This window comes from Emys orbicularis, chromosome 16 (genome assembly GCF_028017835.1).
Source record: "Emys orbicularis isolate rEmyOrb1 chromosome 16, rEmyOrb1.hap1, whole genome shotgun sequence".
In the NCBI taxonomy this organism is placed as follows: domain Eukaryota; kingdom Metazoa; phylum Chordata; order Testudines; family Emydidae; genus Emys; species Emys orbicularis.
This window is the reverse complement of record NC_088698.1, coordinates 6,547,881-6,689,518: the sequence shown is the minus strand read 5'-3', so window position 1 is coordinate 6,689,518 and position 141,638 is coordinate 6,547,881. Positions and strand designations below refer to the sequence as shown.

The 141,638-nt window shown below is 48.5% G+C and overlaps 5 protein-coding genes across 5 annotated transcripts in view; 3 read left to right on the top strand and 2 right to left on the bottom strand.

Moving 5' to 3' along the window:
• The window catches only part of LOC135890505 (L-serine dehydratase/L-threonine deaminase-like), a 9,420-nt gene extending 9,023 nt beyond the window's left edge, over positions 1–397 (top strand). The window contains exon 8 of the mRNA XM_065417925.1: positions 189–397. Within this exon, the coding sequence (XP_065273997.1) occupies positions 189–397 (209 nt within the window). The remainder of the gene's footprint in view (positions 1–188) is intronic.
• Positions 398–8,685: 8,288 nt separating this feature from the next.
• PLBD2 (phospholipase B domain containing 2) lies at positions 8,686–22,064 on the bottom strand. The gene is made up of 12 exons (XM_065417691.1): positions 21,889–22,064; positions 20,007–20,100; positions 19,353–19,511; positions 18,394–18,494; positions 16,834–17,048; positions 16,329–16,423; positions 15,809–15,969; positions 14,019–14,114; positions 12,591–12,662; positions 11,691–11,843; positions 10,556–10,820; positions 8,686–10,249 (listed from the first exon to the last, which is right to left on the bottom strand). The coding sequence occupies exons 1-12, from the start codon at positions 22,062–22,064 to the stop codon at positions 10,082–10,084; spliced, it is 1,755 nt and encodes a 584-aa protein (XP_065273763.1). The 3' UTR covers positions 8,686–10,081.
• An 11,879-nt stretch (positions 22,065–33,943) lies between these two features.
• Positions 33,944–48,947, top strand: SLC8B1 (solute carrier family 8 member B1). Its single transcript, XM_065417881.1, has 15 exons — positions 33,944–34,135; positions 38,856–39,008; positions 39,382–39,434; positions 40,186–40,242; positions 41,298–41,404; positions 42,009–42,176; positions 42,349–42,456; positions 42,569–42,631; positions 43,019–43,149; positions 44,050–44,191; positions 45,143–45,264; positions 45,722–45,875; positions 46,697–46,777; positions 48,194–48,258; positions 48,750–48,947. Exons 1-15 carry the CDS (start codon positions 33,944–33,946, stop codon positions 48,945–48,947), a joined length of 1,794 nt encoding a protein of 597 aa, XP_065273953.1.
• A 4,458-nt stretch (positions 48,948–53,405) lies between these two features.
• Positions 53,406–111,813, bottom strand: TPCN1 (two pore segment channel 1). Its single transcript, XM_065417718.1, has 27 exons — positions 111,581–111,813; positions 87,497–87,621; positions 84,457–84,633; positions 83,032–83,145; positions 82,348–82,478; positions 81,673–81,761; positions 80,149–80,183; positions 79,227–79,285; positions 78,352–78,451; positions 77,727–77,843; positions 76,285–76,409; positions 74,562–74,610; positions 74,277–74,340; positions 72,934–72,978; positions 71,766–71,822; positions 71,624–71,677; positions 66,906–66,978; positions 66,427–66,534; positions 63,411–63,482; positions 62,103–62,192; positions 61,447–61,562; positions 60,434–60,480; positions 59,403–59,471; positions 58,661–58,745; positions 57,463–57,599; positions 56,138–56,218; positions 53,406–53,747 (listed from the first exon to the last, which is right to left on the bottom strand). Exons 1-27 carry the CDS (start codon positions 111,690–111,692, stop codon positions 53,634–53,636), a joined length of 2,445 nt encoding a protein of 814 aa, XP_065273790.1. The 5' UTR covers positions 111,693–111,813; the 3' UTR covers positions 53,406–53,633.
• Positions 111,814–114,182: 2,369 nt separating this feature from the next.
• Positions 114,183–126,297, top strand: IQCD (IQ motif containing D). The gene is made up of 4 exons (XM_065417719.1): positions 114,183–114,905; positions 122,121–122,354; positions 124,444–124,515; positions 126,025–126,297. The coding sequence occupies exons 1-4, from the start codon at positions 114,183–114,185 to the stop codon at positions 126,295–126,297; spliced, it is 1,302 nt and encodes a 433-aa protein (XP_065273791.1).
• Positions 126,298–141,638: the final 15,341 nt, after the last annotated feature.

Sequence of the window (141,638 nt, the reverse complement as noted above, 5' to 3'; positions counted from 1 at the left end):
TCCCCCCATCGGCACCTTGAAGCTGGTGAGCCCCCTCCCTGTTCATGGGCCAGCAGCTCACCACCCGGGGCAGCCAGCTCCGTGTCACCCCCCACCCCTGCTCACCCCTGGGATGGGCGAGTGACCCCAAGGCCGCTCGGAGCACCAACTAGCCCCTCCCTCATCTCTCCTCCCTCCCCCCCGTGCAGACGATGAGAAGATCCTGGTGGAGCCGGCCTGCGGGGCGGCGCTGGCTGCCGTCTACAGCGGCGTGGTGCAGAGGCTGCAGGCGGAGGGGAAACTGGGCCGTGCCCTGGGCTCCCTGGTGATCATCGTGTGCGGGGGCAACAACATCACGTTGGCCCAGCTGCAGCGCCTCAAGGAGCAGCTGGGGATCCAGAACGTCATGGCGGCCTAGGCTGGCAGGGCACCACACGAGGGGGAGGGGTGGGGGAGGGACGGGAGCTCTGGAGTTTTATCCAGGGCCTTATTTTAAGCGTGGGATGCTGGTTTTAACAGTCAGCGCATTGGCAACGATGTTCGTTTCTAACTTGTGGTCACGTCACGTCGTCTCGCCTCGAGCGCTGGAGCACACGGGCAGAGGCTAAACCTAGGGCTCCCAACCTGCCTACAACTTCCAGGCAGGGGTTCGTCCCCAGCCCCTGAGCAGGAAGGAATCTCCCCCAAGGCCCACACCTCCGCACACTGCTGTGCATTATTATCAACATCTGTTCCAGTAGCCCCTCCAGGCCTGCTCGGAGATCAGGGCCCCGTTGTGGCAGGCGCTGCCCAGACGCATAGCGAGAGACAGACCCTGCTCCCAAAGAGCTGGCAATCTAGCCCGACAAAGGACGGGAAAGAGGCCCGGAGAGAGGAAGTGACTTTGCCCAAGGTCACCCGGCTGAGTCAGGAATAAACCCAGGTCTCCTAGCTCCTTCTCCACTGCCCTGACCACCAGGCCATGCTGGGTAACTGACTCACCTTCTGCAACACCGGGGCATGTTTAGTCTGAAGAAGACTTGGGAGGAGTCGGGGACCTGATCGCAGTCTTCAGATATGTTATAAAGAGGCTGTGATCACTGTTCTCCGTGTCCACTGGCAGTAGGACAAGAAGAACGGGGCTTAATCTGCAGGGAGAGAGATTCAGGTTAGATATTAGGAAAGACTTTCGAACGCTAAGGACAGTTAAACTCTGGAATAGGCTTCCAAAGGAGGCTTTTAAGGACAGGTTGGACAAACACCACTCAGGGGTGGGCTAGGTTTACTTGGTCCTGCCTCAGAGCAGGGGGCTGGGCTCGAGGTCCCATCCCGCCATCGATTTCTGAGATTCTCAGAGGTGAGCTCCTAGGGCTGGATGGACGGTAGCTCTGTTTTGGCATAGCCAGGAGACCCACTACCAAACTAGATCAGCCACTGGATTGGTCTGATCTGGCCTGCCGCAGTGGGCTGATCCTTACCTTGATGAAAGCTTGAGCTGGTGTAAAATACCATTGGAATTCCTCGCCTAGTGGTTGCACAGCCCATGCCTTCTGGGGAGGTCCCTCATGCCTGTTGGTTTAGCATCACTGTCTTACCAGCCTGGACCTCTTAGCATGGGGGCGGAGAGCAGGCCGGGTCAATCTCTCTGGAGCTACTACCTCTTTCACTTCACTGCCTACACTGCCGGCTGCAGTTGGTGGGGAAGGTTTTGTGTAACGTGAGGTTAGTCTTTCAGAGTAGCAGCCGTGTTAGTCTGTATCGCAAAAAGAACAGGAGTACTTGTGGCACCTTAGAGACTAACAAATTTATTAGAGCATAAGCTTTCGTGGGCTACAGCCCACTTCTTCGGATGCATATAGAATGGAACATATATTGAGGAGATATATATACACAGACAGAGAGCATGAACAGGTGGGAGTTGTCTTACCAACTCTGAGAGGCCAATTAAGTAAGAGAAAAAAAACTTTTGAAGTGATAATCAAGATAGCCCAGTACAGACAGTTTGATAAGAAGTGTGAGAATTCTCACACCTCACACTTCTTATCAAACTGTCTGTACTGGGCTATCTTGATTATCACTTCAAAAGTTTTTTTTCTCTTACTTAATATCAAACTGTCTGTACTGGGCTATCTTGATTATCACTTCAAAAGTTTTTTTTCTCTTACTTAATTGGCCTCTCAGAGTTGGTAAGACAACTCCCACCTGTTCATGCTCTCTGTATGTGTGTGTGTATATATATATATATATATATATATCTCCTCAATATATGTTCCATTCTATATGCATCCGAAGAAGTGGGCTGTAGCCCACGAAAGCTTATGCTCTAATCAATTTGTTAGTCTCTAAGGTGCCACAAGTACTCCTGCTCTTTTTGTGAGGTTAGTCTGAGGCATGAGTATTGGATGTTGTAGCCAGAATTCAGCGTGCCCTAACATGCTGGCTTTTCGAATAGTGTCCACTATTTAACTTTTTGCATGTAAAAAAAACCACCTGTATTTCTATAAGGCTGCGTCCCTCGTTTGTTTCCAGACAGAGCTGCACGACCATTTTAAGTGAGGCTGCCCCGGTGTCACCATCTTGGGATTTTATCTCGCCTCTACTCCTTGGAGACCCTGAGCGCCTCATAACAGCCCTGTGAAGCAGGGCAGGGCTGTTACCCCATTGTACACATGGAAATCTGAGGCCCAGAGAGATAAATGACTTGCCCAAGGTCATCCAGAAAGTCTGTGGCAGAGCAAGAAATGGAACTCAGGTCGCTAGCTGATACCCTAACCCCTGGACCATCCTCCCTCTCTGCTGTGGAAATGTAACAACTCTTTTCCGTAGGAGTTTGAATCCAGAAACTTTTGTACCAAAGCACAGGCCCCTGCCACCTGAGTTAAGGGAATAGCTCCATTAGCTATCGGGGCAGTAGTAAGTGCCTTTAAGTCAGTGGTTTCTCACTTTTGCAGCCTGAAGGCTGAACATATTGTGACACACAAGGTCAAGGGCCAGAGTTTATAATTTGGGGGGTAATTCTTGTGTCCTGATCTGCACCTTTTGTGCTGCTCAGGTGGGGCAAAGGGAAGAAAGGTCTGATTTCCCCCCACACCCCAATGTAAGACAGTGCCCATTGGCTCAGAGCCAGCATAGCTGGCTCCTCTACCTCCTTCTTTGCAAGTCCTGCAGTGTTAGGGAGAGTGGCTGGTTTCTGGCTGTCTCCAGCTGGCATGTGATCCCTAGGAGGCTGTTGCCATTTGGTGAAAGGCAGAGCAACCCCAAGGCTGCTCAAACCAAAATTGGGGCAAAGCCTCTTTCCTCACCTCTCCTGTGATGGCCTGTGTGGGAGAGAGGAGTTACCGTGTGCAAGGAGCATCCCTTGTCTCAGGCAGAGCCAGTAACCCTCCTCTCCTACACTCCCTTGGGCTCCCACAGCCCAGCAGCAGAGCAGAAAGAACCACTCTCACCTCCTTCCCCCGCAATGCTGCAAGCCACCAGCTGGGGCGGTGCTGAGAAACTGCATTCCCAGCTCACACTGCAGCTGCTACAGGGGCAGCAGTGGGAGATGGCTGGGGATGGGTAGCACCTCCTTCTGTCTCCCTGTAGCAACAGGGCTTATTTAAACCCTGCAGCTTTAAAAAAAAAAAAAAAAAAGCACCAGACCATGGCTCAGGGAGCACACTTCAACTCACAAGGGCCACAGGTTGGACATTGCGGCTGGATGTGGACCCAGCCACTAGAGGGAGACAAAACACACTCAGTCAACGTGTCACAGGAAGTGACACAACAGCCATGCCCCTCCAGCATTTAACAGGGACAAACAGATGTGGGTGATGTTTAGTAAGTGACCAAACCCATCCTGGAGAGACCGCCCTGCTCTGTTTTCTCTCACCCAGAACCGCCTGCATTTAAGGTGGGAGGGGAGCAAAACAAGAGAGGCCTCAAGCAAGATCACCACTGGGGAGAGCACAGGGTGTTTTTTCTCCTCCTTAGCAGGCAGCATGTGCATTGAATATAAAATGGCAGCTGCCTGGCACTGTGAAGTTCAGAAAACAAGATTGTGTCAGTAATAAACCTCCAGAATTGCCCAATTCCTCCGAATGCTGAGTTACTAACCTCGTGGCCTATTTTCTAATGCCGCAGGCCTGAAGGGCTGGGAGGATTCCTGCCAGTTAGGTACAGTTGCTGGGCACCCAGACAGTGTTTGCAATCTAATCATTGCAGCAGTGTGAAAGTGCATGAGCACCTACAAGTGAAAAACACCAGGAGCCTGGGGGTCAATCCCAAGCATCCACAAAATCATTACAATGATTTAAAAATCATGAAATTAAAAAAAATATAATAAAAAAATGATTTTTTTTTAAATTTTGTCTTCTGGTTTCCTATCCTTCAGGGTGCACTACTAGGGTCATATCTTCAAGCTTTCTCCTGCAACCAGGAGCACTAGAAATTTACATATTTTAAAAATGAAAGCAAAGGTTTTCCTCTAATCACGTGACCAGAAGCTGGGGCTTTGAGCAGCGCAGCTGATATCTCAGGAGTTGGCCACACTGCAAACATGAACAAGACACACACATCTATTTAGATTCTTGATGAGAGAAACACCGGGAGGAAACAAACAGCAGAAATAAGTGCCAAGACATGTTAGCAATCCCGCTGATTTGATGGCATTACTTATACTAGGATTCACATTGATCTGTAAAGAAGGGTTTTTTTAAAACCCCTATGATCTTTCCCTTTTTAATCCCCTTGAAATCAACCCATTCTGCTCAGTCAAACAGAGATGTCTGTCTGGGAACGCTGGGTGATGTCTTTGAAAGTGCTATCCCTGTGCTGGGCTCTTAGGGCTAAGGCGAAATTGTCTGTCCCCTTTCATTCTATGTTTCCGAGAATCGGGGCGGAAATTCCTTCTAGGGAGGAAAGAGATTGACGAGCTCTCTGTGACCCCACCTCTCCCCCCCCTTCTTTTGCTCAGCTGGATTTAAAAGCAGGCACTGAGATTCCCCATCTATACCCTACATCCATTCTGCCATGGACTGGCCCCTAAAGGAGCTCTCTGCAGAGGTCTCTTTGGGTTTCTAGAGGAGGAAACTGCATAGACATGCCCTTTGGGTTGACAGCAATGGACTCTCCTGGCGTTAGTGTAAGCTGATGCCATTGGGTGGGTTGGCAGCACGGGGGTTGAACCTGTGACTTTGGAATCCAAACCCAGGAGTTTCTAGTGCCAGATTAGTGAGGGGTTGTGCAGATAAATACATTACACATTGTGAGGTGCTCAGATAACTGGCCCCCATCACCATGCTAAGTACCATACCTCGCTCCATCGATTAGAAGGGATTATTGTGAACAGCGAGTTGGACCTCCTGTAGAACAGGGCCCTGGAATTAATTCCTGTTTGAACGAAGGCAGCTCTTTAGAAAAACATCCCAGCTTGATTTTCAAAAACTCCAGGGATGGAGAATCCACCACAACACACGGTAAATTGTTCCACTGGTGAATTAATCTCAGTGTTAAAAATGTGCCCCTCATTCTCGCCTGAATTTCTCTAGCTTCAGCTTCCAGCCATTGGATTTGTTACACCTTTGTCTGCTAGACTGAAGAGTCCTCTAGCTACTCTCAAATTTCTTTCCCCTGTATAGGTACTCGAGGTAGATACATAGACAGACGGAGAGTCCGAACAAATCCTCTCAGCTGGGGTGTCCTTCACCCACCCAACCCAGCCTGAAGGGCTGACCAAGGCGAGACCACTGAAGGGTGAGAAATAAAGCAGGGCAGGAAATGCAAATTATTTTGCCAAAACACCAGAAAAGTCCATTGTTTTCTTAACTGGCCCATGCACATTTTTCAGTTTTAAAAAAACCCTGAAAACATTTCAATTTTCTGTACAAATGTTTGGGTTTCAGAAAAACTGGTATTTTGACATAAAAACCTAAACAGCCCCCCTGGAAAGAAATTCCACATTCAGTTTTGAATTTTTCACCCAAATGCTGTAAAATGTTTACCAAAATGAAAATATTTCACTAAAAAGGTTTATTCAGTCAAAAAAAAAAAAACAGTTTTTGTTTAAAAACTAGAAGGTGCATTGAAACACAAGAGCCCCCCACCCCACCCCGCTATTCTGCAGGAGTAGCATTGAGGGCGGCTGGCAGCAGAAACCGCTGCACAGAAAGACGCTGGTAAACCAGCTAAGGCCTTGATGGGGTTCGAGGTAGGAGGCTGGTGCTTTAGTTGGAGACGCACAAGGCTCTGAGCTGGATCCAGGGGGGTTGGAAAGTGGGGGTTCTTTTGGGCCCCACCTCCAGCCATCTGCTGAGGCCTAGAATCCCCCCACCCCTCCAAAAAGACAAGATGAGAGCTGGGGGTGGGCAGAACCTGACCTTCAGTCCGAACAGGTTTGGGTGAAGGGGGTATCTGAACGCAGCTGAACAATTGAGTCTGTCCCTTCCCTGCTCTCCTTAACCCATTGCCTGACATTGGCAGGACCCAGAACAGGTGGATAAGTCCCCCTGCCTGCCAGAGGCTGGAGGAGTTTCTGTGCTCATACCACACAAGCAAGGAGCCCCTGACCCTCCTCCCCTTCCCATCAATCAACCAACCCCCTTGCAGTAAGTGCTGGTCCCAGCCAGAGGAAACCAGCTGCCGAGCAGCACCTGGGATCGAACGCCTGCTGCCTTTCCAGCCGCCTGCACTAGCCCAAACCGGCCACGTCTGGAACATTTCACTCCTGGCCAGCCGGGTTTGTTCTGTGAGGCACTGCTGGAGAATGTGCCTTTCATAATATCTCACAGCACTTGACAAAGGAGGTTAGCGTCATTAGCCTCATTTTACAGATGGGGAAACCGAGGCACAGACTTGTTATGGAGTAGTTGGAAGGGTTGCCATGCAAGTAAAGGACCCAAGCCCATGGGAGTCTTCAGTGGGCTTTGGATCAGGCCCTAATTGAGAAGGGAAGAGTACGAATAAAACTCCGTCTGTTGCCACCTATTCAACACAAACGCCTGCACCGCACTGAGGGGAAGAGATTAGGGCTGAGAAGGCTCCCAAGGCTGGATTCTCCTCTCGCCACACATCCATCATGAGAAATGAAGTCACACCAGGGTAAGCAAGAGGAGAATCAGGCCCGCAGCCTTGATCCCCAAGACCTCCAAGGAGTCCTCCAGCAAAAAACAGCAAGACAGAACTTGACAATTCTCTAGCACTTGTGCATAGAGAATCTCCCTCAACAGTTAGCAGCATAGAGACTACGATACAGAAAGCGTGTCTCTTTCACCAACGAAAGTTAGTCCAATGAAAGATAATCAAGTAGTTTCTTCCTGTACGTTCCCACGTCTAGAAAGATGATGCCAATACTGAGATTTGGAGGGTGTGGATTCTTTAGCATGGACTGAATTTACGGAGGGGCTTTGCCCGAGCCCTGGGGGATTTTGAAGGGCATGATGAACACATTGCCGCTCGTTTGCCCCATTCCCTAATCCAAGAATCTAAACCAGAAGGGGCAGCTAATTAGACAAAGTTTAAAGCCTCCCAAAGGAAATCTCTCCCTTATGGTCTAGTCGTTCTGTGGAGCCAGATGGACTTAGCCCTTGGTGAACCCTTTATAAAAACCTTCAACGCACTTTATAAACATTAGCTAATCAGTCCCAAACCAATGAAGTGATCACTCCCAACTGCTCCCTGCCTGCCAGAGCAGATCAAGGAACCTAGATTAAGAGGACTTTGCAATCATTTTATGACCACTAGAAATCTCCCTAGCAGGCCCCGTTATCATGTCTCTAGCTCCGGTACTCTCAGGTCTCCCATCAGGTCATACCACCCCTGAGAGGTAGGGCAGGGCTATTATCCCCCTCTCAGACATGAGGAAACTGAGGCACAGTTGCCCAAGGCCACACCGGAGGTTTGTGCTGGAATAGGGAAGTGAATGCAGGTCTCTACGTTGCCGGCTGGTGCACTAACCCTGGGACATTCCTTGCTCTTCTCCAAAGCAGGCCCAGGAGCTCGGCTGGGCAGACAAGGGTCAGCACTAAGGCTGGGACACAGCTGCTGCCCCACACACTTCATGGCCGTACCCTGCTTTGGCCCTGGCTCCAAAACAACCCTCGGGCCGCAATCGGCTTCTGCCCCCACGGACCTGAGCCTAGGAGATGGGTTAGCCAGGCCTCCCACCTCCCAGATCTCGCTGGATGGCTGTCCCAAAAGGCACCCACCCTGGCTCTTGCCCCTGGTCCCAGCAGCTGAGGCAGGAAGGGATGGCTGCCCAGTTTTTCCGCCCCAACACGTTCCGGCAGTTGAGCAGCATGGACCGACCGACCGACCCAGTTGTGCTGAATTGCTGCTTTCATGGATGCACCCAACTGTGTGAGCAGTAAGAGCTTGGGGCGAGGGGCGGGGCTGAGTGATGCAGGTGCAGGAGCGTCCTCACACTCACGCCGGAAAGGGCTGGTGGGGTTGTGATGGCGAGAGGAAGGAGCAGCGGAGGGCAGCTAGGAGCCCTTGCTGCTAGCTGGAAAAGTGACCTCACGGGAGATCTTCTGCACCCCACACACGAGCTCAGCCAGAAGTTCTGGGTCTGGAGCAGGAATCCCAGGGCGAAGTTCTCCGGCCCGTGCGATACAAGGTCAGGCTGGATGGTCAGAACGGTCCCTATGGGCCTTACCAATCTAGGAGTCTTCATGGCAGCTGAAACCCCAACCCGCCTCCTCTCATCCCGAGAGCCAGGCAAGAAACAACTCCGCGAGTTTTATTACTAAAACCAAGCCAAAGAGCTCTTTTAATCCTGCTTACACACGATCCCCGAACTCCTGGGTTTGCACTGGGGACCCAGAACAAGCCCTGCGCTGTAGCCCCACTCGGAGCCAACTGGCAGCTAAGCCAAGGGGGTGAGAACGCCTCTGGCCGGGGAGCATCTGAGCCTGGCTTTAAGCCTTCCTTGCTGTCACTTTTCAAGGGGAGTGAGGTCTGCCCTGGTGGTCTCCTGCCGAACCCTGCTCCATTTCCCTTTAACGGGCAAAAGCTTCCTCACATGCACAAGCCCCACGCCTGTGGCGCCATGTGGGTCCAGGCCTAAGGAGGTAGCGGGCACAACAGGCACAAAAGCAGAAAGATTTCAGGTTGAGGCGGTGCCCTGTGGGCAGCCCGCTGGGCTTTTCCTTCGCACTGATGCCAGCAAAGCAAAGGGCAAGGGCATCACCCAAGCCACAGCTGCATCAAAGAGCAGCGGAGGATTCAAAGGCAGCGTGAACAAAACAGCAGCAGTCACCCCCAGGCACTGGAGTGCAGTGCAGAGAGACGCAGCAAAGGGGTGCGGGGGGGGCAGCCCTCCCCCCCCCTGGAGAGCACTTCACCAGCGATCTTCCTGGGGCTGCAGACACCAGCTGGGACAATGCCCTCCCTCAAGGCCCAGCGCTGAGGGATAGGGGATGGAGAGGCAAACCCGCCTCTCTGCCTTACATTCAGAGGGACAGCTCCGCCTCCGCTCCCGAGAACACTAGCGCTCCTTCCCGTGGGTCACCCCCAGGGGTTATACCGTGGACCCGCCCGCTTCTCGGTGCCACCACACAAGTTGGCAGCCCATGGGGGTCCCAGCAGGCAGCTCCTCCTTCCCCGGGGACCTGGTGGCAGCTCCGGTCTTCAGAGGCGGGAGTGACAGTGACCGAACAACCAGCGGGGCAGGGAAGGAGGGGAACTAGGGGGCAGGAGAAGAGGCTGGGGTTCCCCTGGCTTCTGGGGAGCGTCACAGTTTGTTCGGAGGGCAAGAAGCCAGCTTGCAAGTTAAGACAATGCAGCAAAATGACAAGCTGGGCCAAACCAAGGCCTGGCAGAAGCAGGTGCAATGGCCATCGGCTTCACCAAACTCCAGCCACTTACGCCAGGGCTAAATTTGATGCAGTAGCTGCACTGTACCCAAGATCATCATGCTGCCCCCTCTGTCGTTTCTCCCCCCACCCCAGGTATCCCCTGTGCTCCCCCTGCAGAGAGAGACATTCTTCCCTTATTTCTCAGGGGAAAGGCAGCTGGGGTGGAGCAGCCCCACAGCGGATAGGCCAGAGTCCAGACTATAACAAGACAGACAGGGGGACGGGACACACCCTCAGCACCCCTGCTCCAACCCACTCGGCCACATGCGCCAGGGGATCCAGGCTCCACTTCAGTCCCACCAGATCTTGATGGGGGGGAACTTCCAGAGGTCGGGGTGCCCCATGTGAAGCAGGTTGCTGTAGGGAGAGGTGCTCCACTGGAAAGGGGGGACGTCGTCCCAGGTGGGCCCGCTGGCGGCAATCAGGCTGTAGCCCTTGGCCATCGCATAGGACGTGATCTAGGGAGAGAAAACCAAGCATCTGACGATTTCCGCAGAGTCAGCGGGAGCATCTCTGGGTACAGGTGCTACCGGACGGCCTCCAGCAACTCGGGGGCAAGACAGGCGGAAACACTCGAACTGGGCTGAGTCCATGAAGCTGGAGCGCGCACACATATATGAGTTGTCAGCAGCAGGGATTGAACCCATGACCGCTGGATCCACCGTCAGAGTCAGAAGAGCTGCTCTTTTAGCCAGGGCTGCAGTAGGCTTCCCCCCTGCAGGAGCATGTGCTCACCCAACACAGACTCCCCCCGTGGCCCTCACCTTCATGTCCGTGCCCCCGTGCGACCGCTGGCGCAGCGCAGCGAAGGGGTAGGTCCCATTGGCGGGGTTGAGGTCCGACCTGGCGGCGATGGCGTTCTCGGCGTTCTGGGGTGGGTCGCAGCCCTGGCACCGGGACAGCGGGTCCTTCAGGAAGTCGTTGAACCTGAGAGGCAGCACGAACACGTTCAATGGAGGCAGCCCCAAGGGGAGGGGAGCTGGGCCCCGCCAGGCGCAGGCCTGGATTAGCCACTGGGGCAGCTCTGCCCTGGAAGGGAGGGGGGAAAGACCCTAGGCTGGGTTTGAACCGGGGATGGAGGGGAGTGATTCTGCTCTAAGTTCTTACACCAGGCTCATCGCTGTAGCAGCTGCCCCCAGAGCCTGACCCAGAAAGCCAACGTTGTCAGGGCAGAGTCTCGTCACCTTCAGTGAGCGCTGGATCAGGCTCCTGGAGCTATGGAGGTGGGATCTGACCTCAGTCCTCGCTTAGCTCGCGCCGAGGTTAGACCGCGCTGGATTAGGGGGCAGAGGGAAGTGGAGATTGTGGTCAGGGGTGATCAGCCCCGGGAGGAAAGCACTGAGAGCTTAGCCTGGTAACCAGAGACAGTCCTCAGGAAACCCTCAGGATCCGAACATCTCCACGCTGAAGGATGCTCCTGATCTGGCTTTTTGAGCCCACCTCTCGGTGTAACTGCACCTGCCTCGGCCGTCCCCCAGCCTGACACACAGGAGGGGCTGGCTCCTTCCAGACAATAGCCATAGTGCATCATCGTGCCATGGCACGATCACTGCTGTGACACCAGGCGTTGTCGAGATGCAGTGACAGCGCATCAGCTTCAAGGATGCCCCAGGACCCATTGTCAGCGTTCCACGTGGCCAGCACGCACAGCTGCCTTGTCATCATCAGGATAAGCGGCAACCCTACAATAATAGAGCCCTTAACACTCTCCGTCTGCCCCCACACAAACACACAGCTTGGTTCCCAGTCTGCACCTGTCCCCCCCGCACACCTTTGCCCGTGCCAAGGTGCCAGAGCGCATGGAGCATGTGTGTCTCGAGGGCCGCTCTTCCCACGAGCGATACGCCCTCCCGGCACGAGACGGCGCCAAGCTCCCTCTCCCCACAGAGAAGCCCTCACCTCATGAGCCGGATCATGGAGTTCAGGTCTTGGACGAGCGTCTGATTGCGCCTGAAGATCTGGGCGCGGGGGTTTTTGTCGTAGGTGAACCAGTCGCCGTATTTCTTCACCAGCTCCAGCTGGCCGCTGGCGTTGAAGATCTGCTCAAAGTACCTGGGGATGGGGGGGGAAGGGAGTAACACACAGATCGAGCAGGGACCCCTCCTGCCTTTGTACATGTGCCTCAAGGAATCCCACCCCCACCCCAGGGAGGCCAGGCCAGGTGCCAAAGGGATGGGGGAAGGTAAGGGATGGCTGGGTGATACGAGCACTCGCCTAGGACTTGAAGGTTCAGCTCCCTGCTCTGACCCAGACGTGCAATGTGACCGGAGGCAAGTCACTTAGCCTCTCTGTGCCTCGGTTTCCCACCTGTAGAAGGGGGATAACAGCCCTGCCCTGCCTCAGGGGGGGTTGTGTAAAGCGCTTTAAGACCCACTCAGTGAGGTGTTATTAGAACAGCCTATCAGGGCAAGGCCCTTTCTAAAGGGGCATTTCCACCCAGTTGTCACCCAGCTGCCAAGCCCACCCCATGCCAACCACCAGACAGCAACTAAAGGCGGAGTCCCTCTTAACAGCTGAGTGCTGCCCCCTTCTGGAACCAGGCAGCACAGCTCCCCGACAGCACAGCACTCCCCGCCCTAGCTGGCGGGGGAGCAGAGGAGAACGTTCCCCATAAGCCCAACGGGGTTTGGATCAGGCCTTCAGTGTGGTTGGAAGAGCACCCCATGGAGCGCAATGGGGGAGACAGCACCAGGGGTTGGGTGCCTATTCTCCCAGCTGACCCTTCCCTTCCCCCACCTCCCTGGAGTAAGATGCCCTAAGCCAGGGGGCTGGACTGGAGAGAGAAGAGAACCTCCTTACGGCACATTGTAACTGGCCCAGTATCCCTTCTGGTACAGCTCCTCTGTTTTGTCAGCCACGACCACCAGGCCCCTGAGAGAGAGAACGAGATGGGGCATGAGAGACCAGAACACAAATGGGAAGCAGATTGCATGCTGGGAAAGCAGGAGTGCAGCCTCCATCTCGGATCACCAAGAACCGGGACAATCAGGGGGCCAGAGGACTGCCCAGCCAGCGCCAATGGGCAGCTGCCCCAAGCACAGGCAGCCACTGGCTGCCCCAAGGCCCCCTGGCTCAGCAGGGGCTTCCGCGTTTGACCAGCGCCTACAACGACTGAACCGCAATGCAGCAGGAGAGCCCAGACAGCTGCAGATGAGCTAGCCAGCCTTGGGGGAGCCAGCCAGACCCCCCCCCGGCTCTATCCAGGCGACAGCCTCAGCATTAAAGACAAGGAATGGGACCTCGTCTCAGAGGAACGGGGGGGGGGGGTCGTCTCAGCCAGTCCAGGCTGTGCTGTAAACACAAGTGTCACAGCTAGAGCCAGAGCAGGGACAACAGACTCCATTTGGGGGAGGGGGGTGGAGCTGTAACAAACCAGGCATCATCCTGTCGCTCTCCAGAGCCCATGAGGAGGGCTGGGACAAGGAGCTTGATAACATTACTGCCGGATAAAAACAACAAGGAGTCCGGTGGCACCTTAAAGAGTAACAGATTTATCTGGGCATAAGCTTTCGTGGGTAAAAAACCCACTTCTTCAGATGCATGAAGTGAAAAGTACAGATACAGGCATAAATATACTGACACATGAAGAGAAGGGAGTTACCTCACAAGTGGAGAGCCAGTGTTGACAGGGCCAATTCGATCAGGGTGGATGTGGCCCACTCCCAATAATGGATGAGGAGGTGTCAATTCCAGGAGAGGGAAAGTTGCTTTTGTAATGAGCCCAGTCCCTATTCAAGCCCACTCCCAGTCCCTATTCAAGCCCAAATTAATGGTGTTAAATTTGCAAATGAATTTTAGTTCTGCAGTTTCTCTTTGAAGTCTGTTTCTGAAGTTTTTTGTTCAAGAATAGTTACTTTTAAATCTGTTATAGAATGTCCAGGGAGATCGAAGTGTTCTCCTACTGGCTTTTACCTCTCCTGGAATTGACACCGCCTCATCAATTATTGGGAGTGGACCACATCCACCCTGATTGAATCGTCCCTGTCAACACTGGATCTCCACTTGTGAGGTAACTTCCTTCTCCATGTGTCAGTATAATAATGCCTGCATCTGTAATTTTCACTCCATGCATCTGAAGAAGTGGGGTTTTTTACCCACGAAAGCTTATGCCCAAATAAATCTGTTAGTCTTTAAGGTGCCACCGGACTCCCTGTTGTTTCTGTGGATACAGACTAACACGGCTACCCCGATACATTACAGCCGAATGTTCCGAATGAAGGCACTTACGGGATCTGCTCCAGCACTGTGAGCACCCCCTGCTGGAGGCCAGCTTTGCCCGGCAGGAAGGTGTTATAATCCACAATCATCCACTGGTTGTTGTACCTGGGCAAGAGACGAGAGGGGAAGCGTTTGGCGTTCAGTGCCCTTACGCCATGGTAGTAAATGTCAAGTAATAGTCCTGGTGTACTTATGCTGTCACCACGTGGCTACTCAAGGTAACTACACTCTTTGGCATGTGATTTCCTTACTGTTAATAAATTTATACAGTCAACCCATGGAACTCGTTGCCAGGGTGTGTTGTGAAGGCTCAAAGGATAATGGGGTTCAAAAAAGAATGAGAAGTTCCTAGAGGATAGGTCCATCAGTGGCTGTTAGCCAAGATGGTCAAGGGCGCATCCCCGTGCTCTGGGTGTCCCTTAAACCTTGGGCTGCCAGAAGCTGGGACTGGATAATGGGATCACTCAATAATTTTTTATATGGAGATATACCTATCTCATAGAGCTAGAGGGGACCTTGAAAGGTCATCGAGTCCAGTCCCCTGCCTTCACAGCAGGACCAAGTACTGTCCCTGACAGATTTTTGCCCCAGATCCCTAAGAGGCCACCTCAAGGGTTGAACTCACAACTCTGGGTTTAGCAGGCCAATGCTCGAACCAGTGAGCTATCCCTCCCCCCCTTGCCATGTTCTGTTCAGTCCCTCTGAAGCACCTGGGACTGGCCACGGTCAGGGACAGGATACTGGGCTAGATGGACCGTTGGTCTGACCCAGAATGGCCGTTTTTATGCTCCTGTTTGAAGGATCCCTGTGTGGCTACAGTGTAGGCAACTCGCCCGTGACTGCAGTGGACAAACGGACACCATAGTGAGGAACAAACTGAACACAGTCAAGGTTTCAAACAAAGAGATTCCCTCCTACTCTGGTATTTCCACTCATCCGCCCCCGCTTCTCATCCCCTCGCCATGTCAGGTCATGACATCGTTTGGGGCTGGTGTCAGAACAAACTGCAGAGAAATCAGAAGGAGCTGTTCCATAAGCAATGCCTGCAGCACCACAGGTGGCTCTGAAAGCCAAGGAAGCTGCCCTCTGGCCAGAGCAATGGACTCACTTATTGTTACAAATCCATGGAGACCTAGGAACTCCCAGTGGTCCCTGGACCACCTCACAGAGGCCGAGTTTCAAAGCAACAACGGAGATGAAACTCAGGTCCTCCTCCTTCAAAACCCCTTTTATCTACATAAGAGGAGAGACTCCCTTAGCAGTACAGGTCCTATGACACACAGCTGAACTGTTCCACTGTTCCGTGCCTTTCCCCTACCCTTGATCTATCTTGGCTATTTAGCAGGTAAGTTCTTCGTGGCAAGGACTGTCTGCTACTGTGTACGTACAGCATGTGGCACAAGGGGCCTGATTTTGGCTGGTTTCTCGACATTAGAGTTATAAACATGACGACAATGACGATTAATAATAATTCCACCAGCAGCCGGCAGTGGTGCACACACAGACCAGCCACAGATTAGTAGCCTCTGAAGTCTGCTGCTTGGTCTCAGTGCCACTGACATCATGCAATGTGCCAAAACTTAACACATTAACTAACACGTGGCACCACATGGCCAAGGCATGTCCAGTGATGTCCCATGATATTGTGCCATCACCACAGAGCGCCTTGTGCAATAACCTGGCATCAGAGACAGGTTAGATCTTCCTGCTCGACTGAACTCAGCCATCCCATCGCTGCCGAAGGGAGGGGAGAGAGGGGGACACGACAGGAGGGTCTGGATAACTGCTAGTCGACTTACGTGCCACTGTTGAACTGCTGGAAGATGGCAGCCCACTCAGCCCCGCTCCTGGCTAGGCGGTTTGCCACTATATTTCTCAGCCACTCCAGGACACTCCCTTCCGGATGGATGTATTTCCACAAGGCAGCATTGCTGTTCCCGATGGTGGTTTCCAAAGTCACCTGCAGGGGACAGAACAGAGTCATAAGCGAATCCAGGCAAGGATACGCGTGATCCAACAGAGGCCAGACCTGGACTCCTGGCAATGGGGCGGGGGAGTGACACAGGCAGAGCCGGAGGGACAGTCTGCCCCATTGCCCATGTGAAGAGTGCAGTAGTAGGGCAGTACATAGGCAGAGGGAGATTAGGGTTCTGCACTGAGATGATAGGATTCCTGGTGTAGACAGTGACCCAGGGCCCTGCTTTGAATCCCAAAGCAGCAATGGGGCAGGAGGCTCAATCATTAGCCGGCGGAACTCAGGGACAGCTGGACCATGGGGGAGGGAGGCAGGGGAGGAGGGTGCAGGCAGCAGCTGCTCACCAAGCCACTGCTCAAGATGTAGAAGTCGTCTCCCGAGAAGATGGTGCCGGGATAGGACGAGAATGTCTGGACGTGCCCCGAGATCATGTCGTCACCTGGGGGAGCAGACGGCAGGGAGCCATCAGGGGTGCAGAGGCCACGCCCCATCACCTCCAGAGACGGGCCCTGCCAGCTTCCCACAGCAAACTCCGCCCCAGAGTGGCGGCAAGATCCAGCGGCAGAGGCAGGGGCAGGGGGAGCGGGACCCTTCTCTCTCTTCGCATAAGGAGCAGGGAAACTTACACAGCATCTTTGTGGGCTCTGGAAGTGCCAGTCTGGTGGCTACCCCTCTCGCCCTTCCCACGGGACAGCCAACAAGCCCGCTTCCTGGTAGCCAGATACATGCTTACTCCTGCTGTCTTATCACCCCTCGTCCTGCCTCCCTCCTCCAGCCCAGGGCCAAGGAGCTCCGATCCTGGTGCCGGCCCACGCGGCTACCCCCCAGGCCCCTGCCCGTGTTACGCACTGTGGGCCGAGGTCCGGAAGGGCAGCGTGTACTTCTTGATGACGCGCAGCATGGACTGGTAAGTGTTCCAGGTGTCATGGGAGACCAGGAGCTCCTGGTTCCCCGGCAGCAGCTTGAGGAGCGCAGAGCAAGACCCCGAGCCCAGCGTGTGCTCGCTTTCCGTTCTGTTCAAGGCCGACTCCAGGTCCTCCAGGTCCCCACCCAGCTGGAACAAGCTGGAGGCGGGGTGGGGGGGGGGGAGAGAACAGACACACCTGGGCTCATAACAACCCCCGGCAGCACAGACAGAGGCCCCTGGATTGGCCAAAGCAGAGCAGACCCTCGGGCCACCTACCTTCACCTTGGCTGGAATCCTGCTATGGGTTACCCCAGCTATGCCCACTCCCCGGGTTGGAGGAAGCAGGAAACTCCACCCTCCTGGTCCTGGCCATTTGCACGCGATGGCCCTAACGATCCCTTCTTTGTCCCCACAGGTTCTCCCTGCAGCCAGGACTCCCTTATCTGACCATGGATAAGCCGCAAGCCCTAGTGACGGTCATAAAACTGCAGCCTAAGGCAAATGCAGACACAGGGCATGGGGGGCAGAACTCCCGACCTTCGGATTCAGTGACTCAGGCTTCGCCTCAGCCCCAGGGGCTAATGAAGCAATAGTACACGGTTCGAGCCCAAGGCTGGGAGCATATCTGTATTTGGGAGCGGTCTGCCTGGGTATAAATGCATTGTGGGTAGGAAGGGCTAAGAGGTACTCTAAAGGAGCTGCCGGACTGCATTATATTTTAATTAAAATGGGAAGTCCTCTCCGTGTTGGGGTGCCAGCCCAAAGAAGTCATCAAGGCATCATGCAAACGTTAACAAGCAGTTCTCAGCACCCTCGGAGGAGGCAACTCCTCTCCCTGGTTTACAGATGGGGAAACTGAGGCACAGAGACAGGCTGACCAGGAGGGGGCCTGCATTCAGAACCCAGCAAGCGATACACGAGGCAGAAGCAAATCTGGCCTCACTCTTCTTCAGCGACCTTGGCTCTGCTGGGCCGACGAGAGCCAGGGCACGCTGGCTGGTCGGCAAGCTAAGTAGATGCGGGGGCGGGGGGGGTTTCTGCAGAGACAGGGGGTACAGCAACAAGTCCCAATGTCCAACCAGGACCCTGTATTTTAAAGAGCATGTGGTGGGGGTGCCATCTAGGGCTCAGAGCAGAAGCACGGAGTCAGAGCTCCTGGGTCTACTCCCAGTGCTGTTGCTGACTCACTATATGACCAAATTACAGCGCCTCTCTGTGCCTCAGTTTCCCTCTGTAAAATGCAGATAATAATGGGTCCCTAAAGCCTACAGCTTCCCTTTGCTGCATGCCTATGGGACGCCGCCCCAGCTCTTCCCTACAGCCACCAGCGAACTGCAGCTGCTGAGCACGTACCAGGCCAACACCCGTCTGCTTCCCCCAGCCCCACTGCGCTGGAGCTGCCCCATTCACTCCACCCCATCTCTCCAGCTCCCCACATCAGCCAGGACCGAAAGGGTTAAGTCCAATCACCCCGCTCCCGCCTCACGCCCAAAGGGACTTACAGGAAGCCAAACGGGGCGACCGAGAATCGTCCAGTCGGGAAAGCCACTCGCCCGTTATAACCGTCTTCCAGGCCCTTGAGCTGCAGCAGAGCCAGGCGCACCTGTAGGGGGAGGGACAGGCACACGGTGAGACCCCCACGCACAGGGCCCGGTGAGCAGGCCAGGGTCTGAGATCTCACCCCACATGTGGAGGGGAGGGGCTGGTAACAAGAATCGGAAAAGGGGACTCTAAAGGGTGGGGCAGTTCTACTCTGGAAAACGGACATCCTGCTCCTCCGTGTTTAATTGCATCTCAGTGACTCCAGAGGACGCTGCTCAGCCCGCAAGATGGATCTCCCCCGAACCTCTAGCCCAGCACCTCCGGAGACCCCCAGAGCCAGGCTGGGAGCGCTCCTCCACCAGCATCAAGGGTTCTGCCGGCCAAGTGAGGCCACTGGACCGAGTGAGAACTCAGTGATGGATCAGGCTCTCTATGACTCGCCCCCGAAATCCATCCTCCTGCACATACAGAACGACCCAGACAACGCTGCCCATGCAATGTCCTGTAGGAGGGGAAGTGAGGAGGAACTTCTCCAACTGACGCTGCAAAGAGGAAAGAGTTACGAAGGACAGATCGACTCACCCCAGTTGGAATTTGGCCAGGAGACCCGGGTTAACTTCAGTCCTGCACTTGCTTAAAGAGCCAGGGGGCCTCTAATGGCCATAAGTGGCCAGGGGTCCAGTTTTACAGCTCATGGCACCAAGTGACTTCCAGTTCCTGGCTACCCTTTGTATTTAAAGTCGAGCAATACCCAGGTTTTCACTGGCAGGGGCCTGGTCTGGGGCCCCTGTAGAAGAGCGGTGGGAATTGGCGTCTCAGACTCCAGCCCTGGGCCCAAAGACCCTGTCCTTTTCCCATAGCGACCGGCACACCCAAATAAATGCAAGGCACTGCCCACCCCCTAGCAGCACACACTCACCTGGTACCAGTACTCCAGAGCTTCTCCTTTCTCCATCTGCTCCTCCATCCAGGCCAGGTTGGTCTCGATGTAGCTCTTCAGCTTCTCGCAGTAGTCAGTCTGGTATTTAAAGGGGCCGCAGTAGCCCACCATGGTGTTCATCCAGTGCATGTAGATGAGCTGGAGGAAGAAGGGGGCGCAGTGTAACAATGGGCCTGCTCACCCCTTTCCATCCACTTAACATCCTGGAGTGAGGGGCTGGTTCTCCATCACCTCTGGGTGAAGCCAAGCCCTCCTCGCCAAGGCATCTTCTGTTGGCTGGCTGGAGAGCCAGGGACAAGCTGAACAGGGCAGGAGGCAGCCGAGGAGCGCCGAGAGGCAATCCAGCCACCCTGCGTTTCTAAAGGCTTCATTCAGTCTTGGCCAAGCTCAGCTCACATGTGAAACGAGCCTGAGAATCTCAGCCTCGCCCCCTCCCCCGGGCACAAGTGAGCTGTTAACCTGTGGCGCCACTGGCCATCTCTGATAGGAGAGGCCTAGGTATGGACTAAGCTGGGCCTGAGTCTAGACTGAGGTGCAGCGGCATAACTGGACGGGGGGAACCTAGGACTGGGACACCAGGGGGCTCTGCAGACCAGTGGGTCTGACTCTCCCCTGCCATGCACCATCATTTACCTGTTCGGACACAGCGGCTTCGGCCAGTCCCGCAGCATAGGCCTGCAGGCTGTCATTGTACTTCTCGCTGGTGGCCAACTCCAGGAAGGACCACCTGCACCAAGCAAAGAGGACACTGATTGAACAAGGGAAAGATCATGCACAATGGCAAGTCTCTATGCGGCCCATAGCAATGCACTCCCTCCAACTGGACTCCCCGGGGGCTGTGTATGTATCTTACGTTATCTGAAGGACACTTCAGATAAAGGCTCCAGTTCAAGACAAAGCAAACCCCTCTCTGGGCCTTCCTGTGCTTTGCTTCTTGTTTGCTTTGTCTGGAGCTGCTCCCAAGAATCCCAAAGCACTCTCCCACCACACAGCTGGGGCTAAAGACACCCTGGAGCCAGGGGAGGTGCTTACCGGGGTCTTCCTCCAGAAGGGGGACATCAAGGGCAAAAGGAAGAGGATGGGGGACCAGACAAGCTTCTGCTCTCCCTTAAAGGATCTGCACAATCATTGTCCCTTAGGTGGGTATTGGCATTTCCATGGCATCCAGCACTGCTTTGCACTTGCACACGCGTTCACTAATTCAACCCCCCCCCCAAAAAAAATCCCTAGGAGGCGAGATGTGGAGGATTAGCAGTGGACAGAGTGTATATATTGGGGGGCCCTCCACAGGGGCCAGTGGAAATACAAGGGGGCAGGGCCTTTGGCAGCTGGCTCAGGGCCATCTATCTCGTAGGCACCCCTTTGCAGCACTTCAGGGCAGGGGCTGTCGTTTAGCATGTGTTTGTACAGCACCTGACACAGCTCCAGGCTCTAAATGGTTGATGCTCAGATACCATGGGGATAAAGCTTTATGCTGCTGCCTAAGACAAGCTCAATCCTAACTGGAGCCTCTTGGTGCTAGGGCAATGGGAATAATAATGTCTAGAACACAAGGAGGAAAAGCCACTGGACAGCGTCTCTTTCACGAGCAACGCAGAGAGATGTGCATGTGCTTGCAAGGCCTTCCCCACACCGCAGATAGACAGACTGTTCGTTCTGCAACATGGCACAGGCGGCAGCTTGGCCTAGCGGAGTGAGTATGCACTCCGAGGGTCGCAAGGGATCCAGGCACTGTACTTGGGCGGCTAGCCAAAGCCACCGCCCGCGCCACTCCAGCCACACTGCTATTGCTAGCACACTCGCTCCAGCGCAGCTAGCCTGCATCTATCTCCCTGCACTGGAAAGCACCATCCCAGCTGCCAGGTGGACGTACCCAGAGCGATCTCAAGGGTGGAACTGCACGGATGCTACACACGCCGCATTACTCCCCCTTTCGCGATTTGCAATGGGCTTTGCCACAGGTGGAATGCAATAACCGCAATGGAAAATGAAATCAAACGCGCGTGGGGCCATTGGGCCGCGGGACTGCGGGAAGGTGGCGCAAACAGGCCTGATGCTGCAGAAGTGGCAGAAAACAAGACAAATGGGATGAGCCCCTGGTTAGGGGCACTGCAGCCTCACTGAAAAGCAGAAGCGAAAGGGGGATGAGAAAAGACACAGTTAGATCTTGTTGACAGATGTTTTCACCAGCACAGGGCCTTGGGGAGAGGGAGGGAGGGAGATGGAAAAGGGCCAGAGAAACCAGCTAGAACAGCCCCGGAGCAGAAACTCCCCCAGGCAGGGCAGCTCCAGGACCCGACCCTCGCCCCCCACCGCACCCCAGCCTCGAGAGCTGCGAGGGGTCCCTTCAAAGGAGCGACCCCCCCCCCAGCGATGGAGACCCCAGCCCAGGCTCGCTCGCTCCCAGCTGCCGAGTCTGAGCTCGCCCGGCGTCCCTGGGATCAGCCGGATCGTGCCCCGCGGGACCGGGCCCCGGGGTTTGCACACGCACACACACACACACACCCCCGCCTACCCCGTGTCTTGGATCCGGTCGGTGAGATTGGCCCAGGCGACGGCGGCGGGGTCCCAGCGCGGGACGATCTGCAGCTGGCCCGAGGCGGGGTCCAGCAGCACCGAGCTGCAGCGCGTCTCGGGCCCGGAGAGGGGCAGGGCGGGCGGCAGGAGGCTCAGGAGCAGCAGCAGGGCCATGGGGGCGGCGGCCGGGCAGCTCCAGCCGCTCAGGTACCGGCCTGCTCCGCCCGGGCTGTGCACGGCCCCGCCGCGCAGCGCCGCACAGGCCGTGACGGGGCGGCTGGGGGCGGCCCCGCTTCAAGCCGCCCGGCCCCTTCATAGCCACGCCTGGGGCGAGCGGCGGAGGCCCCGCAGGGGGTGGGCACCAGGCAGGGCTGTGTGAGGCTGGCGCAGGCTGCACCCCCTCCGGCAGCATCTTCCAGTGCCTGGGCCCCCGGGCGGGTGTCATCAAACGCCGGCACCCCATCCTCCATGGGGACCCCCTCCTGATAGAAATCTTTCCCCCGCCTCCTCTTCTGGCCTGCGAACACCCCCGGAAGCGCCTCATCAGAGGCAAGCTCCCCACAGACCAGGACACCCCAGCTCAAAGTGGCACCAGACCCTGCCAGAGCAACAGATGCAGAACTTGCAGACCTCTCTCCACTGCTCCCATGATCAACAGCCCCATTAGCACCTTTCAAGAGATCCCAACATGTGGTGCACCCCCTCCAGGGCACTAAGTGCCCCAATAACAACTGTGTTGGTGAAACCAGACAATCATGATGCTCTGGAATGAACTCACACAGGGAAATGATAAAAGACAGACACACAGAATCATAGGACTGGAAGGGACCTCGAGTGGTCATCTAGTCCAGGCCCCAGCACTCATGGCAGGACTAAGTATTATCTAGACCATCCCTGACAGGTGTTTGTCCAACCTGCTCTTCAAAATCCCCAATGATGGAGATTCCACAACCTCCCTAGGCAATTTATTCCAGTGCTTAACCACCCTGACAGTGAAGAAGTTTTTCCTAATGTCCAACCTAAACCTCCCTTGCTGCAATTTAAGCCCATTGATTCTTGTCCTATCCTCAGAGGTTAAGAAGAACAGTTCTTCTTCCTCCTCCTTGTAACAACCTTTTATGTACTTGAAAACTGTTATCATGTCCCCTCTCAATCTTCTCTTCTCCAGACTCTTCTCCTATCACCTGTGGGGGAACACTTTTTTCACAAATCGATCGCTCTACGTCTGACCTACATCCTCAAAGGAAACCTGCACACCACCTTCAAAAGACGAGCCTGGGAGCTTAAATTCATAACTTTGCTACACACTGCATATCCCAGATCAAAAGCCTGGTCTACACTGCGGGGGGTGTCGATGTAAGATACGCAACTTCAGCTACGGGAATACCGTAGCTGAAGTCGACGTATCTTATTCCGACTTACCTCCCATCCTCACGGCGCGGGATCGACGGCTGCGGCTCCCCCGTCGACTCCGCTACCGCCACTCGCTCCGGTGGAGTTCCGGAGTCGATGGGGAGCACGTTTGGGGATCGATATATCGCGTCTCGGACCAGTCTGGACGTACCCAAATAGACATACTGGATTTATGGCTTATTAGAACAATCTGTAACCCACTAATAACCCCCATGGCTGCTTCTCCCCACCCTTCCTTTTCTCCCTCTGATGGGGGTGTTAATGGGACACTTTACCGTGAATGGTCCCTCAAACTGTGTATTAACTACTTATGCTAAACAATCTGTTCCACTTGTATTTAGCTGTGACACTCTGAGGCCGTGGCTACACTCGAAACTTCAAAGCGCTGACACCTCCATGAGGGGATTAGCTTCCAGCGCTGGGGCACTGTTTGCACTGGCGCTTTACAGCGCTGCAACTTGCTGCACTCAGGGGGGTGTTTTTTCACCCCCCTGAGCGAGAAAGTTGCAGCGCTGTAAAGCGCCAGTGTAGCCATAGCCTGAGTCAGTTTCCCAGAGCTGAAGAAGAGCTTGGTGTAGCTGAAAGCTTGTCTCTCTCATCAATGTGAGTTGGTCCAATAAAAGCTATCACCTCACCCACCCCGTCTCTCGGCTGCACCAAACACAACTGCAGGGAACCCGGGTGCCGGTGTTGCCAACTCTCATGAGTCTCAGGCTAATTAGTGCTTTCCTTAAAGCCCCAGCTCCTGGAGTCAGGTGGAAGTGTGATGATTTCAGCTTTCATTCTTAAAGAAAAAGTAAGTTTCTAGCCCTCGTGGCTATGGTGAAAGCTTCAAAATGTGACCCCAGCATGGGCGGTGGGTGAACCACTGGCTGGGGGAGTCTAGCCCCTGTCTGGCCGTGCCCCCCCCCCCCCCCGCAGCCCCGCCCCCTTCCCCCATTGGAGCCTGGAGCCCCCAGCTCTGTGGTTGCCAGACCCCCGTCCCAGAGCGCTGGGTGACACGTGGTCCGCCCAGCCCCCAAGCGCAGGGCAGGCAGCGCATGGCTCCCCCCGATTCCCCCAGTCCCAGTGCCTCCAGCCCCAACCCCGAGCGCCATTAGGCATGGCCCCAGCCCCCATCCTCCCCTCAGTGCTGGGCGGCCCCAAGTCCTGGCAGCGCCAGCTCCAGCCCCAGTACCACTGAAGAGGAGCAGCCTGCCTGGGCTGGGGCCAAGGGGGAAAGGGCAAGCAGGAGGGGGCTTCGGGGAGGACCATGGGCGGGGTCATGTAAGGCTGTTTGGGGAGGCACAGACTTTCCCAGCCTATTGGATGCCCACCCTTGGGCCCCAGTGCCCCCTATGGGCTCAAAGAGCAGAGGGGAAATAAAAAGAACAGCAAATCTAGTATTTTTACATAATCTCATGCTTTTAAAGCCAATCTCGTGATTGTTGGTGAGCCCCACCCATGATTTTTGAACATTTGGGGTTGGCAATAGAGCAGGCCGAACAGGGAGAAGCCAGTGGCAGAGTCGAGTTGCCAGGGACAGAGGGGCAAGGCTGTCCCACAGATGGGCTGTTGCTTGTGTTCAGGGTTGGTTCTTGGCTTCTTTGCAGATTCTGTGATGTTTAAAGACAGTCCAATCTCCCAGCCCCTGAGCAAGACAACTCTGCAATCTCAATGGGGCATGGTGTAAGGATGAAGGTGAGTGGGTCCGAAAGGTCCAGACTGGGCAGGGATGCAGTACAACCACACGGGTCAGAGCCAGGTCAGCCACAAGAAGACCCACCCACCAGGGAATGGGTTGTTTTATTACCTAGCTCCAGTGCTACAAGGCATGGTGGACAAGCTGCTTTGTGCTGAGGGGGTAATACCACGGAGGGTCCAGGTGATATGTGCCGAGTACTCCAAGCGGCCCTGGCCGAGCAGTTTGGGCAGGGAGGGTGGCACAATGCATGACATCCTGGCTCTATTTGAAAAACCAGAGGGAGTTTTGCCCTTGACTTCAATAGGGCTGTTTTACCCCAAGCTCGATCTCAGCTCCTGCCATGACAGTGCAATTGTGTGGTTTGAAGAGCGCCCGAGATTTGCTTGAACCAGCCCTGCCAGCTGTAACGAAAAACATGCAGAGACTGTATCCACTCAGGGGAGACACTTGGTGCTTCAGGACAGCTGGTGACTTGTGACCTTCGCTCTCTGACTCAGATGCACCTGAGATGTGGTTTCCAGCGCCCTCTGCTGGATGGACTCAGTACAAACACCACCCAGTCCAGCATGGGTTGGCTCTGGGATCTGCACTGGTTCCAGTATGTTTCCAAGGGGAATGGTTTTAAAGCCCTCGGTCGTTCGGGACCTGGTTTTCTGAGAGCTGCGTCTCTCCCCATGCAGCTGCCCTCGGTACGGGCACTTGAGAAAGAAAAAAAAACAAAAAATGTCAGGCTTTTGTTAGAGAAGCCAAAGAGGGCACTTGGAGCTCAGCCCCTCTCCCTGGCCTCAGGCGGTCCCTTGGAAGTACACAGGCCCTTTAAGACCTTGCTTTCCTAACCTTATAGTTCAGTGGCTCTCAGCCTTTGTAGACTACTGTCCCCCTTTCAGGAGTCTGATCTGCCTTGCTTACCTCCACGCTTCACCTCACTTAAAAACGACTTGCTTACAAAGTCAGACATAAAAATACCAAAGTGTCACAGCCACACTATTACTATACAAACCCGGGGTGTGAGTTCCAAGCTGCTTTGACCCACAGAATCCGCATTCATACCTAAAAATAGATCCTTCTTTCTCAAATATTTCTACATACCGGGTACGTTTTCCTTTATATCCTTTCTCAGTTTGCTAAACTCACGGCTGCTGCCTGTATTTTAACATACCTTAATACAGTTAATCTCTCTTGGCTCAGGTCTCCCTACCTTCCTAGGTTGCTCTTCATCCCCCTTCCCCCACCTCTCCTCACTTCTGCTCTCTCTCTTTGCTTAAGTTATTGTTTTTCAAAAACCTCCAAAATATAAAGCCATTTAAAACAGAACAAAACAACAAACCAAGGTAAAAACTTTACTTTAAATAAATCCCGTAAATTAATTATTTTAGCCCTTCAGAAATGCAACAGCTGGAATTACTCCTAACTTTCTTAAAGATATGGTTGCCAAGCAACAAAAATGCAGACTCTGCTTCTAATCCTAACCACTAACTAATCTTTGAAACATGGGCTTTCCTTATTACCACATAGCAAAGTTTTAAAATAAAGTTAATATAAAGTAATAAAAAATGCCTGAAGTTACTAAATTAATACAAGCAGAGCTGGGACAGCACACCGAACTACTATAAAATAGTAATTATAAAATTGAAATATAACGATTGTACTTACATTTCAATATAGAGCCGTATAAACAAGCCATTGTCTGTAGGAAATTTTAGTTTGTACTAACTTCGCTAGTGCTTTTTCTGTAGCCTGTTGTAAAACTAGGCAAATATCTAGATGAATTGATGTACCGCTGGCAGACTCTGCGTACCCCTGGTTGAGAATCACTGGTCTAGTTCAACTCCAGTTATCCTCAGACTCCTAGGTCATATCCTGCCCCCTCAGGCCTGCTAGCCTATTTTTAATGAGCCTTATTCGTATTTGTTATTTCTATTCTAGAAGCTCCCAAAGGCCCCATTTAAAACAGAGATCCCACGGTGCTAGGCGAGCATACAGCAAGGGGCAGTCCCTGCCCCGGAGCGCTTACAGTCTAAAGAGACACGTCAGACAGAGGGTGGGAGGGGAAACAGACAGGCCCAGAGAGGGGCAAATTGCCTGTGTCAGTGGCAAGAGAACCAGGTGTCCTGAGTCCCAGTCCAGCTGCCCATGAGCAGGAAATATTGCACAAAAGGGTGCGTCGGAACCTGTGCCTCTTCCCCGAGGTGAGAGCGGCACGGCATGGAGAAAGCTTTCCTGACATTGCATTGTGATGCCCTTGGCACGGAGCAAAGAGTGTCGCTTTGAAATCACATCCGCGGTTGGAGATCCTGCTGTGAGCTCTCTCTGCTGGGCACCAGGGCACATTTTTGCAGTTCTGAGCTCTCAAGGAGGCTTGATCTGTAGGGCAAAGGCATTTGTAACTTTCCTGAACACAACAAACCCAGTGCCCCAGGGTGGCTGGGTTCATTCTTTGCTCAGTTAAAAGCATATTTTTTCCCCTTAAAGACATGTGATTTTAGTGGGCAATTTAACAAGGTGGGAAATTGACCCTTTAAGCTCTTAAGGCTCTTATGTCGCCAACAGCCAGGCTTCTGTTTTCCCATTATCAGCTCCCTTGGCTAGCCTGAGAGGTCTCTTATCTGATCAGTGTTGTCCCATGAGCACTGGGAGGGGGAGGAAGCAGGAAGCACAAAATCAAAGCCAAGCACAATGACTTGGCCTCACGCTGGCAATGCAGGAGAATCAATTGTGGATGCAGAATCAATTGTGGCTGCAGGATGAACTTCTTCCCAGCCTGGGGAGGTGGGAGCAGGGCAGGCTGGAGCTGCAAGATGGTCTAGGTTTGGTTGCCAAGGAAGAAGGGGCAGGGCCAGAAATGACTGCAGCGCCTCCTGCTGGAAGATCCGTGAACTGGTGCCCTTGGCTGAAGACCTTCTGCCTTGTAATGCGGAAGAAAAAGAAGGTGCCATTTCGGGTGAACCAGCTCATAAAGAACACGCCACCCCTTCCCCCTGAACAGGAGGTAGATGGCTGGGTCCAATACTTGCTGTGGACCATTCTAAAGCAAAGGTCTCTACAGGCATTGTCCCATGCCCTCCTGTTTGTTCAGTATGGCCTAAGCAGCCCGAGGTGTAATATCCTGATAGCATGTTCTCCGGGGGTTCCGCTATCACGGGGAGGAGTGTAGTCCATGAAGCAGAGTAGAACAGCAAACAGGGCTTGGGTTGTGACCTTTCAAGCAAAACCATCCCAGAATTTATGCTGAGCCTAGTGCATGACAGGAGAAGGCGTTAGGGACTGCAGTGTGGATACCGATGCAATGCAGACCTTGCCAGGCACCTCACCATCAGGTCTCAGTGCCTGATGTAAGGAGCTCCCAGACACCTGTGACTCTCCATGTGAGCTGTCTTTTTGTCCTGTGTCTGTACAGCACCTAGCACAATGTAACTGGGGCCTATAGGCCTGACATCAATAATAGTCATTAACAATTAGCTAACAGCGCCTCTGCCCCAGCTCCACCCATTTGCTCTCTGGACGGGCTGAAGACACAATCAGTGATGGCCCCTTGTCATTACCAGGCCCTTAAGCTTTGTTCCAATCCCTTGGGGTTGCTGCTGCTCCCCAGAGGTAGGAATGGAACCCAGGTGTCCTGACTTCCTGTCCCCTGCTCTAACTGCTAGGAAATGCTTCCTCTTGGTGTGGGCTTCTCTGTCAGTCTTGATTCATAAGAACTTCAGAGCCAACATTGGGATCATCCCAGATTGTCCTGGAAGGATCTGGATAAGCTCTACGTCCCGTCCTCAGGGAAGAATCGCACATGATGGGTTGAGTGGGGCACTAGTGCGGGTTTAACCAATTGGTGGAGGCCCCCATCCGGGTGGCTACACCCAGTGCGTGTGTATCCTGCATGTGACTGTCAGCACCCCTGAGGTTTGCAGACACAGCGTTACTGGGGCAGTTGGAAGAGCAGAACCTGGGCTGAAGTTGGAAGCGCACTGGGGAAGCTGGAAGAGTGGAACGTGGCAGGGATGTGCTGCTGACCTGGTTTCAGCTGGAAGCGGGCCTTTGGATTGCTAGCTGCGTGATAGTCAAAGGGGCAGTGGTTCACACAATCAGCCAGGGAGCGTCCCATTTATAGCCACTCCAGTGTAGCGACACTGATACAAACCCTCACGCAGACAGGCAAAGTCTCTGTAAGCTGCGATGTGCACTGGTGGATTCAGAGCCACCCCGCTCACCCCCCGCGCTTCGAGCCAAGCCATCCAGCTATCGCTAAAGTCTAATAGATGGTGACATTGTCTGTCTGTCTCTCAGGAGCCAGGACAGCCCATCCACAGCCAGATTTTAAACCGTAGGCGTTACAGAGTGGCCATTTGCCAGGCACCCCCTTGTGGCCAGAGGTGTTTCCGCAGGGCCCTCCCTCTGCCCGTCTCTTAGGGCTCTCTCTCAGGTCAGGAGCCCAAAGTAATTCAAAATAATCCTCAGTGTCCCAAACGCAAAGTCCACCATAGCAGCGCCATCGTTCACACCCGTCACCAACGCTCCTGTCTTCCATGGGCCCCTTCTCCTGCTCGGCCGTCCTTCCTCCGTCCCTGGGCACTCTTTCCAGAGGGAAGGTGGCATATATGGTACGAGCCTTCTGAAAGCCTCTCCCAGTTGGCTGGAAGGTGGGGGAGCCCTTTCTCCCACCCTGCACTACAGGGCTCCTCATCCCAGACCTTTAAAGTGACAATGTTCCATCCCACTGCTAACTCCCACTGCTAACACCTCCTCTCTTCCAGTTTTGGCCGTTTTGTAAGCCTGTGCTCACACCATCCTCCTGGATGCAGGGTCTTCTTGTCCCCCTACGGCTTAACTGACGCCCTGTCACAGAAGGTCTGGAACCACAGATGCAGAACGTGTCTGCCGTGACGGGCCTTATTTGCATGTGTAGCTATCAAGCCTGAGCACATGATGTGGTTGCCTGCGCTAGCAGGGGACTGGATTTGATGACCCAGGGAGGCCCCTTCCCGCCCTGTGTCCTAAGCAGCTTGAAAATTGGAAGCACAAATGATCAGAATCCTGTGAAATGATCCGATTTGCACGTCCAGTCACATTAATTGTGCTTGCAAATTAGGCATGTAGCAACTAGTGCCCGCAGATTGCATGCAGTGTTGTACACCTAAATCACTGGGAATCCGAGCCGCAGGTGACTGCTCAGGTTACGGGTCACAGAGTTTGCAGGTCTTATCATTTAGCATTTTACTGCGGGCTGCCCAACCCAGACCTGGATGCAGGAAGAAGTGAGGAGCTGCAGCACCAGGAGACTATGCTGCATTTTATCTGGAGTAATTCCGGGCTTTTTCAATGTCCCCCAGACCTGTGAAAACTAGGGCATTGTGTGAAGGGTGGAGGGGGATAGGGAGAGGTATGAATTAGTGACGAGGCGACAGCAGCACCTAATCACAACCCCTTCTCCTCTCTCTAGTTCAGACAGGCTGTCCCGCCATGGACAGCCCCACCCTCTGGAGCTCAGGGAGGCAGCAGAGCCAGAAGCAGAGAGCCCTTAAACCAGAGCAAAGCAAGCCAAGTGAAAATTCGACATCCTTCAGCTGAAGGACTGTGGAGATCAGGAAACTGGCCCAAGGGAGAAAGGCGTGTACAGCTCCAAGGGGGAATACAGAGGTCAGCAGCATGGGAGCCGGGGCTGACTCACAGAAGGGGTCTACAGTTTTCAGTGTCAATAACTTTATTGGCATGACAAGGGTGAGGATTATGGAAGTGCTTGGCTGCCAACTGGCATTACCCCACCCATCCCCCCTGCCTGCCCTTTACACGGAGACACCCTCATGTGGCATGCATTCCAATGCCTCTTGAGTGCATTTCAATGAGACACGCCAAGTCTTCCTTCCTATTTCATACTTGGGTCTTGGGAACGGTGGTTTAGTTTCCCAGCCGGGAAATGTGGGGGGGAAGGGTGCTGCCGAAGCCCCCGTTCTGTTATGCAGCGGCATGGGAACTGCATCGCTGAAGAAAGAAGATCTCACGCCCAGAGTGGCTCCCGAACACCACGCATACTCCACAGCTTAGCAGCCCCTTGTACCTATCTCATAGAGCTGGAAGGGACCTTGAAAGGTCATTGAGTCCAGTCCCCTGCCTTCACAGCAGGACCAAGTACTGTCCCTGACAGATTTTTGCCCCAGATCCTTAAATGGCCCCCTCAAGAATTGAACTCACAACCCTGGGTTTAGAAGGCCAATGCTCAAACCACTGAGCTATCCCTCCCCATATAGCTCTATAAAGCTGTATTGATCTATAGCTATGTGCAGCGCCTAGCACAATGGGGCCCTGGTCCGGCACTGGCACTCCTACAAATAATAATTAATATGGGGAATGTACTGCATATAGTGGTGTATACACATGTAGAGGCAGCCACCCACCATGCTTGGGCGAGCTGGGATGGCCTGAGGCCTCATGGATTTCAATCAGGCTGGAGGCAAGGCGCTCCAGTATAACTGCCCTACCGTGTGCTATGCTAGGCCCCCTTCTGCTGTCACGGCAACAAGAACGGACCCTGGATGCAACGTAGTTAAACGCCATAGCATAGACTGGGCCTAACTGGACTGCCATGATCGGGCTAATAAAGCCCAGCCTCTCGGGGGTTTGAATGCAGCTTGATCTTGGCTATGTAGCTTTCAACCATCTTGTAAGCAAGCCCCCCTGGCTCATCTTAGGGGCAGTGTTGACAGGACTTTTCCTTGCACCGCTTCCCTCAAAGCAGAAGTGCAATTTGCCCCTTGCAGTGCAATGAAGCAAGCCTGGGTTTTTATTCTAACTTCCTTACAATGGAGTTTCACTATGAGTCCCTTATGAGCAGGTTCTGTTTATTGTAAGGGTTCATTAAAATTAGGGTGACCAGATAGCAAATGTGAAAAATCGGGACGGGGTGGGGGGTGCCTATATAAGAAAAAGCTCCAAAAATCAGGACTGTCCCTATAAGATCGGGACATCTGGTATAGTAGGTTAGGCCCCAATCCTGCAAGTGCGTTAACTACTCACATGAGCAGTCCCATTGGCCATTTGCAAGCTCAGGGCTAGAGCTGGTTGGGAATTTTTCATGAGCAAAGCCAGTTTGCCAAAACCAAAACCTATCGCAGGCAATGGTCAGTGCTGACAAAATTTCTCAACTTGAAGAATGTTTGAAAAATAAAAAGCTTCCAAATCATTGGAATGTCCCGTTTCAACATTTTCTACATGAAATTTTTCAGTTTTCCAGTTTGAAACAACTTTCTGATTCAAAATGTAAACTAATGATAGCACTTTCAAACAAACAAACAACAATGGTTGAAATCAAAATAAAAGGTTTGGATTGACCTGAACCAACGTTTGGAGGGATTTTCAGTCTATGAACATTTTCAGAATTTAGATATTTCGTCCCACGTTGGGATGGGAAAAATGTCCAAAAATCTCAAAAATGTAACTGAATGGGGAAACGGTTCCCCGTCCATCTCCAGTCAGCTCAAATGCCATCCCTAGCTCTGTCACTGGCTGCCTACCTGCTGGCATCAGTTCCCCTCTCCGTGCCTCAGTTTCCCCATGAACAGGAGGAGGGTGTTGTAAAGCAGGCTGAGATGGCTAAGGGGATTATTATTAGAAGAGGAATAGGGGGAGGCGTAAAGAGGAAAGTTATTAAACTCCAGATGCATGACCCCCCCCCCCCAACCATTTCTGTTCACAGTTTTTGTGGAGATCTGTGTGGGTGGGGGGCAGCGGGGAGGGGGACCAAGAGAAAAAAGGAGCCTGTCCCTTTAAGAGAGGCTGGCCCTGAAGAGGAAAGAGGCGGAGGGGGGTGGCTGCCTGTTTGCTCTGTGGGAATCGACAGCCCGGCCCCACATTAGCCCGGCCCAGCCCCGTGCAGGAAGCCAGCGGGCGAGTATCGAAATTCAGCCCGGATCTGGGCGCTGGGGCCGCCGCTGCAGGGGAAGCGAAGCGCCTTGCGGGGAGGGAGGCTTTGGGCTGGGGCAGCGCGGCTCGCTCCGGTCCCGGGGGTTCGTATTGGGAAAGTTTATGGCGTGGATTAAACGCGCCCGCGCTCCCCCGGGGCCAAAGCCAGTGAGCTCAGGGGTGGCCCGGTTCAGCTTTTGCAATGTCCAGGTTTTATCCTGAAGTGCGGGCGCCTGGGGTCACGGTTGGAAGAACCGCCGGGCCCCCCCAGCCCTGTTTACTCCCCGGCGTGCTGAGGCTGGCGTTTCGCAAGCCCTGGGCAGGAAGAAGAGTCCAGAGGCTTTGATGACACCTTTCCAGCTGGAAGGACCAGATTTGTCTTTGTAACCCGTCGCTTCCCCGAGGCGTCCTGCAGCCTGTATATAAACCCCCAGCCCGGTCACCGCTCACCTGTGCTGCACAGGTGCCGAAGCCCAGTCCCTGCCCACTTCCACTGACAAGGGACAGTGCAGGGAAGCCAGGCGGTGACCCCACTACCCCAGCCCAGGCCTCGGTGACCGCAGAATGGGCCAGAGGGTGCTTTAAAGGATCCTGGAGCTGTTCAGACAGGAGCCAGCCACATTTCTTGCCATGCTGTGGCCAGGACAGTGTTGGGTGGATGGTGAGGACACGCTGCCTGTTTTACTTTCACTGTAGTTTTTTTCTTTTTCTTTTTTAAAACTTCCTTGTACTTGTTCAGCTTTGGCTCCTGCGTGGATGCTGAAAGTGGAGTTAAGGAGCTCTGCCTACGTTAGTGTCTTTGCCTTTTTCTCTCCGCCAGGGAAGCGGCGTATAAAAGAAGCCCAGGCATTGCAGCGGTAAAAAACATTCATTAGCCCCTGGGTTACTTCTCTATTTCCATCAACGGCTGAAATTGCAAAATTGACCAAGCAAACCTAGACACCCAAGGAAACAGATGTTGGAGGCGACTGCTCCAGAAAGAGAAGCTGAGGTGCCGTGATCCAAGGGCCTGGCTTTAGGGTGAGAACGAGGTGCAGTGAACCCAGACACCGTGAACTGCCTCAGGATGGCCCTAGGGCCTGTGAGCGGGAGGGCTTCCTGCATTCTGGGGGTGCTTTGGACGCTGAGCTGCGGGGCTGGTGCTTCAGGAGCCGACTCTGGATCACGGGGTGTTGGGAGCCGAATGCCCCCCCAGCTGGAAATCGGGAATGAGGCTGATGGCATCCGGTATGCCCAGCACCAGGACAGGCCTGTAGATGTAAGTATCTGAGAGCTTTGGGTACAGGGACAGTTCAGATTGACAGAGCCCTAGAAAAGTGCTAGAAAACTTCCTCAGGATGTTAAAGATCTGGGGCCAGATTCTCCGCTGGTGTAAATCAGCAGCGCTACATTGGCATCAGCGGAGAATAACTTCTAGTGCATGGCTAATACATCCCTCCCTGGGGTACCTAATGTGTCTCCTCCGGAGGAGGGAATTGCCCCAGCCGAGCATAGGGGTGGGACTGTTACAGGTCTTCACTGGGTCTCTAAAACCTGACCTATTTGTAAAGTGCTCTGAGGTGTACCGGTGGAAAGCACTAGCGAAGAGCTGGCATTATTATCCTGGTGCATCAGCCGTGCTGCACTTGGATTGCAGAGACCGTGAGAGATTAGCTGGAAGTGAGGGCAGCATTTACAGTTCCAAGACAAAACTGGGGGATGGCATTTGTGCCTGCCCCCACCCACAAGTCGCCATGGGCCAGCGAGCCGGCAGGATACCGACTGGGCACTGCCTGTGTCACATCTGTATCAGTAAGAGAAGTGAGGTCAGTGTTCATGCTTGTAAATAAATGAGTGATAGGATACAAGGGACAGGTGAGCGACCAGCCCCTGCCCACAGCCCCCCTATGGCGAGGCCTGGAGGGAAGAAAGAGCTGCCTCTGGTCAAAGCTCATTAACATATTGACCTGTCCTGCTTGATTCGCTCCCACTATCCTGCTGAGTCACCATGTGGATGTCAGATCCAGGGAGCAGCCAGCCAAGCAGAAGTTCCATTTACCGATTTGTTAGAGTGCGGTGTAAATTATGCCATGGAGTAGAGCGTTAACGAGAGGAAATGATTGAGACAGGCTGCTGGGGAGCAATGCAATTGCTTCCCAACAGCACATTAATGCTCTGGCATTAGCCATCATTGACCTGGTCATTGGAATACATCTCCATGAATTACAGGGTTATGAATTCCCCAGGCTGGCTGATGCTAGGGCAGATAGTCTAGGCCTCTAGGGGCTGTGTATCCAGCCCCTCCCTTGGCTGGATGTCCTCCCCCTCAGTGGTCCAAGGCTAGCAGTTGCAGAAATTTGCTGATCCTGTATTTTTTTTTATGCTTGTTTGGCAAGCCACAGACTTTTGCCACAGTCTTTCTGTATGTTTTTTGTCAGGAAGTTGCTCTGAAACTAGTGGTAAGTGGAAGTGACCTGTTCCTTCGTTATCAGGCGGGCGGGGGGAGTTAAGACTAGCTTTCTGTCAAGCACATGATTTTTCCAAATGTGCTAAAATCCACATGCAGACTTGGATTGTCTTGAAAATTGCTGGCTCAGGTGGGATCCAGGGTAGCATTAGTGGTCCAAATTTGAGTTCATTTGAGCCAGTCTGCTTTAAAGATCCAGCCAGTTCGAAAGAAATAAGTGAACCCCCTAACAGCAACATTTTATGGTTCTTATAACTTTTTATACAGTTAAGACACTGTGGGAGGTGCTGTGACGCAATGAGTTAGATAGTGTGGGGATGCAGGACATAGGGCATGAGTCAGATATTAGCTGTATTCTAATCTTGGGTCTGAGCTATTGGATAGTATCAACTCTAACACCCATGATTCTTCACTCTCATCTGCTGGTATAAATCATGAGCGAATCCTCTGAAATTGCTAAAGCCATATGAGCACGAGAGGAGAACTGGGGTCCTTTAGCAAGTAGTAAAAAGCAATTGTAAAGGCTGGGGTTACATGCTGCTTTTGGAGGGTATGGAGGATTAGTTTCTATAGCTGGGGGTTCCTAGAACACCCACTTCTGTAATCTCTAGGGCGTTAACATGGAAGGAAGATAGTAATCAGACTGATGGGATTAAAGTTTCTTATCTCAAGCCAGGGCCAGGCCTGAGACAGATGCTTTATGCCACTGGAAAGCACAGATCCAAGTCTAGCCCTCCGGATTTGCAAGACCATTGCCCTTTTTAAAGCTGTGCTGTTGCAGGATGGTGCTCCACAAACTCTTGGCCTTGCTGGCCGAGCACATGGCTGGAAACCCATCCAGCGCCTTACAGCTGATGCCTCCGGCTGGTTTTTGAAGATCCCCAGCAGAAACTGTCCTTGCGGAGCAGAGAGAGAGAGAGATGTGCATTCATCCTGGCCTCTCTGATGAGGAAGGACTTGGAAAGGATGCCAGCAGCATCCACAGACTTATGGGACAGTTACTTTGGGCTATCCCGTTTGGTTCAGTTCGTTAGCATCTAGCACTAGCGCAGGACTGACTGACTGTAGGCAGCCTTCCCTCCCCAGAGCAGCTAACAACAAATCAGTGTAGTTCTTCCTTTGTGGTGACGGGCCTGAGGCAGAGTGGACCGGGCATGTACTTTCTTTAGTCTTCCCGACTTCCCCCTGCGATGACATTTTCATACCAAAGACACCATGCTTCATGCAGCTCTATAAAGCCACAGAGGATGGCTTACAGGGCCAAACGTAAGGTTTGAAATGATAAAACCAGGGGTTCAAGGCCCAGCGGGGTTGACCTCGCTGCAGAGTGGCCGAGTGGATAGAGGGCTGTGAGGCAGGAGAGCTGGGTTCCATTCCTGCCTCTGACCTGCTGGGTGACCTTAAGCAAGTCAGTTCCCCTCTCTGTGCCTCAGGGCTTGTGTACATTTGAAAGGCTACAGCTGCAGCACTTCCCTGTAGACAGTCCCTGCCCAGAAGGGAGGGGTGCTCCGGTCGCTGGAGTTAATCCACCTCCCCTGGAGGCGGTAGCTAGGTCCATGAAAGAATTCTTCTGCCAACCTAACGCTGCTTACACCGAAGGTTAGGTCAATGTAACTACATCGCTCAGGGGTGTGAACCCCCTCCTCCCCCAAGCGACGTAGCTGGATCGATCTGATTTTCTAGTGGAGGCCAGCTGTCAGTTTTCCCATCTGTAAAGTGGGGCTAAAGATACTAACCTTTGGGATCTAGTGATGGGAGGAGCTAGGTAAGAGCGAAGGGTTCCCCTTTAACAGCAGGCTGCCAGTGCAGATCCAGGTGCCGTGGTGACTCACTTGTAGGCCTTCTGCCCCATTCTGACTGAACCCGGTGGCGTTGTTTCTGCCCTCACTCCTCAGGACTGCAGCAAGCCTGTAAATTATAGATGAATCAAACTGATCTGTGACTGGCTGCTCCCCGCGTGTGTGGGAATGCAGTCAGGCCAGGCAGTGCTGGGCCTGCCCAACTGGGCACAGTACCTGGGTGTTTCTGAGTTGGGATCAGATGATTAACGATGCCGGCATTGTATTTAAATGGTGAATAACGAGGCTGGGAGGTTAACGCCCTGGTCACCTTGATCTTTGTGCTGGAATTTCTGGCTGGATGCAGGCTCTCAGCACAGCTGTGCCTGGATGATCCTGTCTCCATTGAGGACTTTCTAACCCAGCAGGTCTCTAGGCGGCACAGTGGTTAACACACCAGCAGCCGGGCAGGCTGCACTCATGTCACAATGTCAAACTCCTGGCTTTCCCTCAGTCGCACATCATCTCCCAAAGGGGCATTGCGTGCTCCAGGCTAGGCAAAACCACCCCAGCATGTCCCATGCTCACACTCTCCACTGATGTGCGAAGAGGGGGGAGCACGCCCTGCCCCTACCTGGTGCTGCCCAAAGGGCTGCCCTAGAGATACTCAATGTGTTCTGGCTGGCACAACGGTCCTTCAGAGAGAGCGAGAGAGAGTGTGTGAGTGTAAAATAATCCCATGAGCCAGTGCTGGAAGAATTTAAGAAATTCCTCCACCCAGACAAGGGCTCGGAGAGTGAAAAATTCTCATCAGGACCAGTCTGCCCTAGAAATACCATGATGTCGGGGAACCCAACTGCAGCTCAATTGCCCCCCTCGCCTAGTTACAGACCTGGCTCCTTTCTCTGGCGTATATGACCAACACCTATTCAGGGTGGTGCTCTGTCCCCCTAGGGATTGTCTTTCCTTTCTGGGTTTGTACAGCACCTAGCGCAAGGGAGTCCTGATCCATGACTCGGATAGCTCCTAGGCACTATCATAATACAAATAATAAATCATAACCAATGAGCCTCTGCTGCTGGTAAGATTCAGAGGTCCCCAGTTTGATCCCTGCTGCCGGTGAAGTGTTCTCACGTGCTGTGCCTTCGCTGGAGCTAGGCTGAACCAAAGGGGCAAAAAGGGGAACCTGTAATTCTCCGTAGAGGTGCAGCTCCACAGGTGGCAGCAAGGATGGGAGAAGTGGGGTTTTAATTAGGGCTTTTCACCACATGCTCTGGGCAGCATTAGACAAATGCTGGAGCCTGAAACTGAGGCCCAGAAAGAGGAAGTGACTTGCCCAAAGTCACCTAGGAGGTTAGAGTCAGAGCCAGGAATAGAACCCAGGTTTCCTGAGCTGCAAGCCAGTGCCCTACCCACTAGGCCATGCTGCCTCTTAAGTGGTGGAATCTCCTTTCTTAGAGGTTTTTAAGGTCAGGCTTGACAAAGCCCTGGCTGGGATGATTTAGTTGGGAATTGGTCCTGCTTTGAGCAGGAGGTTGGACTAGATACCTCCTGAGGCCCCTTCCAACCCTGATATTCTATGATTCTAAGTGTAATGCTAGGGGGCAACAAACACCATCCTGCAGCCATTTACCTACTAGCTCAGAGTGCCCAGGCGGCCTGCCAGCCTGCTTTTCAGGGTAGGCCGTAGCTGCACCCTGGCTTTCCAGGGCGTGTTGCTGGCGCTTGGCTTGTGACTCCTCCTCTGTTGGCAGTGCTGGGAAGTGCGGACCCAGAACAGCTCCAAGTGGTGCCACTTCATCCAGACCAACCCGGACTGCCAAATGGACAGTGGCTTCCTCAACTACCTGAACGGGGTCTTCTGCGTCTTCCCCTCGGGGCTGCTGCCGCTGGTGGTGACCTTATACGTAAGGATCAGCGGGCGGGGAGGCCCTGCAGGGAGGGGTTGAGGGACGGTTGTGAAGGGAGATCTGGAGGGAGGAAGTGACTCACCGACTGGCAAGGCGGTGGCGAGTGTTACAGACAGACAGGGCATTACACACCATGGTGTGACCTGGCCCCTCGCCCTATGGACACCCGGGGGGAGCAGGGAGAGGCACAAGGAGAGGCTCCGAAAGTGCTGGGTCCAGCTAAGTGGCAAACATTAGCAGCTTCTTCCTGCCCCTTTTCTCCTGCTGCTGTTTTTTTGGGGGGGGGGGAATTACCCAGAAGTCCCTGGGTTTCATCTTTGCCCCTGTCCCCCGTCCTGCCCTTTGCTAATTTGACGTTGGCTTGTTGCAGGCGCTCTGGCTGCTGTATCTGTTCCTCATCCTGGGAGTGACAGCTGAGAAGTTGTGAGTAGCTGCTCGGCCCGGTTCCTCTCCCCAGCGGGAGCGGGGTGCTGCTGGCAGAGAACTCCCCCGGCCCGGACAGCTTCACTTCTCGGTCTAGCCAAGGCCAAGGCCCGAACAGGGCTAGCAACTGACACATTCTAGTGGCCGGCAGGGTGGTTACATTCCCTGTAACCCCTACCCTGGATGCTGTAATGGCAAGAGCTGCCACGAACCCTCATTCCCCAGGCACGGGCCCCCTTCGTGGTGCGCCTCCATCTGCCAGAGAGAGGGATGGCAGATCTGTGCTCTACAACATCTGACTCCTCTCTCAGGAGTCACCTACAGAGCCGGGGGCTCCTAATCTAAGAAGTCACAAACCAAATGAGGTTGATGGGCTCTGTGGAGGACCCTCGTGGATGTTGGTTTGCACTTAAGATGCAGGGGGGGCTGCAGGTTAGGACTGAGGGGCATCGACAGAGCTGGGGGTGGAGGGAGGCTAGGACTGGAGTAACGGGGGTAGGGTGTGTGGGGGGGGAAAGGACTGGAGTAACGGGGGTAGGGTGTGTGGGGGGGGAAGTCTGTGCAGTGGGGTGCAGGAACTTTCCACAGCACCTTGTCTACACCTCACTGGTTCCAGCCAGGGTCACCAGCCCCTGCCTGGCCCCAGACTTGGCATTCACTTGCTGCTAAACGCAGACTGGATTGTCCCCGCGCTGGCTCCAGGATTTATGAATCGTTTGATTGTACCTGCTTGTGTCTTCTCTCTCTCCAGCTTCTGCCCCAACTTATCTGCGATCTCCACCCATCTGAGACTGGCCCACAACGTAGCAGTATCCTTCTGTGTCCCGGGGCACGCATGGTGGGAGAACTGATCTTTCTGTGGGCTGTGGGGGTGGGGAAGCCAGCGAGGACCAGCTTCAAACACAGAGCAACACCACCACCATGGAGGAAGCTCGTGAGGAAGTGAAACGTGCTGGGAATGGACTGAGCGGGAGGTAGTGGGAGACCAGCCCTGGCACTGCTGAGTTATGGGCAAGGGGGGCATTCGTGCCAGGGCTGTGCTGGAAGGGGCCACCTGGCCAAAGCCAAGAGCTATTCGATACATTTTCCAAGCTGTGGAAATGATTGTTTGCGGAGAGCCCATTAGAATATTAACCTTCATTACCTGGGCTAGCCAGCCACTAGCCCAAGGACAAACCTCTGAGCCAAGAGCTGGTATGTAAGAGTGGAAAAGAGCCTCCGTGAGTCCAGGTGCAATGAGGTCGTGGCTGCTATTCACCCTCCATTGCAAAGAGTTCAGAGGTCTACGGCTGAGCTAGCGTAAGGGGGCAGGGGATTTGCAAAAGCCCTCAGTGCTGGTCTGACTAACTCTGCTCCCGGTGAAGCCAGGGGGAGTTTTGCCCTGGACTTCAATGGAAGCAGATCTAGGTCAGCGCTTTCCAGACTCTCATGCACTATTGTAGAGCCAGGCCAGGGGCCGTGTGGCTCTGATCGCTGTGGCAGTGTCACGCTCCGGTCCCCTGCACTAGCTTCCATCCAGAGACATATTTCCCAAAGGAGGGCCGCAGCATTAGCCCCATTTTACAGAAGGGGTAACTGAGGCACAGAAGTCACTTGCCCGGGGTCACCCAGTATGCTAGTGACAGTGTGGGGAGTGCAACCTGGAGCTCCTGATTCCCAGTCCAGTGTGCTACACGCTAGATCAGACTGCCTCTCAGCTGTGCTCCCCCAGTGGGAATTCCTCGGGAAGGGCCCGGATTGCTGGAGCAGGCAACGGCGCTCCTGCAGGCCTGGGTCTGGCTTGCCTGCATGTGGTGGGAGCGAGGGCGGGGAATAGAGTGGAGACGGTGAAGTGTCAGCCCTTCCTTGACGTTCTCCTCTCCATGGCGTCACCTTCCTGGCCTTTGGGAACGGCGCGCCCGATGTCTTCAGTGCTGTGGTGGCGTTCTCCGACCCCCGGACTGCCGGGCTGGCTATCGGCGCTCTCTTTGGTAGGGAACAGCACCTCCCCCTCCCCTAGGACCCCCAGCGGGCCCAGCCATAGCTCGGCAGTCCCTCTCCGTGCACGTCTCCTCCCTCCACTGCCCATGGCTCAGCTTCCTTCCTGGGGGGTTTTCTCCCTGGGTCTGTTCCAGGCCCGATGGTTTCATAGCACCAGCCCGCGGCATGGTGCCTTGCTAACCAACTCTCCCTCGCCCCCAGCATCTTGGCATAGACTATCCTTACATGTTGGGCATGGTGTCCTGACTTCCATCCCCCCAGCCCCACTCTCCAGTAGACGGGGTGGCCTCCTCTGAGATCATTGGTGCTGATGCAGGGCGTGGCCAGGAGGAGGTGCTGTAGGGGCAGAGTGCCTGTCAGCTCCTTGCTCTGACGGGTCTGGTCCCCCGAGGCAGCAGGAACTTGGCGGTGGCTTTGCAACCCAGTCCCTCTGCCCTGGGCTTGATGCCAGGTGTGTTCCATTCTCCAGCTGCCCACCCGCAGACTTGCCAGTGCAGCAGGAAGTGGCCAGCGGCTCAGTGCCAGGGAGCCGGGGGGAGGGGGTCTCCTGCCAGCTGCCCAGCGGTGCTGACTTGGCCCCATTTGTGTTCACAGGCGCGGGCGTGTTTGTGACCACAGTGGTGGCCGGCGGGATCGCCCTGCTCAAGCCCTTCACGGTGGCCTCCAGGCCGTTCCTCAGGGATGCCGTCTTCTACATGGTGGCCGTGTTCCTGACCTTCACAATGCTGTACTTCCGGAGGATCACCCTGGCGGGGGCGCTGAGTAAGTCACCGGCCTGCAGCAGGCAGATCTGGCGGGGCAGGGAGCCAGTGGCAATAACCACCACCAGGGGGAGCGCAAGGGGGCGGCTGGCGGAGGGTAAGATCCTGTGGCTGAGGGGGGCGGCGTGGACGGGGGAGGCTGAGAGTGAAGCTATTTCCCCCTCTCTGGCCAGGCTACCTCGGGCTGTACATCTTCTACGTTCTGACAGTCGTGATCTGCACCTGGATTCACAGGAGGCAGCGTGGGGAAGGGTTGTCCCCTGCCGGCTCCGGCCAGCCAGGTAAGGGAGCTGCCATGCAGGGGACCCACCAGGCCTCTTGGGTCCCCACAAACCACTCACGGTCTCGAGCTCCTTCAACATACCCACCTCCCCCTTCTCTCGTCTCCTCCAGAGCGTGCATCCGACCCGGAAGATGAGGATTCCCTCTCCTCCAGCGGTCACAGTGGGGAGTACGGTAGGTCTTTTCCTGGCTAGCTGGGGCCAAGCGGGACATGCTCAGCATTGTCCACCTCCATCATCATGAGTAGGCCAAGTGGGCTGTGAGCATCTGCGCTACTTCAGTGGCTCCCCGGTTGGCCATGCTTGTGCTCAGTCAGGGGGAAGCCTGGGGCTCGGTGAACAGGGAGAATGGATTTTTCTTACGTGTCAGGCCAGAGCTGGGCTGAGGAACGAGCGCCTACACCCATGTCCCCAAAGGGGCTGATCACACACCGATCCCCTTGGCAAACCTTGGGCAGAAGAAGAGACTCCCAGGGATGTAGGGAGTAGCTCCAGCAGGGGCCTTCTAGTCTGTGAAGCTTAAGAAACCCAGCCCAGCTCAGCCTTTGTGCCTCTCTTGCAGAGGAGGAATACCGGCCCCTGCTCCCCTCCGAGGAGGGGACTCTACAGATCCTGACCAAGTCCGTGAACCCTCTGGATCGCAGGAAGTGGAGGAGGAAATCCTGCTACTGGAGATTCCTCAAGGTTTTCAAGGTGCCTTGGTCGCAGCCCCTTGTTACTCCTCTAGCGCGTGGGGCGGGAAGCTGGGCTTGGGGTGCAGTCTGGGGCGTGCCGTAGACATGGGACACCCAAGAAACAGAACATCCTTGCTGCTGATACAAACAGGTCCCCTCTCTCGTTCTGCCAGCCCACTCCCAATGGGGGTAGAGAATCATCCTAGGTCTCCCTTCAGCACAGGTTGGGGACCAACCTTTCAGAGTGCAGTGCGTGAAGGTTGCACGCTCGAGCGATCTGGCTGAGCTGTCAGGAGCCTGCTACGATGCATCCCTGGAGCAGCGTGCCCTGTATCTGCTGGACATGAACGTAGGGTTGCTGGTCCAGTAGGCAAATCTCTCAGAGCTGGCCTGGATGTGAACTGGGGATAGAAGTGAAGGCTCCCGGCTCCCATCATCCACCAGTCGCTTTCTAAGGCCTCACCCCACATCCACCGGCGAAGTGTCCGGGTCACTCTCCAGGAGCCTGGCTGGGTCCCCCAGGGCTGCACTGAGCTCTTCAAACTTCTTAGCTGAGAGAACTCTCCAGGCAGGGGAAAGCCAAGTGCAGAAGTCGCAGCCTAAACAGTGAAACTTGGGTACGTAAAGGGAGGCAGCACAAATCCATGGTTGGGCACCTCCGTAAATGGCCTGTTTTCAAAAAGGGAGGGCTCTGAGAACAGGCCAGCACCAGGCCGGCAGGGATCGGCCTTTGAAAATGTTGGCCAGTGTTTCTGTGGGGATCTGCTGGGGCCACACGAGAACTCTCCCCACAAACCTCTGGCTTTGGAGAGCGGGAGTTCTGCGAGGCTGGGGTCCGCGTGGAGAAGGCTGCTCTCTAAAGCCCACCTGCAAGTTGAACCCCATATAAGCTGCCTCCTTGGGGGCGGTGTCTTCCCAGATGCCGGTGGAGTTTGTGATGCTGCTCACGGTGCCTGTGGTGGATCCCGATCAGGAGGACCACAACTGGAAGAGACCTCTCAACTGCCTGCACCTGATCACCAGTCCCTTGGTCTGCATCCTCACGCTGAAATCTGGTGCCTGTAAGAACCTGGCGTGCTCCCAGCAGTACCCCCTTGGCAGAGCCCTGGTCCCATGGCCATAGGCAGTGCAGCTCGCCTGGCTTTGCAGCTGGGATCGAAGGGAGCAAGCTCAGCGGCTGCACTGCGTGTCTGGGGCCAAGGCCGTGGAGCGATCGCTCAGGAAGTCTAGGCATTGCTCCACTGATCCTCAGGCCGCTGGGCTCACTTCCCTCTTGTGGGGACGGGGTGGGCAGGAGGAAGATGGGTAAGATCAGTGATAGAACCTCTCGAGTCCCAGCTTCTGCTGGGTGCCGCTCGGCCTCTCTCAGCTGTGAGCTAGAGGAACTGAGCATTGTGCTGGGGGCTGCCAGGAGAGCAGAGAGACTGTTTGCTCTGCTGGGGTAGGGGGAAAAAAAAAAAAAAAAAAAATCAAGATGAGAGGTTTTAGCCCAAGATGTCCCCAATCTAGTATAGTTGTGCACTGTTTCTATCAGCACTGTTCCTCCCCCCCCCAACCCACCCAGAGGTGGCTGCATTTCAGTGCTGGGGGGGAAATCCTCAGCTGCTGTACAGCTGGTATATTTGGCTTTGCTGCAGCTGCTCTGACCACCCCCACCCATGCTGGTGGTGTTGGGGGAAGAGGTGGGGTGAGTGCGGCGTGCACTGTGCTCTGGCAGTCCTCACCAGCAGAATTGCCCCTCAGGGGCCAGAACAAGTTCTTAGGCTAATTTAACTTGTATGAAGGATCCTAACCAGCCACAGGTTCGGGGGCTTGGAGCCCCCTGGCAGCCCATCCTTGAGCTCAATTGAGGACCGAGACCCCGCTTTCTTCCATGGGTTCCTGGTGGGTCCCTCTGTGGTCTGAGGGGCAGTTGGTGCCCACCTTGCCCAGTTGGGCATCAGGCTTTCCCAGCACCGGGACGTGCTGATCCTCACCGTGGCTTTCTCTCTCCCTCCCCACCCCCCGTGCAGATGGGCTGTATAAAATCCAGGGGGTCTTCCCAGTCTGGGGCCTGGGAATCCTGATTGGTGCTTTCCTGGCTGCTATTGTCTTCTGCACTACAAAGAACGAGGAGCCGCCCAAGTATCACTGTGTAAGGACCCCTAGCATCACAGCCTCCATCCGCCGCTCCCTGCCCGTCCGCTCTGTGGCCGAGGGGGACTCCTCCCCTCCCTTCAGGTCTATGGCCACAGGGACCCCGCCCCTCCCCACCCTTCAGCTCTGTGGCCACGAGGACCCCACCCCGGCCCATCTGCCCCTCTCCACCCAGCCCATGTCTGGGAAGAGCCACAGGCCATCGAGTGCCTGGGGCCTGGCTCATGTTCTGGCTGCCTGAGGAGAAAGCCAGGCTGGGACGGGACCCCAGCCTAACTGTGAGGCAATGCTAGCTGGTGAACTGCCCCTTGAGAGAGGGAGGGAGGGAGCCAGCCAGGCTATGCCCCAGTGCTGTGGTGAGGAGGACATTACAGAGCTGCCCCAGAGGCTTTTCCACACAGCCTGGAGGCACTGATCTCAGTGTGGCCCTGCTCGCTCTCTCTCTCTCCTGGCAGGTGTTCGCCTTCCTGGGTTTCTTGGCCAGCGCCCTGTGGATTAACGCAGTCGCCACGGAGGTGGTCAACATCCTGCGGACCTTAGGCGTGGTCTTCCAGCTGAGCAACACGGTGCTGGGCCTGACGCTGCTGGCCTGGGGGAACAGCATCGGTGGTGAGCGGATCCAGGCGCGCGCAGAGAGGCGGATTTCCCAGCGCAGGCTGGCTGGCTCTGGAGCCAGGGGCAGGCCAAGCAGCAGGGACTTTAATCTGCGTCCAACGTGTAGTCAGCCATGTCCAAACCCCGGCACAGTGACCTTGGCAGCGGGTGTGGGGGGAGGACAACACGTGCCCCTCTGTTCTCCAGCGGGAGGACGTGGTGGGTGAAGCTTGGAGTTCATGCCTCCCAGTGGCAGTATCTTTGTGGCTTCCATTGCCGCCGTTCCACCAAGAGCAGCCGCCAGCTGATTTGCACACACGTGGCATCCTTAATAGAGCACGTCCCCTTCAGTCCCACCACCGATTCCCCATAGCACATATCATGCTGCAGGGTATGAAGGCTGCCATGTATTGGGAAATCCAGGACTTTGCCACTGTATTGATCTCGCTGCTCTTGATGGTGGTAGCTACGTGGTGGCATTTCCAGCAGGAGGTTACAGCAGGGAAGCAGCTTCCAGTGCTACAGACCACTTAGCCTGTGTCCTCTGCTTGTCTCCACGGAGGTGCCAGGGCTTCATTCCCAGCAGGCTGTGCCAACTCATGCACGAGAGTCAGGCTTTGGATACACACCGTCCTCTGTGCAGCATGGCTGGGACTGCATGGCTGAGGAGGGAGCTAGTCCTCAACCACAAAAGCATCCAAATCCCACTTAGGGACACCTCAAAAGAAGCCCAGCTCTAGAGATGGAGCCTTCCTCACGCTGGGTCTCAGGAGCTTAGAGGTTGCTGTCTGCACCACTGGCGCATGCAGACGACGTTTGTTGTTCTTCCTTTGCAGACACTTTCTCGGACCTCACCATGGCGCGGCACGGATACCCCCGCATGGCCTTCTCTGCTTGCTTTGGGGGCATCATCTTCAGTATCCTTTCAAGCTTGAGCTCCTTTGGGCAATTGCTAAATCAGGCAGCATGGCCTAGTGGATAGAGCTCTGGACTGGGCCGCAGCAATACCGGGTTCTGTTCACAGTTCTGTCACTGACCTGCTGGGTGACTTTGGGCAAGTCTCCGTGCCTCTATTTCCCCATCTGTAAAACGGGGATAACAATACTGCAAAGCGCTTTGAGAGCGGATAAAAGCTAGGTGTTATTAAACTTGTGCCCAGGGATTTTCCTCTGCACAACAGTTTACAACTCCCTGTTTTTTCCATCTAGCTGTGTAGCTACAGGGGTCAGGATCACAGACTGGTGCAGACCCCACACTCGTCTCTTAGGAGCGTGTAGCTCTGCATGCTGACACGTATAGAAGCCCCATGCAACTGCAGTTGGTCCAGGACCCCTCACAGGAGGTGTGATTGTGGGTAGGGTGGCTGGATGCACGAGCCCTCTGTTGCCAGAGTGAAGACTAGGTTAGGAAGGAGGTTTGGGGGGGGGGGGGGGGGATGTATGATTGAGGCACATTGGCAGAGCTGTGCCGAGGAAACTTACATGGACTCTGCCTGGTGTTAGCATGGGCTTAGCTTTGATTTTTAGTGCAATGACCCACCCGCCATCCCTGCCCAACAGTCACAAACCGAGCCAATCGTCAATCACAGATTAAGTCGGACTTAGAACTTCAGGTTTTCAGTGTGCCACGCAGACCGTTCACCCTCGCGGTATCCATGGCCAGTAGGCAGCAGTGGCCATACTGCACAGACGGGAAAATGGGGAGGGGGGGGTGGAAAAGAGGAAAGAGAGAGATTGTGACTTGGCCCAAGCCACATGGCAAATTAGTGCCAAGGGCAGGATTAGACCCCAGGAGTTCCTGGCACCCAGGCCCTAGGTTTCCCCTGGCTGTGTTGAAAGAGACACATTCAGCACCTGCTTTTGCTGGCAGCCTTCCACGAGGCAGCCCCCTCGGCGATCAGGGATTCTGGCTAGGAAAGGAAAACCAGGCTCAACAGAGCCCATTTGCCTAGGGGAGGAACGTGTGCACCCCAGGAGGAGCCATCTGGACCCAGCACTAGAGGTGCCCTTTTTTACTCCTGCTCAGTTCATCTCTCAGGAAGTTGTAGGGTCCCCCATCATGGTAGCAGCTGAGAGCTGGGGGGCGGCCGGCCGGTAGCCAGGTCTCAGCCATTTGCAGGCCCTGGATTGTAGGACTCTGGGGGGAAACAAGCCCTTTCTCCAGGGAATCAGGGCCGACAGGCCTCAGCTGTCTGTTCCTTCCCTCCTTCGCCAGGATAGACTGGTCAAGCCCATGTCTCACCAGACAATCCAGCTGTTTGTTGGCCCACTTTTGCCCCCTAGTGGCTAGTTCCATTTCCTGCAGGGTTTTCTTTTCCCTGAGCCTGGCCGCAGATATGCTGGTGGGAGTGGGACTGGGCTGTTTGCTGCAGATGACAAGCAGCCAACTGGCAGTAAAGGTAGGGCTGTCTCTCGCCGACTTCATGCTCCTCCTGTGCTCCAGGGAGTTGGCTTGTCTTGCTTTTACTCACCTGCTCTGAGCAGGGTTAGATGATGCACTGGCTTAAACAACCAATGTCCATGTTACAGCTTCCACTACTGTGCTGGTAAATGGTCGCTTTGAATTTTTCCCCGTGTAGCCGTACGCTGGGGGTGAACACCCATCGCTTTACAGTGGGAGCTGTGCGTGAAGACACAGCTGAGAGGAGGGAGAGACTATTTCCACAGGTAGAGCGGTGGGCCCCTCATTGGAGACAAGGATTATCCTGGCCCTTTTAGGATTTACTTCGGGAACCCTTGTTCTTGGAGTCTCAGGAGGGCACCTATTTCTGGCAGGTGGCTCCTGGCTGTACAAGGTTGGCTGGAGGTATAGAAACCCAGAGTGCTGATGCACTGGCCCCTGAAGTAACCACGTGGCACCAAGAATTAACTCTCCCCTTTCCCTTCTCAGCTGGAGCTGGATGGTCTTCTGGTCTGGATTCTGGCTGGAGCACTGGGGCTGAGTCTGGTCTTTTCCTTCATATCAGTGCCGGCTCAGTGCTTCCAGCTGGGCCGAGGGTACGGGGTCTGCCTCCTCCTCTACTACCTGGCCTTCCTCACGGTAGCTTTGCTGACGGAGTTCAAGGTGATCCAGCTCCCCGCCCCCTGACAGCATCGCCGCCGGACGCCATCTTGTCTCTTAGCACCTCTGGCGAGAATGGTGGGAGCGGGGTGACGAGCCTGCAGGGCTTGGACCAACCTGCTGATGGTGAAGGGGCAAGAGGCGACAGTGGGCTGGCCAGATGCAGGAGAGCAACTGGCATGAGACTTTCCACATTCGCTGGCTGGGCCAGTTCTATTCCCAATGAATCACTGAAGGACATGCCATCGGGAGGGGAGGGAGACGGAGCTCCCTTCCTGGCGAGCACAGCTCTGGACACGTATCCATTTCTCTACGCTGAAGGCATTATGACAATTGGAACTTCCCACCTGGAGGGCGCGTGCTTTGGATCCTGTACACTAAGGTTCCCGTGACCCTGCCGCCCCAGGAAAGGAAACTGGAGCGGCAGGAGTTGAGGCTACATTGCTGCTCGGTTTAGACATCCTCTGGCCCAGGGGCTATCCAGCCAAATGAGATGTCAACCCTGGGCTGCCGGGACTTCGTCCCTGGGACTCCACTGCCAGTATTAACTTCCAATTGATTTTTTTAAGGAAAGGGATTATTTAGATTTAGAACCGGGACTGTTTTGTTAATTAAAGAAAGATTGGTTTTCAGAGGAAGGCTTTGCATTACATTTTAAATGGGGATCAGTTTAAATCCCTGCTGCCGTAAGTGGCATTTTGCAGCTGCACAGAAAAGGGGGGTTATGGGCAGGCTTTTTAGCCTTCCCCCTATACGACAAGTGATCATTATTCCTGGCACAATAAAGCAATTCTGTGAAATGACCGTTTCAGTGCAACTTTGAAAGACTTGTCAGTGCTCCAGTGGCCTCGATACGTACCCTCTTAGTCTCTGGAAACCGAGGTTAGGCTCCGATGCTTTATGGAAGGGTTACAAAACAAAACGTTCAGTGGTTTCTGCCTAGTGACTCTGTGCAGTGCCTATGACTGGTCCATGACTGGGGCTCACAGGAGCTATTACAGTACATCTGTCCATCCATGGAGCAGTGGGGAAATACATCACTGCAGCAGGAACGACATACGCAGGAAGGGCAAATGCAGCAGTGCTGTGGCAGAAGCTTGTACCATACCCAGCTGCGCTGGGAGTACATTTCAGTTGCTCTAGTGCTGACGGGAAGTAGCAGTCGTCTCCCTTCAATAGTGAAGGACCCCTGAACAGCAGTCACGGGTGGATTAGTTTGCCATTAAAGAAGAAAACAATCCTCTTGGTTTCCTAGGAAATCGCATTGTCATGGCTTTCTTTAATCCTGGGTCAGCACTGTGCTTGGATTGAGTGATCACAAGGATTAGTCATTGGGCCTTGTGCAACAGGGATGGCAAGAAGCCTGGTGAAATAAACTTATCCATCAACACACAGGCAGCCCAAGGAGTGGAGACGGCATGAGGGGTTGAAGAAATAGTGGTGAACATTTGGAGTTGGAGTTGTGGCAGCTTCAAATGCCCGGAAAAGTGAACTGCACAGTTACAAGAGATTGTTCTCAGGTGCCAAATCTGCACAAGATTTAAAAACCATCTAAAAATGATATTTAAAAAAGCCCATTTTCAACAGTGACAGGCACTTAGGATCTTAAATCTCACTGAAAGTAAGACACACCTGGGCTCCTAACTCACATACAAAAATGGGATCTAGGCACTTCTGAAAATTTCACTCCAGACCACAAGGGACAACTCTGGTGGGCTGGAGAAAGGAAGCAGCCAGTTTACAGAATCCTAGGGTTACTTAGCATTTTAAATGTATCGCAGCAGAAGTTTAAGGCACCTTTTAGAGGGGGGGGCAACAGGAGGGTCTCTGTGCCTAGCGACTGCAATCTAAGGACAGGGATCCTCTCAGTTTGGCAATAGCTCACCCACGAACCAACTGGTTATCGAAACGGACACAGGAAAGAGGAGCTGAGGCAGCAGTCTTTATGTAGCAGAGGGTGTTTTTATTAATGTGCCTGAAAATCTACAGACTGTTGTACAGACATGTCCATAAAGTTATTTATAAACAAACCGCCAGCATACAAAACCCTGCAGTGTTTCCTCCCTTATCCCTATAAAATGATTGTCTTGTAGTTACGGTAAGTCAGTGTCTACGAAGGGGATGGGGAGGACAATTGGAAGGGGATGCCCCGTACTCAAACTTTTTTCCCTTGCGACTGTTAAGTCATTTGGAAAAAGTCACCTCTACAAACCTCCTCAGTTTAAAAAAAAAAAAAAAAAAAAAAAAAAAAAAACAGTGGATATTTCAGGCCAGATCAAAATCTCAGCAGTAAAACCACAGACGGCAGAGTAGCACTTTTACTCTGGAACACGTCTTTCAGCAATCCTGTGCACCCTTCATCACGAGTTCTCTCTTGAAAACTCCATGTTCTGCAGGTTCATACCCCCTTTATATAGTCCCCGTGCCCCCAGGAGTGCAAAAAGGCCTGAATGATGGCTTTGAAAATCATCTTTTTTTACTTCCCTAACAGCTGCATTTGTTTTTAACCCTTACAATCCTGGTGCTTTCCATCCTGCCAGCAACGAATAGAAGTTGTGCTTCTGCAGCATCTAGAGACTAGTGTAGAGTGGAATGCCAGAGCTAGGATTCCAGGCGTAGCAGCAGATGTGCTCTTTTCAGGGCTGCCCATCAGTGAGTGTCCGGGATGTGAGATACACAATTTGGAAAATGGCCCCGATTTCTCAAGAGGGAAACTCGGCAGGGCTCAGGTGTCACGTCATAACTCTGGAGTCCATTGCACACAAAAAGGAAGCAGAGAGTTTCATTTGAGTATCCAATGAATTCCCAAAATGCAGCAGTGAGGACAAGCAGCATGCAATGGGTGCAGGCGTGGTGACTACCATCTCATTCACTTAGTCAGAACACTCTGAACCACTACCCATAGAGGGGGAGGTTGTCAAAACCACGTGAGACTTAAATCATCAGGAACTGGGCTCTTAAGACTTTGAGATGCTTTTGAAAAATCTCACCATAGGCCATACTGGGAATGACAAAGCAGCTCCTAAATGAACAGTGCAGCCAGCTGTGGAAACTCTTTCCCTTCCTTCTCTCAATATAGTGCAATATGGTCCTTCACAGTGGGTCTATAACTCCAAGGATGAGGGGGTATTAGGATTAATGCTGTCTGATTTAGGAGGGAGGCAGTCTCCTATGCAATAGTTTTGGAGTGCAGATTGCCAAAGGGATTCCTAAAAGCTCACTTCATTTAGAGGGGCCCACCCACTGGAGACAGCAAATTTCAAAGGTGAGATACCATGGCAACCTCTCCTTTGATCTGCCAATGCACATGTGCCATGACTCCATGCTTTTATAATACTCAGCACTTTCCATACACAGACTGTGGCATGCTTTACACAAGTGGGCTTCGTTACTCCCATTGTGTGGAAACAGAAGCGCACACAGATTAAGTGACCTTGCCCACGGTCCCGGAGCAAGTCAGAGCACAAAGCAGAGCAGAGCTGTCTCTATGTATGATACAGAAGGGCAGGTGGATGGAAGAGTTGTTTTCCACATCTCTAAGTCTAGTTCTCCCATTAGAAAAGCTTCCCAAACTGGCCCTGATTCATAAAATAGTGGTTCCCAGAGCTCGCAAAGTTTTTGCAAGAGAGGCGGCAAAGGAGAAAAGTTCCCTTGTGGTCACGTCAACCTGCCTGGGAAATCAAAGGTGACGTTACCCTGTTGGTGACTGCACAGAGATGCTGTGCAGGCACATGCACACACACCTCCCCAGCACTTCTCAATCCAGCCCCACTGAAGCTCAGTCACTAACCTTGTGCTGCCTCATTCTCATACCAGGCAAAGATCTTCCACTTATAAACTGGAGGGTGGAATGGCAAAGGCTCAGCATCACCGTCCTGTGGAATTTGCATCTCACCTACTACCAGATCGCCAGAGTTTTGGGACTTGTCAAATGGCTCCCAGCCTGCATAGCATAGAACACTAGAGAGAGAACTTTGATAGCTTCAGCAAGGGCATTGATCCAGAACTCTGTCAAGTCTCATCACTTTTAGTAAGGATCCAAAGAACTACTGGATCTCAGTCCTACAGCCATCCTCCAAAGAACAGATTTAAGAGGTTGGATGAGCTACTCAGGAATGAAACAGGGAGTGTCTCTAGAATGGTCAATAAGCCTAGGTAGTTAGGAAGAGGCAGAATGGGTGTAGATTAAAGTGGTAAACTTCTCATCCAACCCCACCTTGCTGGATACTAGATGGGGAGGGAAATACAAACTTGCTCCCCGATTCTTTTATTTAAGAATTAATGGGTTAAAGAAACTATATTTTAAGCACAGAACTTCAATATTAGCAGGTGGGTTCAGTATTATTTCCTTCTTCCAAAGGATTAAATATCCCTCCCCATGGTTTCCAACTGGTAAAACTAGTCGTGGGCCCGTGTTGGGGAAGCATAGGCCAGGAAGAAGAACTGAGTATTCTGTATTAGATGGTCATCAGTCACAGTTGCAGCGATAGGGTCTTGCTGAAGAGTTATATTATAACTTTATATATTTTTTTTGGTTCCAGCAGTCCTATTTTGAGTCCTCTGGTTCTTTGCTTTTCATTTATTCAAAGCAACTCATGATGTCTTCCAGGGGAAGAGATGTTTAAAACCAAAATTTGACTGAATATATCTATATACATTATAAAATAATACTATGGGATTATTGCATAGAAGAATGGTTTGCACTAGCTTGGCCTACATAACTGTCTGTGAGCGCTGCCTGAGGCCCGAGGACAGCATGTGGTTGCCGGACGGGAAGACATCTTGCCACGGATATTCTTCTTTTCTGGAATGCTCTTCATACCACTCCTGAACAGAGGGAAGAACACACCCAATGAGAGAAGTCTCTTCGCCATACCATACTACTCTCCCCTGAACAGCCACACTCTCCCCCTTCCCTGTGAAACACAAGAGAACCCAGGGGTGCGATACATCTCAAATGCTTTGGCAGTAGTAAATAGCGAGGGCTTAGTTACACTGTCTCTTTTAAGGCTTCTATAAAAATCTGTTTTTCCTCCAGTGCAAAGTTTGGATACAACTGGAGCTGCTGTCAGGAAAGGGTTAACTAGAGCATCGCTGTAACATTTGCAGGATGGAAGCACTGAGCTCTCAGCTCCTGGGTTCAAAGCATTAACTATCACCCCATCACTTCACATGGAGTTTGCAACAGCAGGATGCACTGGGAAATCCTGGCAAGGACGTTTAATCTTTCAGTGACATGCCTCCTTTGCAGGCGTTTAAGATTCATTTGCTAAGGACAGACTGGTCATTTCACTCGCTATAAATTAGAAGAGTCTCAGCAGATTCTGACCAACACTAAAGATAAGCACCAGGGTTACACTCACTATAGGAGCCACAGGTCATCCCACTGCTAGCAACAGAAGGGACACCAGAAAGATGCAGAGATTAACTCCTTTGGTATCCATCATCATCAAATTAGTCATGACAAATTCCTGTGGAGTTAGTGGCCCCTTCCCTCCAGAGAGGGATTTTCCTGGTGCACTCCTCTCAGTGTACGAGCCTACCAGTGTTTGAAAAGGCTCCTGATGTTTAGAGCGAGTCAGCAACTTTTCAACAAAAGGCTTTTGTTAAAACCAAAATTTTGTGGAAATGTTTTGGTTTCGCCTGAACTTCCACTGGGAAGAACGAGTGCCCAAGCACCCTCAGAACAAGTAGTTGCCCGGTGGTTTCGTGGGAGATCCAGGTTCAAGTCCCTGCTCAATCAGGCAGGGCAGGGTCTCGAACGTGGAGATGCCCTAACCACTGGGCTATTAGCTAGCGTGGAGCGCTTGGTCAGTGTTTTGCTCTCATTTCTGAAAGGTCTTTGTTTAGTTCAACATTTGTTACCCATGTCAAACTGTTAATTTTTCATCACATGGAATGCTTGTTTTCCAGTCAGCCCTGGTGACTTCACACTAAGCCTCCAAGGAAATAAAATGGCCGGAGTGCACCCACAGTTTGCACTGCTCATTAGTGAGCCCCTGCCGACTGACCCAGGAGGGGTGGGGCGGGGGAGGACAGGCTCAAGAGAAGGAAGGATGATGCCACCTCCACTTGCTCAAGCAGTGCAATAGTCTATGCCCACAGCTCAACAGACTGACTATGGAGGCTTCTTCGCCAACATGCTCAGGATTAGCATGGTAGGAGTACCTCAGGGTTAAGAGGGAAGTTCAGCCTCCATAACCACTAAGACCATGGTCTCTCCATCGGAGACGGACACGGGTACCCTATCACGGTGCTATTTAATGGAGTAAATAAGACTAATAACGGACGTGAAAGAAACTGGTAAAGATGGAAGCATGAAAACAACTGTCCTTTGCAGTAGAGACCTCCTATGGTTGAAGACTATTAGCAGGAACTGCCTCATCAGTTAATCTAGGTCCACGTTTACACTACAGCCTATGTTGGTATAATTTGTGTCACTCCGGTGAGTGAATAAGCCACCCCCGAGTGATGTAAGTTATACCGACCTAAGCGTCGGTGTAGACAGTGCTGTGTCGGCAGGAGAGCTTCTCCTGCCATTCGCGGTAATTAAGTAATTGCATAATGGAGTAATTAAGTCAATGGGAGAGCTCTCTCCCATCAGCTTAGAGCAGTGGTTCTCAAACTTTTGTACTGGTGACCCCTTTCACGTAGCAAACCTCTGAGTGACCCCCCCTTATAAATTAAAAACATTTTTATATATTTAACACCATTATAAATCCTGGCGGCAAAGCGGGGTTTGGGGTGGAGGCTGACAGCTCACAATCCCCCATGTAATAACCTCGTGACCCCCTCAGGGGTCCTGACCCCCAGTTTGGGAACCCCTGGCTTAGAGCATCTGCACCACTGTAAGCTGTGTAGTGTAGACATAGCTTCGATGTTTCTAAACCTTATTCTTCACCTCCTGCCCTGAACTGCCAGGCGGTGTTGCTGGCACTGGTAAATGTGTGCTGTGTTTCACCCTGGAGAGCACTTCATTTCAGTGGCACGCACAGTTTGCGAAGCACTTTGGCCTGTAAGGGGCTACATAAATGTATGAGGTTATGAATATTGTGAGATGCCCTTTATATACTGTATATTCTGCAGAGCATCCTGCCGTCTGGTTCTTCTGGGTGGAAGACTCCCAACGTTTAAAGAATGATTAAACATTCTAACCAATGGACAGTGTCCTGCTAATCAGAAACTTATGAGGACGTTTGCAAGTCGATGTTTCCTACCTGTATCTCCTCCTCGTACATTTTCATACTTAAGTCACTTTTGGTCCTTGATCGCCGTCCCAGAAACAGCATTGATGTTTGCTGAGAAAACAAAAAGTATAGAGATATTAATAAAAATGGGAAAAAGAATCCAGGTCCTCCAACAACTCCCTGCCCCACTAGGTCACAGCTAGCTCAGTGGTGAGATGAGAACCCAAGCTTCCCGAGAGAGATTGTGCCTAACTAAACTTTCCTCATTCACCTATACCCGCTAGCTTACCCAAGGGGTCTTGTTAGTTTCAACCCACACAAGCAGAGTAACAGCCTAAGTTACTGTGACATCATTTTGGGTTATTTATAATTGAGGAGTATTAAGAATATCCTTACAGTTACTGGTTTAACTTTCTTATTTAAACTGTTCTTTTAAATGGACATGGTTGAGGTTAGAGCCATTTTTAGACCTAATATCTTGAAAACTGCCTCCTCTTTGGCAGATGTAACCGTCAAGATTCCAGTTCTGAATTTTATCTGTGGGTACAATTGCTCAACATTTCAATACCCCAGCAATGAGAGATACAGCAAGCCAACTGATGCAAATGTGCGGTCATCTAGTACAGCGAGTCTGGTGTCTACAATTCGGGGTGTGGGATGGAAGGGGAAAATTCCAGCTATTACAAAAATCAGTTTAAAGTCTCCCAACATCATGAGGCACAGAGCTCTTGAAGGGAAGAGCTACAGCCTGGGACAGTTTTCAAGGTCACTTCATTTTTAGGCTTGACAATATCCCTTTTGTGATACCAGTGGTAAAAGTAATTGCCATTGTCTACAGAGAAGTAAGCCTGAAGCTTGGAACTGACAGTTATATTATTGCACAATGCTTCACAACTGTACGGACACAACTGTACAGTAGTGGGTCAGGCAGAAACAAAGATGGGGCAGCACAGGTGAATTACTGGACAGTAACTGCAGTATTAGGAACTCTCAAAAACCAGAATGCTCCTTCCCAGTGGGGTCAGCTGGTCAGGATGCCTCTTAGCAATGTTTATTGTGTATGGCGAGATAGGTCTTGATCAGTGCTCTCTGGAATACAGTGGGAATTCAGCCCAATGCCCTGGGAATTCAACTGCAGTTTCTTCAGTGCAATGAGTTTTAAGTGCTAACCTGCAGGGCACCGATCCAGAGTCCCTCCAACAGAGCAGATTCTAACAAGAGCCAAAGGCAAATGTGGAAAGAGGCTCCCTCTGCACCATAGCAGAAGAGCTCCTTTAAACCCCACAGCTGTGCCCCTGCATGTTGCACCACAGAAGTGCAGGGATTGTGGCCTGAATCCCAGCTTCTCTCTTTACCTCATATTTGTCCATTTGTGCAATGACCTTTTGCAGCGGGGCAGTTTCAGAGGCAGCATAATTCCGTCTGTAGAGCTCAATTACGCTTGCCATTTCCTCCTTGGAGATCTCCTTCTCCAGGACAATGCCATTGTCTTCTTCAGAGGGAGGGAAAGAAAACAAGGAGAAGACATTGGGAAGTCAGTTTTAATCAGCAATGGCAATAATCCCAAAGGGTTTTCAGAGATTATAAAGCCAGAAGGGACCACTGTGATCATCTAGACTGACCTCCCACATAGCATAGGCCAGAGAACTTCCCTGAATTCATTCTGGTTTGAACTAGGCCAGATCTTTTAGAAAAAACATCCAAGCTTTATTTAAAACCTGCCAATGATGAAGAATCCATCACAATCTTTGGTAAATTGTTCCAATGGCCAATTACCCTCACTGTTAAAAGTTTACTCCTTTTTTCCAGTCTGAATTTGTCTAGCTTCAGCTTCCATCCGCTGGATCTTGTTATATCTTTGCCTGTTAGACTGAAGAACCCATTATCAAATTGTTGCCCGTGTAGGTACTTATAAACCACCATCAAGGCCCCCCTTGCCCTTCTCTTTATTACACTAAATGGATCAAACTCCTTGAGACTGTCACTCCAAGGCTTGCTTCCCAATCCTTTAATAATTTTTGGGACTCTTCTGAAGCGTCATAGCACAAAGCTGGCTGTACAGGAATAAACAGGAGGCCAGTCAAGGTGTTGACTTATTCCTTTAGAGGCATAGGCCCAACCTCTTCAGACTGGGAGTTGGCAAGAGGAGCCACATCTTACCAACAAGTTAGAAAAGAACGATCAATCAGGAGATGGCAGGTATGTTGGACTGGGAGGGTTTTTCTAGTTCCTAGGATGTTTGGGGCCAAAGGTCTGATTTTTAAAAAAGGGCCTATACCTCATAGCCTATTGTGTGCGCACTCAATTGGGAATGCAAATAACCGCAGTTACAACTGCTGCCACTGGATATCCAGCTACCTGAGCTGGGTGCAATCGGGTAGCTTGATATTTAAATACAGCAACTGCAGTTATTAGCAACCACAGAATTGTGGGTGCATGTGAGGAGGTTATAAAATCAGGCCTTTCCTGTTCCGTCGTTTTCTCTCATATGCACAAGCCAGACTTTAGAGCAAAGATATACAGACCAGCAGGCTGGCCAGGCCTGGCACTAACCTTCTGAACCTTGGTTCTTTCGGGTGTAGTTCATGCGGAACACAAAAGCCTCCAGTATAAAGGCCACAATGATTGTCATCACCACCTGGGAAGGGAGCCAGAATGAGTAGAGCACGTCACAAGGTTTGTAACTGCAGCGTCCTTCCAAATCTGGTTCTAACTGAACTGCACCTGAATTCTTGCTGCTTCCTCTCACCCTCCTTTCACCAGAGGGAGTCTACAAATCCTAATCCATGAGTCTAGGTGGTGTGTTTGTGTAACAGCCTGCCAGTGAACTGGGAATGGGCGGTATGACAAGATGGGGGCACCACTGCATACCACTATAACTCCCATCCAGATACAGACGCTCCCTGGGTTGCGCAAACCCGACTCACGGAAATGCGGACTTACGGAAAAAGTTCCATAAGCTTTTTTTTTTTGGGGGGGGGGGAGGGGTAGTAGGGGGCGTAATTGTCGGAGATACGTTCCCAGCTTACGCAAAACTCTACTTACGCAAGGTATTCCGGAATAGAACGCTTGCATAAGTCGGGGAGCTTCTGTACATAATGTGTCGATTCTGGCAACACTTGTAGTTTTTGCCATACTAAAGTTAGTGAAAGTGATTTGGACACGTGCCTCTTTCTGAGCTACGTTTCATAAAGAGGAGAACTTCCCTAATTGGCCATGGATTCTTCCATTAGAATGTAGCAAGACTGCCGCTGGCATTTAGAGATTTTCCATCAAAAGTGCATTGAGGACCTACCATGGTCACGATATAGAAGATCATGAAGTAGAGGCGGCTCCAGTGAGAGGTTTGCGAGGTCACCCCTTCCTAGGGGCAAGAGAGGCAGGAGTTCAGTGGCAGGCAAAGAGGGAAGCTGCCATTAGTCCCCTTGAGAGCAGACAAAGCAGCACGTCCCCCAAAATGTAAATCTGTACCTCATGGCATAAGGGACAAGTAGTGCACCTCATGTATCTAACCCCAGGGACTGCCTCCACCATACTCAAAGTCCCAGCTGGCCCCAGGGCCTGAAGCCCTTCCCCTAAAGGATTGAACACAGATTCCCATATAGTACTTTGATGTGTAAATACTCACACAATGGTGATGAGTGCTACTGAACAGTGTAGAGATAGCGGTCTCTCTACATATCTAGCTAACAATATACAGCATGGTGCCTGGAACAACAAGCTATAGTACAGAGGTGCTTGAAGAGTGAGGTCACTAACACCCTTACACCGAAGGTACAGCAGGTCTGCCATAATGCATTCAGAATTCATTGGATCAGGGATCCTGAGGTTACTCCTAATGCAGATTTCCTCAATAGCATTACAGAGAATGGCGGTCATTCAACCAGACATGGCAAGGTGGAAGGGTGGGGGGAAGAGGAGACAGGGAGGAGGAGAGAAGAAATCAGAAGACTGATGAGAAACCTCATTGAGAAATACATGAAGTAAAAGGGCAGCATTCAGAATCTTCCATCTTCTCCCTAAGCCATTCAGAATTACTCAATAGCTGTCACATGCTGTACAAGAGCCAAAAGGTACAGCGCTGAGCCAGCCAGTGGCAACCAGTCTGTCAGAATACCCGAGTGACGTTACTGGGGCGGACAGCTCCTGGCAGGCAGCTAACAGTGCCACCCTCTCATCCCATCCATGTCAGCCAAAGCTGGCCATTCTCCATCAGAGTGATGAAAAAGGATCTGTGCTAAAGAGAATCTTGCCCTGCAGAGTGATGAAGAATTGATGACACAGCCCTGGTGCTGACTACATTTAAGTACCCCAAGATCTACGTACCATGATGATGTACCAGTCATTGACAACTGTCAACTCAAACAGCGTAACTGTATGGAGACAGAAAGGACAAACCAAGAAGTGCTTTAGCCAGCCTGACCTGTTTCAAAGTCATTTCAATGCCTTAGTTTCCCCTATTACATGCTTTCTCCCATTTTCTTCATAAGACACCTCATTTCAGTATAGACAGAGTACGAAATACTTGAGTGCTGATGACAGGAGACAGATTCTGCTCTCACTTACACTGCAGTTAATCTGAAGTCACCCTACTGATGACAGTGGAGTGACTCTAGAGTTATAATGGTATAACAGAGAGCACAGTTTGGCCCACATTTCTTAGTGGAACCAGAGTCTGCCATGCCAGTCCACGCTAAGCAAGACTCTGGAGAGATCCACAAAGAAAAAAATAAATCAATCACCACCATCCTCCTCCTCCTCCTGCAGGCCTGACTCATGTTTAAAATCAGAAAAAAAAAAAAAAAAACCCAGAGAGTGACAAGATCAGTGTTAGAGGCTCAGCAGGGTAGTGGAGTTGCTCTTTATTCATCTCTGGAAACATGGATACAAAACTGGTTCAGATCACATGTCAAAACAAGTCGGCAGGTTTCATGCTGGTCTCCAGGATAGGTTTACCTTGTAAGATCACCACACAGTTGGATTCAGTTAGCCAGCAGCAGAACCCAGGACAGGAAAGGGATGCTGCGCCAGGTTTGAGGTATACAGTATAAGCAGAACTCTGTTAGGGATCCAGAGCAGGGGTCTGCAGGTCATTTGGCAGAGCTACATGTGGGCGGGCAGGGGGAAGGGGTACTGTGGACCAGGACTGACACGCATTGGTAGAATTCTGGGGACTAGAAGGAAGCATGGACAGGTGTTATGCAAGCTATGTTAAGAGTCTCACCCCTACATAAGCACCAAATCCACACAGGATCGTTCTGCATTCGGCAGCAGTAGATGCGAGGAGTATGGTCAACAATTATCTTGGATAAGAACCAACATGTAAATATTCCTCTTACCAAAGCTGTTCAAAATGTTGTCAAAGTTGTTCAGATAGTAGTAACCTTCTTCCACCACTGTCTTGTTTCCAACCGTGTGATTCACCCAGCGATAGGCATCTGCAACTGTACTCGTGCTGATTAAAGAAGCCAGGGCAAACATACAATGAGAGGCGCTCTGGAAAAACGTGCAAAGCTACAGGTGCTGACAGACACCGGCATGCTTAGAGACCTGTGGGCAGGGAAGCTATTTTTCCTTCTTGCCAACACTTGTTGCATGTTGAATGCCGTTCTTTAAAGTGGTACCTCTGACAGGGGCACTGCAGCATCGTACATACTACATGAGTGCTTTGCTGTGGTGCCATTATAGAGCAAGCATCCCAGCCCAGCTGCTTCAGGCAGTGATTCAAATACTCAGCACTACCAACTAGCACATTGCTACCCCTCTCCCTTCTCAAACTGTAAGTAAAGATCATTGCCTTGAGTCTCAGCGAGAGAAGTGGAAGTCTCCCTTTTACTGGGAATCCCAATTCAGACCAACCACTCTCAGTAAACATACATCCACTGGCCTTTTCTTGATAGGAAAATACAGATATGAGACACAATGTTCCTGGCTTGGCATTGAACCAGGCTATTAACAAGGCCATTTCAGAGGAAGGTGGTTGCTGGGTACTCACTTGCAGCAGTTTGGGTAGACAACCCCAGAGAAGAATTCCATGCCGACAATGGCGAAGGAGTAGTAGAAGATAAGCAGGGTTAAGCCCAGGCTGGAGGAGAGAGAAACAAAAGTAAGGCCTTGTCTACACTGCACCTTCATCCCTCAAGGAGGTGGGAAAAAAAACCCTCACCCACCCCTGAATGACAAAAGTTTTAACGATGAAAAGCACCAGTGTGGGCAGCGCTTTGTCGGCGGGGGACGCTCTCCGGCCAATGAAGCTACCGCCCTTTGTTTGGGGTGATTTTATTTTGTCGTCAGGAGAGCTCTCTCCTGGTGACAGAGTGGCTAAACTGCATGCCTTACAGTTGTGCGGCTGTAGCGCCATTGTAAGGTGTGCAGTGTAGAGACAGCCTAATTCTGTTATTCACCAGTTGGTAGGACAGAGAAAAAAGCCAAGTCACTCAGACTGGCTGTTCTCTAAGCAGTTTTCCATCTCTACCATCTACAGTAAACCCCAGTGTAGCATCTAGACCACCTCCCTGCAATGCTGTTTTGTTGCCTATGGAACATGTGCAGTGTTTGTCTCAACTAGTTTTAAAAGTCTAGAGTTATGGAGGTCTGTACCACGCCCTTGGTGAGAAATAAGCTCTGAGAAACTTGAAGAGAACCCTTCTTTCCTTACAGACTTGCTCCTTTCCATTAAGCCATTAAATATTTATTCCCCCTCCCCACCACCCAGTTTCTCTAATGAAGCACAAGCCAACATCGCTCTATCCTCTTTGTTTCCTTGACCATCAGCAGTGATGTCAGAACAGCTTCAGAAATAAGCCTAGTTGGTTAACATGTCTGAACACCTAGCTAGTTCTGCAGCAGGGGAATAAGATACTGTGATGTCATACACGGACAATGGCTCCTTATCTCAGTGACTAATTAAACGGGCATTCCACATCACTTCGCAATAATTGTAACCCGTCTGGTCCCCTATTGTACCAAGGACATGAGGCAACCCTGGGTATATACACATCTCCTTTGTGAAACCTTCTTTGCACAAAAACCATCATCACTTAAAAACCAAACAAGTGCCACAGTGGGGTTGCCCTTGTGCTCAGGAGCAAAGGGGTTAATGTGCATCAGGTGTTAGGCCTAGTGTGCTGGAGAGCTCTTTATGTATTTCTTTGTGTTGCACTGCAAAGAAAAAAAAAAGTGATCGCTTCTACTCTGACCCCAGCCCAGGTATTCATTACCCTGGAAATGGCAGAGCCATATTAGTACACGCTTCTTTGGGATGTTGTCCATTTTTCCCCCTCCAAGGAGGGCTGTGCAATACCTGGCCATCCTGGGGAATAACTCAAACATTGTGTCCAGGACATTCCTGTAGCGCTTCTTCAATTTAAAGAGCCTGAAGCAGGGATGAAAAGCCAGTGGTTACTTACACGAGGACAATTCCTTCCTGTTTTGTTATTGGCTGCATAAAGACAAGCAGCATGTACAAGCAAAACAAGGCCACGAGAGAAGCATTTTGAATATAGGTTCAGCCAGGGTCCATATGGAGGCTGCACCAAAGTAGACCACCACCCATACACTTTCCTCGCTGTGACACTACTAAATGAGAATCTGGGGACTGTACACCTGCATTTAGCCAGGGAAGTACTGATAGCAGAAAAAGATAAAACATGATCCAATGGCTGGAAATTGAAGCTAGACAAATTTGGATCTGAAATACAGCATAAAATTTTTAACAGTGAGGGTAATTAATCATTGGAACAACTTACCAAGGATTGTGGTGGATTCTCCCCCACTACCAACTTTTAAATCAAGACTGGATGTTTTCTTAAAAGGATCTGCTCTAGGAATTATTTTGGGAAATTTCTATGGCCTGTGTAATACAGGAAGTCAGACTAGATCAGGCCTGCACAACATGCGGCCCACGTGGGCTGAGGCGGCGAGCAGGCGGGCAGTGGGGCAGGTGAGCCGGTGGCTGAGGAGGCGAGTGGGCGGGTAGTGGCGGGGGGGCAGGTGAGCCGGCGGCAGGGGAGGGGGGGGCTGAGGAGGCGAGCGGTGAGTTGGTGGCTGACCTGGTCTACTGATCTGGTCTGGCTCCCATCCCCTCTCCAAGGGTTGCAGCTGTCTGGAGGTGCCTGCTTTCCACGCCTTCCTCGTTCACACCTCATTCATTCAACAGGGCAATTGATTACAAAGTGGGGGGAAGATCTTATTCTACTTCTAGCAAAAAGACATTTTTCTTTTACCTTAATTATACTACCTTAGGAGCCCGCTAGAACATATTACAAAGGTTCAATACTGCTGTTTTGGTGGGGCGGCGCTGGGAAGGAGGGTTTGTTTCCGCGGGGCGGGCGGCGCTGGGGAGGGTGTTTCGGGGGGGCTGGGTGGTGCTGGGGGGGAGGGGGGTTCGGCGGCGCTGGGGGGGGTTCAGCGGGGCCGGGGGGTTTCAGCCCTCAGCTATTTTCTTTGGAGTAATATGGCCCTCGCCACTTTACGAGTTGTGCAGGCCTGGACTAGATGATCACAATGGTCCCTTCTGGCCTTGGAATCTATGTATTATTTTGCACTTCCATTATTCACCAATAAATTTCCCCAGAGGTGGAGTGGGACAGGATAATATCGCTCTTTTCATCAGTACATCTCAAAGCACTTCACATAGGAGGTCTGTATCATTATCCCTATTTAACATATGGGGAAACTGAGGCACAGGGCAGAGGAAGTGACTTGCCCAGGTCTCACAGCAAGTCAGCGACAGAATCAGACACAGAACCCAGGTCTCTCTATCCACTAGGTCCCACTGCCTCCCTTCACTTGGTTGGGATATTTAGACTTTAGGCACATTAAAAGTGGACAGGTAAGGCCTCTCAGTTCCTGATCCAGACCATTTTTACTCAAATAGTCTTTACTCCTGTGGGTAAGCCCCACTGTCTCATGTGATGAAGGACAAGGTCTATGAATAAGCATTTGCAGGATTATGCTTCTTAGGACAAGGACAGTGTTTTACCGATAAAGCATCATGCATAAATAATTACATTTATAAATGGTGAGCTCCTACATCATTAACACGTGTACGCTTGGCATTTACAGAACACATTTTAAAGGTGAGCTCGCTTACCAAGACACAAGCTCAGTTATTTGTTCTTTTCCTGCAACAATCAATGGGAGAAAGCTGCATTCCTCACACATCAACCATTACAAGAGAAAAACAGACTTCTGAGTGCAGGCTTTGGCAGGTGAGTAAAGAAGAAAATGGTTTATTTTAAAATGTAATTAACCCATTTTTAAAAATCCTTATGTGTGCTCCATTAGCAAGTAGGGATCCTAGACAGCGTGACATAGTGAATAGAGAATTGGACTGGAACTCAGGAGACCCAGGTTCTATTCCCAGCTCTGCCAGGCTTCCTGGTTGATCTTGGGCAAGTCATGTCTCCTCTTTGGGCCTTAGTTTGCCCATCTGTAAAATGGGGATGATACAATGATACTGACCTTCTCTGTAAAGCACTTTGAGATCAACTGATGAAAAGTGCTATATAAGAACTAGATATTAGTTCATCTTTAATAAAAGAACACTTTGCCCTTCTACGGAACTTCCATTTGATGATCTCAAAGCACTCTACAAAGATGAATGAATCTTTACAAAAACCTTGTGAGGCAGACATTATCATACCCATTTAACTGAGGGACAGAGAGGTTAAATTACTTGATCAAGGTGTCACTGCAAGTATCAGAACTGGGAAGAGGACTCATGCAACCTGCTCTAACCAGTAGACAACCATTTGCCTCAGTGATTGGCATTTCTGGTAGCTACAGCGCTCTGCACATAGGATTCTAACAGAGGCTGGGTTAAGCCCTGAAGCATGAGGTTTAATATCCCTTCTGAAGTTTGTCATAATTAATTCCCATAACTCAAGATAATCTCATTACCCATATAGGGTTCCAGTTCCTTTGTGATACAGTCACGTAACCATGCAACCCTCCCAGTTGGGTCCTGCCAGTGAGCTGAGCCCTGGATTGGGTTGAAGGGGGGGAAAAAAAAAAAAAAAAAAAAAACCTCCCTCTCTCTGCTGCTTTGAAAACAAGGAGTCCGGTGGCACCTTAAAGACTAACAGATTTATTTGGGCATAAGCTTTCGTGGGTAAAAAAAAAATCTCACTTCTTCAGGTTCATCAGAAGAAGTGAGGGTTTTTACCCACAAAAGCTTATGCCCCAAAAAAACCTGTTAGTCTTTAAGGTGCCACCGACTCCTTGTTGTTTTTCTGGATTCAGACTAACATGGCTACCCCCTGATACTCTGCTGTTTTGGTTATTTTCCCATTCCCCATATGCCTTTTCTGTCTCACCTGAGCAGTTGAAGGGGTCGCAGGACGACGATGAAGTAGAATGGCTCCATGTTAAATGCCAGCGCCAGGAGACCCAGAAATGCAAACAGGGTGACTGAAAAATCAAAGCTGGAAGAGGGAGAGCAGAAATGGCCCGGTTTAGCCTTGCGAGGGGCAGAGTGCTCATGGCACTCTAGTTCAAAAGAAGACAAAGGGAAAGGTGGAGGGGTACTGGAATTTCCTGCAGAATCTCTATTGAAATAAAGTTTTCTAATCTATCGGCCTAAGGCCATTTTTGAAAGAAGGCAACTATATCCCAGCAACTATCACCATACCCCTCAAATCCTGCAGTTCTGAATTCTCTCTCATTAGTTCCCCACCAAATTCAGCTGATTCAAATTCAGATTGCTCAAGTGACACTGATGCAATGCAGGTTAGCACAACAGCTCTGGGTGTTATGCCTCCAGCCCCCATTCACTGTTCACAAGCAGCACACTTACAGATTCCATCCAGAAGACAGATACTCAATGGGTCCCAGGCCAGTGGTTTTCAGGAGCAGCTCTACCCCATAGACTGCAAAACAAGAGAGAATCTAATATCAACCCTTAAATGAGCCACACCATAACCATTCCTTATGTGCAGCTTGAACATGTAGGTTTGTTGACTGTAGGTTTAATAAGCTCCCATTCCCTTCCTTCATGTTTATCCTCAAGGGGATGATAAGTGGGCCCCACTTCTCTTCTAGATCACTAACTTCTCCCTTAGCTACTGTGCCGAACATTCAGATCTCTGGACAGGAGTGAGTGCCTATAAGAAAGGCTAATCAGTCATCCCAGAGGAACTTCAGGGCACATACTCGCCCAATTTAACCTCAATGGAATGTAATAAAGAATCATATCTATGAGCTCATTGGACCATGGGAGATATTTTCAAACAGGATGGAGGAAGGCTGTTTGTTTCATACACTGCCACGAGGGCACTCTGTGAAGTTCTTGAATTTAGTAGGACATTATGACATCAGGCAACAGTTCAGTGATCAAAGTATTTCTATACATCTGGGAATAAAAACATAAGAACAGCCATATTTGGTCAGACCAACGATCCATCTAGCCCAATATCCTGTCTGCCAACAATGGCCAGACCAGATACTTCAGAGGGAATGGACAAACAGGGCAATTTTTGAGTTATCCATCTCCAGCTTCTGGCAGTCAGAGGTTTATGGACACCCAGAGCAAGGGGTTGTGTACCTAACCATCTTGGCTAACAGCCATTGATAGACCTATTCTCCATGAGCTTATTGAATTCCTTTTTGAACCCAGTTCTACTTTTGGCTTTCACAACATCCCCTGGCAACAAGTTTCATAGATTGACTGTGCATTATGTGAAGAAGTACTTCCTTAAGTTTGTTTTAAACTTGATGCCTATTAATTTCATTGGGTGACCCTGAGTCACGTGTTATATGAAAGGGTAAAAACACTTCCTTATTGACTTTCTCCACACCAGTCATGATTTTATAGACTTCTATCATATCCCCCATAAATCTTTTCTAAACTGAACTGTCCCAGTCTTTTTAATCTCTCTTCATACAGAAAATGTTCCATAACCCTGGTAATTTTTGTTCCCCTACCCTGTACTTTTTCCATTTCCAATATATCTTTTTTGAGAGGGGGTGACCAGAATTGCACGCAGTATTCAAGGTGTGGGCATACCATGGATTTATATGGTGGCATTATGGTGTTTTCTGTCTCATTACCTAGCTCTTTCCTAATGGTTTCTAACATCCTGTTAGCTTTTTGACTGCTACTGCACATTGACAAGATATTTTCAGAGGACCACCCACAATGACTCCAAGATCTCTTTCTTGAGTGGTAAAAGCTAATTTAGACCCCATCATTTTGTATGTGTAGTTGGGATGATGTTTTCCACTGTGCATTTCTTTGCATTTAATCAACATTGAATTTCATCTGTCATTTTGTGGCTAAATCATCCAGGTTTGTGAAATCCCTTTGTAACTCTTTACAGTCAGCTTTGGACTTAACTATCCTGAATAATTGTGTGTCATCGCAAACTTTGCCACCTCACTGTTCACTCCCTTTTCCAAATCATTTATGAATATGTTGAACAGCACTGGTCCTACTACAGATCCTCGGGAGAACCTATTATTTATCTCTCTCCACTATGAAAATTGACCATTTATTCCTACTCTTGTGTCCTGTATTCTAACCAGTTAATGATCATGAGAGGACCTTACTTCTTATCCCATTATTGCCTATTTTGCTTAAGAGCCTTTGGTGAGGGACCTTGTCAAAGGCTTTCTGAAAGTCCAAGTATATTACATCCACTGGGTCACTCTTGTTCACGTTTGCTGACACCCTCAAAGAATTCTAAGACTGGTAAGGCACGATTTCCCTTTACAAAAGTCGTGTTGGCTCTTCCCCAACATATTGTGTTCATTTATGTGTCTGATCATTCTGTTCTTTACTATAGTTTCAACCAATTTGCCTGGCACTTAAGTTAGGCTCATTGGCCTGTAATTGCCAGGATTGCCTTTGGAGCCTTTAAAAAAAAAAAAAAACCCATCAGCATTACATTAGCTATCTGCCAGTCACCTGCTACAGAGGCTGATTTAAGTGATAGGTTACATACCACAGTTAGTAGTTCGGAAGGAACTCCGATGTGAAATTGCAGAACTCTTGGGTGAATCCTATCTGGTCCTGGTGACTTATTACTGTTTAATTTATCAATTTCTTCCAAAATGTCCTCTATAGATACCACAAGCTGAGACAGTTCCTCAGATCTGTCATCTAAAAAGAACTGCTCAGGTGTAGGAATCCCTCTTACATCCTTTGCAGCAAAGACCGATGCAAGAAATTTATTTAGCTTCTCTGCAATGTCCTCGTCTTCCTTGACTGCTCCTTTAGCACCTTGATTGTCCAGTGGCCCTCGATCATCCAATGGCCCTTGTTGGTAGGCTTCCTACTTCTAATGTACTTAAAGAATTTTTTGCTGTTAGTTTTGGGGGTTTTGCTAGCTGCTCTTCAAGTTCTTTCTTGGCCTGCCTAATTAAACTTTTACACTTGACTTGCCAGTGTTTAGACTCCTTTCTATTTTTCTCAGTAGGATCTGACTTCCAGTTTTTAAAAGATGTCTTTTTGTCTCTAACCACCTCTTTTAGTATGTTGGTTAGCCATGGTGGCTTTTCTTGTTCCTGTTACCTTCTTCTTTTTGGGGAAGGGTGGGGTGCGTGGGGGGAGGAAACATTTAGTTTGATCCTCTATTATGGTATTTTTAAAAAGTTTCCATGCAGCTTGCAGGCAGCTCACTCTTGTGACTGTTCCTTCGAATTTCCATTTAACTAGCCTCATTTTTGTTTAGTTCTCCTTTTTGAAGTTAAATGCTACTGTGGTGGGTTCCTCTGGTATTTTCCTCCCTAAAAGGATGTTAAACGTAATTACATTATGAACATTATTACTGAGTGGTTCAGTTATAGTCACTTCTTGGACCAGATGCTGTGCTCACTTAGGACTAAATCAAGAATTGCCTCTCCCCTTGTGGGTTCCAGGACTATCTGCTCCAAGAAACAGTCATTAATAATGCCTAGAAATTTTCTCTACACCCAATCCTGAGGTGACATGAACCCCAGTCAATATAGGGATAAATGAAATCCCCCATTATTTTTGGATTTTCTGTTTCTGTAGCCTCTCTAACATCCCTGAATATTTCACAATCAGAGTCACCATCCTGGTCAGATGGTCGGTAGTATATTCTGACTGGTATACTCTTATTATTCAAGCATGGAATTTCTATCCACAAAAATTCTATGGTACTGTCTGATTCATTTAAGATTTTTACTATATTTGACTCCAAGCTTTCTTTCACATGCAGTGCCACGCACCCCAGCACAACCTACTCGGTCATTCCTATATATTTTGTACCCTAGTATTATGTGTCCCATTGATTATCATTTGTTCCACCACATTTCTGTGATGCCTATTCTATCAATATCCTCATTTAATACCAGGCACTCAAGTTCACTTGTTAGTATTTAGACTTCTTGCATTAGCATACAAGCACTATAAAATTTGTCAATATTTAGTTGTCTGACTTTATGTGAGGTCACTAATTAGGACAGCCCCAGGGGAAACAAAAACAAGTCACCACATCCTCATAAAACAAACAATGGACATTTTCTCTAACTCCAACTTTTCTGACAACTCCTCTGCTGGCAACTGTAGCCAAAGAGCTCTCCATGCAGTTAAGTGAGAGGTTAGCAAACAGGTATTTGGATTCTCCCAAAGTCACCTTTATTGCAATTGTCAGCTTTACTTATTAACAGCTTTAGCTCTGTTTCAGTAGAATTGCTCAGCAGCAGCGAAAAACAAACGTCACTTATAGGAGAGGATGAACTAACTTGGATAAGTAATGAGTTCCATGGCAGAGCAACACACTGGCATAGAGGGATCTAAGGTCAGGCTCACTCTTGCCTTGTTCTGTTCAGGGGTGTTAGAAGACAGTACAGTCAACCTCTGTGGGAGGGGCAGCAGTATACTGCTCTCTCAAGAGCTCCTCTGATTTGTCTGAAGTGATGCTGACAGACTCAAAAGAGTCGCTACCTCCAAAATGGAAGGAGGACTGCTCAGACTCAAAGGTAGGGAATGGCAGTACCATGGAGGAAAATGGAAGGAGATTCCAGGTGAAAATAATTAAGGGAAGATGATTCCACAAAACAACAATTAACAGAGCAGGAAATAAATAGGGTCTTGGTTTGAGATGCGCTTTCAATATGATAATTCTACCAAGAGGGCTATGCAATGTATCCAGTCTGCACTGACAGTAACGTGAGTTGTGGACGCGGGTCAGTAAATGCCCAACAGTTTATGGTTGGGGTGAAAATGGAAGACCAGATGGGTGTGTGGTTTTGGGGCAATGTTACTAGGGGCTGAGTCAGAACTACATTCCCATTTAGATGCATCTCATTACATAGATAGCAGGGGTGCAAGAGGTTCCCTCTTCAGCACACCAAGTTTACCAGACGCACTTCTTACAAGCAAGCAAGGCCAATAAAATCTGTTCAGATCCAGGCACTGAGAAAAATGGCTTCCAAGGAAATGGATACTTTAAGCCCTTGAATGACTAAAATGCGCAACTGAGAAACCCCAATATACCCTTCTGCAGCTGTAATGGAACAAGGCAGTGCTGGTCTGGTGCAGCAACTTACTCGTGAGGAAGACGATGTAACTCCATGGGACATCTCTGGGGAAGAAGTTCCCACCTGCAAGGCACAGAAACAGCGCCTTCTCAGAGGGCTGATCAAACTTATGGAAGACGACAAGTCAAGAAATGAACCATGTATATCCTACCTTGCAGCATGAAGGTTTGAATTAGAATCCAGATCCCATTCACAGCTACCACAGTATCTGGAAAACAAAATGCACCGCTGCAATGAAAAGTTGCTGGATAATCAGATGTTAATTTTCTAAACTTTTAGGCAGGCAGTGTGGTCTAATGGTTAGGGCACAGGACTAGGCATCAGAAGATCCAAGTTCTGTTTCCAACTCTCCCAAGGTTACACATCCCATTCACTGGTAAAGCCCCCTACATTCTGTGCTTCAGTTTCCCAGTATATTAAAGGAGTATAATAACGTATCCACCTATGTACAATGCTTTGAGATCCTCAGAAGAAAAAAGTGTATTGTTGAATCTCAGTCTAACATACAGTTATTTTTCCTGGTACATTATTCCCTACATTGCCCTAGTATTACTTCTATATTCCAGTTTCTTTCCATCTCTGCAGAATTGTTCCAGGACCGTACATAGCTCCTAGGCCAGTTACAATGCGGGAAGGATACAGCACCATCACAAAGCTCCTACAGGCCCGCTTGTAGCGCCCACCATTAAGCCACTGGGACACAGAGGATCCAAGATGTAGGAACTCTCCCCTTCACTCCTTCCTTCATCCTACCATCATAATCAGCAAAAAGGGCACTTCTCTTACAGAATAAAAATCAATCAAAATGAGAGATTAGCGTAACAAGTGGGACCAGGAGTCAAACATGCCCTCCTCTCTAGAGAAGCTGGACAGCAATTCGGCTGCTCCGCTTAGTACAAACTCCAAGCCGTACCCCTTGGAGTTAAGCGGTTTGCACTTTCTGAAGTGCAGCAAACCACGGGAGCGTTGTGTGTCAAGTCAGGTCCTTTCATCAGCCTCCTCAGCTGCAGTGTCAAAACTGAAAGCAGGTGAAGTGTAACCATGCACCCTCTGAAATGCAACAGGATGGAAGAGCCCGCTTCTGAAGAAACCAGTCCCATAAAACACACTTCAAAATAATGTACAAACTAGTCCTTCTGAGAATCCCACACGCACATGAACTCCTTCCCTGATCGCAGAGAAGCACCGGGATTATTGTGGCTCCAATCAGAGCTCAGGTTCCACTGCACTAGGCAGTGTACAAACACAGAGAGAATCCCCGCCCTGAAGAACAGAGAGCTGAGTAGGTAAAATCATGAGATTTTGTTTTTCACACTTACACATGGCATACTGGAATGCTCGGGACTTCACCAGAATGTTAATGCCTGTATGAAGAAGGGAAATATTACAAACAAATAGATGTTCGTTACAAAAAATACTTAAAAATAAACTCACACGTGTACCAAATACTCCCTCTTCTTCCTCCGTATCTATTTAATGATCTCCCTGACATTAACTGGGCTCATTTTTCATATCCATTCTCAGCACAGGGTCTAGGTAGCACAGTGGGCAATAGTGCACTTACATGTCTTTCACTTCTTATGCCTGGAGTTCAAATCCTGACCTAGAACTCAAGTGACAGTGATGTGACAGTTCTCACCCTACTGCAGTTTCAAATTTGCCCACATCTTGAAACTAGTGCACAGTTCAAATGGAGATGTCAGTCACCGCCCAGTCCTGGAACAGTGGAAGCGTTCTAACTCCGGGCTAAAGTGCATTAGCACAGCTGCATAGGGACCTTGTACCAGTAGCTGCCTGCGCTATCCTTGGTTCAGGCTAGTTGTCCCTCACTAACCTACATATATATTTAAAAAAACAAAAAAAAAACAAAAAAAAACACTTATCCAGGGATACAAACGAGTAAGGAAAAACTGGGACATTTGCAACAGTGGCATGTAGAGGATATATTACGTTTAAGGCTGTATCTAGGCCACATTATAACCTCTATTTTCTCCTTTACAGCAGCTGCACATGCTCTGTCCAAATGCTGCATCCACCAGAGACTACGAAGACCAGCAACCCCTCGGAGACTGCAAATCCACTCCACAGCCCGCTGCTGTTGGAGGAGAGCTGCAGCCTCAGATACTGAGAAACCAATCTCCCAGACTCGGCCAGTCCCAGCAAGCTGGACTGCTGCATCAGACTCCCCTGCATGCTGTACCAGAAGACGAATCCAGCAATGGGTGGGCTCAAGGTATTTGCTAAGAAGCTTTCCTTATTTTATAAAGTTGGTTTCCGGGTCAGTGCACAGAATATACATTTATGTGACAGATGTCCTCCTCCAACAGGCCAGAATACCGTGCCTTTTGAGTGGCTCGGCAGTTAGCGACTGTGCCCGTCTCAGCAGGTTATCTGGAGTATTTAGACTGTTACTGTATTTATGCTTGGGGTAATGTACAGAGAATGTGTTCTTTCAGAAGGCCTCTCTTTTTTTGAAAAGAGATGGTTTTCGAACAGGTACATGCTTGAATTTAAAACATAAGACCATAAGAATGGCCATACTGGGTCAGACCAATGGTCCATCTAGCTCAGCATCCCGTCTTGAGACAGTGGCCAATGCCAGATGCTTCAAAGGGAATGAACAGAACAGGGTAATCATCAAGTGATCCATACAGCAAGTTACCTTTAAATATAAGAAACGCTGTCCGTGGAAGGTCATCAAACCAGTGCTCGCGGTTTCGTTTTGCCTGGAAGTGGAACAGACCTGATCAGCGGGAAGTATGAGCAGAGATTTATCAAAGTAGGTCAAAATTACATCCATAAGAGAATGGAGCAAGACCCATCTTCTCCCCAGGTCATTTCAGTCTTGTTCCACATAGTCTTTATATCTCCTCCACCTTCTCTCCATAAACTTCCCTCCAGTCCTCATCCCCTTCTCTCCTCACACTCTCCTCCATTTAACACTTGCCTTCCATTTTAAGCCAACAACTTCATAGAAATTGTAGAAATCCTTTAGGCTGTAAGAGAGAAAGATAAAAGGGTGAATCAGATCAAATCCCAGTGGTATTTGAATTTTGCCATCATGGGTACCAAATGTTTCACTATTTAAGTGTATCAAGTGCCTAATTGTGTCACCTGATTGTGGGAGAGGGGGAATGTTTTCCATGCCAGACGTTCTTTTCAGGAGAAGTTCCCTTAGTTTCTCGTTAACTCTTTGTTCAAACTGTATGAAAAATCAACATTCAGCTCATCCATTATTTGTGTCACAGGTTTTCCTAAACGCAAGTGGGCCTTAGGAGAGAGTAAAGGCTACCACGTTTCTGCAGCAAGGCCTGACAAAGACTAATACAGTCTTAGGGTGAAATCTTGGCTCCACTGAACTCAAAGAGAGTTTTGCTATGGACTTCAATGGAACCAGGATTTCATTTATATTGTAAGCTCTTAGGGGCAGTGTTTACTTGCATGCACTACATGCATATAAATAAATAAGGTAAGATGTCACCAATATTAAGGTTTGCATAAGCCTCCTGGCTGATAGCTGGGTGATCAATTGTGTGGTTTGTAAAATGCCATTTACAAATAATTGGACCTGAACCATCCTTGAAGCACATCTTAATTCCTCATTTACTACTAACTATTCCTTTCCTGCTAGGTTTTGGTTGGTTGTTTTAAAAAGGTAGTTTTAAACTTTTGAGCAACAATAAAACTGGTGCAAAGATATGAGATGAGAGAACCCTGTAAGCACATGAAGTAAAAATGACTGACAATCAGCCTGGGCCAGATTTTTAAAGGTGTTTAGATACCTAAAGATGCAGATTTGAAAAACAAAAAACAGAAACAATTTTACTTGGTGCCTAGTTGCACCTTTAGGCACCTAAACATCTTTAACAATCTGACTCTTGGTCCCTATCCCATCCTCAACAGAGCACACAGATGCTGAACTAGCATCCAGATTCACTCTCTTCCTGGGGGTTTAGTTTTATTGGGAAATGAAAACCATTATCTACAACCACATTAGCGTCACCCTAATATTCCACCCTAAGCTTAGCTATGCCCCAAGTTTCCCTTTGGGGTTTCCTTGTCCTATCATTCTAGGTCTCTCTCGCCCACAAACACACTCATCTCTTTATATCCAGGTTGGAGTTAACTGGACCCACCCAACAGCATGATTCAGCAATAATTACTCTGACTCTTAATGCAGGGTTCTGCAGTGTTTTTCGGAACTCCAGGAGAGTGATGCTTTCGTGAAATGCCAGGGGACATAACCAATTGCCGGTTAACTGAGAACGTGTTAAGCTAAAGTTGCATTGCATGTGCAGAAGTTCTCCTTTCTTTGGGTCTCATGTCCAAATAGGGTCCTCTGTTTCCAAGGACCTCTGTCTTTCACCTATCTCCCTCTGCTTAATGGCTGTCATCGCAGTACTGTCTCTCCAACGGGGCAGAAGGGAAAGCCACCCATTGGCCGGCAGATCATAAAGCAGCAGGGGATTATCACTTCGACACCCCTTTCAAGCCCAAGTTCAAGAATCCCAGAAGTGTTCCCCGACCCCAGGCTGCATCGAAGCCTGCATTCTGGGATTGATTTTCCTTGATAAGCCACACCATTCCCTCGGACGTCTGGTATGGACCCAGAGTGTCATGAATCCTGTCAAATGCTGCCCCTTTTCTAGGTTACAGCAGCAGCATCCTACCTGACTAAAGCTGTATTGCTTGGATTCAGTGCTTTGAAAGTTAGATAACGTTCTCTGGCGCACATCCGAGGCTTATAAAACCGCATCAGCCCTTCAAACTGCTTGAAGGAGATACCAGATGGTCTCTAGAAACACAGAAAGGAGTTGCCATAAGTGATGCTGTAGGAGGAAGCACAGGAACATATAGGCCATATAGGAACATATAATTCTCTCTTAGGACTGCTTCTAAGCAAGATTTAAATGTCAGGATAAGATGCCGTTACTACCACCTCTAGAAGGCACACACTCACTTATTACTCTAGAACAGTGTTTCCCAAACTTTAACAGCTCACGAACCCCTTTCACTAAATTGTGAAATCTCGTGAACCGCCTCCTAAAAATGAATATTTTCAGGGATTTAAGTTTAAATTTCCTCAGTGTGATGGATGCCCCAACTGCCCGGCCCGGCTCTTCCCGGGGCTCGGGCTGGGGTTCAGGCTGCCGGCTCCCCCGCTGACGGGGGCAGGGCTCGGGCTGCCAGCCCCAACTGCCCGGCCCCGCTCTCCCTGGGGCTCAGGCTGTCAGCCCCCCGCAGAGCGCTGGGGTTCGGGCTGCCGGCTCCCCTGCTGACCGCCGGGACTCGGGCTGCCAGCCCCAACTGCCCGGCCCTGCTCTCCCTGGGGCTCAGGCTGCCAGCCCTGCGTGGGGAGCACTGGGGTTCGGGCTGCCGGCTCCCCCGCTGACCGATGGGACTCGGGCTGCCAGCCCCAACTGCCCGGCCCCACTCTCCCTGGGGCTCGGGGTGTCTGCCCTGCAACCGGGTCCCACCCGCTGTCTCCAATGCCTGGGGTCCTCTGTCTGCCATTAGTGAAATTTTTCTGGCAAACCCCCTGTAACGTTCTGCGAACCCCCAGGGGTTCGTGAACCCCAGTTTGGGAACCACTGCTCTAGAACCTAGCTAGAGGAAAAGTCTCCTGTGATTAGCTTCTCTGCTTGGTCTCCTGGTCAGTGGAAGAACAGAGAACAATCTTGCACTGAAGTTCTGTCCAGTTTAAGTGCCAAGCAATAGGGCTTCCACCACTTCCCTTGGGAAACTGCTCCACAGCCTAACCGAGCTCACTGCCCGGATACTTTAACCTACGCTTTCCTGTTTCAATTTCATTCCATTACTCTTCGTTATACCCTCAATTCACCATGCTAAATCATCCCTCTTCTCCCTGCGTGTGTACAACCTGCAAAATATATTTCTAGGCTTAACATTCCCTTTAGCTGTCACTTAGCCGTCCTGTATCTATTGAATCCTTCAGGTTTTTGATCACACTGAACTTTGTCATCAATTATTGCTGGTGGAACACCACCTCTTTAAACACTCAATTTCTTCTGATGTGCTACTGGTGGGGGTCAGTGACAGCTTCCAGTGACACAGGCTGAGTATTTCTTGCACATATACGAATATCCCCTACCTGCTTGCTGACAAGCAGGCGGTAGGCGTGTTGTATGGCTGTGCGTTTGTGCAGCAGCAGGGACTTGAACTTCCTCTTTTCAATATCACTGAACGTGTCAAACACCACAGCAAGAAGCTGAAAAGAAACAGATGAGACAAAGCGGAAGTCAGGCTTTGATCGTTACAGCATATGGCCTCTTTTGCCACATGGCGTCTGGACACTTATGAATAAGCACCACAGAGAGGCACAATAGATGCCAGCAGTATGGATTTTGCTAAGTGCTGTGCTAATGCAAGGTATAGTAGAGTTAATAAGAATCTCTAAGCAACCTGGACACCAAAGGATTAACAAGAGCACACACCCACAGTTACATTTTTTAAATGGTGCATAGGTATTTGGCTACACAGCTCCTATTACCATTAATGAGAGGCACATAAAGAAGTTTGTATAGTGCCTGTTCATACCGGACAGTAAGCTCAGGAGAACAGGGGGAAGAGGGCTAATTGTTTTTAATCAGATAGGCCCTGTCATTACAACACAAAAGATAACAGGCACTATTACCAAACCATTGTGACAGGTGAAGAACTCTATTGCAATATCCAAATGAGAGGAAGGGGAGTCCCAGCTGCAGTAAGAAACGTACCAAGTTCATAATGAAGTAGAGCTCAATGGAGAGGTACACTATGAAGAAGACACAGGACCAGGGGTTCCGGGAGTAAGATGGCATCATCACATCAGGGAAACTGCCCCCCAAAAGATACAAGCCAACTTATTAGTAGCCACAATAGTCTCATTCATGCAACGTTTCACACTGACTAGATGATCATACTATGTACAGGAACTGTGTATATGCATACACAAATCAACATCCTCATATGGTTATGCAGACTATGTAGCTATACACAATATACACATTATGAACCTATACATTTGCTGCAAGAGTTTGAAATGCAGTGAAAATTATGTATCCCTAAACATCCCCAAAGTTTGATGGGCAACAGGGACTTACAAAATATCTATTGTTTATTTATGTTTTAATCAACAGTAATATTTTGCAGTTTTACAGAGATCTTATTCCAAGGATTTCAAGTTAATTAATCCTCACAATCATCCTAGAAAATGCACAAGCATCATTATGCCCATTTTACAGATGGGAAAAAGAGGCAGAGAGGTGAAGTGACTTCCCCATGCCTGTATAGTGTGTTAGCGGCAGACAAAGGAGCATAACTCAGACCTCTGTATTCTTAGACTTGTGCCTTAACAATGAGTCCATCCTTCCCCTTTAGTGGCTTCGTAATACTTAAGGGTGAACTACAGCAGTTCCTTCGACGTGGGTCATTGAACATTAGGCTGCAGTGAAGTACAGGTTCCCCATTGGGAAACACTGCTCTCATGCGACGAAGAAGAGGTCACATCTGCAGACCCAGAGGTTTCACAAATAAAAGATTTGCCGTGAGAGGCTTTTTCCAGGGGTGAGGGGAAGGGAGGGAGTCCCAGTAAAAGGAAGCATGGACTTACTTTGAAGTGGTCAGAAGAACAAAGAGATTCACAAGGCTGTTCTCTAAGGTATTGAAATACTGAAAGAGAAAACAAATACAAACCAGCCCCACATTGACACGGTCAAGGTTATAATTCCTTAACTCTCTTAGTAGCTCTTGACATGTTATTGCATGCCCCTTCTGTAGGCAAACAGAAAGGTGTGGCATGTGAAGAGTTAAAAAATTAAAGCTTGTCTGCACATTCCTGTAGGTTACTCCCAATACTTTCATCACCCTGTGGTTAGACTTGGCAGCTGGAACCTGTGGCTGTTGAGCAGTAAGGCCCCCATAGGTTGGGAGGATGAGAATAGGGTTTCTTATACCACTCTTTCACTGCAGACCCAACTGCCTCCCACTTGGGATGGAAAAGTACTATTTTCCTTAGACCTGTGATCAAGTGTCCCAGTTTTGGTGTATCACAAGAGGTTGCCAGCAGCTGTGCTGGGATCTCTTTATTGGGGATATTCACTTACCTATCCAGGCAGAAACACTAATAGCAGGGCAGCAAGGCACATCACGCTCCAGCCCACAGTGTCATGCACTGCACTATATATGCAGTTGCGGGTAGGGGAAGATGTGGCTTGCCCTGATTGGATTGAGACATCAAGAAGAGGGGGTGACAAATGTAGTGTCCCCTTTTGGATTTCCTGACATTGAGGGGACATCATTTACTGTTTCCCATTGGGGTCTGATCCTTGGTTAACTACGTTAAAAAAAATAAATGGTCAGTCATGGCCCTCTGCCCTTCTTATTGCTAACTCCAATTAAAACTGCACCCCCAGAGACAATCCATTCAGGAGAAAAACAATATCTATCCCATATATAGACTATTTGAATTTGGTTTTCAAGATGACCAAATGGGTCTTAAAAAGCTAAGTCTGAAGAATTTGTTGTTTACTTACAGGATCTGAGTGGTTAGAGGAAAACAGATAAAAACCTAGAGAAATGGAGGAAGGAAATGGGAAGGGGAAAAAAAAAAAAAAAAAAGGGACATTTAATTTCAAGCAACAAAATAACAGTCCCTTATCCTCAAATCGTGGCTATAAAACTCCAGAACATCAGCTAAATACTCTGTTATTTAATATCTGTATGCAGCATAATGCATGTGCACAGTGCTTTAGAGAGGAAGAAGATATAGGACCTCATTCTCCACTGCACCTCGTGTCAGCATTTATACCTATGCTAAATGGGTGCAAGTGAGTGGGGAATCCTAATTTGGTAGCATTGTACACACATTTTTATATAATTGTAAAGGACAAGAAGATGTGAGAATCAGGCCCACAGTCCCCATCCCAGATTAATCTGGAACATTGTTCTAAACATAAGGAGCAGCATGGAAGATGAGAGACCGAGGATATCAGGAGAGAAGGTGGCTGAGGGACAGAAAAAGGTGTCCCATGCCCTTGTCACCAGCACTAACATGCTTCTGCAGAAGACAGCAGGATTGGGGTTTGTGAATCCTTTTTTCCTGATCTGCCATTCCTTTCCTCTTTTTTCCTCTTTCATTACTGATTTTATCCCATCTTGATTGGTTTTATTCTCTCTTCCCTTTCTCAAACTTCTGCTTCCTCTCTCCTTCCCGCTCTTCTTATTCCCTTTTCTCCCCTACTCTCTCCCCTTCTCCAAAACAGCAAGAGGTTCTTCAGTCCAAAGATTTGGCACCTGCCCCCATAGTTGAAGATCCCCTCATATCCTTTCCCAGCTAGTGCTACAAAGGGTCAAGAGACCCAGAGAGCATTCTTTCATTTAACGAAGTCCCATGATTTGACTGAAGACCTGGCATGCTGAAAGCTTGGTCACACTGGCTGACCCTTAGGCTGGGCAGTGACTGTTTTGCAGAAGAGGCACTGCGTGCCAAAAGCTCACCATCCTTGGCATACTTAGTCACGCAACTGTTTAGCTCTCTAATACCATGAAGGTGAAAAGGTATTGTATACGCTACACAGTGCCAGTTCCGATACTGTAGACTCCTTGTACTTATCAACATGCATTCAAATGACCCCTCTGGAAAGCAAATTCTCCGAGACTCTCGGAGGGTGGCATTGTACAAGGCACAGTACAGACAGTAATTTTCAGAAGTTTAAATTGAACTTGCAGACTGAAGTTGATTAAGCAGAACTTGGAAGTCGCACACAAAGCATACAAGAACTCCTTTTGGCAAAGTTCCCTATTTCCCTTGTCACTTGTGATGTTAACTTACGGGGCTGAAATCCCTGATTCCTATGTTTTCCAACTCTTCACCTGCCCTCACCTCCCAGCTAATTATGAAATGAATCCGACAGAAAGGAAGTGAAGCGCTCGTCAAGACATCTTATGTCCATTCAGCTTTACATTCCCCCCTGCTCTTTTGTGGCACATATACAATAATTATTGCGAGGTACCATACAAGAAAGCAGATTGCCTTTGTGAAAAGTTAAGCTACTTACCTAGGATGGCAAAAATCACCATGAAGAAAAGGAGGAGGAGGAGGATGTCAATGAAAGGAGGGAGAGACTGGAAGATCTGTCGCAGGTTTCTGAAAAGGAGGAAACATTTACTCCATATTTTAAAACTGCAACCTGTGCATGTGCACCAGAAAGTGAGGATGGATCAATTCTACATTGGCAAGCCGATAAACTGGAGAATCTAGTCAGTCTTTTTCCATCTCTCACTTCAATGATTGGGAATGGAATGCTCAGGATTTCTAGCACATTGTTAAGTTCCGTTAGCTCTGAGAAATGAGAATCTCAAACTCATTCCCTAGACCCAGGTCTCCCATGCAGCAGTACAATGCTACACCGTCCCCAGAACATCTAGTCATTTTCCAAGGCATATTTAGTTTCTTTGCAGTCAGTTTTCAGGTAACGCATGTGATACAAGTTTCACCATGTCAATTTCTTTCTGCAGGGTTAAGACATACTGCCTCCCAATAGGGCCAAAACACGAGAATTCAAAGGTACAGTAACATTTCTGAGACTGCCTTGCTACTATTCTGCTTTCTCACACATCTCCAGGGTAAATATGAAGTCTCTATGAAAAAGGCCTGGACAACCACAAAGCTTTAGTTTGATCTCCTCAGCCATGACTGCAGGAATCAGCCAGTCGGCCAGGTAGCCAGTCACCTTCTGACCGCTCCACAGTAGCGACAGTCCACCAAGAAGATACACCGCAAAGCTCTTGTTATCCGGACGTGCGAGGTCTGACGCACCAAAACCACTATTGCTTCTACAAACTGCACTAACAGCACACAGGTCTGCAAGGAGGGGAAAAAAGGGGAAGTGATCAGCATTACAAAGGTAACTTCCTCTTCTTCCCTCCCCATTCCCGATTAGTGAGACAAAAATCTTCTTAAAGTTGGCTGAACTGTAAGTTTGACAGCCAGTATAGAGAAAAGCAAAAGAGCAGAGTTGTAGTGTTCAGGCACAGACAGAGAAAGCATGGCCTGCATTACTCTTATGCCATTTCCCAACAGCCAGACAATGGAATAGCGTTCGCGGAGCGGAGGAAACAAAAGTTGTGAAAGTGTATCTAGAGCGGTACAAGTTCATAGATAGTACACAGGGATACCAGCTGTGTTGCAGAGTTTTGTGACTGTGATAACCAGGGAAAGAGATTTTAAGGAGGTGAAAAGAACCCCAAAATTCAGACATGCACAATAGTCACATAATATCAGATGGAAGTTGGGAGACAACTCAATAAATGCCCTATATTTAATCGCCCAATATTTATTCTGGTTCTTTGGTTACAGAAGACATTGAAGGAGAAATAATATTGAAGACAGACAGGCAGTGGGGCAGGCAGCTTACCTTAACCATGGTTCTTTTGTGTCTGATATAGGTGTAAAAGCCCATCCATCTCATCTTCATAGAAAGTTCAAAGACCACAACCACTAACGCAAAGAGCTCCAGGGTGGCATGGATCTGCAATCAGACCACCAATAAATTTTACCTCTCATTTCCACTGGTTCCAGAAACCAGTTTTACCCTCCCTTCTCAAGAAGCTCGTGACTTCTGTAACAAACCTCTGCTTTGTAGCAGTCAGGCTTTTTCTACAGAGATAGAAGACCTGAATATATATTGAAAACATCTGCACAATCAGAATAAACAGTCCTCTGTCTTTTAAACATTCTTAAAGTTAGCCTGGCACTAATATTCTAAGGGTTAGATTAATGTTCAGCATTAATTGACAACAGCTGCTGAGCACTTTGGAAAAATCCAGCCTCATATCATTTAGCATTTTCTCTAACAAGGGTTACCTTTGATTGAAATGTTTTCTGTTTGGTGTTATCCCAGAAATAATGTGTGATAAAAAACAGTCAATGAAAACTATTTTGCCATTTTTGATGAGCTACTGATGTGTGATAAGTATTTATTTCCATGTAATTACCTCAGTACACTTTTTGCACATCTGTAACTAAGAAATGGCTTTTTTTTGAAAGATCCAAGTCTGGCATATACCTCCCAATGCAGTACGGGAATAAGAGCTGAATGGAAAAAGAGCTTGCATATATGAAAAAGTTATGATCAGAAATAGCACCCTGAACAACCATGGTAATAACCCTTAGCACTTAATTGTTAGGGTCAGCTTCTCTGTTTGCAGGTGCAAGTGCACTCAGAAATCAGAGTGCTTGCACTTCTCACTATCTGATCTGTAGCCACAAAGTCATCTGATTTGCACTCATAATTCATTTTTGCAGACACCCTACACCCACTGAAAGGGAGGCTGGGCCTTTGAAAAAAATCTAACCATAAAGCTTCAAAGCACTTTAAAATGAATTCTCACAAACACGGAGAAGCAAAGTAAATATCTTTATATCCATTATAAACCTTGGGAAACTGAGGCATAGAGCTTCAACAACTTGTCCACATTACAGGAGGAATCTGAGCAAGAGCTGGGATTAGAACGGTATTCTCAAACATACCAGGGGACAAAGATCTGAAATGTTTGCATTCTAAGAGCTGCTAATGATTCTGTTTGAATACATCATGGGTAGTATGGTCTGGGATGATGGTGACCTTTAAAAGCATCATACATATGTCCTGTCTTGCTCGTTGACCTGAGTGAGCCTGATCTCATGGAAAAGGAATTCTGCTCTATCCATATCCAGTGCAAAACAACACTGCTTCTGCTCCCCCCCATGCCCTTAAACAAACCAGATGGTATTTCTGGGGCTGCTGCCTTCTCTCTGTGTCCATCCACTCACGTCATCGTTCTGTGACTGAACTACGTACATAGATGCCAAGGCGAAGAATGGGGACAGCAGGGGCCTCGCAGAGGGACAGCAGCAGGAGCAGCAGTGCCGTGATCAGCTCCATTAGGTAGAAAAGGTGATTGTGTACAAAGAGGTAGGCAGCCAGTGCTTTGGCATTCTTGGGGTGGGTGAAGAATTTATCATTGTTTTCTCCTTCCTATAGAAAATAATAGCAGCAACATTAGTAATGTTTTACACTACAAGAGCACCTTCCATCCAAGGAACACAAATCTTACATACATCAAGTTAGTTTCACAATTGCCCTGTGAGGGAAGTAGTGTTATTCCCTTTTTACAGAGTGGTAAGCTGATTCATTGAGTGGTTAAGTGTCTTCTTCAACTGGCAGAGATAGGACTAGAACTCAGAAGCTTTGGGTCCCAAGGCCATGCTCTAACCACTAGGTGACATTGCATATATTATACACGAGGCACACCCCACTTTTTCTGTATGTATATTTCAGTAGTACAAAATACATTAAGAGCTGTGAGCTTCCCACTTAGAAAGCTATTAGTTTCTTAGGAAAAGGAAGTGTCCAGGTCATTTTGCAGGGTAGCCAAAGAAACTTAGCTGACACTTCAAACAAACTCTGGGGTTTTGTTTATTTTTAATTTCCACATTTGTGACTTCCACATCAAACTGATCAATGTATCCAGGACAGAACGCTAGAGAACTCAGATAAGCTCAGGGCCAGCTGGTTAACAGTCATGGTTTCTTATCCTGACCTTGCAAAATGACTGTGCAAGGAACATCCTTTTGTAGAACACAAATACTGTCCAGTACATTCTGGAAAGTAATGTGGGAAGCTGGAGACCATGAAAAATTAAAGTGGTCTATATGCTGATGTGTCATTCCCTCTTGCTTCAGCATCTTAACAACATTAAAAGTTCAGTTACTCCACTCCAACAGTTTGCTTGCAACCGATTTATAGCAGTAGCTTTACTACTACTTTAGCCCGTAAGAAAAAGACTGCTCCGGTTCCAATGAGCTTACGTTTAAATAGTTCTCAGTCTTCCAATATAGGACCATCAAGCAGCCACTTCTATTGTTTAAGCTAGAGTTTCTCACACTGTGGACCAGTGGTGACCTGCAGAGCACTTGCTGGTTTGTCTGAAGTCATCACCTGGTGCTGGCTAGTTTTTTCCAACTGGGACAGTTAAATATATGTTATATACGTCCCTAAAATTACATTTCTAGGTAAGGCAAGCAATTGATGAAGTTACTATGAGGACGTTAAGCAATTATGGATGGGAGGTTGGTACTTGTGGTCAGGAGTGGGAGGTGAGGTCAGGTCCACAGGACAGTTTTTCCATTAAGAGGGGATCCATACTATAAATGTGAGCTAACAATCCCAACTATACATATAAAATGATGGGGTCTAAATTAGCTGTTACCACTCAAGAAAGATCTTGGAGTCATTGTGGATAGTTCTCGAAAACATCCACTCAACGTGCAACGGCAGTCAAAAAAGCAAACAGAATGTTGGGCATCATTAAGAAAGGGATAGTGAATAAGACAGAAAATATCATATTACCTCTATATAAATCCATGGTATGCCCACATCCTGAATACTGTGTGCAGATGTGGTTGCCCCATCTCAAAAAAAGATATATTGGAATTGGAAAAGGTTCAGAAAAGGGCAACAAAAATTATTAGGGGTATGGAACGGCTGCCATATGAGGAGAGATTAACAAGACTGGGACTTTTCAGCTTTGAAAAGAGACAACTAAGGGGGGATATGATTGAGGTCTATACAATCATGACTGGTGTGGAGGAAGTAAATAATGAAGTGTTATTTACTCATAACACAAGAACTAGGGGTCACCAAATGAAATGAATAGGCAGCAAGTTTAAAACTAACAAAAGGAAGTATTTCTTCACACAATGCACAGTCAACCTGTGGAACTCTTTGCCAGAGGATGTTGTGAAGGCCAAGACTATAACAAGGTTCAAAACAGAAATAGATAAACTCATGGAGGATACGTCCAGCATCCAGGATGGGCAGGGATGGTGTCCCTAGCCCCTGTTTGCCAGACACTGGGAATGGGCGATGGGATGGATCACTTGATGATTACCTGCTCCGTTCATTCCCTCTGGGGCACCTGGCATTGGCCAATGTTGGAAGACAGGATACTGGGCTAGATGGACCTTTGGTCTGACCCAATATGGTCGTTCTTATGTAACAACTTCGTCCTATTTAATCATCTCACAAGGAAAGAGCCAATTCTCAATAGTTAAGTTTAAGCTCATGTTGTGTTTAACTGTTTATATGTTAACAGTCAGTTTGGTGATCCAGATTGCAAACAGGACAAAAAAAAAACCTAAACCAGATGAAACACAAGCTCCCACTCAGAGACAGAGCTAGCTTTACATCAGCAGGACATTCTTATCCAGGCCTGACCCAAAACAAACTTGCAGAATGAAAAAGAGCCAAATTCTGTCTTTTGGTAACTAACCAATTCAGAACATTCTTGGGCTGCTATGCCCTATAATTCAGATAGCAAACTCTAGCCTGAAGCTGCTAATTTGGATAAACAATCGAGTGCTATTTAAGTTATGTCTACTTCATTTCAAGGACATCATCAATATGGCAATTGGTCAAGACAGCAACAAGAATAATTCTTGGATCTGAAGGGCTCAGCCTACAGTATGTGCCATAATCAGGTAGACAATGTATTAACTCAGCGAACTTCCAATATAAACATGAGTTCACATTAGACTTAAATGAGATTGAATGATTTGCTCAGGATCACACAGTGAGTCTGGCAGAGTTAGGAATAGAACCTAAATCTCCCAAGTCCTCATCTTTTGTTCTAATGGGAGACACTCCCATTTAGAGAACCAACCCTGCAACCTTGAAACTTCATTATTAAATATAGAAAGCTGCATTTGTGATCATGATTTAAAAGTCCACATTACCAATTTACACATCAAAGGTTTACTCCCCTGTTCACAAGCCCTTGATGAGCAATTTCAAACACAGGGTGGATACTTCTACCACAACACTGAATAGCAGGCCTCACCTGGAGGTAGATTGCTGCCTCTTGGTAGTTCATTTCCCAGTTGTGTCTAGCAGATCTTTGCTGAGAATGGTAGTCCCCTGTTGCTGGGCTAGACACATCGTTAACAATGTCATAGCTGCCTCCATCTGTATCCGTAGGACAGGGCAAAGAGAGAGAGAGGGAGAGAGGGAGAGAGGGGTACAATTAAGTAGGCCCAGTTTGATCAGGGAGAATGCACCAGCCTTGTCTGGAACACAAGCAGGTCAGGTATCATGTATTAAGACAAGTGACAAGCATCAAGTGACACCTGAACACAAAGTGACAATGTAGACACTGGATAAATGATTCTTCACAAGAAGCAGCTTTCAAAAGCTAGCATGTTATGATCAGCTCTCTTGAACTCAGCAGTTAAGGACTTCTGAATGCTTGAACATGAGCTTCTCTCAAAACAGAGAGTCACCTGCCCATTTAACATAAGAAGACTGTCTCTTGGTTCATGACATTAATGCTTTCAGGTTCATACCTCTACCATCAAGAGCAACAAATTAAGAGGAGATGGCAAACTTCTGAAAACCTCTTTGGGGGCATGCAACCCAGAAAAAAAAAAAATACCGCAAAACTTTATTTTTAGACCAAATACTAGGGAAGACTAAGGAAGAGTAATGGGTTACAGCAAGCAACAGAAACTAAATCAGAATACTTAACATTGATAGACAGCGTTATATTTTCAGTGTTCTGTAGTCATTAATTCATCTGCACAACACTTCTGCAATACAAGTAAATATCAATATCCCCATCTTACAGCCTAAGAGAGAAAGTTAATTGTCTATCTTCATGTCCTAGGTTACTTTAAAATTTTTGGGGTCTTTTTAATCTCTAAAGAACCACACAAACAAAGAGTGCTCTATCATTTATATAAGATTCCATACACAAAATCCTTGTATAAAAAAGGGTATTAGGGATAACTGCAATATTTCCCCCCAACTCAAATCCTAAAAAGCAAGGAAACAAGTTATGGGACACTACATAGCAAACTTCCTATGACAGTGACATTGTTGGTGGGCATGTGTGAAAACCAAATATTTGCTGACACTGAGGTTGTAATTGCACTACCACAGAGACAACACCCCCATGTCCAAGAAGATCATTATCCCTGTTTTACAGATGGGAACGGAGACACAGAGAGGCTAAGACTTAATTTTTCAAAAGTAATCAGTGATTGCAGATGTCCAAGTTTTTGGTGGTTGCTCAGTCAATCCTTTTTGAAAATTAGGTTCCTTTAAGGTTTGGATACCCAAAACAAGAGATACCAAAAATTCACGTGTCACCTTTTTTAAACGTTAGGTCAAAGTAACTCACCCAAGGTCACACAAGAAGCCCGTGGCACAGCAAAGACATGAACCCAGTTCTTCTGAGTTCCAGTCCTGTACTTTAACTACAAGTAAAATCTTCCTCCGTGGTAGTTTCCTTACAGAGGTACACATAAGAATAGTTTTGCTGAGTCTCAGCATGGGAAGTAGTTGGATTTTCCTCTACAAAAGCCCCAGTCCTGTTGTTTCAAAGTTGCTATGCAGCAATTCTTAATCTCTGTGTTAGGAGTAGGGCCCTACATCTGTGGAAAAAGTGTCACGGACCATGAAATCAGACCTCCGCCGTGAAATCTAGCTATTGTAGGGGAGGGACAGGGCTGCAGAGGGGGGGGGGGGGGCTTGCCAACCGAGGGCTCCTACCGTGCCCCCTGCTCCAGCTGCTAGTCCCCTCTGGGATGGGATGGGACTTACTCTTCCCCTGCACAGCCACTCTGGGGAGGAGATCAGATCCACCTCTGGATACCTACCCAAGCTGCAGGAAGTTGCCGGAAGTGGGTCTGATTTCCCCCCATGCTGCTGGGAGCACCCCAGACAGGGGCTCCTAGTCCCAGCCGGGCTGGGGAGGGACTTGCTCTTCCCCAGCATGACCACACTTGGAGGGAGATCAGACCCATCTCCAGGTACCTCCTGCAGCTGCAGGAAGCTCTGGGACTGGGCAGCAGCCCAAGAGGCTGCCAGAGGTGTAGGTAGGTCTGATCTCCCCCAGAGAGCAGCCATGCATGGGAAGAGCAAGTCCTGTCCCAACCCACCCTGGCTGGGACTAGCAGCTAGGAGCCCCTGGCTGGGGCACTCCCAGCATGGGGGAGATCAGACCCGCCTACACCTCTGGCAACCTCCTGTGGCTGCAGGAAGCTCCAGTGGTGCTGCCTTCAGATCCCATGTCCCCTCTACAACAGCTTTTGGACATCCACCCCCAACCCTCTCTTGGGTCAGGACCCCCACGGTTATAATTACATCTGAAATTTCAGATGTAAATATCTGGAAACATGCAATTAACTAATTTTCACAACCTATGGCTGTGAAATTGACCAGAATGGACCATGAATTTGGCAGGACCCCAGTTATGAGACTTTATCTGGGGGTAGGGAGAAACTGTAACTGTGCTTTCCTTCCTTTTCTCTTTGCTACAATGTTCATGCAGATTTGCTGAGGCACTTTGCAGCAAGGTCCTTCTCAAATGCCAGAATAACCCCATACACTGATGATTCAGTTCCTGTAGTACCCCTCTGGAAGCACCGGGGCAGACCTGACCAATATTCTGGAGCACACCAAGGAGAAGTAATTGAAAGTAACTGCCTATAAGGACATGGCATGCAAAGGACTGACAGCCCTTGTGTCAATGCAGCATGACAATTGCATTCTAACCTGGAATCAAATGAACATAAACACAGCTGCAGAGTGACCATAAAGAGCTTTGAGATCCCAGACTTCAAAGTGATCTAAACATGCAGTGTTCATTCTATTCTTTCTTATCTTTTTCAACATGTGGATGAATTTGGTGACTATTTAATTCTCTTCTCCACTGAAGCTTCCATGAATGCAATGCTACAGAACGCTGAAGCCCAACGTTTTCTATTTATCCACAACAGGTGCAGCATTTTTTAAATGAAAGATTATAATCTGCAAACATTTCTTAGAAACCTTTATTTGTGGGATCTGCTTTATTATTATTTTTAAAAGGATTGTGCGTGTGCGCATATTTCAAGGAGACTAACTCCCTTATGTAAATTTTAGACTGACAGCAGAAGCCGCCAAGTATCCTGGTCAGAGAGAATGTTTAGTGGAATTACACAGGGACCATGCTTTCATCAGTATTTGCTAACCTCTCAGCACATATACATTTTTCAGTCAATATAAAAAAAAAACCTTTATATTTTCAAATCCCCAGCCCAACAAAGCAAAGACCTCATTGGGAACTCTGCCCAGCACAAGGTTCAAACTTCATCTCATGACCCAAATGAATGAAAGGTTTTTTTCCAGTTACACCCACCCGCCCCTCTCTTTTGGAGCAGAGACTAAAATGGAAATTTCAAGCCCAGAATGGTGAAATGTTTAGAAAAGTTATTAGCATGCAAAGGAAACAGAATTGTAATGGAAACCTAGTTTGTTGCCTTAACTACATACAGTTTTGTAACTGGCACCTACTACTTCTGCATTTCTTAAGTGTTTAAATTCATAATTCTAATAGTGCATTAATATACATCTTTGCTAAATACATTATTATAGAATCATAGAATATCAGGGTTGGAAGGGACCTCAGGAGGTCATCTAGTCCAACCCCCTGCTCAAAGCAGGACCAATTCCCAACTAAATCATCCCAGCCAGGGCTTTGTCAAGCCAGACCTTAAAAACCTCTAAGGAAGGAGTTTCCACCACCTCCCTAGGTAACCCATTCCAGTGCTTCACCACTCTCCTAGTGAAAAAGTTTTTCCTAATATCCAACCTAAACCTCCCCAACTGCAACTTGAGACCATTACTCCTTGTTCTGTCATCAGGTACCACTGAGAACAGTCTAGATCCATCCTCTTTGGAACCCCCTTTCAGGTAGTTGAAAGCAACTATCAAATCCCCCCTCACTCTTCTCTTCTGCAGACTAAACAATCCCAGTTCCCTCAGCCTCTCCTCATAAGTCACGTGCTCCAGCCCCCTAATCAGTTTTGTTGCCCTCCGCTGGACTCTTTCCAATTTTTCCACATCCTTCTTGTAGTGTGGGGCCCAAAACTGGACACAGTACTCCAGATGAGGCCTCACCAATGTCGAATAGAGGGGAACGATCACGTCCCTCGATCTGCTGGCAATGCCCCTACTTATACAGCCCAGAATGCCGTTAGCCTTCTTGGCAACAAGAGCACACTGTTGACTCATATCCAGCTTCTTGTCCACTGTAACCCCTAGGTCCTTTTCTGCAGAACTGCTTCCTAGCCATTCGGTCCGTAGTCTGTAACAGTACATGGGATTCTTCCGTCCTAAGTGCAGGACTCTGCACTTGTCCTTGTTGAACCTCATGAGGTTTCTTTTGGCTCAATCCTCTAATTTGTCTAGGTCCCTCTGTATCCTGTCCCTACCCTCCAGCGTATCTACCACTCCTCCCAGTTTAGTGTCATCTGCAAACTTGCTGAGAGTGCAGTCCACGCCATCCTCCAGATCATTAATGAAGATATTGAACAAAACCGGCCACAGGACCGACCCCTGGGGCACTCCACTTGAAACCGGCTGCCAACTACACATGGAGCCGTTGATCTCTACCCGTTGAGCCCGACGATCTAGCCAGCTTTCCATCTACCTTATAGTCCATTCATCCAGCCCATACTTCTATAATTTGCTTAACGCCCGTGAGGACAAAATTTCTGAAAATATATCCTGCAAACAAAGTATTAACAGAAGTGGAAACTCAAAAAGGAACTCAACCCATTAGCAATAAACATCCATTTGACCTATGGCAGGATGTTAGGGATAAAAAGGGACCTCTGAGAAGCTGTAAAAATTGACCCAGAACTGAGGGTAGGGGGTGAGCTGTGGAAATCCTCTTAACTGCTGGTATCAACTGGCTGAGAGTACATGGCTACTTTCTGGAGACAAGTATATTTATACCGTCCCTATTTTCCACCATCGTGAAATATCACCAGGACACGTGGGCCAACTGCAGTTTGAAAGCAATTTCACTTGATTTACTTCATAGACTGCAGCTCCTTTGTGGGCTGGGCTTGTGTCCAGGTGCCTCATCCACTCACTCAGACTTGCCCAGTTTGATACAAGTCCTAAAACGATTGGAAGCTTTCAAAATATCAGAACTGATTTATTTCATTTCTCTTTTTCAAAAATATTTCACCACCACCAAAACTTGACAATACCCACAACATTTAAGAGCATCAAAACTTAAGGTCAGATCAATTTAGCCACAGGTGTGTAGCATTAGATGCTTTTTCCTTTAATCTCTAAAATAATGTTTTTGAAAGAGAGGCACCTTTCCTTGAATGGAATCACACCAACATTTTGAATGGAAAGAAAAGGCAGCACTGGGTTAAACAAAAACTTTCCCAACATTTCATACACAAGATGCTCACTGCTGAAATACAAATGAGATGTCCCAGGGGAAATAAGTGCAAATACAACAACAGCTCTCAGAGACATGAGTCAGAAACAAAAACTCCGGAGACTGCTACGTATTCTCTCTGCCCAAAACAAACATCTCCATGCTAGTCTCACGTAGAATGGAAAACTGATTAGTGAAGTGTCCCATTGCAGAACTCCATTTACTCGATCTGCTTATTCCCATTGGGTTCCAGAAGGTTGATCTAGAATCCCAAGGCACTAGTATCATCTGGCTAGAATAATAATACATTTAAAATGTGACTCTCTGACTCTTGCTTGGCAGCCATCCAGGTAGCTAATTTCCTCAGCTGCTCCCCCGATAACAATGACACAGACTAATGCAACCCTTCACTCTGCTCCGATCATGCTGTGGAACAGCCCCAATGGCATTTACCATTAGTGTCAGGCTCAGTCAGATAGGAGGATCTCTCCACGGGACTCTCGGAAGAGTGGATAGCAGGCTGCTTCCACCACTGCATGTCAGCCTTTGCCTCAGGACGCAGATGCAGGATATTTGGAGATGGCAGAAGGAGAAGAGTCAAACAATTTAAGTTCTCCCCTCTCTGTTGTCTGAAAGTTTCTTTTCACCTTCAGAGCTTACTCAAGGTTTTAAGAAAAGCTAAACAAACTAGATTCCCTTTTACTCTCTGCAAAACAAAACCCACAAAAGAACAATTTGTTCCTGTGTGGAAAGTGGCTCAAGGCTCCGGTTAAAAGTTCGTCCCGGCCATACCAGAGACAGGATGCTTTGATTTCTCAGAAGGCTTAGCCACTGGATGAAGAGTTTCTAAAATTAATTCTAGTTATAAAGCAAGAACTCATTTGCACTTCCCCCTTCTTTTCTTGGCACGCATCAGAATCTGCTCACCCCAACAAATGTACCGCTAAACGATTCCGCAAAGTGCTGAGTGATCTATGTAAAGAACCCCCTCTCCCAACCAAAAACATCTGAAAATGTTTTGGGAAGTTCATAGTACAAAGGGTGCAAAGAAATAAACCAGCTGAACTGCTCACACAGATGGTAATATTTCCTCCACACTGATGTAACTTATCACAGACATTCCCTTAAAAAAAAATAAAAATAAAAGCCAGCTGGCCTGCTTACACAAGGCATCCGGAATGATACTGCAGGGATTCCAACATTTTCATTCACCAGAGCAAAGCACGCTCCAGTGTAAATAGCTTCCATATGCCATCATTAAAAATAAAGAGAGAGAAAGGAGGGGCACAAATAATAAAAAAAAAAACATTCCTCATGCCAAACAGCTCCCTTTATTAAACAAAGTTCCCTGCCACGGGAGAAAGAAAAAACTCTATTGGTCAGCAGCGTAAGCAACTTCTGCCATGGAGATTTGGGCAAGAGGTACGCAGCTTTCAGAAATGGATCAATGCCAACACACAACTTACACACAGCCATGTGTAAACCAGCAATAAGTATGCTGGTCCATATGACAGAACGAGGAGCGGAGCAATGAAAAAGGAAGTCCCCCTGTGAGTTGGGACAAATCTCCTTCACCATTCTGCATTTCAATCCAAGTGGATATCAATTTGGCAAAAAAGTCTTCAACTCCATTTCTTTGATGTAGGGTGGTTTGTTTTTCTTTAAACCCCTTCTCCCCACAACAAGCAAACTGATAAATATAAAGTTATAATACAAACCATGTAGAGTCTCTCATATTTCCCCAAATCTCCATGCTTGGCTTCTGCTTACCACTTCCCCTGTGATTTTCTCTTTTCTGGATGTAACACACCATTTAAGGTGTTGAAGCAAAACAGCCTTAGCTGCTTCTAGTTAGCTCCTCAGCTGACTACAAACCCTGGCTAGGAATTAACAGCCAGTCAGTAAGGCTACCTCCTAGGGGCACCACTGAGGTGTGCCTTAACAGGGTTTTTGATTGCTATCTTACCTACCATTTCCATACATATGCCCACTTCAAAATTCCATTCAATCTGAGGTTTATCTTCAGTGTTTGCATTGTTACCATTTGCCAGTGCTTAGTTATCTACTTTGCCCCACCATTCCATCATGTTGGAATATTTGACTGTCTGAATCAACTGCTGACAGATCAGGAGTGCTTCACTGAGGGAGGGCATGCATCCAGTAGCACTAAATGACAGGCACTCGAGTAGGGAAACAATTCCTGAAACACCTGAATTTCCTTCTCTATAATATTTTGGATCCCTTGCAGTCAGGCACAAAGACAGCACTGACTGTTCTGATGGACAATCGCCTTGTGGCTATGGACAAAAATCAGACATCCTGGCTAATGCTGTTGGCTTTACTGGTGGCCTTACCTCCCCTGATGGCCTGGTAAGGATGGATGTGGTTGCATTAGGCAGGCTTCATTCATTTCCTTCAGAGAGGGGTCAGACAGTTCTTCTCTGAAAGCCCCTTACCAGTAGAGGGATCAGCACTATTGGTCCTTCTGGTTAAACACGTGAAGCCACTGGAAGGATATTGCAAGAAACTATGGGACTGTAGTGGATCAGCATTCTTCTTCAATGCAAAACAGTCCAGATGCCCTTCTCTCCCAACGCCTGAAGCAGAGACCTGAATAAACTAAGTTCAATCCAGGCAAAAACAGAGGTGATGGCTGTTGACAGGAAGCAGCATCAGGAGCGATGAAGTTACATCAGCATCATGAAGAAGTCTACCTTCCAAATGCCAACATGGATCTTGATGGACTGATCTCTGCTCCTGGACTCTCCAGCTAAGAGACTGCACCCGCTCTTCTCGGATGCTGACTGAGTCACGATACTCTGTACTTCCGACATTTCAAGGCTCGTCTCACCCTGTGGGAGAGAACACTGAAACCCACCTGGAAAGCACTGCCAATTTGACATTTAGCTGATCATCGTATAGGTAGTGTGGGCCAATGAGAGCACAACTCACCAGTGCTTCACATGCTGTTTGACTGCCAGTTAAATTTTACGTCTAATTTCAAGATTTTGGACCTCATATTTAAAGCTCTGCATATACTAGAGCCCCAATAATACAGAAATGGCCTGTTGCACACATCCTCTTTCCCACTCCTTGTGGCAACTGCATTTGACAGGAATGCTGTGTGTGACTGATGGTACCCAGCTCCGAACAGGTAAGACCCATGAAGGTGGAATTCACTGTCAATAGAGATCAAGCTGAACCCAAACCCTGGTACCTACAGGGAACATATAAGCACTCTCATACCACTCTCCTGAAGGCTCTCTCTCTTTCATACCAGATGAAGGAGGAAGAATCATGGCTGGGCACTATGGGAAGCAAGTCACCCGGGGTTTTTTATTGGTTTGTTTAGGTTTTGGTTTTTTGAGCCAGTGGCTTTGTTACTGGGGGGCAGGGGATGAGAGCCATGGTCTTGTCTGGGAGAAGACCTGATGTACTTTACATTCATATGATGGTACCTGGATCCTATGGGTTGAGCACCATAAATAGTAAGTGCAATAAGCATGCATGGGATCCCTCTGGAGCAGGGATTTAAAAAAAAAAAAAAAAAAAAAGATATCCAGAGTAGCCTAAACAAGTTACTATTGTAATTTTGGTGCCCAGAACATACAGCGTGTCCCCAATGACAGGCACTGTCATGCCACTCTGTTTCAAGAGAAATAATATGTTGACTTGAAAGGTTAGCATGATATGCAGACAGTGTGTCATTAAAAAGAATGGTTGGTTTCAGCCAATCACAATTGTTAGCAGCCACAAAGTATGCAAATCTCTGTCCTCTCATTAGCTACTCCCACACCCTCTATAGACAACCAAATAATACGGTCACCTCAGTGTCTCTTTTAATGCGCTGTCTCAAAAATATTTAATTTTCAGCTATTTTAGCATAAAACAATTGGCTGGTACATCCTGTTAACAGTAACTGTAACCAGGACTATAAAGCAGCCTTGCCTTCTGCCTCAGTGTTTAGTCCACAATACAATTACCTCATAAAAACAAGGCACTCTCAAGTTAACATCCAAACGACTGGATTATGAACATTTTAAATGGGAGTTGAATACACATGCTGAAGGATGAACAGACCCCCTCCCCAGCACGGAAAGCTATTTTAAATATATTATCACCTCTTTTATAAACCATGCTGCCTAACTTCTCATATCAAAACACAACACACACAGAAACTGCACCGTTTGTCTAGATGAATCTATGGCATCTGCGTTAACGTTTGTGCTACACACACTTAAAATATTGGTATGCGAACGTTACAACGTTCTAGGGAACCAAAGACAATTCTCATTTTTGGTACAACAGTGCTCCTAGTGCACTACTGTAGTAGGAGGTACCATGTTATCCGATGTACACTTTACATCTTAATATTAAATGAACAGTTTGTTTAATGACTTGTAAACAATTTCAAATGATGAAAAACATAAGATCCTCTTGTGACGGGTTGGATCACAGAAACCCCCTTGGGAGCTGCCACCTGATGTGTAAAGACTACCCCTGCTCCTGTTTTCCCTGCCGGCTCAGGACTCCAGCACCCTGTCTTGCTGAGTCAGACACTCCTGTCTGGCTCCAACACAGACCCAGGGTCTGAATCACTTGTCCCAAAGCTGCAAGTTTACCTGAAAACAGCTCACAGTAGTGTGCTTGTCTTTAGCACTCAGATGCCCAACTCCCAATGGGGTCTAAACCCAGATAAATCCGTTTTACCCTGCATAAAGTTTATGCAGGGCAAACTCATAAATTGTTCGCCCTCTATAACACTGATAGAGAGATATGCACAGTTGTTTGCTCCCCCAGGTATTAATACATACTCTGAGTAAATTACTAAATAAAAAGTGATTTTATTAAATACAGACAGAAGGATTTAAGTGGTTCAAAGTAGTAACAGACAGAACAAAGTAAGTCACCAAGTAAAAAAGTAAAATGCGCAAATCTATGTCTAATCAAACTAAATACAGATAATCTCACCCTCAGAGATGCTTCAGTAAGTTTTTCTCAGACTGGACACCTTCCAGGCCTGGGCACAATTCTTTCCCCTGGTACAGCTCTTGTTCCAGCTCAGGTGATAGCTAGGGGATTCTTCATGATGGCTCCTCTCTCCCCTTTGTTCTGTTCCACCCCTTTATATATCTTTTGCATAAGGCGGGAACCCTTTGTCCCTCTGGGTTTCCACCCCCCCTCACTGGAAAAGCACCAGGTTAAAGATGGATTCCAGTTCAGGTGACATGATCACATGTCACTGCAAGACTTCATTGCCCACTTGCCAGCACACACATATACAGGAAGACTAACAGGTAAACACAACCATCTGCAGACAATGGTCCTGGTTAATGGGAGTCATCAAGATTCCAAACCATCATTAATGGCCCACACTTTACATAATTACAATAGGCCCTCAGAGTTACATTTTATATTTCTAGTTTTAGATACAAGAGTGGTACATTTATACAAATCAGATTATCATACTCAGTAGATTATAAGCTTTGTAATGATACCTTACAAGAGACCTTTTGCATGAAGCATATCCCAGTTACGTTATATTCACTTATTACCATATTTTCTCTAAAACTATCCCAGTTATATTATATTGACTTATTATCAAGTTTTTATAAAACCATATAGACTGCACAACGTCACACCTCTTACAAACCATCTCCTATGCAAACCGGTTTCCCTGTGGCAAGTACAGTGCATTTTCACATGAAAAAAACAATGGAAAGGACAGCATAAAAGAGCAAAGATGAAAATAAAAACTTAACCAAGCAACCTCAGTTATTGCATTAAGACATGTACAACCCCCTTATGCATCTGTGCTGTTTGTTGCCTCATTTTGGGTGCTGCACTGATGCTTAGTAATACAGAATCCCAACTTGTTGCCTGCTCCCTCACTCACACTCTCTGAGTCACTCTGTGGTTTGTCTCCTGTAATTGTGCTGACTGCCCAGTTTTGATCACAGGAAAATTTGATCACAGTTGATTTTTCAAAGACACATCCTAGATTCACAGCAGCCATGCAGGGCATACAGAAACGCTTTCCCTCTTTCATTTAGCTGGTCCAAAACACCTCTGGAAATCCTAAAGAGTCCTAAACTACACTACAACTATCCCCAGGCATCATTGGCTGAACACTGACTGATGCTTCACTAGGACAGCAGCTGCTCCATGGACCAATTAGAAGCTTTCTATGGACCACTGGTATACACATACTACAGTTTGAGAGACACCGAGTTCATTCATAGTTAGTATATAAAAGTATGAAAATCATTGTTCAATTTATGAAAGGTTGCATCCGATTAAAAAAAAAAAAAAAGTAAAAAAAAAAAAAAAAGTTACTTATCACCAGTAGTTCTCGCTCTCCATCTGTATTGCCTTCACAGAGCCGCACACCTAGCCCTTTTCCACAGAACCTTTTTCAGCTTAGCCTCTGTGTAGGAATTGAATGCCTTCTGGATGTAACATCACAAGGGAGAATATTAACTACTATAAGCAAGGGCAGATTTCAACATTCTCACATCCAAAGTCTGATGACAAAGAAGTACCTGCTCCTTTCTGCATTGCTCCAGTTGCTGAAGTCAGATGTTGTTTTAATTCAGGGGATTCTGACTAGCAAAATACATAGCCCCACTTATTTCTACATGTTGGGGTGCAAAAGACAAACTAGATCCTTTTTGCATATACACCTCTACCTCGATATAATGCTGTCCTCGGGAGCCAAACAAATCTTACCGCGTTATAGGTGAAACCGCGTTATATCGAACTTGCTTTGATCCACCGGAGTGCGCAGCCCTGCCCCCCCGGAGCACTGCTTTACAGCATTATATCCGAATTCATGTTATATCGGGTCGCGTTACATCGGGTCGCAGGTGTATTTAAAATCCAAAACTACTGTAAGTTTCAGATCTTTTATTTTGTCCATAACAGATCAAAATCAATCCTGCAAAAAGGAGAACCCTCAAACCACAATAAAAAAAAATAAATTAGTCTCCACAAAGTGATTTTGATGGTCATTTTGTCAATTCTTTCAACTGGTAGTATGCTTATGTAATCCTATTAGACCTCTGATATCACATTATAAATACATACATAAATTTTTATAACTGACAAATTAACTCCTGAGGTGAAGACAGGGTCTGCAAGTTTGTTTCCAACAGGGGGAAAAAAAACAAAAAAACAAAAAAAAAAACACAACAAGTTGTAAGATCCATGTTTTCAAGACTACTACTTAAGCATACAGCTATCCTACCGTATTCAGTAGGAGAAAGGCAAGCTCCCTCTAATGGTGCAAATGCAGAAGGGTCAGCCAAAGAATGCATGAAACAGAGTTTTTAAATAGGAGTGTCAGAAAGGAATCCAGAAAGACAATATCTGAATCCCCCACTACTGTCTGTCTTTAATACAGTAAGTTAAAATGAATGTTAGCTAATATTTTCTCCGGTTGTGCTGCTCACTTCTAATGTAATGCTTTCAGATGTCAGCACTGACTATTTCTTAAGATGAAATCAGAATGAAGTAATCCAAAACTGTCAGTGAGAAGAGAAATGCGATATTAACACCTGAAGAAAAATATAGACTGGAAAATCTGAAATTTGTAAGTTTCGTGGGAAAATCTGCATTAATCAGTAAAAACTGAACCCACAATAACCTGTTTATAAATTCTCTCTCTGCTAGTGAAACTCAATTTTACAAAGTACACACCCTTAATTATAGTGATAAAGCTCTGTGGGATTCAAAATATGTTCCAGCTTGTGATACTTGTGAAACACAGCCATTATCACCTCCTCTTCCTTCTCTACTCTGGCAGAACTAGGGAAGAGAAGTTGCTAATATCCCATGAGGCTGTATACAAAGGAATAAGGAGAATCCCTGACTTCTTGTCTCATTAAACTGCTGCCCAAGGAAAATAAAGAGGAACTGCGTAAGATCAGCCCCAACAAGATTTAGCAGGGAGTAAAGATACTGTCTTCCAGAGGCTCACCCACAACTGCAAGCTTCATAAGATTTTTTTAGGTCATGAGGGATCATTATAAACATCTAATCTGACCTCTCGCGTGACTCAGGTGATAGGACTTCCCTGAATTAACTTCTGCTTATCTGTGGTTGCTAAAGCATAGAATTTAGAAAAACATCCAATCTTGATGTAAAAATTGCTAGTAATGGAGAATCCACCACAACTCTTGATAAAAAGAACGAGGAGTACTTGTGGCACCTTAGAGACTAACAAAATATATCTTCCTACTGTATTTTCCACTGCATGCATCCGATGAAGTGGGTTTTAGCCCACGAAAGCTTATGCTCAAATAAATGTGTTAGTCTCTAAGGTGCCATAAGTACTCCTCGTTCTTTTTGCTGATACAGACTAACACGGCTACCACTCTGAACTCTTGATAAATTGTTCTAATGATTAATTGCCCTCACTGTTAAAAATTTTTCACAGTATTTCTAGTCTGAAGTTGTCTAACGAACTTGTAGCCATTGGCTCGTTATACTTTTGCCTGCTAGTTCGAAGCGCCCTCTAGTACCAAATTTCTGTTCCACATGTAGATACTTACAGGCTGTGATCAAGTCACCCAGTATCTCTCTCTTTGATAAAGTAAAATAGATTTAACTCCTTGAATCTTTTGTTATAACAGACAGGTTTTCCAACCCTTTAGTGGTTCTCACGGCTTTTCTCTGAACCCTCTCAAATGTTTCAACATCCTTCTTGAAGCACAGACAACAGAACTGGACAAAGTATTCCAGTAGCAGTCACACTAGTGCCAAATACAGAGGTATCATGAACCGGGGAGCACTGAGTTTAAGCATCTAAGGATGCCTTTTTGGAGTATTGCCTTGGGAGCTGGTGTTCACTGGATTATCCATTATCCCCCTCAAGTATTTTTCTAGAATAACTGATTCCCAGGATACAGTACCCAATCCTGGAAGTATGGCCTACATTCATTGTTCCTAGATGTATGACTTTAAATAGGGCTATAATGAAATCCATATTGTTTGCTTGCACCCTGCTTAACAAGTGACCCAGATTATTCTGTATCAGTGACCTGTCCTCTTCATTATTTACCAGTCCTCAACCTTTGGGTCATTGCAAACTTTAAACAGTAATGATTTTGTTTTTCTTCCAGGTCATTGACAAAGATGTTCAACAATGTAGGGCCAAAAAACAATGCCATGTTGATTTTATATTGTTTTAGTTTCTTAATCAAAATATCATAATGCTACCAAGTTAACTGCCCTACAGAAGTCTATTACATCAACACTATTCTCTTTATTAACGAAACTTGTAACGTCATAAAAAGATAAGGTTAATTTGACAAGATTTTTTCCCCCCCATAAACCCATGTCTATTGGCATTAATAAAGAAGTTCTGTAACAGCCATTCCATTATTTTACCTGGAATCAATGTCAGGCTGATTACAGGCCTATAATTACCTGGGCCATCCCATTTACTTTTTTTAAATATGGGCACAATATTAGCTTTCTTCCAGTCCTTTGGAACTTCCCCAGCGTTTCAAGACATATTGGGTTAAAAAAAACAAACACCAGCATTAACGTTTCAGCGAGCTTCTCATCCAATTCTTTTAATATGTTTGGATGCAAGTTATCTGAACCTGCTTATTTAAAAGATATCCACCTTTAATAGCTGCTGTTTAATATAATCTTTAGTTATTGTTGGAATGGAAAAGTACCAACATATGATTTGAATACATCATCTGGCTTTTCCCCAAATACAGAACAGAAATATTTACTGAACACTTCTCCCTTTTCAGCATTAATGAAAATTCTACCATGTCCATTTAATAATGGACTCATCCCATTGTTAGCATTCCTTTTTTCCTAATATACTTAAACTCGTCTGTATTATCCTTAACTCTGCTAGCCATAGATTTGTGCGTGTGCTTTACCAATTTTCTAGTTTCCATTCACTACTACCAATTTCCCCCTTCCCCCCCGCCCCCATTTGTTATGTTGTTTATTTTAATGCCGGTTTTACTTTCCCAAAAACAGAACACTCAATGTACATACAGGTGGCAAAGCAGAGTCAAAGAATAAAGTGACATGGCCACATAACACCCAGCAAGTTTGCAATAATTGTTGTCACATTTCCAGTTGTTCTGGAATGACCATCACACTACCAAGTCTCTGCTCCACCCAGGCATCAGTAAAGAGGTGTGACTGTCCAATACAAGGAGTACTTTCAAGTTTCAGTGATGACTTACTGTTGACAAATTAATAAAATAATCAACTCGAGTTAGAAGTTTCACCTTGTAGGAACATTACGTGAAGAGGATAGCATTTGGACCATGAATGGCCTTCCTCAAGATACACTTTTGTGAGGGCATTATCAACTGTGGTGCCAAATGCTGCTCACCTCACCCAGGCAAGCAGTCCCACTGACATCAACGGGACAATTTACATGAATAAAGCAAGCAGGATTAGATTATGGCTCAATACTTCAGTTACTATTCAAGAAAGCACCAAAGATGAATACCCTCAAGCAGGGTTGCCAGATCAATGAAGGAAGTGGGAGTGTGTGTGGAAATACCATTCTACTCAGACCCACCATTCTTCTGAGGATTCCCCCCCCCCCGGCTTAGAAATAGTGCAACATATTCCTATGCCTTCTGGAGCCCAATGACTGCAGCTGATGGATTGGAAAGGATTAGCTCTGGAGGAGATAATGCTTCTCTTTACCTCCTTACATGTCGGATTCTCTCTTAAATGGCAATATAATCTGCGTTTAGAAATGGGATGAAGCCAAACTCACTAAAATGGCTGGGCCCTGGAGATTTTTTCATTGCTCCTACATACGGAATTATGTGCTCACGCCTCAGTTTTATGGTCATCGCCCTCATTTAACCCAATGCACAGACGCATTTATGTATTCCATGCAATACATTTAATAGATTACGTTATCTTCCTATATGCAGCTTTTCCCCCCCATGACTGGTAAAAGTAAATGCCACAAACTGTATTTTGTTCTCATATAAATTCACAGAGGACATCAGAGATTACTAGATTATGATTTACAGAAAAAACAACAGCATGTACCATATTTGTTTATATTTCCAAGGCACCTCTCATCATAGCATCCGAGTGCCTCATATCTACTTGTATTGATAGATGTTCCATAATTTTTTATTTCCTCTAATGCAAGAATAAAAGCATGGTTATGAACAGGTTTCACCAGGTCAGCGTAGCTCTCTCACATGTAGTAAGCAGTGTTTTTTGGCTCCCCAATGACCTTGACACAAGCCACTTAAAATTCTGATTTGATCTTAGGTTTGTAAGAGCACCTCCTTGTCATCTGTGAAGTTGTCCACCATAATGCCGAGCAATTTGGGGTTGAACCAGATATATTTTATTGTTTTCCAAAGGGAAAGAGTTCCCATGTCTCCTACACGGCATGTGGGTGCCTGAGCTTTCCATTCAAATGCTCAATGGGTACCGATAGAATCCCAGAGCCACTCCACAGTTCACGTAAAGTTGCACCTAAAGAACTACTCAGATTAATAAAAAGGAAGTGTTCAACCTAGAATACAAAACATATTGCACAATCATGCTATAAACACATGGAAACCCTCGGAAGGTGCAGATCTAAAGCCAGAGCCTGTCAGAGAAAATGAAGACCTCTCAAACTCATTCCACTTTCCGCATTTTAGAAAATCAGAAATTGAGTGTTCTGGCTCATAAATTCTACTCCTGGTGAATGTGAGCTTAGAACCCCAGAGGCAATAAGGAAAAGGCAATCAACAACAACTCTAACCACTGCACAGATGCTGCTGTTTAGTTTATATAGCGCTTCTTAAAGCATTCGGATGGATAAAATGGGATTTCAACGCAGGGGGGCTGAGGGCAGCAGGCAGGATCCCTCAGTGAAGACACCAAGGGCAAAGGAAGTTCTGAGGAGCATCATACTGGTTATGATGAGTTAACTCAGCATGCTCAGCTTTTGTTCATTTTAATCTGCCAGTAAGCAAACTTGGCCATACCAAACATCCTGCTTCTAAAATGCTCTAAAAATCCACAGGAACCATAAAAAAAAAAAAAAAAAAAAAGAGGAAAAACAAACTGATGTCTTCCCTGGGAAGCCATGAAAAGCTAATAACTATTTGTTTCCAACTGTTGTTGGGTTTCCTGTTGTCATTTCAGAATCACAGTCTGAATGTTTTCTAGCTCTTTAAAACCTTTTATAGTTCCAGGACCACCTGTTCAAATACTCTGACACCACTACACATGTGCACTTCTCTACGCATCCCTCAATACAAGCCATCAGCCTGGGAAGGAAACACTTAGCCTGTTTTTCTGTTCTCCTATCACGCAGAGCGAAGATGTGCTGAAGAAAGATGCAGATGGCTTTCTCAAAGCATCAAGGTCATTGTCGGCTTCTACACAAAAGGGGAGATGAGTGGCTTCCAGATTCTTCAATCCCCATTTGTCATACCCTTAATGACTTATGTTATGTGTGTATAAAACTGGATACGTGTTTATAATTCTGCGGGTAGAGTGGTGAAGAGAAGGGTTTTACTTTAGAATAATTACTCCTGGGGGAATTCTGTGCCAAAAAATTGAAATTCTGCACACAATACTTTAAAATTTTGCAAATTGTATTTGTCAACACACTATATAATCATGCCAGTTTCAATTATTTTGGTAATTTATTTCAAAATACCTGTCAGCAAGTATGTCTGTAGCAATACAGACACACAAAAATTCCCCAGGAGTAGAGAGTTAAAGAAACCCCTATGACAACCCAGTTCCAGCTTCTCTTCCCCCTACCCCTCAGAGCCCAGCTGGGGGGCCAACACTCACACCCCCTACTCCCCAGAGGCCAGCCACGGGGCTCCCCTGGCCCAGACACTCACACCGCCTATTCCCCAGAGCCCAGGGATCCAGAAGGAGAAACAGCTAGATGCCGAGCCCCAGGCTAGCATGGCATTTCCTGAGTGTCACCACCTCTTTCCTTCAGGGCGTGCTGGGAACTGCAGCTACTGAGAACCCTCCAGTTCCCTCCCCCTCCCTTTGACTTTCTCTTCTATTTGTGAGCTGGGCTCTGCTGGGTCCAGCAGCCCCTAATGGCAGCTAACATCTCTGCAGCACATTTCTGTGGGGAAAAAAGGGAAATTCTGCACACACAACATTAATTTCTGCAAAATTCTGCATTGCGCAGTGGCGCAGAATTCCCCCCAGAGTAAATAATGGAACCCTTTATAACACACCATGAAATGATCTTGTGCATCCTACTTCTGTGCAGAACAAGTAGGATGGGGAGCGGGGGTAAGTTGGACCATTCAAAATACCATTGGGGGGACAGACAAGACAGTCACTTATGAAACTTATTATACTACATTCAACAGTGCAGCTGTTCTTTTTCAACAAAGTGCCCTACTGTGAAAGGCACAATTTCTGAATTAATGTAGATCAAGCCCCCCGACTGAAAAAACAAGACAAACACAGTGACTTCATGCTAACTGCAAGACAATCCTTCATAGTACTTGATTAAGTTGAGAGTTACTCTTCTATAGTTACCAGGCACTGTGGTCATACATTACTTTTTTTTTTTTTTTTGGCCACGGATGCTTTTGTAATGCATGGACACCACAGTAAATTCAAGAGAGAGTATATATTTAAAAGATTAACAATATTACTCTTACTACAGCAATTATGCATAATTACAAAACCATATCCAAAGCACTGCTGTCTCACTAACGCAGAGACACAAGGAGATAGTTGTGTGCTAGACTCCTAACACATTGTGTATTCTCCAGTATCAGAGGACATACAGCAGCTCCTGAATGGAATGCAAGTTGGAAATCAACCTTTCCCGACTTCATCTGAGTTTACAGGGCATGGGCACATCACACCAATAATCACAGTGAGAGGGGAACAGTGCTGAGAGGGAAATCAGTACATTCTGATGTTTCATGTGTTGATTTCTTTTGCTGTAATTTCCATCTCCTAGAGCAGTGTTTCTCAACCTTTCTGTGCTGGCAACCTCCCTATCTGAAAAAATTGAGACCCTCTACCTACCTTAAGCTTGGCCTTCAGCTTCAGGCCTGGGGCTGAAACATGTAAACTGTCAGGAAGCAGGGCAAAAGCTTTGCGGTACCCCTGGCTATCTAATGCCGTCCGTGTTTGCAATTCCCCTAAACCCAGTTGTGACCTCCGCTAGGGGTCACGAGCCCAAGGTTGAGACACTGTCTTAGGAAGCCATACTGGAGACAGCTTTCCTTCAAGGGCAACTTGCTCTTCTAAAAAAAGAGTTCCATTATAAGTTATCTGGACTAGATGCATATTACAAAACCCACAGCAGACATTCAGACTGTACAGTTGAGAGTTTGGGAAGAGATTTTTTAATCAGTTTGATGCCTCTCATTGAAAGTCAATGGGAATTAGGCACCAAACTGCCCTATCCACGTTTGAAAAAAAAATCTCACCCTTAAATAAATAACAGAATAAAAATATGTCATCACTACAAAAAAATTAGTCCTTCACAAAACACTAATTACTCCTCCCAGCCCCACTGTGAGGTAGGTATAATACACATTTTACCAATGAGAAAACTGAAGCTCTGAGAGGTTAAGTGACTTACCCTAGGTCAAAGAAGGAATCTGTGGCAGAACTGGGGCTGGCACACCTAAATTTCTGGCTCCCAGTCCTGTGCTCAACCCGTGATTTATCTCCAAATGAAGTAGCTGAAGCACGACTACTGGAACTATTTAAGAGGAGATCAGTGGTACGAGAAGACATGTTGTAGGAAAATATACTGCATGGTATGTAGGAAGTTTAAGGTTCTGCTATCAGAGATACCATGAATTACCAGGTCAAATGCAACCACCTTGTCTGCCCTCACTTTTTCCCCATTACTTTAGTCACAGTCATCAATTTCCACATAATTTGTGTGCTTAGTCTGCAATGTCACCTTCTAAATCTCTCACTGCCATTTGAAGGATCAATACCTTCGTTTCCTGGTAGGTTTTCTAAGTCTTCCACAAAACTAACTTTTAGTATCCATTTACTTTCAAAGCCAGCAAAGTCAAAACCTCCTTGACTGGGATCTGTTTCCTCAATTAACAGAGTATTAGCACAAGCACAGATAGTTTGCTGGAGATTATAGTATTTCCAAAAGAGACAAAAAGCTGTTGCCTACTTGTTCCTGCTAGGAATATCAGAGGATGTGGTGCAATTTCACATCTGGGGAACTCTCATCCACTGGCTGCACTATAAAAGTTACATTATTAGATAGCATCTCTTTCGAAAATATCCTTGTTATCTGTCCAGATATGGTATCCCTGCTAAGTATGAAGGGGAAATCCTTTTTCTTTCACTGCTGACACAAATATGTTCTTGAACCAGAATTTATACAAGGAAATTTGTGTTCCTTCAAGCTTTATGCTGATTATAGGAATCAGCAAGTGGATATTCACATCCCTGAATGCTTGTGTATTTCAGCAGAACTATGTCAACCATTCCTCGGCTAGATTCTAGCCCAGTACTTTGGGCACGTGCCTACAAGTGGATAAGTAGATAAACTATTCAAAATGAACTGGTTTATTGTACATGCTGTGCCCTTACTCCATAATTATACTCCAAAACTGTTGTGAGTTATTTGAACAGAGCATCAGCCAACTGCACATCTGACAACTTTGCTGAAAGCCTCATTACATTCTTAGTTCCTTGATGGGATTTTTCTAATATCAAGACCAGACAGTACTTGATCAAAAGAACTCCTTTATTCCCATATTCTTATGGAAGTGTAGCGCCTTCTCCAATACTTTGAGGCCTGTGATGAACACTCACGCAGTAAGTACTGCAGCACCGCTTCTTATAACTGAGGAAATGTGGATTCATAATCTTCATGCAGGAGGGTTCTGCACCACTATGCATTCACTTTGAAGTATCTGTAGCTTCCTCCTTTGCAGGTTTTATGCCATAAATTTCAGGGTGCCCAGAACATACTTAGAAGTGAGCTTGGGTAATAATTCTCTATTTTCCACCCATTACAAATTAAACAGAATGGCTCAGGCTTTCTAAAGTTTCCTTTGATTCACCTTTAAGTAGAGCCCAAGTTTGGAAAGACTAAGCAAAGGTGTGAGTGTTTTTGCAAAATTACAATTGTCTGAAGACAGGAAGCTTCATTCAAAACCTAGAGTGGCAGCTGACACTTCTACTAGAATTTATTTTTGCCTCAGTAGCAATCAGTGTTTTTCTTGTTCAAACCAGAGTATAAAAAATGACTTTTCCCACTTGCTATAAATCGACTAGTGTGGAAGTACTGTGGTAACACAGTACAACATTGTTGCCTATATAACATTTGTACTGTATGTCCTGCTCTGAATGCACTGGACCTGCATTGCTAGTTGATGCAACAGGAATTTCCATATAGAAGAGTACATCTTGGACCTGAACTAACATGGGGGTAAATCATATGTATGTATGATTTATTGCCTATAATTCCAAGCAGCTCAAGAGATGCTGTCCAATACTTGAAAGGCTTTACATGTGTCTTATAATATATATTGTATATAAAAGAACATTTTTAAATTTAAGATAATATTGAGCTCTTATATAGCACTTATCATCAGTAGATCTCAAAATGCTTTACAAAGGAGAGCAGTATCATTATCCCCATTTAACAGATGGAGAAATTGAGGCAGAGTAGTGAAGTTACTTGCCCAATTTCACCCACTAGGACAGCGGCAAAGGCAGGAATAAAACCTGTATCTTCTGAGCCCCAGTCCAGTGTTCTTTCCACTAGGCCAGCCAAGTGTTTAAAACAAGGAACTAAAAGTCAGGAGGTCCTAGGCTATTTTTCCCACCACTGTTAGTGACTGACTGTGTAATTGAGTAAGGTCACTTAATTCCTGTGTCTCAGTTTTTCCCCACAGTAAAATGAGGGTAACAACACTCATTTAACTCACAAAGGAGTTGTGAAGCTTAGTCTTTATTCAGCACTTTGAGATCCTCAAATAAGATGCGCTAGGGAAGGACAACATACTTTCTTTAAGCAACAGACTCAAGTGATGACAGCACTTCTCTCCCTCTCAGTCTTCTTCAACTGCTGGAGTTTCGAAGAACTTACTATCAAGCCTCACAATTCTTTTTGTTCAGACTGCTGCCTGCATTGTGAGAAAACCTCACTACTGCATCCATTAGGAGCAAAATTCTAGTCAGCTTTGCAGAATTCTGACAATCTGGTGAGACAGAAAAGTGATAGCATCCTGGAAGACATGATACTTCACTACAATATAAAACCCTGCCTTCCTTAATCTCAGTCATTATAAGCCTTTTATGCACTCCTCACTGAAGTGCGTTCCTCTATTCAGTGTTTAAAGAATTAAATAGACCAGGGGACAATTTTTCTTTAAAACCTTATTTTTAAAGGAAATCCAGCTTCTATCTTCTCATTTAATTTTCTTTAAATTCCAACCTTGTAGCATTAATTTTATCCAATAAAAGGTCCCTCCTGCCCACCCCTCCTGCAACAGTTTTAAGAAACAACCCCTGTATTTAAGTTAAAATTTTTACTTTGTATCATGGTTTTGAGAAAATTGGCATGTAGCTACTTACAAAATATTGCAGTCTAGTTTTTACAGACTATCAACACTGCCAAAAAAATCCCCACATGTCTGAAGGCCCAGCTGCAACAGAGTTAAACATGTCCCCAAGTTAAAAGAGTTAAACAAGGGCCCAAAACAGATAAACCATGGCTCTGTGTTGTAAAGTAGATGGGACCTAACTGTGTTGCACCCACATACTTGAATTATACTACAACGTTGGGACAGATCAGAACTATAACATAGTTTGGGAGTATGGATTAAACCTTGGAGATATTCCATCTTCACAGGAAAATGGAACTGTCGTAACTCAAGGATTCTCAACCTACAGGTTGTGGCTAGGTGCCAGAAGGTTGCAACCACGCAGCTCTATCCATATAGTTACAGGGAATGGGACTACTGGCTACATTGTAAGTGGCAGTCCCAGTTTAGAAGAGGTTGAGAACCACTGTTTTGGAGGACAAACTATAAAGTAATTGAGCCCCCCAACATGGTTGTGTTTACACTACAGAAAGGCCCTTAGAAATCTGAGATCAGAATCAATGACAGGTAGACCTTGTCATGTAATTCCTCAGAATCCTATTAGTTTTGCTAACATTGCTAGGACTAAATTCACTCATGGAGGTGGACAGAGACTGAAAAGAAAGCAGGGAGCAGAAAACAAAGAAGGAAAGAGGTCTTTTGTTTCCCTTTTTTGGTCCTCTTTCCCTGTGAATAGTGATTGCTTCTACTCACAGCTATCCACAAAGAGAAACAGACATCTCTAGAGATATCAACAGGGTTCTGAAACAGAAACTTCAATTTACAGGCAAGAAAGTCCCAATTTATTACCGGAAAGTATCAAAGGCTGCATGACACACAGACTCATATAAAGACCAAATCATCTACTCCTTGATCACCCAAGACAGTCACTAAAGTTATGAGAGTTTTCAGTAAACAATAAAATAATTCCTAATAGGTTTTTTTGAGGCTACTCTTAATACTGTGAGCGATTAGGTTTTTTGGTAAGATTTCAGGCTCCAGCAGGAAGAATACAGAGCAACTGCTATGGATAGAAAAAAAAAAAAAAAAAAACCCCCACAAACCACAATTACAGCATCTGACTGAAAATAAACTGTGTGCTCCAAAAAACATAAAGTGGTCTTACTTTCATTAGGCAGGTCCTCCCGCTCCAGCTCCTCATTGGGTGCAGAGGTGTTGCTTCCACTCTCATCCAAAGTGAGAATGAGGGGAACATCATCATCCATGCTCACAGCCATTCTATTTCCTTTCAGGCTCCTCTTCCAAGAACTTTAAATAATGTCTTTTGCAGTTCACTTTTCAAAAACACTTTGTCAGAAATATTCCTCAGAAAGTCCTCCATCAGGTGCATCTTCTAGACTTAAAAATATGGAGAAAGACACACCCATTTCCAGGGGATCTCAGTCCAAAAAAAGAACCTACCAAGCTGTTTGCAAAGAGTGGTGCAGAACAGTAAGTTCACTAGCAACATTAGTTTATATCCAGCCACTGACTATTAAAACAAAAAAACTTTATCTAACTTGAGCTACTTATCCGCAACCACAATACTCATGATCTTAGCTGCAATAGTCATGATTTAATTTAGAACAGAAGGAAAATAATTCTAGGTAAATCCCTCAATGTTTATTAATAATAAAGAATAGGCAGGAGCTACACATATATAGTTAACAGAACACTGTCACTCATGGCTTCAAATCCAAAACTATTCTGTTCTTCCATTTCAAAACTCCGGCCTCCAAGGGGGGAATGGGAAAACTGGATGAGTCCGATGAGCGTGCACGCTCATGAAGTCACTAACAGGACTTTTCCTCTACAACACTTGTGACTCCCGAAGAAGAATCCAGAAGTTACCCTAGAAGTGCCTCACTAAGGATGCCCCCCCTCAACGTGTTTATGGTTTGATTCTTTTTTTTGAGGCGGAGGGGATGGCTGGGGCTGGGGTGGGGGAAAGGCCGGGGCAGGTCACGCAAACAGTAACATGTTCCCAGGACTAAAAGCGCAAATGTGCATTTCCGGGTAGGAATGCCACCCGCACCAGTCAGGGGCACACCAGCGCCAAGGGAGACGTGCTGCCCGGGACGGGGGGGGGGGGGGGGGCTGCTTGGCACCTTGCCTAGGAGAGGCGCCGGGATCCCCTCACCCGAGCTGACTCCGCACCTGCCCCAGCAACTTCCTGGCGCGCTGCACGAGCCCTACAGGGGCCGCGGTCCCCCTCCCCCACACAGCGACCCCCGGCGCGAGACCCTCCTCAGCGACCCCCCTCCCCCCGCGTCCCAGGTGACCCTTGTACACGTTCCACGCGGATTTTTCACGCCGCGTCCAGCCCACGCGAGCCCCGAGCGGGAGCCAAGGTCCACTCCCCCGGGAGCCCCGAGCCCCAGCCGGCGGGTCCAGCAACAGACCCGAGCCCGCCAAACTACCCACAGCCGCTGCGACAACTCGCCTCAGTCAGCCGCCGACTCAGAGCCGAGCCCCGCCCACCGGCACCGCCCATTGGCCGCCTCCCTCCAGGCTGCCTTCTGATAGCTCCCCCATCCCAATAACCCACCAATCGCCCCTTGGCACCCTCTCTGCCCCGCCCTGCCACTACGTCGGCGCCTGGAAGGGGATCCGGGTTTCTCCCCTTTTGTCCTGCCATTGGCTGGAGGTCTCGCCCATCAAAGTAGAGGTGAGCGGTGACGTCTTTGATTGGTCAGAAGGCTCGGTGACACACTGGAGACCCCGCCTTTCTCCGGAGAAGGAAGGGGCGGGACTAAGCGTCCTAAGCAAGGGCGGTGATTGGTTACGGGGAGGGGTGGGGGAAGAGTCAGGGAGGATCTGTCCCCGCCTTCTGTGTTTGGGGTTAAAGGTTAGTGATGGAGTAACCTAGCAACAGAGACACGCTGGAAATAGACAGGACGGGAGGCGGCGGCGGCGGCTTTGATGTGAGCATGGGAAGAGTCAGGGAACCTCCCCGGGAGATGGGGAGCCCTGCCCCCAATAGACCCGGGAGCCTCCCCCCGATCCTTGAGGGGACCCGCAGGAAGACAGGGAAGCCCTTTCACCCCTCTCCCCCTCCCTCCTCCAAAGAGACTGGGGAGCCCCTCGCCACAGTCTGATCCCCCCAAGAGAGACCTAGACACCCCTCCCCCAACCTGCCCCCGTTTTAACAAGATCAGGACCCCCCCACACACACACACACTCCAACTTGGCCACCTGCTCAGAAAGACCAGCCCCTGTTCAACCCACCTCCAGAGAGACCAGGGAGCCTCTTAATCCAGACCCTGAGACACTGAAGAGCTTCCCCATCTCCTAGAAACCAGGGATCCCCACCACCATCCCCGTCTCTTCTCAGGACTGGGGAGCTTTCCCGCCACCTTTCAGCATGGGGAACAAATAGCTCATCACTTTGTCTCGGTGCCACTGGAGGCTTAACATACAGTTTCACCTCCAACACAGAGACAGGCTGTCATAGGTGTAAGGACCCAATATCCTGAATGTGCTTTTAAACCTAGAGACAGCCCCAGTATAATTCAACATTCTCAAATTTTACCAAAGTATATCGTGTTGCTAATGCTGAAATCAAACTTTTTTTAAGGTAAATTTTGTGAAAGAAGAGCATGCAGCTGAAGCACCGGGGGGATCTAGATGTTGTTTGATTGAGATGTCCTCTGTGGCTCTACCCATATAGAAGATTTTTGCTCCCTTTCACCTTAGAACACTCAACTTGTAAGCATTTGGCTGAGAACATGGCAACGGAGGTGGCTACCATGCTTCAGTTGCCATATGAGTCTACAGATTCAAGCAGCAAGTCCTCAGTGGGACACAATCAGACTCCAAAAAAGTCAGCGATCAAAACAAGCCCACTAAAGCTCTTGGATCCAGGTCGTTCAAAACTTACCACTGTTGAGACCAAGAGGATCATATCTGTTTTGGATGAGGCCATCTTAAAGATAGAATTGATCAGCCTGATCTCTCACATTACTGAATTTCTGGATGGCTTAAGCACTATACTGGGATCTGAGCTCCTGGGTACCCTTAAGGAGCATGAGCGGCTTTCAAACAACATGGTAGCTCTACTTACCCAGCTTCAAAGAGAAGGTCTCCTGAAGATGGAAGATGGAAGAGGGGACCTTGTAGGAACTGAGGAACAAATCCGCCATCTTCAATTGCACCAGCAAGCTGTAAAAAGCTCTATCAGAAATATTCTGAGACTCTTTCAGGCTGACCCTCTAGCTTCTCAAGCCGTGAGAGATGAGGCCTATGCTAGGGATTTATTATTTGAATTATTTATCAAAGGCCTTTCAGAGTTCCGGGGCTTCTTGTTTGAGAAACTCCTGACTAGTCCCTTAGAAGAACAAGAAAAGATTCAATTCATGGAAGAAATCTCCCTCCGGGATAAGAAAAACACTGAAACCATCGCAGCTTTAGAGGCAGAACTTGCAACGGCAGTCCAGAGTCGAGACGATGAGGTACAGTGGTAGTAAGACTAAACATTTCAGGCTAGAGGGGAACATCATTGAAGGAAAGGCCAGTAAAGTAAAATATAATCTGTTACTTCTCATAAAGTGGAAGTCACTGAAATATTTCTTGAAACATTTTCTGAATTTAGAAATAGTTGTTACATTCTAAATATAATTAAAATGAATCACTGCATATTTAGATTGAGCCTTTCAAACATGGTTCTAGCATGTTTTGACCCCATCTTCATTGGCCAGTTCAAACCCAGTTCACCCACCACTGAGTTTAAATAGTATTTAAGAATGGTTAAAAACAGTTGAATGTCTCGTGTAGACAGGGCGCTATATATATATATATATATATATATATATATATATATAGATTGATTGATTGATTGAATTTAAAGTGACAGTGAAGTCAAGCATGTTAGTCTATGTGTCTGAACCATTCAATAGCTAAAGGAAGGGCATTGTGCAAATCCATAAGGGAACCAGGGTGCAGCCTGCAAGTATGTGGCCTATATCTTAGGGTTACCATTCGTCCGGATTTACCCGGACATGTCCTCCTTTTTGTGTTAAAAATAGCGTCGGGGGGAAATTTGTAAATCACTAAAAATGTCCGGGATTTCCCCCCCATGCAGAGTGAGGCGCGGCTGGGAGGGCTGCAGGAAAGTCAGCCGCTCGCATGGGGCTCTGGCAGCCAGAGCCCTTCCCCCGCAGCTTGCCGGGCTGGACTCCGGAGCAGCTGTAGAGCTCCTCCTCCCCGCACTCTGAGCCGGCCGGCCTGCCGGGCCGTTTGCATCGGGCCTCGGCAGCTCCTCCTCCCCTGCTGCCCAGCGCCCCGCTCCGGCAGCACTGGGTGGGGTGGGACCGGGTTGTGTGTTGCGCTGGGGAGCGCAGCCACGTGTCCGGCTCCGCACAGAGCCCAACACCCTGTTCTGAGCGGCGGGGTAAGGGGGCCAGGGGGCAGGAGAAGGGGCAGGGAGATTTTGGAGGAGGCAGTCAAGAGACTGGGGGGGGCGGGAGTACGGGGGGGGGCTTTTTTGGGGGGGGTGGAGAAGGTTTTGGGCAGTCAGGGTACAGGTAGGGGGTAGGGTCCTGGGGGGCAGTTAGGGTGGGGGAGGGTCTTAGGAGGGGGCAGTTAGGGGACAAGGAACAGGGAGGCTTAGGTAGGGGGTGGGGTTCTGGAGGGCAGTTAGGAGCAGGGGTCCCAGGAGGGGGCAGTCAGGGGACAAGGAATGGGGGGGTTGGGAGTTCTGGGGGCAGGGCTGTCAGGGGGCAGGGGTGGGGAGAGGGATCGGAGCAGTCAGGGGACAGGGAGCAGAGGGGTTTAGATGGGTCGGGAGTTCTGGGGGGGGCTGTCAGGGGGTGGGGAGTGGTTGGATGGGGCGTGGGAGTCCCAGGGGTCTGTCTGGGGGTGGGGGTGTGGATAAGGGTTGGGGCAATCAGGGTACAGGTAGGGGGTAGGGTCCTAGGGGGCCAGTTAGGATGGGGGGAGGGTCTCAGGAGGGGGCAGTCAGGGGACAAGAGGCAGGGAGGCTTAGGTAGGGGGTGGAGTCCTGGGGGGCAGTTAGGGGCAGGGGTCCCAGGAGGGGGCAGTCAGGGGACAAGGAATGGGGGGAGGGTTGGGGGTTCTGAGGGGGGCGGGAAGTGGGAGGGGCTAGGGCGGGGCTCCTCCCGTCCTCTTTTTTGCTTGCTGAAATATGGTAACCCTACTATATCTTCTAACTGGCCACCGTGGCAAAGAGGAAGTCACAAAGGCCCCTCATAATCAGGGCCATAATGTCAGCTCTCACTGAGAAGCACTAGCACCATTCCCTGTAACTGAGATAGTGAAACAATGACAGGCAGTTCTAAAAAACTGTTTTAAAAAATCCGTTTTTAATACAGACTCCACATTCACTATTTAACATATTTGTCATAGGCATTTTCTATGGCCTTCATCATAGTATCTCTGTGCCTCATGAACATTAATGAACTAAGGCCCACATCCCCAAAGGTATTCCCCAAAATACCTACAAGGATTTGGCCCTAAAGCTCACAACCTTTTTCTGAGGCAGTATTGTTTCTTCGTTTTACAGCTGTGGAAAATGAGGCTCAGATAGGGTTACCATATTTAAAAACTAAAAAAAGAGGACAGTCCACGGGGCCCTGGCCCCGCCCCTTTCCCACCCCCACCCCAACTCTGCCCCTTCCCCGCCACAACTCCGCCCCTTCTCTGCCCCTTCCCCAAAGTCCCCGCCCTAACTCCGCCCCCTCCCCTGAGCGCCCCGCATTCCCCCTCCTCCCTCCCAGCTATGCGAAAAGGGCTGCCCGAGCGCTACCGGCTTCACGGTTTGCCGGGCAGCCCCCAGACCCTGCGCCCCCGGCCGGCGCTTCCCCAGCGCAGCTGGAGCCCGGGAGGGGGCAGAGTTAGGCATGGGCGCAGGGTCTGGAGGCTGCCCGGCAAACCGTGAAGCCGGTAGCGCTCAGGCTTCAGGCAGCCCCCATGCCTCCGGACCCTGCGCCCCCGGCCGGGCGCTTCCCCTCCCAGGCTCCGGCGGCTGCTGTGCTCCCTGAACTCCTGGGCTCTGTAAGCGCCGAGCTGCCCGAGCGCTACCGGCTTCGGGCAGCCACCATGCCTCCGGACCCTGCGCCCCCAGAGCCCGGGAGGGGAAGTGCCCGGCCGGCGGCTCAGGGTCCGGAGGCATGGGGGCTGCCCGAAGCCGGTAGCGCTCGGGCAGCTCGGTTCTTAAACAGAGCCGAAGAGTCGGGGGAGGAGCACAGCAGCCGGAGCCTGGGAGGGGAAGTGCCCAGCCGGCGGCTCAGGGTCCGGAAGCATGGGGGCTGCCCGAAGCCGGTAGCACTCGGGCAGCTCGGCTTTAAACAGAGCAGAAGAGTCAAGGTAGGGAGCACAGCAGCCGCGGGAGGGGAAGTGCCCGGCCGGCGGTATTTTTCCCGGACATGTTCGGCTTTTTGGCAATTCCCCCCGGACGGGGGTTTGATTACCAAAAAGCCGGACATGTCCGGGAAACAGGGCCGGCTTTAGCAAGAGCGGGGCCCGATTCCTGGCGGCGGGGCTTGCTGCAAGCCCCGCCCCCAGGAATCGAGCCGCGCTCCAGCCGGGGTTGCCGGGCTTGGGTCCGGCCCGGAGCTGCGCCGCGGGGGCCGGGCCAGGCCGGGCCGGAACTGCGCCGCGCCGGACCCGGACCGTGCCGCGGGACCCGAGCCGGGCCGGACCCGAGCCGTGCCGCGGGGGCCGGGCCGGAGCCGCGCCGCGCCACGGGGGCCGGGCCGGAGCCGCGCCGCGCCACGGGGGCCAGGCCGGGCCGGAGCTGCGCCACGGGGGCTGGGCCGGGCTGGAGCCGCACCGCGGGGGCCGGGCCGGAGCCGCGCCACACCGCTGGGGCCGCACTGGGCCGGAGCCGCGCCGGACCCGAGCCGTGCCGGACCCAAGCCGCGCCGCGGGGGCTGGGCTGGAGCCAAGCCGGGCCATAGCCGCTGGGGCCTGCGTGCTCGGCCGGAACCGGGGCCGGACTGGGCCGCGCCTCCCTGGAGCCCTTCTCGCGCCCCCCGCCACCCCAGCTTACCTGGTGCTGCCTGCCCACCCGTGCTTCTTTTCAGACTTCCCGCGAACCTCTGATTCGCGGGAAGCAGGGGAGGGGGAGGAGCAGGGGGCGGAGCGTTCAGGGGAGGGGAGGAGGGGGAAGTGAGCTGAGGGCGGGGTGGAGAGCTGCGGCGCGGGGCCCTCTTAGCGCGGGGCCCGAATCGGCTGAATCGGCCTAAAGCCGGCCCTGCCAGGAAAAACCGCACGTATGGTAACCCTAGCTCAGATCACACTACAGGTTGGTGGGCAGAGCCAAGACAAGAAGCCAGATCTCCTGACTTCCAGTCCATCGTTGCCTTATACACAAACTATTCCTTCCTCCCTAATTATTTAACTAGTCATTTCAGTTTTCATATAGGGTACTGGTGGGGTTGCCAACTTTCTAATCGCACAAAACCAAACACTCTTGCCCCGGCACTGCCCCGCCCCTTCCCAGAGGCCCCGCCCCACCCCTTCTCTGAGGTCCCGCCCCCACTCACTTCATCACCCCTCCCTCTGTCGCTCGCTCTCCCCCGCTCTCACTCACTTTCACTGGGCTGGGGCAGGGAGTTGGGGTGCGGGAAGGGCTGAGGGCTCCAGCTGTTGGTGTGGGCTCTGGGGTGGGGCCGAGGATAAGGGATTTGGGATGCAGGAGCGGGCTCCAGGCTTGGAACTGAGGGGTTCGGAGTGTGGGAGCGGGCTCGGGATTGGGGTGCGGGAGGGGGTGTGGACTCCAGCTGGGGGTGTGGGCTCTGGGGTGGGGGTGGGGATGAAGGGCCTGGGGTGCAGGAGGGGGCTCACGGATGGGGCAGGTGGTTGGGGTGCAGGAGGGGGTGCGGGCTCCGGAAGGGAGTTTGAGTGCAGGAGGGGGCTCAGGTCTGGGGTTGGGGGGCAAGAGGGGGTGTGGGGTGGGGGCTCCAGGAGGTGGTTCCAACCTGGGGCAGGGGGGTTGGGGTGAGGGAGGGCATTTGGGGTGTGGGCTCCAGCCAGGTGGTGCTCACCTCAGGTGGCTCCCAGTCTGCGGCGCAGTAGGGCTAAGGCAGGCTTCCTGCCTGCCCTGGCTCCACGCGGCTCCCAGAAGTGGCTGGCATGTCCGGCTCCTAGGCGCAGGGGCAGCCAGGCAGCTCTGCGCCGTGCATGCTGCCCGGGCCCGCAGGCACTGCTCCCACAGCTCCCATTGGCTGTGGTTCCCGGCCAATGGGAGTTGCAGAGCCGGCACTCGGGGCGGGGGCAGCGCATGGAGCTTCCCTGATCGCCCCTGCACCTAGGGGCCACAGCGCATGCCGGCTTCTTCTGGGAGCCAGAGGGAGCCTGTCTTAGCCCCGCTGCACCACCGACCAGACTTTTAACGGCTTGGTCAGCGGTGCTGACCAGAGCCCCCAAGGTCCCTTTTCGACTGGGCGTTCCGGTCAAAAACTGGATGCCTGGCAACCCTAGGTACCAGTCTATCTTGTAGGCTTTGCATAAACAATGAAAGAAAACAGAAGTAAGGAAACAGATTAGCAATGGACAAAACGTAAATTCACAAGTGGGCTTGTAAACAACATGTAGTTATGAGATAAAGAAATAGTAAGACGAGTGATGTGTGATAAGTTTAGAGCTGCAGCTTTGCTTACTAGCAGTTCCGGATCTGTACAGAGGCTGGGTACAAAAATTAGTAAGCCAATTATAAATCATGATGCAATGTAAAATGTAATGCACATGCGTTAGTTTGTTTTCAAATACGTATATAATCTGATTTATTATTATGTGCTTTGGAGCTGCGGTAAACCTCCATACCCACCCCACTTCATTTGAGCTTGATCACCTCAGCATAGAGTCGCTGTGTGTCAGTTAAAAAAGCTCCTCAGTTATGAGACCAGATTTGAGTTAATTTCTTGGGAACCAAGTGGAAAAGGCCTTGGAGAAAAATCCCCACATTTCTACTAAACTTCTGTAATATATATGTATGTTAGTTTGTTTTAATGCTGGGAGCAGTTTCCAAATTACTCCTTTCTGTCCAAAAGACCTCCACAGTGACTATTTAAAACCACAATCGAAATGTCCATTACTGCATCCCAGTCAGTGGGTGACAACATACACACACACACGTGCATGCCAACCAAAATCACTTCTCTTTCTGCTTGACTTTCCAAATATAAGGTAAATACACAAGCTCTGAGGAAGAACATTGAGCAGCTATTCTAGCCAGGCCATTTGACATGAGGATGTTCATTATGCAGCATTCATGATTCCCATTGCTCTGAGAAGGGATTCATTAAAAAGTCATTTTAATCTCTTTCTTTTAAAATTAATTCAGAGTACAATAAAAATAGCAATACTCTTGTAGTCTTTAATTAGACCAAAACCAGTTAAGATCCAGCGTAATCTATTAATCCGGCGTAATGAGCTGACATGCAGTGTAATCTGTTAATACAGCCTTGCAAAAGTCTACCCACCCACTCATCTGGAGTGAGAAATATATTAGTGGGGTAAGTGATAGGTCCGATTTTTCATCATCATCATTGCAGGGAAGGGTAGCTGAGTAGCTTTTGGGCTTGGACTGGTACATATCTGTGATGATTTTATAGGGCTCTATTAGCAGCAGCACCTAGTTATTTTTCTTTTACAATTTAAAGCTATGATCCATGTGTGCAGACACTGCATTCATTTAGAGCCCCATTAACTTCAGAGGGGCTCTGCACAAGCCCTAAGGTCCACTGGAAACGGTCCGATTGAATGATTGGGGTCAAAGTGTACTTAGCAAGGCAGTAGGTCAGGCAAGATGATCGTCCTGTTTTTCGCACTTGGGGGATATCTACAGAGGAACTGAGGCATCGGGGGTGCGTTCTAATTTTCAAGCTCAGGTCAGGCATGTTGGTGATTCAATGCACTCATTGTTTTTAAGTGCAGTTTAGCAGTTCGCTCAGTGCTAGCAAGGAAATACATTCCACGTGTCTGGACTGTAGTTTTGTCTGTTCTAGATGGCCAATAGGACTAGTCGCCCAGGCTAGCCACAGAACAGGCACAATAAGCATGACCCCGAGCTCATTGAATTCAGTAGGAGTCTTTCCACTGACTTCATTGGGCTTTGGATCAGGTGTGCCAGCTTCCCTGCGCTGCACAGCCGGTGTTCTTCAGTGCTGCCCATTCACTCCTTGGCCTGTCCGCTAAACGTCCAACAAAAGTCAGTGAGGGGGGAGATTTCACTCCGGGCACGTCTACCCTAGAAGCGCTACAGCAGCGCAGCTGCAGAGCATCTGGTGAAGACGCTCATTGCCAACCGGAGAGAGCTCGCCCATCGACGTAATAAATCCACCTCCGTGAGAGGCGGTAGCTATGCTTGTCCACACCAGTGCTTAGGATGGTGTAATTTACATCGCTCAGGGGTATGGATTGTTCACGCCCCTGAGCAATGTAAGTTATACTGTAGTAAGCGCTAGTGTAGACCAAGCCTCAGTGTTGGCCTAACTCTGCTCCCTTTGAAGTCACTGGGAGTTGCACCAATATTTATTTCAGAGTTCTGGTGCAAATGCAGTGTACTCGCTGTCACTGGAATGTAGTTACTTATCTTAGCACACTGCTGTCTTTGTAACTAAGCCTTAATTCTCCTGTAGGTTTGATCTGAAAACCCCTTGATGTACCCAGCAGTTCCTTATGGTGCCTCTTTTTCCTGGGTTTAGATTATGAAAAAGAATGCTGCAATCAGGGATCTCAAAAGCCACTTACTTCATCTGGAGAAGTTCTCTGAAAGCCACATCCAACGCACCAAGCAGGAAGCAGAGAAACTCCAAAAAGGGGAGCTGCGAATTTCCCAGGCAAAGTGTGCCAAGATACAGCAGGATATACAGCAGCTAAGAGCACAGCTCAATGTTCTCATCATAGACAATCGAGACTCCGAGCTGGCTCTCAGAAAGGTACCGAGGGAGGGGAGTTCTAGAGAAGCAAGCAGACCTGTTAAAGTGCTGTGAGTTCTTCATTTTGTCTGCTAAGCTTAACCACTTAACTGCTAACAAAAACGACGAGGAGTCCTTGTGGCACCTTAGAGACTAACACATTTCTTTGGGCATAAGCTTTCGTGGGCTAGAGCCCACTTCATCAGATGCATGAAATGAAAAATACAGGAGCAGGTATAAATACATGAAAGGAAGGGGGTTGCTTTACCAAGGGTGAGGTCAGTCTAGCGAGATAAATCAATTAACAGCAGGATACCAAGGGAGGAAAAATAACTTTTGAAGTGGTAAGAGCGTGGCCCATTATAGACAGTTGACAAGACTTCATGCATCTGATTAAGTGGGTTTTATCCCACGAAAGCTTATGCCCAAATAAATTTGTTAGTCTCTAAGGTGCCACAAGGACTCCTCGTTGTTTTTGCTGATACAGACTAACACGGCTACCACTCTGAAACCTGTTAACTGCTAACAAACATTCCTGGCAGAATGTACCTGCTGTGCAGCTGAGCATATCAGCTATGATCTAACATGCCACTGGAAAGCAGAATCACAGCAACCCATCAGCAAAGGGTCTTATTTGTAGTTACCTATAGCTCCCACCAAACATGTACATACTGGGTCCAGCCTGCCTCTGAAAACACTTTCAATATATAGCACAGGTTACACAGTGCTCTAGTCGGTCAATGAAGCAGTCAGAATTCATAGCCCCAAAATGACCGCTGCAAAGTACAAGGGAGACAAACTTATTCTGAGAAACAAGGGAAGAAATCTGAGACCATCAGAGGAAATGACATCAGTCAGACAGCATCCTCACTTTCCACTTAGCTAGGTGCTGTACAAACAACCTTGACTGGCCCTTCCAATCATCAGAATCTCCAAGGCCTCACAACACGACCCTAGTGGTATTGTTCCTGCTGGAGAGTGGCTGAATTGTGCAGGAAAAAATCTATAGCGTTAAAAAACTTCACCTTTTCTTTTCTAATCAGTGCTCAGTCCAAATGGGCAGAGGCCAATTTGCAGGCAGAACATACCTACTTAAAGGATGTTTGCATTATGTATCTTCTCTAGCTCTTTCCAAACACTGTCCAGTCCATGGCAGAATAAGGCTTCATAGTGTAGGGGCTCTGCCAACGTGGCAAATGAAAGTTTCCAAAGCAGTATGAAATCCAAGCAGCCCCATCCATTGTTAGGCCTGCTTTGTCATCCGGCTCAAATTCAAGCTGCAGGTCATTTCTCTGCTTTCTGTTAAAAGCTGCTCAGCTCAATCAATTATACATGCTGAGGGAGTAGGGGAAGAAAGAGAACACACTTTCTCACCACTGAAGTCTCCTTTCCCTTCCTACGTGCTCTTCTCCTATAACCCAATTTTTAATTGGATTGAGGAATTCATGTGTGAAGAACTGGGAACAGTCATAGGCTAATCTACCTCATATAAAGGCAGGAGCTGGTCATCAGGGCCTGCCAGAAACCTGGCTCTTATACCATCCATGCAGAAGAGGTGTGGTCAAATAGGGAACTGGGTCTCTGAACAGTGAATGGGTAAGCTTAACTGGGTGAAATTCTCTGCCCTGTAATATACCGGAGGTCAGACTAGATGATCTTCTGGCCTTAAAATCTGAGTGGTTCTATAGACTGCAGGTACCATCAGCTTGAAGGAAACTGTTCAATAGCTCTCTAGGATTCCACCACACAGTGAGGTCAAGTCATTTTTAGCTCATTTTCCAACGGTCCAAAATATTTCTGTATTTTAACCACGCCCATCACTATAATCAGTCTAGTGTCTCTGTGCTGCAACTGAATCCCAGCCACTTGCTGTAGACCAAGCCTGCCCCATATTCTGTAGGTGAATGATGTCTGCTCTCCATTAGAGGCCCAGAGTCGGAGAAAAAAACATCTCGGACTGAAGAACCTTTCCGAAAGGAGCAGGCATCACTCAAGCATACTAGCTGCTGGGATTCAAATCTACAGCTCCTTTCATCCCAGCATACTGCATGTTATATTTCTATATTCAGCTGCCTGTAAATGTCATTTTTTCCTATGTCGTTTATTTTAGAAGAAGTACAAAGTGGAGATGGAAATCGAGAACTGGATCCAGAAATATGATGCTGACATGGGAGAAAAACAGGTACCCTCAGTGGTCAAGACAGTTGGTTCTTCTTCGAGAGGGCTTGTCCATGTGGATCCCACACAAGGGATGCATGTGATGTACACAGACAAGCCATTTCAAAGAAGAACCACAGTTATTATCAGGCAAGTAACCATTTTTCTGCCCTGCTTTTGTGTTCAGCCGCTCTCTGCTGTATAGGCATTGTTGAGAAGGGTCATGTCAGCTGCAAAATCCTATCCTATTCTAGCACTGGATGATTGTTTCCTCAGTGTATTGGATGGAATTGTCATGTTAGTTTCCTTAGCCCTACTGGCTCCACCTAGTGTACAAATCAAGTGCTCTTCCACATCACTGCTAACTTGTTAGACAAGTAGTTCAGAGTCTGGGGAGTGACAGCAAATGCATCATTGTCTATCTTCCACATTAAGCTTAACAGTCTTAAAATCATGTCCACACCGCCTAACCCCTCCTAGAATCCACTAATTCCTCACATGTTCCTGGCATCTTAGTGGAGGTTTGCTTCATTATCCAGATCAAGACAGGGTGCTTGGTTAACAGCAAAGCAAGGGCCTAAGGAGGGGGACCTGGAAAATTGTTGCTGATTGGCCTTAATAGTAGGTCCTTGCTTTGTCATCCTTGTAATAGGAAGCAGAAATGAGCTCAGTATATGATGGCTTGTGGCACCAAGCCCTGCTGGTTCCTGGCTGCCCATGAAGCCATCATCATGAGCGCAGAGGCAGAATTTGATAAATTGGGGTTGGTAGGTCTGACACACAAATGTTGCTGGTTCCCCTTATCCTATCATGTGAGCATGTTATCTCCATACTGCTTATTTTCATACCTGCAGCTGGGTTATAATCAGGGCCGGCGCTTCCACTAGGCAACCCTAGGCAGTTGCCTAGGGCGGCAGGATTTGGGGGGCGGCATTTTGCCGTCCCTGGTGGCAATTCGGTGGCGGGGGGTCCTTCTGCTCCGCGTCTTCGGGGCGCTTCGGCAGCGGGTCCTTCACTCGCTCCGGGACCTGCCGCCGAAGTGCCCCGAAGACGCGGAGCGGAAGGACCCCCACCACCGAATGCTCTGAGGAGGAGTGCTGCCGCCTAGGGCGGCAAAAACCCTGGCGCCGCTCCTGGTTATAATGACAATAAACCACCATCATCCAGCTGATTGTGTTTATACCATAGATAAAAAGTTGCTTAATAAGTTGAGAGTCTCGCTGCCTGGCCTTGCAAGGCAATGGATGGTAACAATTGGAACCATGCCTGCAGTTTTTAAAGAAGCCTAAAGGAATTGGGAACCCAGCTCCCAATTGGGTGCCTCCTTTTAGACCTCTTTGAAAATTCCATCCCGAGAGATGAAAAGAATAAGGGCTGCAAGTGGCCCCGCACGCATTTGTGAGGATGAAACGATCCCTGTTCGTATCCAGTCTGTAAAGCTCTTTGGGATCCTTCTGGAAAGACGCTACCTATGCTAAATATAGGGTGATATTATGAATGTCATTTATAAGTCTGGTGTTTGCTGTCCTACCAGACTGAGTATGAGGAAGTCGATGCTGTCTATACTGAAGAGAAGGCCCAGCTAGCTGAGCTGAAGGAGAAGTATGCCGTGCTTGAACAAGAGTATTCCCAGATCAAGGAGGAGAGGAGGCGATCCCAAGAGAAGAAGGAAAGAGCTGAGAGGGAACTGGCTATCATGGTCCGTGCTGCCACCCACATTCAGGCCTTCTGGAAGGGCTACTTGGTTAGGTCACTGTTAAAGTCAAAGAGAAAGAAGAAGGGAAAAGGCAAGAAGGGCAAGAAATAAATTAGTTCCAACCTTTCCCCTCGCTCTCTCTTCCCAACATTGCAGATATTTCCCCTTGGACCTCAGCTATCTAGGATGTCTGCACTTCAACCAACCAAATAACTGCTCCAGGATGTCTATGGTTTTTATATACACAAATTTGGCATGTAAAAGTGATTCTATCATAAATAAATGTCAGCCAACATGTTAGACTTCCAGGTGGTATATTTTAATTGCTTTTGGCCCAAATTTAAGAGAAGAAGGATGATCTTGTAGTTAAGGCACTGGACTGGGAGCTGGGCCTCCTGAGTTCCATCCCCAGCTCTACCACACATGGACTGTGTGACCTTGTACAAGTCACTTAGGGCCCACTCCTGCTCCTGCTGAGATTAATGGCAAAATTCTCACTGACTCCGGCATTGGTCCCAGTACAGACCCCAGCAACGGTCCCATGTGACATACCCAGAGTACAATCTAGACTAGGTAGTAGCTGTGTCACCTCTGCCCTCTAACTTGGGGTGTCCTTTACACTGCTTTGCTTTTGTTGCCTGCACTCCTGGATTGCTCACACACAGCTTCTGGCATGTAAGTCACTCCCAGCTATGTGTGTGTGCAATCATAGGCGCCAACTCCGTGGGTGCTCCGGGGCTGGAGCACCCACGGGGAAAAATTAGTGAGTGCTCTGCACCCACTGGCACTCAAGCTCCCCTCACCCCCCGCCCCTCCTCCTCCCTCCCGAGCGCTGCATCCCCGCTCCTCCGCCTACCTCCCAGTGTTTCCCGCCCGGCCGCCGCCAAACAGCTGCTTGACGGTGTTAGCATGCTCTGGGAGGGAGGGGGAGGAGTAGGAACGTGGCGTGCTCAGGGGTGGAGGCGGGGCCAGGGCAGGGATTTGGGGAAGGAGTTGGAATAGGGGCAGGGAGTGGGCGGAGTTGGGCAGGGGTGGGAAAAGACGGAAGTGGGGAAGTCGGCGCCTATGTGTGCAATTGCAGTCTGCCAGTCACACTCAGGATTTCACTAGACTGACTTGCACTGCAGGGTGACTCCAGCATGCTCCCAGTCTCAGACTTTCCCCAGAAATTTATGTCTTATACTGGCCAGCCCTCGCCTGGACAATACAAACTCCTATAAAGTCTGTCATTTTATTAACAGAAATTATATGCACAAATCTTGTTACCCCAGATGGAATTCTCCAAACACACTGGTTTAGATAAAACAATAAAACAAGTTTATTAACTATAAAGAGAGAGATTTTAAGTGAATACAAATAATGCGGCAAAAAAAGTCATAAATGGCTACAAGAAAAAGAGGAAGTTACTCACTTTATGCAGTAACGATGGTTCTTCGAGATGCGTGTCCCTATGGGTGCTCCATTGCAGGTGTATCTGCGCCCCTGCACCTCTACTCGGCGATTTTAGGTAGCAGTCTCCGTTCAGCCCGCATTTGCTCCCTTGTAGTTTGCCTTAAGGCTATCTAGCGCAGGGGTTATCAACCTTTTTCTTTCTGAGGCACCCCCCAACATGCTATTAAAATCTCCATGGCCCAGTGGGGGGAGGAGGGAAACTCAGGGCTCTAGGCCGGGGGGGGGGAGGGAGAGACTCTTGGGCATAGGAGTAGTTTGACTTCTATTGGGGGGGGGCGGGCAGGCAGAGGCCAGCAGGGCCCAGGACAGCTCTGCATGGCAGGGTCCGGGGAGGGAAAGCCACCTCCACCCCCTGACTCACCTAAGCAGGCCACCCAGCCTGTCTGGGTTGTGTGTGTTGTGGGGTGCTACCAAAAATTAATACTCAAAGCAGGAGGGTTCAGCTGGCCCTGATAAGAGGGCTGGGGGCCAGGAGCAGAGGGAGTCTCACTCTAGCCCTGGAGTGAGAAGGGCTAGCTGCCTGGGAGCAAGGAACCTGAGGTGGAGCAGTGCTGGGGAAGGGCAAAGGGAGCTGGGGAGCTCCAGCCTGGTAAACCCTCAGGCTGCAGGCCTTGGTGAAGGCCTACAAAAGGTACTGGGGCTGCAGAGGGGCAGCCCAGGGATAGGCAAAGGCAGCAGGTCCTAACCCCTTGCCAATGATGAGTGGCCTTTACAGACTGCCGTCTGCCCCAGTGAGCGGGGGCTAGATGATGACTGGCAGTAGCCACTGAGGCAAGGTGGGTGTAGAGGGTAGGAGTTCCCCTGGGAGGGGAGACCCAGAGTGGGGGTACTGCAGGGGAAGAACCCCAAGGTAAAGGGGCACCGGGGTCCGGGAGGGACACGGGGGCCCTAGGGCAGGCGAGACACTGAAGCAGAGGGCGCTCCAGGCTGGACAAGAGCTAAAACCCAGGATGACCAGCAGGAAGCGCCTCACCAGTGGGTCTCGACCTCGCTACACCGCTATACTTACCTACATGCCTCCAGCTTCCACCCAGGACACATCACACGATCCATTGTCTACAGCCAAGCCCTAAGATACAACTACATTTGCTCCAATCCCTCAGACAGAGACAGACACCTACAAGATCTTTATCAAGCATTCTTAAAACTACAATACCCACCTGGGGAAGTGAGTAAACAGATTGACATAGCGAGACGGGTACCCAGAAATCACCTACTACAGGACAGGCCCAACAAGGAAAATAACAGAACACCACTGGCCATCACGTACAGCCACCAGCTAAAACCTCTCCAGCGCACCATCAACGATCTACAACCTATCCTGGAAAATGATCCCTCACTCTCACAGACCTTGGGAGGCAGACCTGTCCTCGCTTACAGACAGCCCCCCAACCTGAACCAAATACTCACCAGCAACTACACACCACAGAAACACTAACCCAGGAACCAATCCCTGTAACAAACCCCATTGCCTACTCTGTCCCCATATCTACTCTAGCGACACCATCATAGGACCCAACCACATCAGCCATACCATCAGGGGCTCATTCACCAGCACATCTACTAATGTGATATATGCCATCATGTGCCAGCAATGCCCCTCTGCCATGTACATTGGCCAAACCGGACAGTCCTTACGTAAAAGAATAAATGGACACAAATAAGACATCAGGAATGGTAACATACAAAAGCCAGTAGGTGAACACTTCAATCTCCCTGGACATTCTATAACAGATTTAAAAATAGCTATACTTCAGCAAAAAGCCTTCAAAAACAGACTTCAAAGAGAAACTGCGGAGCTACAATTCATTTGTAAACTTAACACCATTAATTTGGGCTTGAATAGGGACTGAGAGTGGCTGGCTCACTACAAAAGCAATGACACCTCCTCATCCATTATTGGGAGTGGACCACATCCACTCTGACTGAATTGGACTTGTCAACACTGGTTCTCCACTTGTAAGGTAACTCCCTTCTCTTCATGTGCCAGTATATTTATGCCTGTATCTGTAATTTTCACTCCATGCATCTGAAGAAGTGGGTTTTTGACCCACGAAAGCTTATGCCCAAATAAATCTGTTAGTCTTTAAGGTGCCACCGGACTCCTCATTGTTTTTGTGGATACAGAATAACACAGCTACCCCCCGATGCATGAGTGAAGTGATCAATTAGAAACTGAATGTCCTCACTTGTGTGAGCAACTGATGTACAGTCATTAGCAAATAAAAGCTCCTTAATGAGTAAATTTGCCACTTGTGTGCAAGTATGGAAGCATGGCAGATTGAACAAATTCCCATCGGTGCTGAATTGGATAAATGCTCCTCTGCCAGTATCATGAAATTCATCCATCAGCCTAGCTGAAAAAAGGGTGGAAAAGAGTGTGGGAGTCAGCACACAGCCTTGCCTGGTGCCACTGGTGACCGGAAAGGGGTCTGCAGTGAAGACCAATGCAAAGAATTCAGTTAGCTTCTGCACAACAGCTGTGTCTTCCTTCAGTGCTGTTTTAGCACCTCAGTCGTTCGTGGCCCCCCTGATGGTTTGGCAGGCTTCCTGCTTCTCAGATACTTCACTTTTTTTTTTTTTTTGCTGTTTCGTTTGTGTGTCTTTTGCTAGTTGCTCTTCAAATTCTTTTTTGGCCTCCCTAATTATATTTGTACACTTGACTTGCCAGAGTTGATGCTCCTTTCTATTAGATATCAATAGAAAGCCAATATCATACTGATCATTGCATGGTGTATGTATGGAGGACAAAATCTACATTACAGATGTATTGGGAATTATATTATCAAAGTGCGTCTGCCAGGAAGGGCTGAAGTTACCCCACCTCAGACAGAAGAATGTGGTTCGGTCACCTGGAAGGTATTTCCAAGGTACATTAAGAGACACTGGGAATGCAAATTACATTACAGGACCATCGAGACAGCAGGGAGATTGTAGGAAACAAATCACTTTGCATTTAGCAAACCAGCAGGAGAAGAAACCAGCATGGAACTTCCTTCACCATAAGACTTCATGTCGCCTTCCTCACAGCTTGAATGAACTTTGCTTTGTGTGTGTGTGTAGGGGGTTGACCTTCAGAAGGATCCATTTTAAAGGCTCACTGGACTATAAAGAGAGGGGCAGAGAAACACAAGACTGTAGTTTTGTTAACTCTTAGCCTCTAGAAAGCATTTTATTTGCTTGTGCCCATTTCTAACTCTATTTTTTATATTTGAAATCACTTAAAATCCTATCCCTTTTGTTAATAAACTTGTTTTACTTTTAATCTAAACCACCCCAGTTCTGTGTTTGATTTAAAGTGAATGTTCACTCCAGTTAATGTGGCAAGCTGCTGGGTACCGTATCTTTAAAGGAACAAACAGACTTAATCTCTCTCTCTCTCTCTGGTCTAGGAGAGGGTTGGACATTGCAGAGTACATGGTTTGGGGAAAATCTGGGACGCGGAGAGTGTTGACGTCATCTTGCCAGGGGTAACCAGGGTGTGGTCGGTGTGTAACAAGCAGGCATGTGCTGGAATGAGAACTGTTGAATCAGAGCTTCTTAGCTCACAGAGACTCAGTGCAGGCGTGTATGCTGGCTGGGAGCATCCGGACAAAGGCTGCTACAGCAACCCCAGAAAGTGACAATAACTCATTTTTTAAAAAGTCAATGGAGCAGGGGGACTGGATGCTGGCTGTCCCACACCAGTACGTTAGCCTCCACGCTATAAAGTCATTCTTGTGTTTGTGCCCTCTCACTCTCTCTCCTCCTTTCCCTCCTAATGACTTTAATTATTTAGCCACAGAGGACTGCTTCATCAGGAGAGACTGAGGGATCCCTGCTACAGAATATCCCCTTCTCCGTCATCGCTAATTTTTAAATTGAGATTGGATGTTTTTCTAAAAGTTATGCTCTTGCTCAAACAGGAATTAATTCAGGGAAATTCTGTGGCCTGTGTTATGTAGAAGTTCAGACTAGGTGATCGATGGTCCCTTCTGGTCTTCTAATAAATGAGTCTATGGAAAAAACAAATCCCCCACACAGCCTTATTTCCAGAGAGACTGACTGTCCACAGCCCATCCCACCTGCAGCATCGCTTCCACAGAGACACTGATGTTATATCCCTAACTCACCACAGGAGGGCAGGCTCTGTGCACCTCTTGCATGTGTCTAACCCCTACAGGGTAGTAGCAGTGTCTGTAAGGTTTTGCGTCATGTCTCAAAGCTACCTCTGTGTGTGTGTGTGTGTGTTGCACAGTTCTTTCCATGTGAGAATACCGGGGGACAGGGTGCAATTGTTTGATGGACCACTGGAAAGGCCACGGATTCATGTGCAAGGGACCAGTCTCAGATCCAGTCTCTCAGAAGTGATTTAAAAAAACCAAAACGGATGCCCTCTTCCTAGCTTCTTTCCTTTCAAATTTTACACAGCCCCATGATGACTCTTACTGCACAATGGCTTGGCTGGTCTCGTGGCAAAGCTTCCTGCTTTGTTTACAAATGCTCCCAGATTCCCATCCTAGCTAGGCTCTTACAGACACATTCAGTAACTTCTTATGTGTATATATATAGAGAGAGAGAGAGAGAGACTCCATGATTTATTTAGTTCTTCCTGTTATATCCAGGAAAAGGCTGGGTCAGGAGTAACCGCATCTAATATTTTAAGACTCTAGATTTGTTGCTGGAGTCCTAGCCTTAGCTTCAGTGTCCCTTACTTTCCTATCCTGACAGCCTGTTGCAGCCTGGACTCCCCTTAATGGTTCTTTCTGAGGCCTCTGGTTTTTAGGTTCTTCTGTGTTTTACTGTGTGCTCTGTATAGCTTTTTGGCTGTTCTGGCTGGGATGAAGGGGTTGTTTTTCTGTTTCCCGTTTCACAGAGGTGTTCTGTGATATATTGGGTCTTTATTTGACCCCATTACTACCACCAGATAGTGATTACAGAGACCCAGGAGGCCAGGTCACCATGGTTTGAATGAATGTTTTTATTTCCTGTTTACATAGACACATCTCCTTGTGCTGTGCCTGCTATATATGGGGGGAGCAGTAAAAAACAAAAAACATGAGTGGGGGAGGAAACCCTGTTTCTGGAGGGAGGGATGGATGGGGTGCACATGAGATATCTGGCAGCCCACCCTCATGTGTGCCATTCCCTAGCACCCCATCCTGACTGCACTCAAAACCCCTGCACTCCACATGAATGGTATCCCACATCCCCGACAGCTCCCAGTGCTATAGTAACCCTGAGTCTGCCCCCAGCATTGGGTCACGTCCTGATGTCATACAATTCTCGCAGCATGAGAAGATACAAGTATCCAACAGCAGCGAAGAGGTTAAGCAAGAGAAGTTCACTGGCCTTCTTCACTCTGACATCACAGCCAAAGGCCTCCTGTCAGCCCCCAGAGGGTTTCTGCAGTGAAGCCCTTTGAAAGGTGCATGAAGTTCTTTAGCAATCCAGAGGGACTAGAAAGGTAGGGACTGCCACAGCAGCAGCTAAATGAAAGTGGGTGGGATGCGGGAGAATTCCTGCCGCCCTGGCATTCTGAGCTACTTTATTAAGACTGCATGCAGCCCAGGAGAACTGGCTGTACTCCCTGCTGCAAGCCTAGGACAAGCTGCAATACACACTCTGTAGCTCGGCTCAAGCCTCTTCTAAACTGGAATACAATTCAAAGGATTTCCAGTATAATTTTCTGCTGCCTGAAGGGACTCTGAGCAGCGTTCTTGCAACCTTATGTTTTAGTTTCACTGTGGCGCCACGCTTTCCGCTCAGGTAAGCAGTTATTTTAGGTTGTGCATTATTTTGCTTTATGAGCAGCAAATGGAGAGATTTCTCTTTGGTTGAAAACTGAAATGCAAAGAAGCCGTTTCTCTCCAATTGTGATCATGTTCATGATAAACACTATTCTGTTGACATTGCTACCGGGCTATAATTATGGCTTTCTGAATAGCTTGACTATCTCATCCTACGCAGTATGTGCTCTAATTTAAAATTAAAACCTAAGAAAAGAATACAGGCCGGTGCTTCTAATTTAACATTGACAGATTGCAGCTCCCATATGCTGCAATGTGCGTTATTACTACCAGCAGAGTTCAGCTGATCTGCTCTGCCAGCATTATCAGCCCAAAATGCAACATTTTCTCTAGGTTCGGCTGGGTCAGATTTCTTTTTACATTCAGTTTGGGCCAGTCCCAGGCTTCATTAAGGATAAATGTTGAATCAGTTCTTCCAGTATAAATAGCACTCACATTTATTAATTATTCTTGATAGCCTCCAGTGTAAGTTTGAATCAGTAAGCACAAGATGCACGGGCTAGTAGTTAAAGCACAGGACAGCGAATTGGAACAGCTGGATCAAGATTTTCAAACTTGGCTGCCTAAAATTAGGCTCCTAAATCCATATTTAGGCATCTAAATTGGGATTTTGGGGGACACCTAACTCTCTTAGGTTCCATTTAAAAATCAAGCCATTTATTTAAGGGTGGATTTTTTAAAGTGCTGAGCACCCTGCAGCACCAAATGAAACCAGTGAAATTCAGTCCAGTTAGCTAGCTGTTTAAAAATGATCTTAGGCTGAGATTTTAAAAGGTGCCCAGGAGAGTTGGGTGCCCAGCTCCCATTGACTTTCTATGAGATTTGGGCTCCTCACACCATTTGGCCCCCTTGAAAATCACAGCCTTAGGTGCCTAACTATAGGCAGCCAGCTGTGAAAATCTTGACCCTGAGTAAAGCAGAGTTGCAGATACAAACACTCTCCCCCTCCAACTCGGAGATATTTCGATTGAACTGTAGAGCCACATTTCACCTTTCTGCTGGGCTGCATTTGTAGCCCTGAAATGGTCTCCCTGTGTGATCCTGAGCAAATCCTTTAAATTCTGTCTCTGTTTCTCCAACTGAAAAATGGAGTGATGACACTTAACCTGCTAAGGGGTGGAGGCTCAATTCATTAAAGTTTGCAAAGCACTTGGGGCTCATACTGGCTCATAGCAATGATAGGGCCTGTGAGACCTAGTCATGTTCCAGGACCCCATTATGCCAGGCGCTGTACAAACAGAACAAAAAGTCCCTATCCCCAAAAACTTATAATCTAAGACACCAGACAGATGGATGGGGGAGTACAAGGAAACAATGAGACATTATTGGTCAGCATGCCAGGCAGTGATCTCAGCACCCCCGTGGCCTATCGTTGATAATGGGAAATCCTCACAAGTATAAGGGGCAGTATGGGAGAATGCAGGAGGGTGCTTGAAAATGTAACAAGTGGGTGATGGAAGCCCATCATGGGCTAATGGGAGGCAGAAGTCAATCTCTTGATAGTGAAGGAGAAATGATAGGTGGGGTAGGCATAGGTCATGCAAAGACTTGAAAATGAAGACGGGGAGCTAATGTTTGTTGTAATAGAAAAGGGAAAGCCACTGGAGGGATGCAAAAGAGGGATGAGGTGGTCAGAATGATGGGCTAGGAAAATGATCTTTTCAGCAGCGTTCAGAATGGAGATGAGCAAGGCAAAAGTGCATTTATCAAGGCAAGAGAGAAAGATGTTGTGGTAAACTTCTGTGGCAGGGGAGAAAGGGAAAGCAAGCTAAGGGGAGAGGGAACATTACACGGTATTTTGTCAACTTTCTCTTGGAATAAATTGGCAAGATCCTGTGTAGAGACAGAAGTGGAGACAGGAGAAGGGAAGAGTTTGAGAAGTGAGTCAAAGGTAGCTGGGACTGAATTAAGGCAGGAATGGGATTCAGGTTAAGTTGGCAGAGTTATTTAGCTAGGAAGATGGCAGAACCGAAGGAGAGGAGAATGACTGTGCAGTGGAGGAAGTCAGCCTGGTCACAGGATTTCCGCCAGCAATGCTTCGCAACGTGAGAGCAGGAGTGGAGGGAATGAGCCAGGGCTGTGGGTTGGCGGGATGGACTTTGTGATAAGTGAGAGGGGCAAAAAAGTCAAGGGTGGAGGAAAGTGAAGCATGGGGAGAATCAACAACAATAGCAATGAAAGAAAGGGAGGAGAAGGCTGAGAGCAGATGAAGGCATCAGCGCTGATGGACTGGAAGACACAGAAAGGCAGAGTGACGGTCTGTACCCCGACGTGCACCCCTTTTTATAGGACAAAGTATGCATTGTGAGGTATCATTTGAAAGCTCATGATTTGCTGATCGTTACTGTCCTGGTGAAATATGTGAAGCAACATTGCATGAAAAGACATACGATTCCTCTGTATAGTGTTAAGACATGTTCCAAGCCTGGAGAAGCAGCCTCAAACCAGTTCCCCAGAGACAAAAGGCCAGGTGTCTACAATATCAAATGGACAATCACCTAGTGAAGTGGCCACTCTTGGGCAGGAAAAAGGGAGTGTGCAGAAAATCTACACCTTGAACAAAGGAACAGCTTGAGGTTCCCTTCCACTCAGATTTTCTGTCTCCTGAGCCTCAGCGGGAGATAATTCTTGTGCAAGAGAAAGGACTATAAAGGGAGTGGGCAGACTTCCCAAAATATCTCCCTCCTTATCTCTCTACCCACTACATCTTGAAGAACAAAGAAAGGAGCAGTGGACTGAGGGAGAGATCTTGTCTGAAAGGGGATCAGCTAATAAGACTGTTGGGACATGTGATGAGAGAGACCTTTGCTTTGAATTCATGTAGCTTATTAAGTTAGGTATTAGTTGGGTTTTACTTTTTATTTCTTGGTAACCAATTCTGATGTTTATGCCTCATTACTTGTAATCACTTAAAAGCTATCATTTTCTAGTTAATAAATTTGTTTTATTGTTTTATCTAAACCAGTGTGTTTGGATTGAAGTGTTTGGGAAACTCCATTTGGGATAATAAGGCGTGTGCATATCATTTTCTATTAATAAATGACAGACTTAATATGAATTGTATTGTCCAGGAGAGGGCTGGGCAGTATAAGATGCACATTTCTGGGGGAAAGTCTGGGACTGGAGAGTTTGCTGGTGTTGTTCTGCAGTGTAATTCATGAGTGGTTGGCAATAGCATTCATGCAATGTAACGGAGAGTAATTTACATGCTGGAGGCTGTGTGGGAGCAGACCAGAAGTGGTAGCTCTCATAGCAAAGCTGTGTAAAAAGCACCCCAGTCTGGAGGATTGAGGGGACACAGCTGTTCATCAGTCCAGATTGTACCTTGGGTAATGTCTCAGGGCATGGGGGATAGGGGCTGCTGGGCAATGCTGAAAGAGGCCAGGTGATGGTTGGAAAGGGGAAACTTGGCAATAGAACAATCAGAGAGAGAGCAGTGCTTGCTGAAGATCGAATAATTGAATGGCCATTTTGGTGAGTGGAAGAACTGAAGCAGAGCTTCAGGTCAAGAGACGAGGTCAGAGTGAGGAAACATGCAACAAAGGGGTCAGGTGGGCCATCAACATGGAAGCTGAAGAGACAGAGGATGAGAGATAGAGATTGCGAGGAGAGGAAGCCAGGAGCTGGGACAGGAGAGAAAGGCTGATGGGAAGGAGTTGGATGGACAGTAGATGACAGCAACATGGAGGGAGAAGGCAGAGGCGCGTCAGATGCAGTGCTGTTCAAAAGATGAGACCGTGGGAAGGGAGAGGCCAGAGGAGTTGGAAGCAGCAGGAATGGGGAAAAAAAAGTCTAAACATTCCATGAGTAGTTCAACTGACTCCCCTGTCATTCAGTCTCAGTAAAGGATCAGAATCTGGCGCTTTGAGAACATCAGCTAGAACATGCTATAGAAGACCAAGAAATACTATTGTTACTTTTATAATCTGATTTGAAATACCAAAGCACCAGGCAAATGGAATATGGTTGTTTCAAGATGAAAGACACATTTGTTGTTAAAATCTACTATTTCAGAAGCCCTATTTACATGGGGGCAAAGTTTTCAAATGTCCACTAAATTTGCTTGCCTCAGTTTTGGGGACTATAATCCCCTTGGAGCAAACAGGGTCACATTTTCATTGGCCAGCACCGGGGTCCTGGGACAATTTGAATAGTGGTGGTGCTGAGAATCACTGAACCAAACTGTAAACCCTGCATATGATGGAAACCACTTCAAGCCTAGAGGTATGGCAGCACCCCCGGTATCCCTAGTTCCAGCACCGATGCTGTACCTGCAAAGGGCACACGATCCTGGATTTGCGTGCAGAAATCTGCACTTGCACAAGTGACTGAGTAGTTACACATGCAATTTCCTGTTTCTACAGGTAAACGTGAGACTTCTGGGTGTAATGGATTTATGCACAAATTTTGTAGGTGCAGCTTAGTCTCTGGTTGTTGATGTCCCTTAGTAAACTGTCCTGATTTGTTTTGCACACTCTGTCACAGAAATAGCCTTTTCTTGTGCAAAAGTCTAAAATTAAAAACTATGAAAAAGATTTGAAAATAATTCACAGCTTCAAAATGAAAGTTTCATTCTTACCATTTTGTGCGTTGTGAAATCCTTCAGTTTCACATAGTGCAATCTGACACCTGTGAAACTTTTCAATGTTTCTGTGTTTATTGATGCACCTTTGAGATCTTAATTGCATCTCTTGTTTAATTATTAATGTCAGAACATTTCCAGTCTATCTTGCAAAGAACATACTAAAGCTGTGGTATCGAAGGCTCTGTTAATGACCCTTTAGCCTGGAGAATATAAACTGCTGAAGCAGCAGCCAGTAAAACAATACTAATTGTTGCTTTAAACAATGTTCATGGGCTACATCTCAGAAAAACATCTGAACGCATTAAATGGCAGCATGATAACATTTAGTGACAGTGAAGGTTGCACCAAGACCCTATCCACTGAAACCTTCACAGCAGAAGATAAGGGAGACGTCTCTTGGATTTCATGCCACAGCACGTCACCTACAGCAGTGTGGAAAACACTCCAACACTTGGCAAGGCTTTCACTTCCATTGCCCATGAACACCAAAAGCAATATCTCACTTGCAAACAGAAATCCAACTATTACCGATATGCAGTTGATTCATAGATTTACCCTCTATACTCTGGATTTGTCTCTTTCTGGCCAAACTAAAATCTTGCCCTGTTTCTCTGACATCTTCTCAAGGACATCCAGGCTTCAGCTTAAGCTCAACATGGCCAAAACAGAGCTCTTAATCTTTCCGTCCATGCCCTCCTCTCTCCCTCCTTTCTCAATCACAATGTACTTGACCACCACGATATCCTCTCTGTCAATCAGGCCCCTAACCTGGGTGTCCTCTTCTATTCAGGGCTCTCTACGTCCTCACATGCAGGCGGTGTCTAAATCTTCCTGGTTGTTCCTGCACAACATCTCTAAATCCAGCCTTTCCTCGCCATCTGGATTGCTTGGTAAACTGGGTGCAAGTAAACAATACGCATTTTAAGATGGCTAAATGTAAATCTATACCTCTAGGAACAAAGAATATGTAGGTCATACTTACAGGATGGGGACTCTATCCTAGGAAGCAGTGACTCTTTGAATGATTTGTGGGCCATGATAATCAGCTGAATATGAGCTCCCAGTGTGAAGCTGTGGCCAAAGCAGCTAATACGACCCTGGGATGCATGAACGGGGAAATCTCCAGTTATTTTACCTCTATATTTGACAATGGTGCAGCCGCTGCTGGAATCCTGTGTCCATTGCTGGTGCCCACAATTCAAAAGGATGTTGATAAATTGGAGACAGTTCAGAGAAGAGCCGTGAGAATGATTAAAGGTTTAGAAAACCTGCCTTTAACGATAGACTTAAAGAGCTCAAGCTCTTTAGCCTACTAAAGAGAAGGCTAAGGGGTGTCTTCATTACAGTCTGTAAGTACCTACAGGGGGAATAAATATTTAATAATGGGCTCTTCAATCTAGCAGAGATCCAATGGCTGGAAGTTGAAGCTAGACAAATTCAGACTGGAAATAAGGTGAGAATAATGAACCATTGGAATGATTTACTGAGGGTCATGGTGGATTCTCCATCACTGAGAATTTTTAAATCAAGACTGGATGTTTTTCTAAAAGCTCTGCTCTAGAAATGATTTTGGGGAAGTTCTATGGACTGTGTTATTCAGGAGGTCAGACAAGATGATCGCAATGGTCCCAAAGAACTTCCCTGTATTCATTTCTACTTTAAATCCAATCGCTGTGCCTGAACTAGATCCTATCTATTAGAAAAACCTCCAATCTTGATTTAAAAATGTCCAGTGTTGGAGAATCCACCACAACCACTAAGTTGTTCCGATAGCTAATTGCCCCCCCTTAAAAATTTGCACTTTATTGCTAGTCTGAATTTGTCTAGCTTCAACTTCCAGCCATTGGATCTTGTTACAGTGTTGTCTGCTGGAGTGAATTTCAGTCATCCATGTAGGTACTTATATGATCAAGTCATCTCCTAACCTTGTCTTTCATAAGCTAAATAGATATGGCTAAGGGGGGAGGGTTGTGTGTTTGGGGGTGTTCAGTAGCTGGAGGGAGAGGGTTGCTTTCAAGTGTGTGTTCTGGTGGATTATTTGTAGCTGAGGGAACAGGTTTATGTTTGTTCTGGGAGGTGTAGGTGAGGGGGTGAGTCGTGTGTGTATTTTGGAGTTAGTGTATAGCCTGCAGGGGAGGTACTTGTGTGTGTTCTGGAGGGTTGTGTGTAGCTGAGGGGGGAGGGTTGTTCATGTGATTTTGGGTGTGTAGATGAGGGTGGAAGTTGTGTGTTGTAGGGGGGTGGTTTATACCCGAGGGGGGGAGGGGAATGCATGTGAGTTTGGGGCGGTGTGTAGCAGAGAGGAAGGGGTGTGTATGTATGTTTTGGAGATGGTGTGTGGGTGAAGGGTCCCAGATTGGTTTGTCTGTGGTGGTGTTTAGCTGAGGAGGCAGGGTGTGTGTGTATTTTGGTGTCTGTGTGTGTTTGTAGGTGGTGTGTAGCTGAGGAATGGGGTTGTGTATGTTTTGGAGATTGTGTGTAGCTAAGGGATGGGGTTGTGTGTGGTGTGTAGCTGAGGGATGGATTGCATGTAGCTGAAGGGCAAGGTAGTGTGTGTTTTGTGGGTGGTGTGTAGCTGCAGGACAGGGTTTCCTCTTCCCCTGAGGGGTAAGCTGGTGGTGGTAGGCGGCAAAGGAAGGAGTGACCTCTTTCTTGGTCTCCCCCATACAACCTGTCATTCCCTGGCAGGGTGTCCGTTCACAGCTCCTGCTATCTGTGGGGGAGGCTAGTGCAGCGCTGGATTGGGACACCCTTACTAGGCAGTGAGTGTTGTGAACACATTTGCTACAGGGAGGAGGTGGGATTTCTGCCACTTGTTAATTAAAGACTTGTCCTGAGTCAGCAAGGTCAGAGGCCAATTGCTCCCTGGAGATTGGGGCTCTGGCTGTTGACCCTTTGGCTCTGTTCTGTCCTGAAGACACAGCCCTAGTTCATACTATGCAGGGCTTTTTTGCCTTGGCCTCCAGGTTAGCCACCATTTCTTTGCATATGCTCTTTGCTATCTGACTCTGGCTACGAGTCGAGGCTGGGAGTGGGTGTTGGAGGCTGGGAGATCACCCGGACATTGTTTATAAGTAACCCTGGTTAGTTAAACCCCATGACGGTGCAACTCCTAACTTCACAGACTAGATAGTTTCAGCACAGTAATTTTTTTTTTAATCACCTCACCCATCTTGTAAAGATAACAATGTACTAAGCACTTAGCTTGGAGATAACAAAGGGCATTTGTGTCCAAAAGACACACTTCACTCATTCAAGGATAGCCACACATGAATGGTATCCGTGTTTATTCCATATTGTAGGCAGCATGGGTAATGACACCGATAATCAAGGTTGCCTAACAGGGTAGCCCCACCTGGGATGCCCTCTTGCAGGAGGTCATGGTAGGACGTTTACCTGCCTTGGTTTCCCTCCTTAGAGACCCCAGTAACTCCCCAACTGCTCTCTTGCCTCAATAGTTCCCCTCATTGGGGCCAGTTTCTTACAAAATGTAATTTAAACAAAAGTCCCCAAACATACACCTCAGGGCATATAGTCCCTAAGTACCACACCCTCTAGTCTAGTCCATTGACAGAGCACATACCACGCTCGAGCATCTTCCACCCCATCCAGGCACTTCCTCAGCT

What these genes read in the sequence shown, in the direction of transcription:
- PLBD2 (XM_065417691.1), bottom strand. Translation starts at nt 22,064, where the DNA reads ATGGCCCTGCTGCTGCTCCTGAGCCTCCTGCCGCCCGCCCTGCCCCTC. An exon ending in ACAGTGCTGGAGCAGATCCC is followed by an intron (nt 12,663 to 14,018) that starts GTAAGTGCCTTC and finishes TCTCTCTCTCAG; the next exon opens with GGGCCTGGTGGTCGTGGCTG. An exon ending in TCCATGATCCGGCTCATGAG is followed by an intron (nt 10,821 to 11,690) that starts GTGAGGGCTTCT and finishes CCTCCCTTCCAG; the next exon opens with GGCAGAGCTGCCCCAGTGGC.
- TPCN1 (XM_065417718.1), bottom strand. Translation starts at nt 111,692, where the DNA reads ATGGCTGTGAGCATGGATGATGATGTTCCCCTCATTCTCACTTTGGAT. An exon ending in TTCTTCGCCTTGGCATCTAT is followed by an intron (nt 83,146 to 84,456) that starts GTACGTAGTTCA and finishes GTCTGATTGCAG; the next exon opens with ATCCATGCCACCCTGGAGCT. An exon ending in TACTGTGGAGCGGTCAGAAG is followed by an intron (nt 81,762 to 82,347) that starts GTGACTGGCTAC and finishes CCTCCTTTTCAG; the next exon opens with AAACCTGCGACAGATCTTCC.
- IQCD (XM_065417719.1), top strand. Translation starts at nt 114,183, where the DNA reads ATGGCAACGGAGGTGGCTACCATGCTTCAGTTGCCATATGAGTCTACA. An exon ending in TCCAGAGTCGAGACGATGAG is followed by an intron (nt 114,906 to 122,120) that starts GTACAGTGGTAG and finishes TCCTGGGTTTAG; the next exon opens with ATTATGAAAAAGAATGCTGC. An exon ending in CTGACATGGGAGAAAAACAG is followed by an intron (nt 124,516 to 126,024) that starts GTACCCTCAGTG and finishes CTGTCCTACCAG; the next exon opens with ACTGAGTATGAGGAAGTCGA.
- SLC8B1 (XM_065417881.1), top strand. Translation starts at nt 33,944, where the DNA reads ATGGCCCTAGGGCCTGTGAGCGGGAGGGCTTCCTGCATTCTGGGGGTG. An exon ending in TGCCGGCTCCGGCCAGCCAG is followed by an intron (nt 42,457 to 42,568) that starts GTAAGGGAGCTG and finishes CGTCTCCTCCAG; the next exon opens with AGCGTGCATCCGACCCGGAA. An exon ending in GATTCCTCAAGGTTTTCAAG is followed by an intron (nt 43,150 to 44,049) that starts GTGCCTTGGTCG and finishes GTGTCTTCCCAG; the next exon opens with ATGCCGGTGGAGTTTGTGAT.